At 39.1% G+C, this 123951-nt stretch overlaps 6 protein-coding genes and 1 long non-coding RNA gene across 13 annotated transcripts; 5 read left to right on the forward strand and 2 right to left on the reverse strand.

Moving 5' to 3' along the window:
* Positions 1 to 27495: 27495 nt before the first annotated feature.
* Positions 27496 to 29034, forward strand: LOC116263086 (uncharacterized). 2 transcript variants are annotated; one of them, XR_004174561.2, is made up of 4 exons: positions 27496 to 27607; positions 27849 to 28052; positions 28132 to 28420; positions 28522 to 29034. It is a non-coding gene; the product is annotated as an uncharacterized LOC116263086 (long non-coding RNA). The 2 variants fall into 2 exon arrangements; XR_004174560.2 differs by having other exon boundaries at positions 28132 to 29034.
* A 3414-nt stretch (positions 29035 to 32448) lies between these two features.
* On the forward strand, positions 32449 to 38164 carry LOC116262380 (uncharacterized). Of its 4 annotated transcripts, none has more exons than XM_031641696.2 (3): positions 32449 to 32853; positions 33314 to 35192; positions 37941 to 38164. In XM_031641696.2, exon 2 carries the CDS (start codon positions 33436 to 33438, stop codon positions 35155 to 35157), a length of 1722 nt encoding a protein of 573 aa, XP_031497556.1. In that variant the 5' UTR covers positions 32449 to 32853; positions 33314 to 33435; the 3' UTR covers positions 35158 to 35192; positions 37941 to 38164. The 4 variants fall into 4 exon arrangements, with proteins under 4 accessions (XP_031497556.1, XP_031497555.1, XP_049936081.1 ...); XM_031641695.2 differs by lacking the exon at positions 37941 to 38164 and adding an exon at positions 36116 to 37934; XM_050080124.1 differs by lacking the exon at positions 37941 to 38164 and adding an exon at positions 37434 to 37934.
* A 5353-nt stretch (positions 38165 to 43517) lies between these two features.
* On the forward strand, positions 43518 to 50301 carry LOC116262445 (uncharacterized). 2 transcript variants are annotated; one of them, XR_004174473.2, is made up of 8 exons: positions 43518 to 43890; positions 44046 to 44167; positions 44380 to 44471; positions 46413 to 46455; positions 46567 to 46623; positions 46721 to 46769; positions 47757 to 49832; positions 50079 to 50301. XR_004174473.2 is itself a non-coding variant. In XM_031641840.2 (8 exons), the coding sequence occupies exons 2-8, from the start codon at positions 44066 to 44068 to the stop codon at positions 50205 to 50207; spliced, it is 2226 nt and encodes a 741-aa protein (XP_031497700.1). In that variant the 5' UTR covers positions 43519 to 43890; positions 44046 to 44065; the 3' UTR covers positions 50208 to 50301. The 2 variants fall into 2 exon arrangements, 1 of the variants encoding a protein (XP_031497700.1); XM_031641840.2 differs by having other exon boundaries at positions 43519 to 43890; positions 47757 to 49510.
* A 6731-nt stretch (positions 50302 to 57032) lies between these two features.
* On the forward strand, positions 57033 to 60174 carry LOC116261910 (putative pentatricopeptide repeat-containing protein At3g05240). The gene has a single exon (XM_031640844.2). The coding sequence runs from the start codon at positions 57263 to 57265 to the stop codon at positions 59099 to 59101; it is 1839 nt and encodes a 612-aa protein (XP_031496704.1). The 5' UTR covers positions 57033 to 57262; the 3' UTR covers positions 59102 to 60174.
* An 832-nt stretch (positions 60175 to 61006) lies between these two features.
* On the reverse strand, positions 61007 to 68363 carry LOC116262171 (uncharacterized). The gene is made up of 5 exons (XM_050079964.1): positions 67524 to 68363; positions 65394 to 65532; positions 65191 to 65309; positions 63449 to 64209; positions 61007 to 61312 (listed from the first exon to the last, which is right to left on the reverse strand). The coding sequence occupies exons 1-5, from the start codon at positions 68284 to 68286 to the stop codon at positions 61238 to 61240; spliced, it is 1857 nt and encodes a 618-aa protein (XP_049935921.1). The 5' UTR covers positions 68287 to 68363; the 3' UTR covers positions 61007 to 61237.
* A 9451-nt stretch (positions 68364 to 77814) lies between these two features.
* On the forward strand, positions 77815 to 78762 carry LOC116263154 (uncharacterized). The gene has a single exon (XM_050080303.1). The coding sequence runs from the start codon at positions 78003 to 78005 to the stop codon at positions 78375 to 78377; it is 375 nt and encodes a 124-aa protein (XP_049936260.1). The 5' UTR covers positions 77815 to 78002; the 3' UTR covers positions 78378 to 78762.
* Positions 78709 to 114144, reverse strand: LOC116263153 (uncharacterized). 2 transcript variants are annotated; one of them, XM_031642769.2, is made up of 6 exons: positions 111953 to 114144; positions 108641 to 109074; positions 108298 to 108459; positions 89700 to 89775; positions 79957 to 80115; positions 78709 to 79088 (listed from the first exon to the last, which is right to left on the reverse strand). In XM_031642769.2, exons 1-6 carry the CDS (start codon positions 114014 to 114016, stop codon positions 78987 to 78989), a joined length of 2997 nt encoding a protein of 998 aa, XP_031498629.1. In that variant the 5' UTR covers positions 114017 to 114144; the 3' UTR covers positions 78709 to 78986. The 2 variants fall into 2 exon arrangements, 1 of the variants encoding a protein (XP_031498629.1); XR_004174576.2 differs by lacking the exon at positions 89700 to 89775.
* Positions 114145 to 123951: the final 9807 nt, after the last annotated feature.

A 123951-nucleotide genomic window follows, 5' to 3' on the forward strand; every position in this document is an offset into this window, starting at 1 on the left:
AGTTCGAAAAGTAGCCTTAGAAACATCTTCCTCCTGTATCAAGAGTTGATGGTACCCTGTCCTCAGATCGATCTTGGAGAAAACTTTTGCATCCTTAAGCTGATCAAACAAGTCTTCGATTCTTGGAAGCGGATACTTATTCTTGATGGTGACTTGATTCAACAAACGATAATCTATGCACAAGCGCATTGTCCCATCTTTCTTCTTCACAAACAATACGAGTGCACCACAAGGTGACACACTAGGTCGGATGAAGCCCTTGTCTAAGAGCTCCTGCAGTTGCTTCTTCAACTCTTCTAACTCTGCTGGTGCCATACGGTAGGGTGCCTTAGAAATAAGAGTTGTCCCTTGTAACAATTCTATCTTGAACTCCACTTCTCGAGTTGGGGGCAAACTTGCCAATTCCTTGGGAAACATATCAGGATACTCACTCACCACGGCAACATCTTGCAACCTCACCGGTTCAGCCTCATTGATCAACACATTGACCAAGAAGGCAACACTTCCATTTTCTATTCATCGCTTAGCCTTCAATGCAGACACCATTACCTTATCAGTTCGACTGGCCTTACGAGCATGAAATTCCACAGGCTGCATCTCATTAGTCAACATCTGTATCTGCTTCTTCCTGCAATCTATATTGGCATAATGCGCATATAACCAATCGATACCCAATATCACATCAAACTTGCTGAGACCTATGATCACCAACTGTGCAGGTAAGTGATGGATTTCCACGTCCACATAAGGTAGATACTCACGACACAACTCTTGAACATGCACAGGGCTAACAACTTTTAAAACATACGGCATTCTTCTAGCCGACACTTCTAGTGAAGTAGCAAATCGACTAGATATAAAAGAATGAGTCGCTCTTGCATCAAATAACACTGTAGCAATATGAGAACTGACAAGTAAAGTACCTTCAACAAGGTCGTGTGCGTGAAGCTCCTCCACGGTAGTAGCATAGATATGTCCAGTCGTCTGTCGTGCGCTAGAAGGATCAGCCTCAGGCTTCTTCAACTATCTTTCTTTCTTTAAGGGACAATCCTTGATGAAGTGCCCCATCCTAAAAAAATAGGCAGCTGCATCGCCATAAACTGCTGGTATGTCACTGCCGTTGCCTTCTCTCGAACTGGAGCACTGGTGTCCCCTGAAGGAGATGCATTACTCCTCTGATTACCGACCATCGACTGCACTAACAAGGTCAGCGTCTGCAACGTGGTCAGCAACATAGTCTGCTGATCCACAGGCGGAGTCTGCCTCGGTGGGGTTCGGGCACCCCCACCTAGTTGGGCATACTGGGGCTCTGACGCACTGTCATCCCGAGGAGTATTCGCATCAGAATGGGCTGGACTGGGCTCTCTGTGTGCCTTTGAAGACAGCCCAACTCGCTTCTTACCCTACGTTGATATTCCATCTATACAAACAAGAAACTTCATTCTCAAATCACGTCTAAGACCAACTCACAGGTCAAATCTCAACGTGCATTAGCACGAAGTTCAAAACATAGATCACATTACGTATTTGTACGTGAAAAATCAAAACTACAATAACAATCTAATCAAATAAATGCGTACCTGGGCAACACGGCTTCACAGATAGACTTTAACTCACATCCATAGTGGGGTTTGCCATGGCTCTGATACCAAAACTGTCACACCCCGACCTTTTGACACTCAACCTTTTCTTTTTGTTCTAAACATCAAACATCAAGGTGTGACTACACAACAGTTCAAAAGAAATGAGCCAAATAATTCAAAACAATAGGGCAAACTTTCATTTATGTCATTTCACACAAAATTACATTCCTATACATGACAAAAATGCCTCAAAATCCTAACATTGATGCCTAACAAAATAAGACATCAATAAAAACGAAGCAAGACGCGCCAGCACTATACAAACAAAACCCAAAACCTCCCTAGTAGGACGTGAGTGAAGCCATCTGCTCCACCTGTTGCCCCTGCTCTGCCAAAACCTGAAAAAGAAAGCAAATGAAGGCTCAGCCTTCTCAGTACGGCAACAAGCCAGGAAAATGCCAAACCTTCTCAAGTAAGGCTCAAATAAGAGAACAAATATCAACCCATCTATCATCATGTCGTGTCAGAGTACGACACGTAAAGGCCACTTGATGGCCACACTAACACAATGTCAATCACATGCGAAGAATGCTTAAACATAACACTTGCATTCAGATAATTCACATACACATCAGTTACATGCATTCCATCATATACATCACATTTTCATTAACTTCAGTGTATTAACAGTTCCTATGGGTGCAAACACAGGCACATGCACACCGTGGCTGGCCTACAGCAGGGAGACAACCCCCGTGGTCGCCTAAAATAGTATGGATCCATCCATCCGCTGCAACGGTAGAGCACTCATCCATGGATGTGTGAGTTCCAAGGAGAGACACTCAGTCTTCCCTAGGACACCCAGGTTGAGAAGGCGGGAGCCTACACTCTAAGCACATCACACAACAGAACCCTGGGGCCTTGCACCGCCTGCGCTCCGAACAGGCGAGACCAGTGGCAAAAGCAGGACAACTCCCAAACACATAGCCACATCCCACTGGCCTCTCATCTCTTATTCATTCATTCTTATCATTATAGTTACACATTCACAAGATGACTGACTAGCACATGAGGTTAGTACACTTCACGAGTGCACCCATACCTCCAATTACCTCCACATGAGGTCTATACATACAGTAACAGTCATTGCTGGCCATCATACCATATGAGTACAACTACCCTCCAAATCATCCATTTGCATCATTGCCCATGGTAATGTATATGCAACAACATACACATTCATAACGATCATCTTATCAATCACATCTTTTGAAGACTTAGCCAAACCACAGAGAGTAGTCTCGATCTGCGGTTGGCTCGTAGCTGTCCTATGCAGTTATCATTCTATGATGCTTTCTAATGCACAATTGGGGTCGAGGAGACACTCGACTCGATACCCCGCCTCATCTGTCCTAAACGGTTATCAATTCTAGCATGCACATGCAAATGCGTAACATTTTCAAAACAAACGATTATTAGCCTTTCTAAACCATTCATATCATATAAGCAACATACATATACTCATTCACAAGGCAATCAATCAATTAACATCACAATCGTAGGATCCCCTGATCCAAGGAACACACAATCACACATTGGCCTCAGGCAGGGATTTGCCTGGAATGCCGCCATACCTGTGGTGCGCTCACCAAATTCTTCAAAACTCCCCGAGCTTCGAACTCAAGGTCGACGGGACGTGCCCGGTGTACCTGTAAACATAAACCAAAGGTAAGATTTCTACTAGATACCTAAACAATTCAAACAAATACAAACAGAATCATTGAGACACGTGTCATCGCCTCAAGAGGGGGTCGACGGGTAGTGTCAACCAACAAGCTCTCCATTATCCCTCCTCCTTACATCTTGACGTTGGCACAAAATATCAAAACCCACAACCATCAATCAATCCATCACTAACACCTTCCTCAATAACGTTCTTTAATTAAGACATCAACCCCAAAGTCACATCCAAATACGTATATTTTCCCCAATTAACTTCATGACACACCCGTTCACAAAAGCATGCGCTACGTGCACCCTAAGACTGTTCTAAATCTTCCCCACAACCTCACAATCTCTACCATGCTTCCCTAATGCTTCGAAAATTAATTCATCATGCTTAAATGATCATCAAATGTATGAATCTTCGCTTTCCAAAATAGTCCTAAGCTTTTCCCCAAAAACAAAATCACTAACATGCGTTCCAAATAATCAATACTAAGCTCTTAGCATGCTCAAACAATAATTATACATGCTTTAGTAGATAATATCCATTAATTTGAGCTTGATTAGGTATCGCTCACCCCAAACCAGACGTCCAAACTGCTGTAACGCCTTCGACAGCCACCTCAAGCGTTCAGTCGATCTTGAAACAGAAAAAAAAAATCAATTGTCGTCAACACCTCCCAAGTCTCCTATTCACTGTTATGAGGGGAAAGACAAGTCCCCTAGCTGCAAACCGACCCAAAAGCCATACGTGAGTCAACAATCGACCAAAAGAAGTTCAAAAACAGAATCTGCCAGTAGGAGAGACCCACGGTAGTAGTGGGAAAAGCTAAAACAAAAGAGGAAAAAGGGCGCTGACAGGGAGGGTAGACAACGAAAGAGGGAGGGTTCGGGTAAAAAGTAAAACGGCAGAGGGAAGGGAAATCGAGCGGGGCAATGGGAGAAATGGTGAAGGGGAGACAGACGGGGTGAGGAGGGAGCTTTAGCAGAGAGGGAGAGGAAGAGAACATGCGGCAGGGTGGGGGTGCTGTCGAAGGAGGGAGCGGCAGCGTGGGAGGGAAGAGAAGAAGCAGACAGAGAGGGCGGGAGAGGCAGCTTACCCACGCAGCCGCCATCGCCACCGCCACCGCCGCCGCCACCCACCGACACTTCTTCTCTGCGTTGGCACGGATAACCCCAGGAGCACAACGAAGGAGAACAGGGAAAGTCGAGGGAGGAGGGCCCTCGCGTCTTGCTTCTTCACGCTGATGGGTTCGGGTCCGGGTCTGGACCCGATCCGGCTCACCTGCGCAAGACGAGCGTTAGAAGCTTAGTCATGCGTGCAGCTATTTTCGAAAAGTCTTGTATAAACATGTGATCTGCCAATCCCAAAAAGCTTCTAACCTCAGTTACGCTGCGTGGCATCCTCTAATTCTGTACTGCTGACACTTTAGCTGGATCTACGGAAACTCCATCTTTTGATATCACATGACCAAAGAAATTTACCTTCTCTAGCCAAAATTCACATTTCGAGCACTTGACATATAACTTATGCTTGTGCAAAATACCCAACACACTTCCTAAGTAATCTCTGTGCTCTGCCTCACTATTTGAGTACACCAAAATATCATCCAGAAAAAAAAAACAAACTGAACCAAGTAGCCTTGAAAAACCCGATTCATGAGGTCCATAAACGCTACAGGAGCATTAGTCAACCCACAAGGCATGACCCTGAATTCATAGTACTCATATCTAATTCGAAAGGTAGTCTTAGCAACATATTCTTCCCGAATCAAGAGTAATCTGTCCTCAGATCAATCTTGGAGAATACGTTTGCCTTCTTGAGCTGATCAAAAAAGTCTTCAATTCTAGGAAGCAGATACTTATTCTTGATGGTGACTCGATTCAACATGCGGTAATATATATACAAAGGCATCATTTCATCATTCTTCTTAACAAATAATACAGATGCTCTCAAAGGTGACACATTAGGTCGAATGAAGCCCTTATTTAAGAACTTTGCAATTGCTTCTTTAATTCTTCTAACTCTGCCAGTGCCATACGGTATGGTGCTTTAGAAATAGGAACACATCGGGGTACTCATTCACAATGGCAAAATCTTCTAACTTCATCAGCTTAGTCTCAGTGGTCAACACGTTGACCAAGAATGCAACATTCTCATTTTCTAACAATTGTTTAGCCTTTAGTGCAGACACCATTATCTTATCAGCGGACAACAACTGTATCTACTTCTTTTTGCAATCTATGTTGGCATAAGGCATATTTGCCAATCCATGCCCAGAATAATATCAAACCCACTGAGACTTATGATCACCAACTATGCATGTAAGTGATGTTGATAGATCTCTACGTCTACCTCAGGTAGATATTGACTACACAAATCTTAAGCATGCATAGGGCTGCCTACCATCAAGAATACGACATCATCCTAGCCGATACTTCTAGTGAAGCGGTAAATTGACTATATATAAAAGAATGAGTTGCCCTTGCATCAAACAACAGTCTAGCAAGGTGAGAACTAACAAGTAATGTACATTCAATGAGATTATGTGCTTGAAGCTCTTCCACAGTAGTCACATAGACACATCAAGTCGTCTTTTGTGCACTAGAAGGACCTGCCTCGGGCTTCCTTAACTCTTTTCGTTGCATTATGGGGCAATCTTTGATGAAGTGTCTCATCCTTCTACAGTGTAAACACACTCTAGTTTCCCGATACCACGGCTTCCCGGGGTGCACACATGAGCAAGTAGGGCACCTTGGTAGAGTCAGAGTAGTCACTGCACCCTATGTGGTGTCACTGCGGGTAGGCTTATTCTGCCTGAATGGTCTATCATCATGCTTCCCATAAGGCTTTGCCCTGTCTGCAAAGTTGTGGTTTTGGCCTGCATCTGCCCACCGTGTGAATACTGGCTTGTCTTCTTGTGATGGTCTTTTTGTGTCCTTGCCCAATCCTCCTCCATGCGTCTAGCCATAGTGACCGCCTCATCCAAATCGCGTGGCCTACTGGACATCACTTTGCTTCGCAGCCCATCACGCAATCTATGCACAAACTTGTTTGCCCTTGCCTTATCTGTGGTGTAGAGGTGTCGGCAATATACCTTTAAGTACTGTTACTTTGTAACGTACTCTTTCAAGCTCATATGGTTTTGTTGCAACTTATAGAATTCTTGCATCTTTTTGTTTCTGGCATGCGCTGGGAAGTAAGTATTGAAGAACGAATCTCTGAACTGTTTCCAAGAGATCGATTGTTAGCCTGCAAACCAAATCGCACGAGTTGATTGCAACCACTGTTTGGCATCACCTTTCAACAAATACGAGTCATAGTTTACTTTGTCTCCTTCTAGCATTTTGAGAAGCTCAAAGATGCGTTCAACCTCTTCAATTCACTCCTCTACTGCATCCAGGTTGCCATCTCTCGTAAAGACTGTAAAGGCAGGCGGCTGCATCGACATGAACTGCCTAAAAGACACCAAAATTGCCTTCTCCTTAGGTGGTGCAGTGGTGTCTTCAGTAGGAGATGCATGACACCTCTGATTAATGACCATCGACTGTACTATAGAGGTTAGCATATGCAAAGTTGTTAGCAGTATAGTTTGCTGATCCACAGGTGGGGTCTGCATTGGTGAGGTCTGGGCACCCACACTAGTCTAGGTGAACGCTTGCCTTGACGTACTATCTTTCAGTGGGGTATGTGCATTTGAATGGACCGAACTTGACTCTCTTTGTGCCTCTGTAGCCGGCCCACATCACTTCTTATCCCTACATTGGTACTCCACCTGTACAAACAAAAACCCTCATTCTCATTACAAGGTCTATGCCAACTCTTACAAGTCAAATCATGAAGGTGCCTCACTACAATATCTCAAAAGTCAATCAATCACATTCTATACAAATATAGCACTATAAAATCAAAACATTAATAAAAGCTCTATCAAGTAGTGCTTATCTGGGCAACACAACTTCACAAATAGACTTTAACTCACATTCACAGTGGGGTTTTTCCCTAGCTCTGATACTAAAACTATCACACCTCAACACTTTGACCCTCAAATAACTTTTTTTTTTTGTTAAAATATAAAATGTTGATGTGCAATGACACAACGATTCAAAAGGAAATGAGCTATGCAAATCAAAGACAATGGGACAAACTTTTCATTATACAATAAATTTCGTTCATACAAAATTACTTCACATTTCCCAATAACATATATGACACAAATACTTCAAAACTACATCATTGATGCCTAACAAAAACAAGACATCAAAGAGACTTAAATATGACACGTCAACATTACAATAGATCCAAAATCTCCCCAATATGATGTGAGTTGAGCCATCTGATCAACCTACTACTCTGGGTTCACCAAAACCTAAAAAAGTAAACAATAGAAAACTTAGCCTTCACAATATGACAACAAACCAGATAAATCCCTAACCCTCTAAAGTAAGAGCTCAAATCTAAGATGCAACATATACGAAAAACATAAGCACTATCACATCATGATAGTAGTGTGAAGTCACATAGCTTGTCATGGTAGCCCCTTGTATATACCACGACATGTAGGGACCACTTAATGACTACACTTAACACATTTAATAATCACATACTCTTCATGCACATTCACTTCATTCACATTCTTTTCACTTATAATCATTTCATTTATATTAGCTTTAATGAATTGATAGTTCTTGTGGATGCAAACACAAACACGTGCACACCACGGGTGACCTATAGTCAGGAGACAATCCTCATTGTGGCCGGAAATGATATGGATCCGTTCACGATGCTGTGGTAGAGCAATCATCTATAGATGTGTGAATTCTAAGAAAAGTTGCTCAGACTTCCCTTGGACACCCAAGTTGGGAAGGCGGGAGCTCAATGCTCCAAGCACATCTCACAACGATATCTTGGGGCCTTGTACCGCCTACGTTCCGAGTAGGCGAGACCAGTGGTGAAGGCAGGACATTTCCTAAACACATTGTCGTAACCCACTAGCCTCTCATTTATTATTCGTTCTTAATTTATCATTAGAAAATCACATTCACAACATGACCGACTAGCACATAAGGTTGGTTCACTTCACGAGTGCACCCATACCACCAAATGCCTCTACATGAGGGCTGTACATATAGTTAATTCTCTTATCTAGTTGTCATAACCTTACGGATGCAGTTACCTTTCAAATTTATTCAATTGCATCATGCCAATAACAATGCATACGAAATATATTGCAACATTCACATGATCCAAACATATCAATCACATCTTACAAAACTTAGCCAAACCTCGGAGAGTAGTTTTGATCTGTGACTAGCTCGTAGCTGTCCTATGCAATTATCATTCTATGATGCTTTCTAATGCACAATCGAGGTCAATGAGATACTCGACTTGATACCCTACCTCATCTGTCTTAAGTAGTTATAATTGCTAGCATGCATATGCAATTGCGTAGTAATTTTAAAAACAAAACCAATTTCATAACAATTCAATCACATGCATATATTCATTCAATTATAACACAATCATAGGATCCAACAATCTAGAAAGGCACACATAACAAAGTTAGCCCCAGGCAGGGATTTTCCTGAAATTTCGCCATACCTTTCGCGCATTGTCAAAATACCCAAAATGCCTCAAGCTTCAAATTTTGTTAAGGGTGGGTATCGGACAGGGCCGAGCCGGCCCGGCCAGCTCTCCCGACCCCCTTTCCCCCCGCCCTCCCGATGCCCTCTCCCCCTCCCGACCCCCTTTCCCCCTGCCCTCCCGTCGCCTTCCGGCTATGGCGTTGGGTCTTCGCTGACTGCAGCAACGGCGACAGAGGAGGAGGGGGAGGGAGACGGAGGAGGAGGGGGAGCGGCGAGGGAGACGGGGAGTGGAGAGGGAGACAGAGGAGGACAGAAGGAGGGGGAGTGGGGGACGGAGGGCGGGAGTCGGGCCAGGCCGGGCCTGCCTATCGGGCCAGGCCGGGCCTGCCTATCGGGCCCGGCCCGACGCGCAGGCTTAAATTTTGTCGCTCAAAGTCTACTCGACGTGCCCAGTGTACTACAAACAAAGTCCAGCAATATGATTTCTACTCGTTCCGCTTTACAATCTATACAAGTTTGAAATGAAATCATTGAGGCGTAGGTCATTGCCTCAAGAAGGTTTCGACGGGTAGGTCATCGCTTCAATAATCATCCCATCATGCTAAAAAGATAATTATATGCATAGATCCTCGTCCTTCTCAAAGTAGTCCCAAACTCTCTCCAAAATAGCAAAGTCGCTAGTGTGCATTCTAAATCATCCAATTTTGAGTCTAGTAGGCTTAAACAATAATTGTACATGCACTAACAGAAAATATTAGACAATTTAGGCTCGATTAGGCCTCGCACACCCCACTCTTAGAGTCCAAACTGCTGTAGTGCTCCCAACAGCCACTTCAAGTGCTCGACCGATTCCCAGGCAGCTATAATCGTATAATGCCGTCGCCACCAACGCCTTCAATTCACTGGTATGAGGGGAAAGAAACGTCCCCAAGCTGCAATTCCAACCCAACAATAGTAAGTACGTTAAAATGAGTGAAAGAGAATTCAAAAGAGAGGTTTGCTATTAGAAGAGAGTCTATGGTAGCTGTGAGGGAGGCAGTTCGGTTGAAGGAAGCTGAAGATGAGTGAGAGAGGACATGAGAGGATGGGAGTGAGAGAGAGACGGCTCCCAGAAAGGGAGGGGAAAGTGGTGGGCAGTCAAAGGAAGGAGAAATAGAGGGTTCATGCGAGGGAGAAAGGGCAGGTGCGAGCGAGAGAGAGAGTTTGCAGAGAGGGAGAATGCTCGGTTGAGGGAGAGGGAAAAAAAGTGAGAGTGAGATTGGCGGTAGGGAGAGAGGGTGGGTGTGGGAAAGTTGCGAAGGAGGGAGACAGTGTGGGAGAGAGCTGGCAGGAGAGAATGCAGAGAGAGGGTGTGAGAGCTTGCGGGAGTGGGAGAGTGTAGATAGAAAGGGAAGACAAACAGAGAGCTCGGGACAGAGGGAGAGGGACTACACGATTTGGGGGAACAGGGAGAGCAAGGGAAGGCAAGACAAAGAGAGGGCGAGTGAAGAGTGCGAGAGGAAGAGAGTGCAGACAAGGTGGGCTCGGTGAGGCAGGGTGAGAAAGAAGGGGGAAACAGATGGGAGAGAGAGAGAAACCTAGTTACCCTAATTGCCGCCGCACTGCACCGCTGCCGCTGCTCCGTCCTCCACTTTTTTCTTCTCTACATCGGATGCTCACCTGCGGAATGAGAGGGCAACGAAGAGGGAGACAGAGAGGAAGACGAGGAAGGGGAACCCGCATCGGGCTTCATCTTCCAGCGATGGAGTTTGAGTTCGGGTCTGGATCCTGATCCAATCCGACCTGCCGAAAACGAAAATCGTTACAAGAGTTGTGAATATATGTAAAGGCCTTGGATTAGGCCTCAGCCCTGATACTCCACAACCTTAGCTGTTCCATGAAGTTGGCCTGCATTGTGCATCGTTCTAAACATGTTCAAGAAGTGGCAGATAGACATTTAAACATGAAATGCAAGTTTAATTTTGATTTGGATACACCTGGCAAATTTAACTCCAAATCTGATTGTTGAATTCATTTACTGGATTCGAAGCTTTCCTAGGTCTAATTGCTTAGTTGTCTTGTTTTTAGTGCATTTAAGTTTCCATTCCCATTTGGTATAGTAACCTTGCGCCAGTCAACATTCCTCAGTCTGGTCTAATGCAGCTTATTTGTAATATAAAAAACTGAAAGCTTGACAAACAAAATACTTTTAGTCTATTTAATACTCAAAGTACATGATTTACTGTTAAATGCATAATCGAGTCATTCAGTGGCTTGGTGCCATAATAAGAAGGCGTGGCCATTTCTCCTGACCTCCACCAAATCCCCATTCACTTGATATTTTCATTTTAGAAAACATGATTGACCAGTGTCCTTTTGTTGAAAAGAGGAAATGTTTAAACTAAACAAATCATGTTACCATGAAACTAATCCTGTTTTTCATATATGTGCGCGTGTCTCAATTTTGAATAAGTAGGTTATTTTACTACGTTTTTTTTCTTCCAAACCAGGTGATAGCAAGAGGCTATTTATCATAATAATCTTTTACTCGAGGGCGAATCAAGTCATACGTCGATTTGTCAATGTAAAACACGAGGAACAGTATTTTTTTCTGAATCGTGTAGCATCATGGCTTGAGGCAAGCCCTGCTGCACGTTGTATAAAGCACCAAAATACACTGGTCTTAATTCCTCGGATGCATTCTTAGCATGTTGAGAGAGACTAAAAATTAAAAATTCACAAATAAAAAACAACTGTTACATCAACATTACCGGCGGTTTATGATGCAGCAGCAGTGCATTGTGTTTTTAACAATGATTCATGGTGTTTTTTACCAAATAATTTTTCATGTTTAATCATTCGAAATCATCCGACACACACAACCTTATAAAACTATATATATATATATATATATATATATATATACACATTAAATCAGCTTGCTGCCAGGTGTTGCTGGATGACAGAGTGCTTTAAAGCTGTCGCCAATAGTTTATGTATGACTAACAGTCTACGACATTTTAAGCAATGGTTATGTCACATTTAGAAATGCTTTTAAATATTTAGTCATCTGGCAGAAAGTATATCTATATATATATATAACTTAGTATCCTTCCGACGTATCCAACGATTGATTTAATCGACGGCAGGGAGGTCTTCCATCGTTTTCAATAAGAAATAAAAAAAGAAAAAAAATTGAAAGGAGAAGTTGAAATTTTCCGTGGCGTCCCCTTTACTCTCTCTCTCCCCCCCTCTCCCAGCCTTCCTTCTCCCCGCATTTCCCGTTCCTCTCACCCTCATCTCTGCCTCCTCTCTCCCACCGTCGTCCCTTCCAACCCCATTTCCTTTGGCCCTACTCACTGCCAGCTGCCGCCCACTCTGCATCCTCAAGCACCCAGGCCACCTGCACCGCCATGGATCGACATGCGTGGAAGCTGATCAGCATTGTTTCATTTTTTGAATTTACTTTTGCGCTATATTCATGTATACCTCTAAATGAAGACATGCTGCTCTAGCCCTTTGGGGGTTTTGACGGCAGGATGTGTTTAACTGCAAGAGAAATGCTTATTGAATTAATAATCGATGTTAGATTTGTGACGGATTTGTTACTAGCAATATATAGAGTTTTTTGATTTGTCAGTATTTGTTTAGTTGTAGTAGGCATTTTTTTAGGGTTTGTCAATTTATTTTACAATTAACTCAGTTGTGCATTGCATTAATTGATAATCTTCATATCAGTGTAAGATGAGTGTGAGCATGAAGTGGATTCTAATAGAGCACCACTGGCTATAAATTACAAGGACTTACATGAGCTTAGACCTACTTACCGAGTACCTCTATGGACATAGACTGCTTAAGCTTTACCATGTAATACAGTGGCTGTAGGACAGATTGTTAAACCTGTGCACAAACATGTGGTCGATACCATATGACGCTCAAATATTGACACCTCCATGTTATTAGCTCCATTACAGGTAGTGATAATAGCTTTTACCTCAACATGCATCATGCACATGGAATGTTGTAGCCCTTGCTATGGCTGCAGCCCTTATAAATTTACGATTGACAGGAATGCACATGGAATGTTATAATTCTTGCTATGGCTTCATTTCACAAATTTTATGTTTTTGCCTTTTTGCTTTGAAAAAATGTGATGCAGAACCGTTCAACAAAGAATGTTAAGTCATGGATTACAGCAAGATACTGTCTCTATCAAACTATAGATTAGTTTGGTTACCTCAAAAACACAGGAGATGAAAATCAACTTCGAAACCTGACGGGGACTATGTAATCCACAATCTTTATCGCAATCAACCAGTCATCAACCAACCTCTTTCCTTTTGCTATTAGCATATGTGTCGATTGCCATCCTCATCACATGCTTTTCCCTTTTCCTCATAATATTTACATTTTCAATTAGAGAAAACAACAACTGCCAATCTTGCGGACGAGGTGTGTTACCCACTTGGCTCATGATTTGGATCCTGCCTATCATGGGCAGAATCAGACCTTAAATCCAACATTCTCCCACTTTCACATGATAGGTAAGAAGACACAAAGATTTCTCTAGTGGTTTACGTATACATTGTTATTCAACATACTGGCGATGGGGAGAGGATTGTGTGACCCACAAGTATAGTAAAATTGTTTAACTGTGCACTGGTTGTTGGATAATGGCCATTGAGCCATATCCTGATACCTCGTACGAGATTAAATGTGGAAGCCTAATCTCTAACTGCCTTTTTCCTAAAATGTCTCTTTCCTAACTACCCACTGGCTATGGGGAAACCTAAGGAGCTGGTTATTTAAGCCCAACATCTCCCTGTTTTAGGGTTAACAAAAACTATTGATTACCCTAAAAGAGCTCCTTAGAAGGAAACACATGTATCTACAACTGAAAACTTTGCTCTTCTACTTCTTCCTCTTTTAGTTGTCGCTGCTTCTCTGCCTGCAATCTGGAGCCGCTGGTGAACTTACTGCGCAGGCGACGACTTGCAACTTCTGCTGCCACTTCTATTGCTCCAACATTGGTATCAAAGCCATATTTGTCGAATTCCAAAATGATATCAAGAGTGGGAGTCTCAGAACTAGCTAAGACTGAGAAACTAAATGGAACAAACTTTCATGCATAGAAACGTAAGATTATGTTGGCCTTGATTCTGGAAAGGCTAGTTTATGTAATCAACCAACCTTTTCCCACTTTAGGAGACAAACCTACAGATGAGGAAAGAAGGGCACATGACTCTTTTACTAATGATGACTTGATGGCTAAAACATCATGTTAGCCTTCATGGAAGATGATCTAATCAAGGTATTTGAGGATTGTCCAACGGCCAAGGAAATGTTTGACACTATCTCCTCCAAATATAACACCATTACTACGATGCACATACAGTTGCAACTAGAACAATACAATTCGTATAAAATGAAAGAATCAGATAGTGTAGTGGACCATGTTAACAAGATGTTGGTCATGACCAAAGATCTAGCCGTAGTGGGAAATTTCATATCTGACAATATGCAAATCAGCACAGTTCTGAACAACCTATCACCTTCTTAGGATATGACAATCATTGCCTTGAGTCTCCAATTTGATAATCCGACTTTAGAAAAGCTTTCCATACAATTACCTATTCAGCAACAACGCCTAGCCAAGAGAAAGAATGCAAAACTGATGACAGTTCAGGGAAAACCTATTAGTAGTCATGTACCCGTAAGACCCAAACAATTCAAAAAGTGAAATGATGACAAGTTTAAGGACAATTTTACAAGTACTAAGAAATCTCAAGGAACTGTAGTGAAATACTACAGATGCAAAAAACCTGAACATATCAAGAATAACTGCAAGACAAAATTCCCGAATAAGAAAGACAATAATGGTCAAGGCTACAACAATAGAAAGAAGCCACGAGAAGACTCTGACAGAGAAGTCATCTATGTAGTATCAGAATGTTTGTTTGCAGATAGAAATTTGGCTGGTTGGTGGGTTGATTCAGGAGCTACTCGTCACATCGCGAAGACAAAAGAAGGCATGATTCACATGGAAGAACCGAATCCAGGAACTCACAAAGTCTACATGGGAAACAACTCGTATTGTGATGTCATGGGAATTGGGGCATATCGACTGAATGGGTACGAGTGTCATTTTTAATGAGGTTTTGTATGTCCCCTCTATGAGGAAGAACCTAATGTCTGTTCCTGCACTGACTGGGAAAGGTTTTGAAGTTCGTTTTATTCCAGGGAATGTAACAGTGGGAAAACATGGAAGAACCATATTCGATAGGAAATATGTAAAAGAACATGGTATGTTCAAACTTAATGATATGAATAAAACATCTAGTTCTGCTTATTTTGACTATGCCATGAGTGTGAGTGCAAACTTATGACATGAAAGATTAAGTCATGTAAGCATAAAAAAGATGAAGACTCTAGCACAACAATGTTTAATATCTAATATAAATATACATGATTTTGTGAAAAGCGAGTCGTGCGTATACGGAAAGATGGCAAGGAAACCATTTGCATCTGAAGTAATTCGAGTCACTGAACTATTGGAAATAATCCATACTGATATTTGTGGACCTTTCAGAGTTTAATCGCATAATGGCAAGTTATACTTCATAACATTTATTAATGACTTCTCAAGATTTGATTATATATACCTGATTAAATACAACACGAAAGCTCTTGAGAAATTTAAGAAATATAAATATGAAGTCGAGAGACACCTTGGAAGATATATCAAAGTTGTAAGGTCTGATCGAGGAGGAGAATACACCTCTAATGAATTCCTCGAATACTGTCAAACTTGGAATTAATAGGCAAAAGACAATACTTAGAATACCATAACAAAATGGTGTGGCTGAGAGGTGTAACAGAACCCTCTTGAATATGGAGAAATCCATGTTTGTAAGTGCACAATTACCAAAAGTATTTCGGGGTGAAGCTGTGTTAACAGCTATGTATATAATAAATCGAGTGCCCTAGAAAGCAGTCTCAGTCACTCCTTATGAGACATGAACTGGTGTAAAACCAGATATGAAACATCTGAGGAGATGGGGATCTGTAGCACACGTGAAGGTTCTAGATCCAAAAATGGATAAACTAAATAAAATATCAGCAAGATGTGTATTTATTGGATATGCAAAAGGATCCAAAAGCTATTGGTTATATCATTCGACTATGGGACTTATAGAAAGCAGAGATGCAGAGTTCTTAGAAGAACTCATTATAAAGATATTGATCTAGTTGAAGATCAAAATGATATACTAGATGATTTGATTTATTCAGAAGAACAGTCTGGTAATAAACAGACTGAAGATCAATTTGATAATGAACCAACTGAGCAGGAATCATCTGAGGAATAGTCTGGTAATGAACCGACTGAAGATTAGTTAGGTAATTAACCAACTGATCTAGGTACCTCATCATCTCAGATGTTGTCAGGTCATAAAAGAGCTAGAGCTCATCCTTCATACTTAAATGATTACTATGTATATCTTATAGAGGAACTATGCTATTTAGCTGATATTGACAAAATGTATGACAATCTGACATATGATGAAACTATAAACTTGCATGAATCGTCAGATTGGATAAAAATTATGGATGAAGAAATTGAATCCATAGAAAATAATAAAGTCTATGATTTAGTAGATCTTCCTAATGATACAAGACTCATTGGTTGCAAATGAGTGCTAAGGAAGAAGTATAAAGCCGTCGAATCAATCGAGAAAATCAAAGCAAGACTTGTGAAAAAAGGTTTTTTCACAAAATAAGGAATTGATTGTTTAGAAACCTATTTGCAGCATTCTATGACTTAGATATTTATTAGATGGATGTGAAAACTGCATTCCTGAATGGTGAGTTGAAGAAACTATATATATGACTCAACCACAGGGTATGTCATCAAGAAAAAAGAAGACAAAGTGTACAAGCTCAATAAATCATTGTACAGATTGAAGCAGTCACCTAGACAATGGTATGTTGCTTTTCATAAAGCAATTACAAAACTTGGGTTCATTGCAAGCCAACTAAACTATTTGGTTTATGTCTAGAAAAGTGGGAGCCTTTTTGGTATCATATCATTATATGTCAATGACATTTTATTAACAGGAAATGATAACGACATGATATTCAAACAAAAACTTGACTGAACAAAAACTTCAAAATGAAGGACTTGGGTGAAGCATCCTATATATTAGGAGTAAAGATCACTCTAGACAGAAACTCAAGAATTCTGAGCTTAAGCCAATAACGATATATTGATTATATCTTGAAGAAATTTCGAATACTAGACTGCAAACCAATTGGGACTCCTATAGCTAAAGAAACAAATTTGAGCAGGAGTGATTGTCCTGGTGAATGACAACAAAAATTAAATGTTCCATATGTTCAAGCTGTTGGTAGTTTGATATATTTAATGATTTGCACCAAACCAAACATAAGCTTTCCTATCGGTTTGGTGAGCGGTTATCAAAGTAATCCTGGTTGGTCTCACTGAGAAGCAGTTAAAAGAAATTTCTGCTATATTAAAAGAACGAAAGAATTGAAATTATCCTATCAAGCAGATGAACTAACTTTAGTTGGTTATACCAATGTAAAGATGACAATAAGTCTACTTCATGGTATGTTTTCATCTTTGGAGGTGGAGCTATAACCTGGTCCTGTAAGAGACAGGGATCTGTTGCTCAGCACACTCAAGAAGCAGAGTATGTAGCATGTAATGTTGCAACTACTTTTGCTGTATGAATAAGTCGGTTCGTGAAAGACTTGAAATTAGATCTAGATCATGAACTAGTTCAAATATACTGTGATAATCATGACGATATCTCTTATGAAAAATGGAGCTATTAGCTCAAAAAGTATACATATAATGGTGAAATACCATTATGTTCATGAAATAAATAAACAAAATCAAATATCGGTTGATTATTTGCCTACCAATGATATGGTAGCTGATCCCTTAACTATGGGAATATTTGAAGACTTGTTTTCAAAACATGTAGCCCATGTGAGACTATATTTGAAGACTTGTTTTCAAAACATGTAGCCCATGTGAGACTAAGATATATTTAAAAGGTTGCGAAAAAAAAATCATTGAATGGAAAACCTTGTTGTAAACTTTAAATAAAGTTTATGTTACGATAGATAAACCAATTATAGAAAACTGCGTAACTAGTTAAATAAAAAAAACCCACATATAGTGGAAGCAATCTGGCAGTCTCATGGCAAAGTGGGAGATGTTGGATAATGGCCATTGAGCCATATCCTGATATCTCATAACTGCAGGGCAATTACGAGATTAAATGTGAAAGCCTTATCTCTAGTTGGCTTTTTCCTAAAATCTCTCTCCCCTAACCGCCCGCTGGGCTACGGGGAAACCTAAGGAGCTGGTTATTTAAGCCCAGCATCTATCTGTTTTAGGGTTAACAAAAACTAATGATTACCCTAGAAGAGCTCCATAGAAGGAAACCCGTGTATCTACACTTGAAAACTTTGCTCTTCCACTTCATCCTCTTCATCTTCCTCTTTCAGCTGCTCCTGCTTCTTTGCCTGCAATCTAGAGCTGTTGGTGAACTTACTGCGCAGGCGATGACTTGCAACTTTCGCTGGCACTTCTATTGCTCCAATACTGGTTAGAGTAACACAGTGGCCTCTCTTGCATAAAAAAAAAATATTGTGCATTATGCATCAAAAATAACTAGTTGTCCGTTATATCAAAAGTTCATCCACATGAGTCTCAACACATTTAATCCCTCAACACTTAATGATGCTAAATGTGTTAGACTAAGGCCTCATACTGTGCTTTATGTTTACTATTGAATCAAGCTTCTCTTTTTGGTGATTCAACTTTGTTGGTAGTAAATATGAACACTAGTGTAGTGACAAATTGATCTTCCTCTCCTACATATATTCAACAAATTTTGAATAAACTACTTTCCTAGACATAAGCTGAATCTCTCATGACCTTATTCGGCATACTAAACTAGCAACACTAATTCAACATCAATGATCAAGAGTCCATAAGGGCAACCAAAGGAGATACATGATTTTTACATCATGTATTTGTTGGGGCTCACACAATAAGGAAGCAGGGATAATTTTTCATATCCCAATTTGGTCAACTTATTTATCAGTGCAACATAAGTGGTATGTCACACCTATTACGACAAATCAATTCATGTTGAATGAATGTATGCAAGCATTAGAAGAAATTTTCATTGCTATACTGACCACCAAGAGTCCAATTCTATCCGTAGAATTGACTCGAGTTCTTGAAAGATGTTCCTCTTAATCCCATTAAGATGATCTGAGCCCTCAGATCTGGTTACCAAGTCTACATGATTTTTGAAGATCATGTTGATCATCAAGTTCTATAATATAAGACCACATCTTGATTCAATGAAGGCGATAAAAAAAAAAATTGTACATAACGTCACCATTGCATACATGACATTTAATGACCACAAAACATGTACCTCTTTCAAAAAAAAATCGTGTTTTGTCCATCTCATCTCAGCTCACTTGACTCAGTACCTAAGGCGATCTGTTTGTGTGAGCAAATGATCTAGACCTGATTGCATACTTACACATAGATGTGCAACATATGTATTTAGTCATGGGATTTTCTTCATCTAAAGACAATTACATTTTATTGAGCTCCATAGACTTCACACATGTTTCTTAACTACATCAACATTAATTGGCTTAGTAAGTGGATCTGCTACCATTCCATGAGCAGAAATATAGTTAAGACACTTTTCCCTTATGTACTATATCTCACAAGTACTTACATCTAGTATTGATATGCTTAGTTTTACCATGAAATTTGGGATTCTTGGCAAAAGCAATAGCAGCCTAATTATCAAAATAAACTTCAATCAGAGGTCTTGCTTTCAAGACACAGTTAAGGTATTTGAAAATTCTCATCAACCAAACACCTTCTTTTACTATCATGGACCCAACTACAAATTCAACTTCCATGGTAGATAGAGCTACACACGTCTGTTTTTATTCTACTAGGATACCGCCCCATGATTGAGAATAAATACATATCTAGTCGTAGACTTATGTTCATCAAGGTCTCCTCCTCAATTCGCATCTATGCAACCCCTAAGTCACAGCTCACCACCGTGACAACATAGTGTTAAGTTTTCAGTGCCCTTTAAGTACTGTATGATCTGTTTAACAGTTTTTCAATGAACATGTCTAGAATTTGATTGATATTTACTGACTATGCCGACTGCATGACATATGTTAGGTTTTGTACACATCGTCAAATACACTCGAATAAGGTACATTTGACATTTTCTTTCTTTCTTCTGGTGTTTTTAGACATATTCTAAGATAGTGACTACTGCCTTTACTCGTGGAAGTATCTATTGGCTTGCAGCTTTGCATATTGAATCACTTCAAGATTGTCTTAATGAAATACTCTTGTGAAAGTGTAAAACATGTTTTGATCAATCTCTTTTAATCTCTATACCCAATATAAATGCTGTTTTACCCATGTCTTTCATTTCAAAATGATCAAACAACCAATCCTTGATTGACTTGATTAACTTCATATCATTACCAGCCAATAAAATGTCATCGATATATATGGAGAGAATGATATTCTCCTTTTGTCATCTTCATCAACCATTTCAAAATCATTAGACATTACTATCTCATGAAATTTCATATACCACTGTTTGACGACTATTTGAGTCCATAAATAGATCTCTTGAGTTTGCAAACTTTGCGCTCAGTTGACGGTTAAATCCCAAGAGCTAAGAGCTCTCAGCTCCATTCTCTCACAAACCAATGGCTCTGTGTGTCTCCTTGGTAACTTCAATGCCATGAAGAACGAAGGGGATAAGACGGGGCTTGCCCCTAGTAGAATGAGTTGCAAACTCGTCAGAGCTTTTATTAATTCTCACAGACTTATAGTGGTCGATGATCCTGGCAGGAGCCTAACATGGAGTAACAATAGGCAGGGAGATGGTTTGGTCCAATGCAGGCTAGATTGGGCCATGTTTAACGGTGACTCGTATTCTCTACCGATTGCGAGGCCCCGACTAGTCGTCCCTCCCACTACCTCGAACCATAGTTCCCTTTTGCTCTTTTTATTGGAGTCACCGTCACACCCCGGGGTAAGGCCCTACGCAAATTTTTCAATTGATGGTCCCTAAGGGAAGGCTGTTTGGAGGAGATCCGGGTAGCGTGGAGGGAAGAAATCCATGGGTGTTGTATGATTAAGCTTGTTCCCAAGTTGGAGTGTGCATGAAAATAGTTGGCCGGATGGAGTACACTTGTGTTTGGTAACACCACCAAACACAAAGATTGTCTTCGGTCGGAGCTAGATAAAATCCAATATCAGTCTACAGGTGCTAAGAGATGGAAAGAGGGGGTTTATTCTAAGGCAAGAACTGCAACAAGTGTTAGAGGAAGACTATCAACTGTGGCGTCAAAAGGCAAGGATTGACTAGCTTATAGATGGAGACCAAAACTCGAAAAACTTTCAGTTTCGGGTGAAAGTTAGGCAAAAGCGGAACATGATTTCCTCCATCTCCATTGACGGCATTAAGGTGGATTCCGTGGAGCAGGTGGCTTTCGCTTCTGCAGATTTTTTCCATAAATTTTATAGCACTGATCAACGAGGTCAACCGTGCAGTTTTCCATACTTATATGTGGATAATATACTGTTGTTCTGTCGGGCCAAGAAAAAGTTGACTCTATACCTCAGAAGGGTGTTCACTGAGTTCGAAACGAAAGCAGGCATGAAATGTAACCCCAATAAATCGAGTATCACTCCCTTTCACATCATAGAGGACATATCGCAACTCTGCAGGGCGATTATGGGCTGGAAGCTCAAACCGCTTCCTAACACATACTTGGGCCTTCCCGTTTTCAGCGGTCGTTGCACAGAGGAGCTTTGGCACCCTCTTCTCGCGAAGATGGAACACAAGCTATGCGACTGGAAATGACTCTTCCTTTTCCTATGCGGGGAGGATCTGCCTCCTCAAGTACACTATCTTGCAGTTAGTGAGCTATTGGGCCAAAGCCTTTCAGATTCCTCAGAGGGTAGTTCAGGCCATGAACGGGCTACGATTAGATGTTTATGGGGCGATTCAGACGAGCATCAGCATCCCCATCTGGTCAAATGGAAGACATTATGCCTCCCTTGTGAGGAAGGTGGCATTAATATTAAGGATATTCTCACCCTCAACAGGTCATTCATGGTGCAATGGGGCATCAAGGCCTACCTGCACAACTCCCTCTGGGCCAACGTGGTGAGATCCAAGTATCTGAGCAATACTAGTCTGTGGGTGCTTAAATCTTCACCGCACCACTCAGCCTCGTGGAGAGCCGTCGTTTGGGTAATGGTGAAAGGGCCAGGTTCTGGGTTGACTCGTGGGGCAGGGGACTGCTTTCAACTCTGTTGGCAGGGGACTGCTTTCAACTCTGTAGGCATGGAGAGAAATCTTCTCCAGCAGTGTTTGTGGCTTCAGCCATTTGGAATGACCTTAAGTGTCAGTGGGAGAGGTTGCAACTCAAGTCCAAACACTCGCTAGTGGTAGCCATCTGGTTTACCACCCATATCAGTCTAGATCTACTGCATTTTGGCGATTCAAGGCAAACCAACTGTCTATGTTGTGATTCAGACATCTGCTCAAGTGCTGAAGATTGCATTTGATCTCTTTACTGTGGATGGTAGTTCAATAGAGGCGAGCCTTAGCTGCAGACGAAACCCTTCATGCTTTTTTATTCTGCAGATTCTGGAAGACAGTATCCTGGAGGTGCCTAGCCCAAGGGATAAGATTTTGCTCACTATAGGGCCGGAGGTCTGGCGACGTCGCATAAAACTTTGGCTCTCCCGCCCAGGAAATGCAACTTTCAAGAATTCTTCTTTTTGTGGCTGGAGGACTCTCATTACTATTACCAACTCTAATCCTGTTTACGAGATTACTGCCATTTTGCTGAAGGCCTGTCCTATTGGCGATAATCTGAACTAGGACACCCCACCACATAGTTAGGCGCTGTCCCCTTGTCTTTTTCGACTCTTTTGTTTTTGTCAATTTGTAAATGTTCATTTTGTTCACTATATTACGGGAATCAACCCCAGCAGGTTTGCAGAAGAATGAGCAGAAAAAATAAACTAATTAAAAAACATCTAAGAAAAAGATCCAAATGGCTGAGCCTTTCCTTCAATGTGTGGCAAGCAAATGCTTTTCCTAAAGTATGCATTGGCGGAACGTCATAACCAAAGCTAATGCTTAGATCTTATCATCACTCTGAACTTGCCTTTGAAAATATCTAGCACAATGACAAAGTGAAAGATCATCAACAATCTCATGAATACTCCCAAGTAGAAAAAATACAAGAAAACTAAGCAAAAAATTATTTTGCAGAAGGATTAAACAGTAAAAGTATGAAACCTTAAAGAAGACAAGAAACAGTGAAATAAAGAAGACATAAGCTTAATGGTAAAAGCAAGTGCTATTTAAGAATAAGAAAAACAGAGAACTCCCAGTTACTGGATAGTATGCTATTACCTATGATACCTAAAAAAAAAACTTTGATACTCGAAGCCCCACAGGAAATGTGAAAAGTGAAGGTAGAGATGCAACATGCTTAGTGGAAATTAGCTTATATCTTATTTGTACAAGTAACCCCTGTAGTCAACACTGCTTGAAGATGACAGACTTCCTTTTCATTGTCATCAAACATGTCTATTTTAACCATTTCTACTAAATTGCATGACCCACAATAACAAACACTATTGAAGAAGTATTTCCATTTTGTAATATACAAGCATGTTGAATTAAGTGGCAAGCAATGACCATGCAACATGTCAACCAAATTACCACCAATAACAAACATCAATGAAGAACAACCTATCACAAAATAAATGCTCATATGAAATAGTGTACAAATAAAGAACCAATCAGCATATAGTTAACAATCAAATTTTACCTACAAGTTTACCTGTCAACCATAACACCCATTGTGGTGGTGGAAGGTTGACAAAGACCATGGGGTTGTTGCCATCCGCTAACATGTCAATAGCCTTCACATGTGTATCATCATCCATCTGTCTGGTCTCTTGCAACTCTTAAAGTATTTCACAAGTAACAAATTGAACTCCTCTATATGCACGTGTCATGGTCTTTATATCTGGAGCAATGCCATGCAACAAATTATAATATTCTTCATCATAGTTTGATTTAGTCCTTTGCGACCTACTTGTGGTCTTGTTGGTTATTATTGTGCGCTCCTGAGATCTTGTAGTTTGAGATATTGAGGATTGTGCGGGAGGACTTCTGTCATTGAGGATTTGTGTAAATGATTGTGAATTGTCATATTGCATGAAAAAAGGTGATGATTGGGATGCAGGCATTGTTGGATAGGTTTGATGTCATCATCTAAGAACATGTTATTGCATATGTCTACGTCCTTGCCAGTTGCATTTGAATCACCATATATCTCAAACTCCTCGTAATACCTCCATATTTTTGGGCTCTTGTGCCTTTTTCTACTTGGGTATTTTGAAAAATGCCATATATTCACATGCTAAGAGAAACAAATAGTGACATTGGGTAAATAACTTATAATTAGGAGTTTTAAAAATAGCTCAAGGTACTCACTCTAGACTTGGGGGTCAACATCAATGCATTTGTTAATGGTGTCGTACCCAAATGCGCTTGCATTCACTATTTTCTTCATAGCTGTCAAATTGGGTTTCACATAGTTAAATTTGTTCTTTATTTTGTTTTCGTGAAATTCCTTCTAAAAAGTTACTTTCATACTCTTTTCAATAGCTATATATGCTTTTGCCTTTAAACCTTCACCTCATTTCATATCAGAATGCATGATTGCTCAAAGAGAAGCTGGATTAAGTAGTCCATTTTTGTCTTGGTCCACGTAAGATTCTCCCTTGATGGACTGCTATTTTCCATGATGTACTAATTCATACAATATTCCTTCACAATTACAATATTCAGTATCACAATATATGCATAAAATGAAAACTATGTTGATTGATGCGGCATGATACAAATATATATTCCAATAACATGTGCACATATGTCATGGTGATATATGAGTTGCTACACTACATATAAGAGAAATCAGTTGTTTTCTTCCAAAACAAAATGAACAACTGTCGAAGAAGAGGAAGCAAGCCGATATTTGCAAAATTTTAAGTCGCTTATCTATTTATTCCTTGTTACAAAACTTGTAAACCAGTTGTCGTAATCGTGTGTGTGTGTGTGTATATATATATATATATATATATATATATATATATAGAGAGAGAGAGAGAGAGAGTAATTGGTGAATACTAAGCCCTAAAGAAAGTCAAAACTGATTAATTATATGAGAAAGCAAATTGTTGAAGTGTCTCTAAATTATTTTGTAACTTATAAAAAAAGACCATGCATAGAAAATGTTATAATACATTCAGCTAATCAAAACATTGCGGCAAAACAATTACTTGTAATGCATAGTTGTCCATGGAAACAAATCTTGCTGGAACTTATACTTGTAAATAACATGTTTTACCATTGAAAACACTGGGACATGTAGACACTGGATAGAGCTCCACTGTTTTAATTGAAAATTCATGGATAATCTCTTGATGGAGAACTATGTGGACCACATCTTCTATTGATTATTCATGCCAATAAACAAGTAGGCATCATGCCAAACCCCACTTTTACTACAATCAAAGAATCTTAGCATGTAAGGCACCTGGAATTTCATCAATAAACCAAAAATGTGTCTACGTCTGAAAGGTACATATCACAAAATCAAAATATAGTAGGTAGGAAAAGCAAAACATGTTGCAGAAAATGAATTATCTCTTATATAATGCGACAAAGACACCACATAATGGACAACTATGAACCACAAAAATAAAAAGAGTAGAAATAGAATGAGTAGGTACACAAAGCATACAAATCAAGGTAAAACCAACAGGTTAAGCAACAAAAATAGAAACAAGGAGCTGGTAAAAAACTTCTACATGATAGGTAAAATAAGTTACTAATATGAAAATGGATCCACACCAAAACAATGTAAAGAATGGGACAAAGATATACGAAAAAAAAGAGGCAAATAAAATGGGGGGTTGAGGGTTTTTCCTTCTAAGGAGCAGCTCGAGCAACCCTGCCATCAGATGAATAACAGATGCAAATGGCATCAAGAGATACACCAAAAGGAGAGCGAGAGACATAGAGAATTGGAGCCTAGGGTTTTTCCATTGCTGCAGGTAAAGAACCTCAAACCAAGGGCAAACCATGCTCTTGTGTCCACCCTGCCAAAATGAATAATGGGCTGAGAGAAATAGAGGACCAAAGAAAACAAGTTTGAGAGAGGTAGAAAGGGAGTGAGGGAGTGGTTAAGATTTTACCTCTGCGGTTCTTGAGGAGCCACCTATTAGGGAAGACCTAGATCTTTGTTCAAACCTAGTAGGGGAAGAAAGCTACACAATGATGGTGGAATTAGTTTTAATAGAGCGTTGAACAAAACGAGCAAGTGAGAGGACATGATGGATAGAAAGACAGAAAAAGATAGATGGAAAGCAAAGAGAGAGAGAGAGAGAGAAAGAGAAAGAGGGGGAGAGAGATGAAGTTTACCTGAAGACCACCAAAATAAGATTCGCTTTGAGAACTTGACACAGTGTCCTCAGCTATGCTTTCCCAATGGCCAGAAAGAGAGACAAGGGAGGATGAGTAAGACCTATCTTAGACAAGGGGGCATTGTTTGTCAGTTGAAACAACGTAGAGGAGAGTAATTGGAATCAATTTCCCCTCCTCCAACATGAAGTTGGTTATATACGCTACCTCCATGTATGTAATTTCATATGCCATTTTAAGTATGACAAAAAAAACCCATGATTAATACAAAAAGGAACTTTTGTATAGATAAAAACAAAAACCGCAAAAAAAAGATTTGGGGATTCGATAAAGGTCAAATTTGTCAGTCTGTATATGCATATCATTATGACTAATATACCCCTTTAAGCAATAAAAGCATTTTCATTTTTTTTGACCTGCTTATAAAGTTATCTTATCATCTCATAACTATTTTATTATTTCATAAACTTTATCTCATACTTATGTTTAGCATCATCTCATACATCTGTTCTTATCTCATAAATATTTTATTATCATATACACATTATCTATTACTTATGTTTAGCGTTATCTCATACATCTGTGTATTATCTCATAAATCTTTATTTATTTCATAAACATTATTTCATACTTATATGTTAATGCATCTGTTTGTTCGTTATTTCATTATCTTATAAATCTTTTGTTATCTCATAAACATTATCTGGTATTTATTTATTATTTTATATCTATTTGTTATCACACATACTTGTACATATAATATTTAGACATGAACATAAATGTATATGTTGATAATAAGATCCCTATTTGACTTGCACTCATTATTACATACTTGCACTCATTATTACATACAAGAAGCCATGTACAAAACTCTCGCTCCCTCCAACAATCACCAAAAAGTTTACAGGAGTTTTTTGGTTGAAATTTACTATGGGAAATAGTGGGACCTAGGGGTCTGACAATTTACCGTGGTAAAGTTTCCCAGCTGCGTTCGGTTGCAGCTTAAGAAGCAAAGCACAGAGTCTCCCTTTGCGCACAAGAAGCAGCGCCCCTTTGCCTCTGGTTCTTCCCATTGCCAGTGGAAAAAACCTCGGCGACATCTGGTTGCAGGTAACGCTCCATTCTTCACCTACGTCTCTCTCTCTCTCTCTCTCTCTCCCCCTCTCGTTGCCCCTTCTGCTGTTCCTCCTTCCATTGTTCCCTCTTTTGCTTGTCACCTGTTATTGTTAGAAGTTTTTTCTCCCATTCGTTCACTTGTTCGTTTCCCCAGCGTTTTCTTTCCCCCTCTAGCAGCTAATCACTTTCTTGCTCTTTTTCCCATTGCTTTGTTGTGCTGAAAATATTTGTTCAGATGTTCATGAGGAGCGCACATCTTCTTTTCGCATCTACGTTGTTGCTTTGATGTGGCAGCATATGGTAGCCAAAGACAAAAAGTTCATAGATAGTCTTGATTATCTTTTCAAATGCCTCTGCTTCCCCACATGGAAAGTGGCCACTAACGGTTAATCATGTTTATACGCAACGGTACAGCAAAGTCGTCCAGTGAAATAAGCTGGTAGAAGCAAACATCCTCTCATGACATGACCCGCTGCCATATTTTTGCTTTATTTACGTTTTCCTTCTTCCTTTTGCAGGAATTCCGCGTCAACTAGCTTAGTGAAAATGTTTAGACCGGCCATGCCCATAAAAAGGTCAGGTTGCAGCATTCACAACTAAATATCACCGACATCCTCTACATGAACAACCACAGCTTTAATATGGTGGCAATGTTATTTTGCCTAACACCGATCTCACAACCTGATATGAATTTCAATGTAGCATGGCAGTCTCCACAAGCATGTAAACTCTTGAATGTCCAAGTAGGTCTTCCTAGAACTGTGCTTAGGATACCAAAAGCAACAACTATCTTCTCAGTGAGTTGAAGTAAGTACTGCTTCTTTGGTTCCTCTTTTCCCATCATGAAGAACAAAGTTTGTATTTGGTATATATAATACTTATTTAAATTTTGAGACTACTTTCTCCAGCTTGGTACTTAACGATTTTGTTTGTGGACGAGAAGTGCTGCCAACACGGACACTTGCCAAACCAGCTTAAATGATTCGTGAATGCACTTGCAGGCCAAGTTTCAAATGTTCTGGCTTTGCGCAGGCTGAAACAACACTTGTAAACCGATTTGATATGGTTTAAACCTATCCAAAGTTCCATGTCCGAGCACAAGTCAGCTGCCCTCTTTTGAAGACCCAGACTGAACGCAAAGAGTGATCATCAAAGTCCAGGCAACCCCATTTTTTTTCAGGCATATCATCAAACAGTGGGGGCGCATTGTTCAACGATTAGGTAGATGAGCAAACGGAGCAGCGTCCTCGGGCTATGCACACAGACACACAGCCCCTCTTTGCATCGGACTATGGCGCTTGTGAACATCTCTTCATGTTCATTACAATTGTGTCATCATTTTTTTTGCACGCTATGCTCATTTGTTATGTGATTTTGTTAATTTCGCAAAGGCCAAGATAATTCGTGCGGTATTTTATTTCTCCGGGTTTCTTTGATAATTTTATTATGTTATATTTAATTGTTGTAAACAGTTATTTAACTATTTTTTCTCATTCTCCTCTTTTAACTATCAAACACCAATAAAATGAAATTTCAAAGGTTTGTCAAACACACCTCATTCTCAGGTGAGGTGAAATTTCAACTCTTCCACCTTTTACCAGGGAAACTTTTGCCTGGTGAAATTTCACCTCCAAACAAAGGGAAATAAACAAATGCCCCCTTAGGGTTCAACCTTTTTCTAGGGGAATTTTCACTGCATACACCCATAAAAGCGGGGTAAATTTTTCAATGTTTAATGGACTATGAATAATCCATACACAAGTGGAAAAGTTCACCCACTCCATAGTGAAATCCCTGTGCATCAAAAGCAGCCTTATATATACAGGTCTCCCTTAAAATTTAAAAATTATATAACTAATGTTCCTTAACCGTAACTTTTTTGGCTATGTCCCTGGCTCTACATTAAGTACCACCATCTGTGCACATCCGAAGAAGGAAGTTGGAATTGAGATCTGTGCACATCCGAAGAAGGAAGTTGGAATTGAGATCTGTGCACATCCGAAGAAGGAAGTTGGAATTGAGGTGAAGACGTTGGATTAGGTCTCAACCCTGACACTCCAGATAACCTTAGACAATTTGCCAGCATACTAAACCATGCTAAACGTGTTCAAAAAGGTTGGCACATAGAATTTAAACCTGAAATGCAAGTTTTATTTTGATATGGACGTGTGCAGCAAATCAAATTGGCTCTAAATCTTATTGATGAGTTCATTTAGCTGCCACAGGGGCCGTAGCATTGCTGGTCAGGGTGGGGATGCAGAGACAGTGCGTTGCCCCCTCAATTTCTGTGGGTGCTACTTCATTGGGCTGTTTAAGGAGTGCGCTCCATCAAGTTGAAGCAGCCCACTACCCACCCAAGCCCTTGTGCAGCACAAGACCTTAGAGGCAGGGGGAATAGGGGGTCCATCGAGCCTCTTCCGAACAGTGGATGGATTGCTAACCTTATGCTTACGCTTTCGAACAGTGGATGGATTGCTAACCTTATGCTTACGCAGAATCCATTTAGCTAGATTTGGAGCTCTTCTAGGTCTAATTGATAAGGCACCTAGTTTTAGTGCATTCATGTTCGCATTTTCATTTGGCAAAGTAACCACATACTATTCAACATTCCAAAAGCTTTGGTTTGCAGCATAGCTTGGTTGTAACATTAAAAATGAAAGATTTGACAAACAAAGTACTTTAGTCCATTTAAGACTTGAAGTACTTCATTTACTTTTAAATAGGCAATCGAGTTATTCAGTGGCTCTAATATAAGAACTAGGAGTTGCCATTCTTGAGACCTCCACCAGATCCACCAAATCACGTAATATTTTCACATTGGGATTGACCAATGTCCGTTTGTTGGGGGGAGGAAATGTTTAGACTAAGCAAATCATGTTGCCTCAAAATAATCCGTTTATAGTGTGACTGTGTATATGTGAATTTTGAATAATTTTATCTATTTTTTTTTTCTAATTCAAAATACCAAAATCCCATCTATGGAAAAGAATAGCTACTAGGAATCCTTAGAATGAAGGATCCAAAAAGCATTAGAAGTTAACCATGATGGAAGCAAGAGAAATACCCGGAATCCATAACCACCAGTGAACTAACTTCCCTGATACAACTATGGCCCTAAGGAATCGAGGAACCCGAACTCACCATCGAGCTCGAATCAAACCCTAGTGTACTACTCAACAACCTGATCGACTCTCCTCGCCCTTCCACCCCAACCAACTGCCACCGCTTTATTCGCCCATTTGGGCTTGCATATCCATCCCACAAAAAGCCCTACCGAGACTGCCATTCAAAGGGACCGAGAGAGCTTTGCCTTAAGGGGCATAGCGTAGCTGGTCGAGCTAGGGGCCTGTATTAAGGCAGGTCTCTAGTTCGATTCCCGTGGGCGCTATGTTCCTGTGTCTTAAGGCGGTAGGGTGCGGCATCCAAGCTGACGGGTGCACCGTTGCTATCGCTGACACCGACGTAGCTCAGGACCCCGGAGGCAGGGGGAATGGGGGGGCCTTCGGGCCTTGCTTGGGCGGTGGGGGTTAACACCTCTCGCTCACCCAAAGGGACCGAGAGAGCTCTGAGAGGTTGTTAACGATTCAAAACAGTAACCAAATCTTTTAACCCTAAAATTTGTGTAAACAAAGAAACGAGTCAAAGTCGAGTACAAATAAGTCTGAGTTCCCACAGCTCAAACTCGAATTCATGGACTTGAGCTTCAATTTGAGCTTAAGCACTCGAGTTGAGTATTATCGAACGAGTTCGAGTCAACTCGTTGTACATTTATAGACATATTTGACATTATGGTGAAACAAAAACCAGTCTATTTAGTCTCGAGGGGCATAACGTACCTGGTTGGACTAGTAGAGTACTAATTGTGAATTGGCAAAATGATTCCGATGGGTGCCATTTTTATGGGCAGCAATCAGCAACAAACATGACGACCGCTCTAGTTGACGAATGTACGTGGATGTGTTTGAGGTTGATATGGTGAAGCAAGAATGCGAATGCTCAGTCGTGAGGACTTGTTGCCATAACTGTCCGGTGTCCAGGTGAAGATCAAGGCATGCTTTACACATGCAAGACATGTCTTAAACTACCAGTTTTACATCGGTCATAAATAGTCATTGCTGAAATTTGAACTTATACCGACTTGGTGAATGAAACTGCCAGTTTTGCGCTACTTCTACTATTAGATACATATAAACGTATTCAGACACCACATACATAGATATTACGCCTAAGCTGATGTATGAAAATCCTTTAAAGCATGTTGAGGGTTAATTCAATTGGTTCTCTACACGTGGAGATCTAACTCTTGGTTGCCTTAAGTTATGAGATGGTTTCTAAAAGACTGCACAAGATGTTAGGAATATATCTATATTCATTGAACGTTGGATTTATTATTCTTCGCAAGTCACAATATTAAAGTTTTCATGCAGATAGCTTTGTAGAACAACAAAGTTGTCAGTTACATCTCAAATGATAACATGACACGTTGAACACAATCACGGGTTAATAGAAAACGAGGTTCTAGCATAAATGGTACTGGTTTGTTAAGAAGTTTGTTCAAGTCCTGAAAATATCGATGCTTCATTTATGGCTTTTCGATCAGATTTGTCCAGAAACGTTATTGGAGGGCAGATAAGGTAATCTTCTTGTAAACTATTAATGCAAAACATCGATCAGACAGCTTTAGTAGTGGGCGGGCATCTGACTAACGGTACAATAACCAACTTGACCGAGGCATGCTCGTGGACATGGTGAACCTTTAAGGTCATGCTTCACAGCAGTAAAACCAAGGGCCAACTCTACTGTAGTAGAAAGTGGAAACAGCCATGACATTTACTCGGTGGGAGCTGCTCGCACCCTGCTTGGAACTAAAGACCCTTGGAGAGAAGGAATGGTGCATCATTCAAGAGAATCTGGCGGAGATTTAAACACAGAACGAGGAAATGGTGTCACTCACCACAGCGCGTAGACTGGGTTCTGCAAGGTAACACCCATGGCTTCGATTCAGCCTGTGAGGTGACCCAGTCGCACGCGCGCGGACGCCAAACGGCCTTAGATTACATTACGTCCGGACAACGCATCGAGTGCAGTGACCAGACTCAGCTTGCCCACATGGTACATATTCCAGTTTCCTCCCCATTACTGCGCTTTTCCGAAGTCTAGATCGATCTCTCTGTCTGAATCCAGTATTCTTCTGCTCAGCTGCAACATCCTGCCCATGAAAGCTAGCAGGAAACTTTCAGGTGATTTCCTTATCTCCCAAAGAAGCTTTTTCCTCTGTCCTGTTTCATCTAGTTGAATTTCAAAACCCTGGACTTCGACTGGTTTCATCAGGAGTAGCTCCATTTTTCCCGTTTTTTTTTTATCTTTCTCTTATTGTAAACCGACTTTTCTCTCCGAAAACGGAAGAATCGTTCTGAGATTTGGAATTTCGCAAGTCCTCATTTTAGGGGATTTTAGGATTTTCTCTACCCAAATCAGATGTCAGCTGATAAGCAGTGCGGTCCTTCACCAGATGAGGCTTGTTGCCCAAGATGCATAAGCGCCATTGCAAGAGCAAGCTAGTTTCTTGAGCGTGTTGACCGCAGAGATTCTGATACTCCTTGCAACAGTTATTTTTGTTTGAAAAGATTGAAAATTTGCCTTTATCTATATGTATGTGTTTTTTTGTTCAACCCTCATCATAGAATCATGTCCTTGCAGAAGGCGATTGGTTGCGTTTTATGTCAGATGGACATGAAATGAAGCCCCAAACCTCCATCCTGCTTTAGCTCAAGAGTAAAAGAAAAGAAGAGCCGCTGTGTCTGTAGTAATATAACTACGCCATGGCATCTTCTGATGGGCTTTGTGTCACTACTCTTGCCCTTCCAGTAGCTGATAAGGAGTCTCCAACATTCTGGACCATGTGTGCATTCTGTCACTATGTGCACGAGTACCTGAGGAGGTATGAGAATCTTGACATCTGGTGCCAGACTTGTCGCAGACCGTTTCGTGCCATAGCCATGGCTACTGCACCACCTATAGTTCCTGGTACTGACTCTTATTATTACTGGCCTTGTAGCCCCTTTAGCCAGAGTCCGGGGCCTCCAGGCTTTGGTGGCTACCCCGCTCCTATTATGGATCAAAATATGGCCATGCCTTGGAGACATTTTTTTTCTTCTCCACTGCCTAGCTTGCCACCTTCTGAAGTGTCAAACGATGCCCAGAAGATACCAACCGAGCAAAAAGCAGTAGCTTCTGATCCATCTCAGACAACCCATACTCCATTGCCAGTTCCTACCATGAACGGGGACTCATCCCACAGGCCTCTTTCTAAAAAAAAGTCTGCACGGGCGAAGCCAAGCAACAGAAAGAGTGGTGAAAGAATGAAGATTCATGCACTTACAACTGAACCAAGGGTTACAAGGTCAAAGAACAGCGAAAAGCAAAATGAGCATGTAAACCAACACGAAGAAGAATCCTTGAGCCCAACTAAAAGTTCACCAATTCAAAGAAATGTATCTGGGAATGCAAGGAATTTGCTGGTGAAAAAGGCTAAGTTGGAAATCCTCAAGAATGCCTCAGAGAACCAGAAAACTGAAAAATGTGCAGCTTCCAGTCCTGTTAATTCCACAATTACTACCACTCCGGCAAACACCACTGCTCGAACACAAAAGAGGAGAAATGACAATGTGGAGCAGAAGGTGCGTAAGGTAAATTCTTCGAGGTCTGGAAAATCTGGGTCCGGGTCTGGGTCACGAAAGAACTCCAAGAGTCCTGCAGATGAGAAGGTAGGTGAACCAAATCATTTGATACCTGATGACCCTGATGGAGGAGAAGTTTATGAAATGATCCAAGGCATATGTAAAGATATTGTTGGTGCTGAGGAAATTGAGGAGCCACTGGCTACTTCTTTAGCTATCGATGTCCCCGACTCTGATTTCTATAATTTTGATGATGATAGAAGTGAGTACAGCTTTGAAGAAGGGCATGTGTGGGCAATATATGATGAAGAAGATGGGATGCCTAGAATATATGCTAAAATTCAGAAGGTGATTTCACGTTATCCATTTTCAGTGCAGATAGCTTGGTTGCAATCTATAACCCGTACCAAACGTTCTTGTGGGCAATTCAAGATTACAGGGGGAACAACCAGCAATGTTTTAAATCTTTTCTCACACAAAATGAACTGGGAAACTTTGCCATCAGGTGGTGACGTAAGAATCTATCCAAGGAGACATGAGGTATGGGCAGTCCATGATAAGAGGAATTCTAGTGACAGTGAAGACCCATCAAGATATCAGATTGTCGAAATACTCCAAGAATATACAGAAGAACATGGAGTTTCACTTATATCTCTTGTTAAGGTCAGTGGTTTCAAGTCTGTATATCAGAGGGTGCAAATTGGTTCAGATCCATTTGTTTGGTCTTTATTCAAGAAAGATCTACATAAATTCTCACACCAAATTCCAGCTAGAAAAATTTCAGAAGATGTTCCTGAGTTATCTCAAGATTGCTGGGAGCTTGACCCTGCAGCCATCCCAAACTGTCTCTTGAAGGGTGACTAAGTAAAAATAGATCATCAGCAAGAATGATGCATCTGGTGTGCTATGACTATTCTCTCATGTTGTTGTCCTCTATGATAAAGAACAGACAGTCAGTTGAACTTTGACCAATTAGCATCCTTGAACCTTTAACAAGCTTTTATTCATACCATCTGCATTGAGTCTCTTTTTGCATTATCGTCTTGTTGTTTTTCCTTTTATGGTTGCGCAATTTGTGTGTAGGATGCATTAAATGTTGTAGATGTTAGTCTTGGGTCTTTTGAGTGTGTAAGCAATTGCTCATCCTCTGTGATTCTTAGGTGTCCCTATTTACCGTTTGACACTTTCACTCTTCAATGACACTGATATATGAATTGCAGCATTGCATTATAGAGCCTGAATTACTACTTCCATTCTTGTTTTTTTAATCGATTTTTTGAAAAGGTCAAAGAGTAATGTTTCAGAAATTGTTACACATGCTATACAAATGCATACATGGTGGTCCTTGTAGAATCTAAGCATAGATCAAGCTTGCTGTGTTGGTAATCTTATTTCTTCTGAGGTTGGATAGTTCTACTGTCCCTAATACACACATGTGCACACACACATACAATTTCACAATTAAAAGTGCTTGTTTCCATTTGATTTTCATATGTCAATGCCTGTTTGTCCTGATTATTTGTGCATTGGGAACAAAAAAGTGTAAAATTATATACTGAACTTTCATATTTAATACGTTCACTAATCATTTGGAAGTCAATTACATTATTTCTTATATTCAGTTTTCTTTAGCTTGAATCTGATCTGACATTTTAAATAAAATCTTCATAGCCTGCTCTTGTAAAAAGGGATCCATGTCTCTTGGGCTGTTTCATAAATTGAGAGAGAAGGAAAGCTTTGCATGTTATAACAATGTTTACTTTTGGAGTTATCCTTTGAATTCTTAATAATCCCTAGGCTTTTCTCAAATTGTTGTCCTTAGGTTCTGAAGGTTGACTATTGAGAAGCAAAATTCTACCAGTGATCTCATGCTGAATTCTAAATACAGGAAGATTGTGGTAGTAAAAATGAACTGAGTTCTCCTGAACTCATCAAATATAATGATGGCTAGTACGTATGAATCATGGCAGGCAATCTGTATACTTTATGTGGTGTATACATTAGTTAAATTGTAATATTTTGCATGAATTTGCAAATGGGAACATTTCAGGGAACTGCAGTAATACTGGAATTGGTTATATGTAGCTTCTTTTGCAAGGTTAAGTCACAAAAACCTTGGGTTTCTGGTGGTTTTTTTTTTTTTGGCACAAGCATATGCTAGAGCTTATGATAGTCAATTTTAAGCTAGTACCCAATCTGTACTTACCTTGTAACTTGCAAGATTGAACGTCATAACAAATGAACTTAGTGCAATTGACGTGACCACTATTAATGTGTAGATGCCTCTGCCTCAAAATGTAGAATTAGTTGGAGAAGAATGCCCTACTTTTTAGTTCAATTGAAATGTTGACCTGTTGCTTCCTTGAATTGGATGTACATCATTATGAACCATTGCTCTCAATTTGTCCTACACTCCTTTATTTAAAGTATACTTGGAGTGGTGATCTTTTCTAGTTAATTTTCATTGTACGGGAGGGTATTGTGTTTTCTATGCCCATGGTTGGTTGAAACCAACATAGCAGCTTTGTTATCATATTGCAATCTTTTGGCTTCAGTTGCATAGTTCATAACATGCAAGCTTCCCATCTTCCATCAGTATTATCTTAAGGTAATTCTTTCTGGCTATTGCAGTAAAATTTTAGATATTGAACTGCTCTTTTCTTCCCTTCTATCTGCTCAAGTCTGTTTAGCACTTGTTTGCCTAGTCCTCTTTTCCAGGACATTTTGTCTCTTTTTATGTTCGTTCTTGAAATTCTTTCTTTGGCCATACAACTCAAGCACCATCTTCTAAGTAATATTTACTAAAGGGGGTGAACTTTACCACTTGGATGTTAGACTGATCAATTATGTTTCTGGTTGAAAGTGAAACTGTTCTGAAAGATGAACTGCCCTGCGTATTTAAACCTAAGTTCATTTTATGTTCACAGAGTTCAATTGGCATGCTAGTTTGCAAGTCAACTAAAGCAATCCAATCAGCACCGACTGTCTTGGCACTTCTTCATATTGGATAGTTACACAGCCGGCTTCCATTGTCAAGCTCTTTCCTTTAAAAATTATGTCAATTAGTTAATATACCTAGTCACTTCACATTATTTGTTATGAAAATAGCTTGCTGCATCTATTATTGTCCACAATTTCAGGTTACAATAAAAGGCAAGGTGGCTCATACTACCCATTTTTGCTTTGGAGTGATGTTCCGGGGAGAATCATATCTGAACTTCTCAATATTAAATGAATTACAACAAACTCTGCATATTGGTTAAGCAAAACGTTTATGGCAGTACTTCAGATAATGTCAATTGTAGTTTGTGGAGGCCGTGGTTCCAAGGCTTATTGCTTAACGGTCACATCTACACAGCAATGAAGCATCACACTTCTGCCTGTAACACATGAAATGTCTCATTTAGCTCTAGCTTACGTTTAAGATAAGGATTACAACGAAGAATCTTTAAGCCCTTGTGCACAAAAAAAATATTTGTTTTTAGAAGTGCATGTAGATGGCAAAAATTGTCGACAACTGTGCTGCATACTTTCTTAACTGATTTGTCTACTGACTTTGAATCGTTTGGTTCAGCATGAGTTGTCTGTTGTTCATTCTTTTTCTTCGACCAAAATAAAATTGAATGTTCAATTTTAATTTATTATAGGTTGTGTTGTGGAGCTCCTGAGAAAAACAGCCTACATCATGTCGCCTTTACAACAAAAGAAAATTGAATTATCGGTTTGTTGGTCCTGATAGTCACTAGAATTGCTCATCGAGGGGGTAAAAACTGAGGGAACTGTGTCTGTTTCCGCTGAATGATGATTTTTTTTTACCTGGATGATTATGACATTGTACCTTCAGAATATGTAGCGGAGTTTTTTTTTTTTTTTTTCCACTCACTCATGTCTTCGAAGCTGTGGTACATGTTATATAAGTTTGTTCCAATGGAATTTTTGGGGAATAGTTTTATGATCAGATATCTCTACCTGACCATCCTTTCCTTGAAGCAAATGGACATTAGTGAATAAGTATTTTGGGCTACACTTGCCTATTATGAAAGTACACGGGGATTAACTGGTGTAAAAATGTCTGAGCGTCGTGGCAATTAGCATGAGATTAGCTAGTGGTTTGGACTTAAAAGGTCTTCAAGTTCCGATGGAAAAATGCTTGGGTTATTATAAGAAATATTATGTACATCACAAAAGGGGGACGTTCTTCAGCATCAAACACCCGTAGGCCAAAGCCAACACAACTGCCAAAAACCCTAGCAGTAACAGAAGCAAAGGGAGAGCACAGGCCAAACAAATATCCTCAATAAGGGCCATGACAAAAGGTCTGTTGAAAGGAAAACACACGAGTGCTTTCAACGTGTGTCGATTTTACCATCCCTATAACCATACCAACAAATCATAAGCACAGCATTGAGGGTGAGGAGGTGATTAGTCATGAGGATATGATCCCAACAAGGTGCAAATACTCGTCATCTCGTCGGTTGTTCCCTGTTGCCTTTTAGAAAGGCCTTCATGCGCCTGCTCCAGCCCTTATTGTTAGTTATTATTCTCTTGGTCTGGAATATCTCTTACCCTGCAACCAGTTAGCAAGCAGCCTCATTTCTAACCAATCCCTTCTACCCACATCTCTCAATGCTTTACTATCCATGTACCCATCATTTACATTGAAATACACTGCCATTACCTATCTGTCATCATTTATTTTGATGGAGATGATTTTAACTAGATCTGCATCCACTTCAAGCTCCTCATTTTTCCTGCAGACAACCCATGTTCTTAGCTAGATTTTTAGCAGATTACGTTCATCCTTGTCAAAATTTAGGCTGTTGTAGACTTTAGTACATGACCTCCATATGAGTGCCTTGAAAGGAAGCATGACACCTGCCTCAATCCTGTCATGTGCAACACAATTCGTAAGCCACTGTAGCCTCCAAATAACTACATGAAAGGAGACATTCTAGTATTTCTGTAGCCACTTTGAATGCCATTGTTTTCTTACCCCATAGCTCAAATTCTTTAACTACATCATTCCTCGGCACTCGATGGTGCCCGAACTTTGAAGCAAGCCATGCTCAAGTGGAGTGAGCCACTTTACATGAAATAACTAGATGTCAAATTGATTCTTCTTTAATACAACGAAGGTGGATTTTATTAACGAAAGAAATGCCCCATTTCTTTAATCTGTCTTGAGTGCAGATACGACCCTCACAAGCCAAGTAAAGAGAGTCCAGGCAGCCCATGATGCAACCAAATTTTTTTCCCCCCTCCAAACTGCTGTTGTTCTTGTAGTCTTGAGTTTACTCTAGATATGACCACCCTTGAGGCTCATACTTGCAGTGTCCTTCCATACTAAAGCATCATTCATTTTAGAGAAACCTATGTTACTAAGCACCCTTTGCAGGCTCATGTGGATTGAGCTGTTAACAACATATTTGGCATGGGCTTCTCTGACATAAATTCTTTAGAAACCAGAGGCTCTAATAGTCACTGCCGAGTTCATTCAGAAGGATGGTCCTTTGCCAGTTTTCAACCCAAAACCTGAACTGCATTCCACTGCCTGTCTTCCATTGAACACGACCCTCTATCTAGCTCCAACCCTATCTAAGGCTCCTCCAAACCCATGAGCCTATCCATGGCTTCTTCGTTGTCTCCATAAACTTTTAACATAAGATTTTGATATCAGTTTTGCCAAATTTTCGTCTGGTTAAAAATTTTGCATATCTGCATTGCCAATAGGCTTTTATTTATTTCACTGAAGGCCTTAATACCCACTCCTCCTTCAATCTAGGATCGACAAATGTGCTTCCAAGATAAGAGGTGGGTGATCTTTCCATCTTGTCTTCGAGTTCTACAAAAATTAACACATGGAACCTTCTGTCTTCTTCAAGACTTTCTTTGGGACTTATACACCTTCATCCAAAAAAATAGTAGTGATGCAAAGTTGAATCTCATGAGGCACAAGCGAAGTGCATAAAAAAGCAGGCTCGGATTCCAGTTAGCAAGTTTAGCGTCAACTTTATTAATGAGAGGGCCACACAAACCATTTGCCAGTGAAAATCGGCACGCCTAAATACTTGAAAGGCAAACAGTCTGTCTTCCATCCTGTGATGCTAGACATAAGATCAAGCCTTTGAGAGTCAACATTGAAAGAATATAAACTTGATTTGTTTTCATTCACTATAAGACTTGCACCTTCCTCCAACTCTTTGATGAACGCTTTAATGCCAACTAGTGACTTATGGCTGGCCCTGCTGTGGATCAAAACGTCATCTGCAAAAATAAGGGAACTAATGACAAGAAGAGATATAGAAATCAACATGGGGGAGATTAGCTTTTGGCTCAGTCTTGCTTGAAATCCTTGGGCAAAGATTCTCCTCTCTTTAATAAAAGCATCCTGTGACTGATTTATGATTCTCATGAGAATGTTTTGCATCCTGCAAACCCATCGATTTAGAGATAATCTCCTGAAGGCTGTTGCAAATGGCGAATGTCCTCAATCGTATCAGCGCTTATAAACTTTGGAAGTAACATAATATAGGTGCAGTTAATGGATTCAACGAGCTTGCCACTAACAAAAAGGTCAGTCACAGCCATGCTAACCTCATTTCCAACTGCATCCCACTTGAGAAAGGCCACCCCTGAAAACTATTATATATGAGAATAATGAACGGGCTGGGCTGAAAATAACTTCCCCTGTTTGTAAAAAATAATATAATCAGGCTGCTACCAGCCAATGGGTTCAGCCCCCAATACCTGATAAGCCTCAGGCCCGGTCTGGCCCGATTACTAATGGGCCCAGTGAAAATCCAATCGAGCTTGTTGGGCCCATATGAGAATCGTTGTCCAGGCCTATCCATGGTTTTGATATATGTCGCTGAACAAAATATTTACTTGTTGCATGACACCTTAGTTAGTTTATTTGTTCTCTGATTTAGTTTGATTTCCTTTATCTGTTGTTGCAACATAGATCATGCATTCTATTTTATGTGCATTAATAGTGTAAGTACTGATTAGAGGACAAATGGAAGCACTTCAAGAATTCTCATGTTTCGTGGAGCATTTGAGAAGAGTTTCATTAGATTAGGTAAGTACCGTTTAATGTAGAATTGTTAAATGCCTCATATATGACGCGGTTAGTTTAATTTTGACGCATGTGAAGTGTTGTATGCTGGTTGTTTATGCCAAGTTTATGTATTGATATGGTACTGCTTAGTAACACCCAAACAATTTAGTTTTGTATTGAAAATTGTAAGGGACCTTAAGGGTTAATAAAAGAAATTTGTTAAAGTGGTTAGTTGTTTTGGTTCCTAACATTTTTTGGGATAGAACCGAAACTGTTAAGGGGCTGGTTGGGATTCACCAAGCTAGAAGACTAAACCTGAGAGTGAGTTGGGTTGTTATAGTAGTATCAAAACACATCAGTAATCAGACCTTATGTCCATATGCTTTGAGGGAGGTGGATTATAATACCCAAAAAATTTAGTCCTGCAATATTATAAATGAAGTTGTTAAAGTAGTTAGTTGTCTTAGTTGCTAGTCCTTTTTGCAATGAAATCGAAACTGTTAGGTGGTGAGTTGGGATCCGCCAAACTGGGAGCCTAAGCCCAAGAGTGAATTGAGTCGTTATAACTTATAAGAAGAATATCATTTATGTTCTCTCGAGAGGTTACAATGTGGGAAATATTATAATGTGCTTTGTTTGCCATGTCATGTGCAGTGCATAAAGCTGTGGATGTCTAAGCTATAGAAAATTATGATAATTTTCATGAACCAATACTCAATCACCCCTCTCTAGTTTCATCATTCACACAACAGTCTGGTCGCAAGTTCTCACTTTCGTTCATCTGTCTGCTGTAATTCGGAAGCAGCCGGATGATTTCCTGTAAGTAAATGAGATAAAACGAGTTCATGCCACATATGCGGATTTGCTTGATAAGTATGTATGAACTATGAAGTTGTGGCGCGGGCACGTTTCGGTCTACATGCAGCGGTAGAGCTACATGTCATTTGGTTTGCCTACACCAATCCCACAAAATGCCTTTATTTTTTATTTTTATGTGATTGTCTTCAAATATTAGACGGTTTATATGTATTGGTGCCGCTCCAAACATAGAAGTTTTAGATTAGTGCCCCTTTAACCAAATTTTCGACTCTGCCACTATTTATTTGCCATAGATAAACGAACTCGAGGCTTGAATTTGCTTGACAAAGCTGACTCAAGTTTAAATTTATACCTAAAATGTTAAACAAGCTCAATTCAATTTATAAGAACTCGACTTGTTTAAACTCCTCTTGGCTCAATTACATAAAACAGTTCATCATAATAAAATTAGTTAAAAGAGTTAACAAATTAAAAGAATTGACTAGCTAAACAAGTTAAAATAAACAAGACATGTTAACATAAATGAGTTAAACTAGTTTGAGCTCGAGCTCGGCATTGTATAGCCGAGTTGAGCTCAATGGGTGGGCAATGGTTCGGGTACCCGATGAGTAGTTGGGTACTCGGCTCGTGATGGGCCGGGCTTGGGTTGACTATTAGACATTCAGACCGGTTCCATATAAAAGCTTGTCGAGCTCTGCTCACTCGGGTATTAGGGGCCTAACTCTATATAAAATTCATCTCCACATATAAATTTTTTTCTCTCTCTTTATATATACACACACACAAACTTTAGGCACATCCCAAATGGCTCCTTTAAAAACTCTTTGTGTATCGCTAAGACTCTTTTAGAAATTCTCATACACTGATGATTTTGTTAAAAACTCTTGATATGTCATCAAGTGTTTTTGAAATATTAAAAAATAAAACATTATGGGTTTCAAATGAGAGTAAACATTGAACAAGTACCCAACAAATATAAAGTTGACGGTTGGGCTCGGCCCGATAACTAAACAAACAGAACTTAAACTATGACAAGAGGTCTCAACCCGAGCCCAAGTTAGTTGAGCCATGGGTTGACCCGGCCCGACCCCATGCCCAGCGTTAAGCGCAAGCGTATTCTATGAAACTGGACTTGACATCGAGCTCGATTTGAACTGTTTGAGTTGACTCAGCTGTAGCTCGAATCGGCGGCTCGTGTGTGGCGTTACATATCGGTGATCAAACCCATTCGGCATGATACCGATATTAACAAGTAACAACGTGTGAATCATCGTGAATGTGTTAATTTCACATTAATTAACAAAGAGGAGAAACGGCGTCCGAGTTCATTCCGCTTTCTGATGGTGTCATCGTCCCTCGAGCTGCAGCTCGACTTCGTTCAGACTCTTATTCTTAAGTTGGGCCGCGACGAGTCTCCATCTCGACCGGCTGGCTCCCTCCCTCGAGTACCGAAGAACGTTGGTTCCCCAAAATAACAGGGGTAGAGCTTCGAGGCAAACCGTGGTTTTCGAGATGGACGGCTGCCATTCTGGCCGTATCAGTAACACAGGCTTCCCGCTACTGCGTGCCTTGAGACCACTGAGCAGTCACATCTCCTACGTCCTCACGCTGTACTGTTTCTGATTTTTGATTGCCCTCAATCACTGTATCCACCACAATGGAAGTTGAATTCCGGTTCCCCATTTCCTTTTCCTGTTTATTCAGAAGTCATGGATCAAACGGTGTGTTCCTTAGCTCTTCGTTTATCTTTCAAACCGCTTCTTCTGCTGCTGGTTTCAATTTGGTGTCTGTTACGTGAATGGATTTATGTCAGTTTTCTTGATGATCTTCTCTTTTGAGCAATATCATTGTGTTCAGTGTGGGTTTTTTTATTCAGAGTGATTGAGAAGAGTGAGGATGGGCCTTGATATGGTTAAGACTAACAATGATGCGGTGCCGTGGGGTTTGGGACAGATGATGTGGGTGAAGATTCGGGAAGGGCTATGGTGGCCTGCTCAGGTTAGTTACTTACGAGTTACGACTCTTTTCCATAGTTGTAAATGCATAATTTGTCCAAAAAGAAAAAAGAAAAAGAATAATGGTTGTTATTAGTTACTCATGAAATCAGTAAATAGATTCACACAGAGCGCACATGCAGTCTCTCTCCCTCTCATGGAAATCTTGGGTGTTATGTTGACATTCTAATGATTACTGCGGTATTGTATGTGAAGATTGTGCATGAGAATCCACCAGGTGCAAAGAATGCAATCAATAAAAGATTTGATGGAGCGGTTCTTGCACGTGTATATGGAAGCAATCAACAGTAAGTTCTTCCCTTGTTTGTATGATTGACTTCCAATCAGTAGAGCAGGTCATGAATATGGCCATTCATGGAATCAAGTCCTTTAAAATATTTAAAATGATACTAAATTAATGAAATTGATCATTAATTATAGGAATGATTTGGGAGGAAGTAGGAGATATGATTTAAAGGAAGTTCGAATATTTTTTTTGAAATGGGGCATTTTATGTTTCCCGGGGAATTTGTTTGTACTTTCTTTTGAATTCACTGTGTCTCTCGGGAACAAGCGCCTCTGAGAAGTAACTGGATGTGATTCTTTTTCCAAGAGAATGGTAAGCTTTCGCAGAGCGGAATTGGCATTTATCCCTTCCTTGTGAAGCAACCGAGGACAAGGGAGCTCTGGAATTTTTAGCCCTGACCCTTTGCTCAAGTTTGCCATTCTTCCATGCCTATTTCAAAAAGTAAGTGATTTTCTCCTGGGTTGTGAAAAGTATCGCCTCCCTCTGATTTCTCTGACTTCTTCCACTTTCCAAACAAGGCCTATTTGTTGTGGACCAAAATCTCAAATAGTTATGTTTTAAAATCTTATTAATTGATTGCGAGTTCTTGTTGAGGTGACATAGTTCCCAATTTTAAAGAAATAAATTTTGATGTTTTCCGAAATGTTGCCTATTCTGAAAGTAATTTGCTTTATCATGATATTTTCTTCTTTTGATAAGGACGCGGCTACCAGTTTATGTCATGAGATATACAAAGAACATTGAACTAAGACCTCCCTGAACTTGAACGCCTTAAGTCTCACCTCCTTAGCCAGCTTGATAGTGCTGTTAAAATAGCTCATCATGAGTTATTCAGTTGATATTTCATTTTATTATTGAAAACTTGCATGTCTTATTCATCTGTTGAATATTATTAAATTTTGGGCCAGGTTTCTGATAATATTTTTCTGAGAAAACCAAACATTCTGGAAAATTTCAACATTGTCCTCGTTAATTTTCTCCAGAACGAGTTCTGTAAATATGCAAGTCATCATCTTAGTGTTTCTCTCCAAGTCCTGTATCATATTTACTCTATGTAATTGTCACGTTGATCATGTTTGTTATTGTTCATGATTGATGAAACTAAAGGATTGCTGGACACGAAGATATCGTTATTGTGTAATGATAATTGGTCTTTACTGTTCTTGCTCTTTAATGCTTATAGTTATAGTGGCTAAACTCCATGATGCATTGGCAGGCTTGGAATGAATCAACCATGTAAATCAAACTATATATGTGTTGGGGCTTGATAAATGCCCGGGGTCTTTTTTGGTTTATTCTGTTTTCAAAAGCTAACCGTAGTGTTGCAACAAAACAAAACTTTCAGATTATTTCTGAATTTCTTGTGATGCATTTTTTTCATTTCTATTCAACAGAGGTACAAATTTCTCTTGCCATGCAAATAAAGGAGTTTTCTAGCTGAAAAAATTTTCCTAGGAGCAATTTTCTTACTTTCAAATATGCCATTAGACAAAGGGCTAATAAATTTTGTGGTTTGACCATCTTTTCAATGCATAGTTTGGCTTGAGACTGGATAGTTTCAATATGTGGAGGATATTATGTGTTCTAACTTCTGATACTGCGAACCAAACCTAGGAATTTATAAGAATCACTTGAACTTGATGAAAGGATTTCACTTGTATAAGTATCCGTTTTTATTGATGAGAAAATTCCTACTCATTTAGTGCGGTTTTCATTTGCACCATCCTTACCTAGATATCATGACACTGAATATGTGTCTTCTGCCATGCTGAATTGGGCTCACAAATATGGAAATAATCTGCAATTTTTGTTACTTTTTACCATGTCTGCTTGAGTTTCGTTCATTTCTCCATGTTCTGGTGGGATTGGTGTGGTCTGATTTTCAGTTGTTGTGGCTGTTGATAACTTATTATTATCTGTTGATAACTTATGCTTCCTGCAGTTTATATGTGGACCCAATGATGGATCAGTCTGAGTTAAACAGTGTAGGCCCTTGAACTTTTCAGCCTCTCCTTTGTTCTTTTACTCAATAAGTTGTACCATCTTTTATATTCTCTTGCTCTTGCAACCTGATATTTATCTTTCACCTTGTTTAGATCATTGAGCAGAATAATGGTGATCGAAAAGTGACCTTCCAGAAGTTCATGGAGCAAGTAATATGATCCTCTGGGCACTTCAAAAATGATTTTATGTGCTTCCATTAACCTGTATCAGATTTCAAACAGTGAAAATTTTTCAATTTTTCTGCAGGAACTTAATCTCATAAAAACGCAGATGGCAAATTCTTCCAAATTAAAAGGTTTATTAGTTGCCATCCAATAGCATATTTTGTTTGCTATAGTATCTTAATATTGTGATATATGACTTTGGTTCATGAACCAAGCAGCGAGCAGGATGTTCTGGTAGTTTAGCTCATAATCTGCGGAATCGTCCTTTCCTTCTTCCATATGTGGCTCAGGATTTGTTTAACCTATTAGTTGACCTACCATTATGGAGAACTGGCATGATTCATAAATTCATAGAGATGACTTCCTAAAATATTATGACATTCTTTAGCTTTGTTGTAAGTTTACATTGTTGTGACTGTATTTCGAAACTTGTGATTGCTCTGTCAATAGAAGCTTTCCATGTTTCCTAGTTTCCAAGGATTTATGCTTTCATATTCCTTAAAAATTTTGTTTGCCAAGTGTTTGTGACATGTTCTTGAATTCACTCCATATGGCTGTGTTCTCTCCGCTTTTTTCATTTGTTTTTCCCTTTTCCTTTCTGCATGGCTTATACTCTGCACAAGTATTACGAATATCAGTTTTTGAAAAAATAACACAAGAAATAGAAGATGTAAAAGAAAAAGAGAAAATGGCAAAATTTTGAAAAGATCTGCCAAAATTAAAATATTGCAATTGCGCTTTTTCCGTTTTTTAAGAAAAAAGCTTTTGAATATCTTTTAAGTTTTTCATTTTTTTAATTTTGACAAACATTTTTGTAAAAAAAAGAATAGTAGTAAGCTCAAATTTTCATATATTTTCTATTATATCTTATGCTTTATTTTTTTTTAACCTGATAAAAACAAAGAAGAATGATATTTTGTTACATGCTCTGCCCATTTTGACTTCAAACGTAAACAGTGGAAAGCGTATCACGCATTTTGTTACTCGTTAAGGTTGGGTTCAACTGTCAGGTTTTGCACTATGAGGCTCTTTCCATGTTGGACAAAATTGTGGACTCTTTTCTTAGTCATGGTTAAAGATGATTAATCTTAGCCCTAATGAAAATGTATATTCCTAAGATGAAGCTAAGACACCTAATGACAAGAAGCAGAATCCAAAAGCATTCATTAGTAGGAAGAGGAAACGAGAAGCATCCAATGCAGAGAAAACTGAACCTAGAACACCCGTTAGGAAGGAGCGGAAGCTACAGACATCCATTGGCGAACAGAAGCAAGAACCAAACAGTAACAGGAAGCAGAAGGAAGAGGCATTCAGTACAGAAAAAAAAGAAGCTACAGTACCTGTTGAAAAGACTCAGGAGCCTGGTGGTAGGAAGCTGCGGCAGAATGTGTCGAATATAGGGAAGAATGAATCTAAAAGACCAGTTAACAAGCAGACTAGAAAAGCATCTAATAACAGGAAGCAGGAACAAGATGTGTTGAATGCTGAACAGCATGAATCTGAAACACCTGTTGGCAAGAAGCAGGAACGGGGAGCATCCGGTAGCAGAAAGCAGAAGCAAGAAGCATCCAGTGCAGAAAAAAATGAAGCTAAAGCACATGTTGAAAAGAAGGATAAGTCTAGTAGCACGAAGCAGAATGAACCTGAAACACCTGTTGACAAGAAGCAGAAACGAGGTGCATCCAGTAGCAGAAAGCAGAAGCAAGAAGCATCCAGTACAGAAAAAAATGAAGCTAACATGCCAGTTGAAAAGAAGTCCAGTACCAGGAAGAAGAAGCAGGATGCCTCCAGTGCAGAAAACAATCAAGCTAAGAGGCCGGTTGAGAAGAAGCAGACTAGACAAGCATTCATTAATAAGAACGAGAAACAAGAGGTATGGAATACCAAAAAGGATGAAGCTAAAACACCTGTTGCCAAGAAGCAGAACCCCAAAGCATCCAGTAGCAGGAAGCAGAAGCAAGAAGCATCCAGTGCAGAAAAAAATGAAGCTAAAACACATGTTGAAAAGAAGGAGAAGTCTAGTAGCACGAAGCAGAATGAACCTGAAACTCCTGTTGACAAGAAGCAGAAACGAGGAGCATCCAGTAGCAGAAAGCAGAAGCAAGAAGCATCCAGTACAGAAACAAATGAAGATGAAATGCCTGTTGAAAAGAAGTCCAGTAGCAGGAAGCAGAAGCAGGATGCCTCCAGTGCAGAAAACAATCAAGCTAAGAGGCCGGTTGAGAAGAAGCAGACTAGACAAGCATTCAGTAATAAGAACAAGAAACAAGAGGTATGGAATACCAAAAAGGATGAAGCTAAAACACCTGTTGCCAAGAAGCAGAACCCCAAAGCATCCAGTAGCAGGAAGCAGAAGCAAGAAGCATCCAGTACAGGAAAAAATGAAGCTAAAACACCTCTTGGCAAGAAGAAGAAAGAAGCATCCAATCCGGGTAAAAGTGAATCTAAGACATCTGTTAACAGAAAGAAGAAACCAGATGCATCTGGTGAAGCAACTGTGAATGGAAATCAGATGCAAGAAGCTCAAAATGCTGAAAAGGCCACTGAAGATAAAACATCTGTTGGCAAGAAGCAGAAGAAAGAAGCATCTAGTGGAGGTAAAAATGAGGTGAAAACATCTGTTAATAGAAGGAAGAAACGAGATGCATCTGGTGAATCACCTCTGGAGGAGAAGCAGAAGCAAGAGGCTCAAAACACAGAAAAATCCACTGAAGTTAAAACACCTGTAAACAAGAAGCAGAAACAAGAAGCATCCAGTAGCAGGAAGCAGAAGCAAGAAACATCCACTGAGAAGAAGAAATCTGTCCGTGGCAGGAAGCGGAAGCAAGATACATCCAATTCAGTTCCGAATGGCATGGATATTTCAGTTCCAGTAAGTCTTGACCTGAATATGCCATATTCTTTAAGAAAGCCGAGAATCAACCAAAATTAAATGGCCATTTTACTTTGCTGCTTTTTTGGGTTTATTTAGGCTTCATATGTGAACCTTTTCTAAGCAACGACTGACATCAGTTTCAGCTAACTGCATTTCACAACTTTAATTGGTTCTTGAAAAGGAGAAAAAAGTTCTGTTGAACTCTCTTCAATTCAATCGGCTGTTGACCCTGCTTTGGCTTGTTCAAACAAAAGCTCCTTATAATCTGGTGCTCCTGTCATTCAGAAGGATGAGCAAGTCTTCCTTTCTGGTTCTTTAGGTGCTTCCTCATGTCACTGCTGCAATATTAATCACTTGGGATGACATAGTACATTGCAATTCTGTTAGATTTCTTGGCCCCAGTGCTTGTCTCTTTTGGCTCAAGTTATTGAACTTATGGACTAGGTTGAGCCAGAGACTGATTGACATGCCCAACAGTTGTGTGGTACTTGGCTGCTGAGTTTCATTGTTATCAATCTTGGTTTTTGTCTGCACTAAATTTGAAATCCTTTAACATTCCAATCAGGTGGAGGATCCTTCAGAAGGTATCTCAGATCAAAGAGCGAGGAAAATAAGGGTGATGCAGTCCCTTGCTCTTGTTGCTCCATCTGGTTCACCATTCAGGTGGCCGACCAGCCAAGAGGCACAAGAGTAGTATGGCTACAACATTTTCCATTTTGATTGTAGATATTTGTAAGCAACCTTCACGAACTGATCTATTATCTTGAGCAGTTTCTTGAGTACACCTACATTTTGTCAGTTTTTCTTTTTTGTTGCATACTTATTTTTATCCATGGACGGATCATGTTCTATTATAATCTTTGGCGGCTCTTCTCTATAGATCATGGGAAAAAACTTCCAATTTTGCAGAGGAGAAATTTTGGAATGCAAATAGTTTTCAAACTCTTGTTTATCGGACGCTTAAAGCCAAATTGCACTGGGTGGAGTTAATAGGCGATGAGGCTGCCTCGAACTTATGAAAGGAATGAAAGAGTATTCAGAAGATTTAACGTGGTTCACCTGTTAAGGCTACATCCACGATGCAGGGACACCGACACACACACTACCGTGGTTCTTGCTTTCCTTTTATATACTCTGTTGCTTTACAATGGATGGGGATAACCTTTTCACTTGATAAGGTTTACCCTTTCAGTTGAGGATGGATTACATGCTAACGTGGTTCCACATTTGGTGGAGCTGATGTAACCATCAACCAACTGCACGTTCTCAAGTGCAACTATATGCTTCTGATGTTGAGCTTGACACGGAAATAATTAAACTGTGTGACAGCAATGAGCTTGGTTAGGCCATCAGCAATTTGGTCCTTTGATGAGAGATGCTGAACTTTGAGCAAACCTTTAAAAACTTTGTCGCGTACATAGTGAACGTCGACTTCAATGTGTTTGTTTCTGGAGACTTCAATGTGTTTGCTTCTGGAGTGAAACGTGGGATGAGCTACAAGGTAGTTAGCGTTGATATTGTCACACCAAATGACTAGTGTGTTGATAATACTAACTTTCATCTCACTTAAGAGAGACTGAATCCAGGTTAGCTTTGCTGCGGCATTTGCTACTCCTTTGTATTCGGCCTTAGTGCTTGAGCGGGAGACAATATGTTGTTTCCTTGAACTCCATGAAACAAGGTTAGGGCCAATATAAACTGCATACCCTGAGGTGGATTTTCGGTCATCAGGAGACCCAGCCCAATCAGCATCTATGTAGACATTAATGCTAGTGTCTTTGGATGCTTTGAACACCAATCCATACTGAATAGTATATTTCAAATACCTTAGGATTCTTTTAACCATTGTCCAGTGAGCTATGGAGGGCTTGTGCATGAATTGGCACACTTTATTGATGCCGAAAGCGGATGCCGAAAGCGACGTCTGGTCTTGTGAGAGATAGGTATTGTAAACCACCCACAATGCTCTTATGCAAGGTAGGGTCCTCGAAATCAATGTCGTCTCCAATGTGTAATTTAGAGGAGGATGACATTGGAGTGGTGGATGGTTTGCACTCATGCATTTTTGCCTTTTAGAAGCTCCATGATGTACTTCCGTTGAGAGATGATAGCACCTTGAGAATTATAAAGAACTTCCACTCCAAGGAAAAAATAAAGCCTCCCAAGATCCCTTAAGGCAAACTGCTCACCAAGAAGCTTAATAATCTTGATAGTAAGACTTTGAGAATTGCCGGTGACAAGAATGTCGTCAACATAGACGAGAATATAAACGATATTTTCACCACTATGCATGATAAATAAAGAAGGATCAGTTTTAGAGCTCGTGAATCCAAAATGAAAGAGGCTTTGACTCAAACGTTAAAACCAGGCTCGAGGGGCTTGCTTTAGCCCATATAGGGCCTTATAAAGGTGGCAGACGTGTGATGGAAATTGGTGGTCGATGAAGCCGGGCGGTTGAGCCATATACACTTCCTCAGATAAGGTTTCATTAAGGAACGCATTATGGACATCAAGTTGTCTAATTATCCAATTCCCCCGTAAAGCAAGTGAGATCATGGTTCTAATAGTACCTGGTTTGACGACAGGGCTGAAAGTTTCAAAGAAGTCGACTCCTTCTTCTTGGTGAAACCCTTTTGCGACAAGTCTAGCTTTGTGTCGTTCAAGAGTGCCATCTGACCTGCGTTTGATGCAGTACACCCATTTGCATCCCACAACATTCATGTCTGAGGTGCGAGACACAAGAGACCATGTTTTATTCTTGCAAAGAGCTTGAAATTCGTCTTGCATAGCAGCACGCCACTCGTTATGCTTGGTGACTTCATTAAAATTTTTTGGTTCCTTGTCTTCAAGGAGTTTAGTCACCAAGAGACTAGAGAAAGCATAACGAGAGGATGGTTTGAGTGAACCAGTTTGGGAGCGTGTCACCATAGAGTGAGGCCTTGAGGTGACCAGCGGTGCCTCTTGAGGAGCAGGTTGATCTGGACTTGTTTGTGGCGAGTTAGGCGCAATAAGCGGTCCACTGTCATGAACAGGAGCAGTAGGATTTTCTACAAGGGCACTGCTTGAAGATGAGAGCCATGGAGGCACAAGAACAGCTTGTGGGTGAGTTCCTCGGGCTGAAGTGTCATTAGCTGGTTTTTCAATAAAAGGAAAATTTTCCTCATTGAAAATAACATCTCTGGACACAATAATCTTGAATGAGTTAGGATCCATGCATAGATAGCCATGATGATTATCACTATAACCCATAAAAACGTGAGCATGAGATCGATAGTCAAGTTTGTTGGATCTATACGCTCTCAAGTTGGGGAAGCGTAAACACCCAAAAGTTTTAAGAAACTTGTAGTTGGGTTCCTTGTTCTAAAGCATTTCAAGAGGACTTGTATTTTTCAAGCCTGCAGCAGGCAATCGATTTATTAGAAATATTGCAGCTGAAAAGGTAAAATTCCAGAGTTGTTTTGGCACATTGCTGTGAGCCATAAGAGTCAATCCAGTGTCAACGATATGCCTATGTTTGTGTTCGGAGATGCCATTCTGTTCTTGAGTGTGAGGACAGGAATAACGGTGTTTAATTCCTGCCTTGGAAAAATAGTTGTCCATGCACTTGTATTCTCCTCCATCTGTCACTTCAGATTTATGTTTCAACAAAAACAGTCATGTAAATCTTGACCATGCATCAACAAAGATAACATAAAATCGATGTCCATAGATACTAGAAATAGGGGCTGGCCCCCATACATTTGAAAAGATGATCTCTAGAGGTTCCAATTTACTGTAATCAATGCGACTAAAGGGCAACTTATGCATTTTAGCAGTTTGACAAGAAGAACAAATTCTGATATTGCAGTCCGAAAAAAGTAAATTAAAGGAACTAAGCACACGATCAACAATCTTTCTATTTGGATGTCCCAACCGGGCATGCCATGTAGCGTGACTAGCCTTTTGTCCAATGCAAGCAACTTTTTCTTTAAACTTGTCAAAGTCAAGTGTGTAGCTTCCTCCTTTAACGTGTCCTCTCAACAGCTTTTGTTTGGATCTGGCATCTCTAATTTTGCACTCTCTTGCATCAAATTCAAAAACAACGTTATTATCTTCAGCAAACCGATGCACAGAGAGAAGTTTCTTGGTGATAAGAGGAACATGAAGAATATCATGCATCTTGAAGTTGAGATTTCCAACTTTAAAGGATGAACTACCAATGTGTTTAATAGCTAAACCTGTACCATTTCCCACCTTGACAGAGTCAGTGCCCGAGTAAGCGGAATTTATTGACAAAGAGCTGAGATCAGGAGCAACGTGATGGGAAGCACCAGAATCAGGATACCACGAATCATCACCGGTGGTCTTAGATGTAGCAGCATTATACGCATGAGGAGGATTGGAATTAGAACTGTCTGATTGCTGGAATAATCTGCACGTCTTTGCCGAGTGCCCTATCTTTTCACATAATTGACAAACAATGTGAGAGCGTTGATCATTATAATACCTTTGATTTTGCTGATTGTTGTTGTAGTTTCCTCGTCCTCGGCCTCGTGAGCGAAATCGACCACCACGGCCTCCACGATAGTTTCCCCTTCCATAATATTGATTTCCGGTACCTTGGTTGGTTCTGTGAGTGACATTAGCTTCAACTTGTGAGTTGGATGCTTTTTCAACAGAATCATCTTCACCAAGGTAGGCTTCATGGGACAACAAGAGACTAACTAATTCAGTCATGCTAACAGGATCCTTGCGAATAGATATAGAAATACGAATTGTGTCATACTCTGGTGGAAGACCACGGAGTATATGAAGAATAAAGTCCTCTTCTTCAACTTTCTTTCCAGCAACTTTGAGATGGTGGGCAATGGATCTAGCTTTTTGAACAAATTGGGAAATAGATTTGCTTCCCTTTCTTAAATTTTGTAGCTGCTCCTTAAGTTGTAAGATGCGTGCACGTGACTGTGCAGCATAAGCATCTTGCAGAGTGGTCCAGACTTCATAAGACGTTTCCAATCCAATAACTTGGGAGTGAATAGAGTCAGACAAAGGGGAAATAAGCCAGCTAAGGAGAAGCTGATCTCGCCGGCACCAGTCTATATACTCAGGATTGGGAGCAGATTTGCCATCCTTGATGACTGTTTTTTGAGGTTCAGTTTTTGATCTGTCAATGAAGCCTTCAAGATCATAGGAGATAAGCAGAGATCGGAATTGAGATGCCCACAATACATAGTTATCAGAATCTAACTTGGTTGAAATGAAGTGTTGAAAAGAGGTAGGAGCTGGTAGGCCTGGAAACGGAGAGGAGCTGGCTGTCGTGTCCACGCTGAAAATAGAGCACCATCCGCTCTGATACCATATGAAAGGAATGAAAAAGTATTCAGAAGTTTTAATGTGCTTCACCTGTTAAGGCTACATCCACGATGCAAGGACACACACTACCGTGGTTCCTACTTTCCTTTTATAAACTCTGTTGCTTTACAATGGATGGGGATAACCTTTTCAGTTTTAACAGACTTGATAAGGTTTACCCTTTCAGTTACATCCTCTTTACATGAGGATGGATTACATGCTAACGTGGTTCCACATTTGGTGGAGCTGATGTAACCAACTGCACGTTCATTGTGATCAGGACGAGAGTCTTTCACAAAACTCACCATTCAAAGTAGTTATGAATGCAAAGCTTTTAAAAAACCCACCTTCGGGTGAGCGGGAGAGAACCCACCACCACCTGAATGAGAGGCCAAATTTCCCTTTTCTTCCACTTACCCTAGGGTCTAGAGTGGCTTTGGGATCTGGGTAGACGCATAGTATACTCTTCAACTCAAGTATTGCACATATTACTACTTGCAGTTTAAAAGAGTGGGATTTATGAGAATCGACTCAAGGATGTGTCAACAGTGTGCTACTCAGGCGGACCAGCTATGCCTTATTTTGATTGGCTTTCTCTTTCACCCATTTAACTTGGGAATTTTGATGTCCATGTTTGTTGCCGCATTTGCTTCTTCGGCCTCTCACATGGGGAAGAAAATAAAGTTGACGTCTTAACAACCCAGTAGAATGTGAGTTCTCAATTGATGACATGGAACAAAAAAGAAAAGGTGGAAGGTTGATCTTTTAGTAAACTGAATTGCAGGCGGATCTCTATGGGGTTTTGATTAGTACCGTAACTTGGGGAGTGCAGGGGAGGTGATTCAAGTATGGCTCATCACTTGAATCGGTTGAGTTCGTGCCATGCTCATCTTTGTTTCAGTTCAGCAAATTAACAACTTTACATGGGCTTTGCTCGCTTGGACTTGTGAACTGATTGCCAACAGACGTTTTAAAATTTTACGTCGAATTTGATTCGATTTAGTTCTTTAAACAAATGAGCTTTTAATGAGCTGTTGACTGGGTTTAAAGATTGTTAGAAATTTGCGACGAGATTTAAACCATTCATTGTGGAATTCCTTTTCCCTTGTCGGTCGTCTTTCCTTTTTCCTTTCAGGATGACAATGTCTTTCAAAAGAGGGAGAGAGAGAGAGAGAGAGTAAATAGAGGTCTAAAAGGGGGACGTTAGAAAGTAAAATGGAAGGTGGCATTATACTTTTATATGTTTACATATATAAGAGAATTCTATGCTGCCATGTATAGGTGGTTAAAAATGTAAAATTTTATCATTAAAAGTACTATGAATCATTGCTAAAAACACGTGGCTACTTTATAAACCATCACTAATATTCACATGACAGCAGTTTTTTTGAATGGTTTTTCAATTTTTGGTCATCTAACAACATTTAGCATACAACAACTTAAATAAATGAAAATTAAGGTCGATAAAGGTACCATGTTATATATAATTCCTTTTGATTTATACTTTGGACATTGAAACTTGGTTAAAAATGAAGGTCATTGGCACATTAGCTGGGGCCAGTAGCTTATTGTTGGCACACATTCGAGTGGCATGAGCACCTATATTCTTTGTTCAAATGGAAGAAACCGATGCATTAGTTGTACAGTGTCAGCACCAGCTCATGCATTGATGCAACATTAAACCCTGAGTGAAAAGGAAAGGGAGGGGTTTTTCTCCTCCTCAACCCAAAAATCTTGAGGTTGCGGTTGATAACCTTGAATCTGAGGTTGGATTTACTGTGTAAATATGAGATTTATTAAACTGCAGATTTCAGATCCGTGAGAATGTTGAAATCCATGGATCTCAAATCGGAAAGAGATTCTGGCTTCCATTGTGGATTTTAGATCCACACGTGAAGGTAGAGAGGGGAGGAGAAAGGGGAGGTTGAGAGAGTGCAAACATGGGCTTTTAAAACCTCATATCTAAGATATGAGGTTCTAAAATCTGCCCTGAATTTAAGATCCAATGAATCGGAGAAAGGAAGGGGCCTTTCCTCCTGCTCACACCCTAAATTAAAGTTTTTAAGAAAATATGCTCAAAATTTTGGTGTAAAAGAAAAAAAAAGTATGTTCCTTTCATTCAACCATTAGTTTTGTTTATATAATTTAATTTATCCAGTAAATAAAACATATTTCCGCTAGCGGCGCCGCTGGCCGAAGGCTGTCTGCCCGTCCATTATGGTTTCAGCAAAATTGGAGTCTATTCTTGTAAATGGTTCGAGCTGCTGAACAGGAGAAACTAGAAAGGCCGAAGAATGGCCACCGACATTTTCTCCCCCTCGTGTTTGAATGTTTGACGACGTAGAAGGAAGTGGACATCGATCCTCAAGGTCAGGTGCCGACCATGTCTCTCCTTAACCTCCGCCTTATAATCAAGAGATGTGCACCTGTCTTCTGCTTCCGCGATGTCCAATCGCCCGTCACCACATTCTTCTTCCCCTCTCTCTGTTTCACAAGGTTGGACCAAGAATCCCACTACCCAAGTCCTGTCCTCTCTTCATGGGCCGTCGCCACCACTCCTCCATCACCTATAATTCCCATTTAAATAAGTGTTCCTCTCTAAGAGAGCTCAAAATGATTCATGCCCAAATAGTCACCAGCGGTCTCTCCTCGAACCTGTCGTTGGCAACGAAGCTAATCAGTGTTTCGAACTCAGTGGCCGTTAGAATGGACTACGCACGTCAAGTGTTCGATGCAATGCCTGAGAAAGATGTCTTTATATGGAACACTGTCATCAGAGGTTATGCTGATTCCGGGCCATGCAAAGAAGCACTTGTTCTTTACTGTCAGATGCACAGGGATGGTCGGCATCCAGACCATTTCACTTTTCCGTTCGTGGTTCGTTCATGTGGTGTGCTATCGGCTCTTTTTTTGGGGAAGCAGGCCCACTGCAATGCCATTAAGAATTGCTTCGATTATGATATCTTTGTCCAGACATCGTTAGTGGCAATGTATTGTCAGTGTGGGGATGTCGACAATGCTAAGTTGATTTTCAATGAGATGGAGTTGAAAAACACAGCCTCCTGGACGGCTATGATTGCTGGTTACGTGCAAAATGCATATTTTAGCGACGCCTTGGTACTCTTCCATCAGATGTTGGAATCAGAAGTAAGGCCGAATTCGATCACGTTGGTGAGCATTCTTCCTGCTTGTGCAAATACGGATCAACTCTACCAAGGAATGCTGATTCATGCTTATGCATTTAAGCTAGGTTTGGATGCAGATATTTCATTTATCAACACTTTGATCTCTATGTATTCAAAGTGTAAGAATGTTGATATTTCCAGGTCCTTGTTTGATAGGATGGAGTTTAGAAATTTAGTTTCCTGGAATTCCATGATCGCCGCTTACGAGAATAATGATCAGCCCAGGAAAGCTCTCAAGCTTTTCAGGCGAATGAAGACAGAGGGGGTTAACTTTGATTACATAACAATGGTTAGTGTAATTTCTGCCTGTGCTAAGTTGGGGGCTCTAAATACAGGAAGACGAGTGCATGAGCTGGTAGAAATGAAGGGGCTCAGTTCCAACCCCTCCATTACCCATGCACTTCTGGACATGTATGCGAAGTGTGGCAGTGTAGAATTGGCACGTAAAGTATTCGACAGCTTAAATGAGAAAACTGTGGTATCTTGGAGCTCTATGATTGGGGCATATGCGGCACATGGGCATGGTTTGGAGGCTATGTTGCTTTTCACTGACATGCATGGACAAGGAGTGAGACCAAATGGAATTACTTTCACAGCTATTTTGACTGCGTGCAGTCATGCAGGTCTTGTGGAAGAAGGTAAGAAGCATTTTGATGGCATGACAAGGTATTTTAACCTTGTACCTGGTGTTGAGCACTACACTTGTATGGTGGACCTTCTTGGTCGTGCTGGACGGCTAGTTGAAGCATATGACTTCATTCAGAAAATGCCAATCCAGCCCGATGCTGATGTTTGGGCAGCCCTTCTTGGTGCCTGTAGAATTCATCGCAATCTGGAGATCGCAGAGCTTGTGGCAGAAAAAATCTCTTTGGATCATCAGACTATTAACTATTATGTACTTTTGTCAAATATCTATGCTGAAGCTGGTAGGTGGGATGATGTAGCTCGGTTAAGAATGTTGATAGAAAAGCGACAGCTGAGAAAGATTCCTGGTCGAAGTTCATTGGAGATAATAAAAGATTCTATGCATTCCTCTCAGGTTAAAGGTTATGCCTGTCATGGAAGTATATAAGTGAAGTTGCATCGTGAACTGTTTGGCTGGTTCCATATTGCAGATTATCTGCTTGATACGCTTAAATTGGGAGTCACATAATCTTCAGCCTCAGGGAAAGATAAGCTAAAAATAACATGGTATTTGATGTATTTATGTCCATTCCTCGTGAAACTGCTTTCATCCACGCTCTTATCATCAGCGGTAAATATGAAGAGCAACTGCAGTGACAAGGAATAGATAGGAATAGAAACTGAATGAGAGAGAAGTCTTCTGCATTTTTTGACATGCTCAAAACCATCAAATTTCCACCAGTATATGGTCATATGCATTGAAGAAAAATTCTCCTACCAAGCTTACGAGTGCTTGTAAAATTGCTTATTGCCAGCATGGAGGAAGTGGGAATTGGAAAATATTGGCCAGTGTGAAGTCATTATTCCTTGGATTTATGAAGGCAATTTTGTTTGAAACAGAAACCGAGTGAAAGCAGAAAGGTTAAGAAGGAACATATTGTAAAGACTCTGATTCAGGGATTGAAGCAAACAACATGAGCTGTGTGAATTTAAAGCTTCTTGCTGTGGCATATCTGAAGTACTTCTAATGCATGGAAGTGGATAAGTCAGTGAAAAACTTGCAGTTTGAGCCTTCCTCTCTCTGTGTACTATATTTGTTTTGATGGTAATTGTTCATATGGTCATATGAAGGCACTATTGATTGGTTTACACGCTGGCCAAAAGGAGAACAGTAAAGAAGGAAGATTTTGCAAAAGTTTGTCCAAAGATTCTATTCGAAGGTTGAAACAGACAAGAAGGCAGTACAGATTCGAGCTTTTTGCCAAGGTGTTCTTGCGTACCTAGAGTATTACAAACGGATGGAAGTGGGGAGTTTCACAAAACATGGAATTTGAACCTTCCTCTTGCCATGTATTATATTTGTTTTGCAAGTTATTGCTTATGTGAAACTTTTATTTTAAACCTCGCTAAACAAAATTTTGGATGCTGAAATTCTTGAAATAGAAGCACAAACAGTTGTAATCCTTGTCGTCAGCAGGAAGTGCTTTAATTAGCATTCATGGTTGAAATACCGTTTATTTTTCCCAAGCCTGTCAAATCTCCAAAAGCTTTGGACTGGAAAGCTTCACTCTCATCATTTTGTAAAGATTATATGTCTCGGATGACAATGTATTTTGGTATTTTTACCCAGTAGTTGATAACGGAAATGGTATTCCTGAAGTTAAAAATGGAAGAAATTATGACCTGGTTGATATGTGAAAAGTTCTATTGCATACGAGTAGACATGCTATTTTCTGCATCAAATAAGCAACATGCGGAGGTGACACGCATAAAAAGTTTAAATTTTCAAAAGATTTGTATGGATTTCTTGTATTTGTGTGGTTTCAGGTACAGAATGTGTTACTAGTGGCAGCATTCTATTGCTTTTTGCTTAACCATATTTTCACTGGCTTTTTTGAACGATTTCCAATTTTTAGCTTATCTTTGTTTCCAGTTCGCTTACAGTTTCGTTTTTCTTATTCAACTTCTATTTTTATTTTCTTGCACAATTCTCATGGAATTCTCGTCGCAGTTGTATGGTCATTTTCAGGATATCAAAGTTCAGTGCTTTGTGCAAAGCCCTACTCTTTGCGACTAGAGAGAGGGCAGTGAAAGTTCCCCCTGCTCCCTCGAAGCCAAAGACACTTTGCATGAATGATCCATCAGGCATAGACGGTCACTGCAGAAGCCTCTTTCTTTTCTCTTACGTGCTTCTCGGGTAATGGTACTTTCTCACAGATCTAGGCCGTTCTGCAGCTTGTTAACATTTAAATGGCACTACACTAATTCCCAAAGATGGTTACTGAAACCAAGATGTCACGAATAAAGTCCTAAGGTCACTGGTTTTAGAACAATCGGTAGGGATGAACCTTGCTAGAAATCTCAACAATCACGAAATCATATTACAAATAAAATTGTGTCCTTATTGAAATTAAACAGAATGGCTTTGGCTACTACTGCAAAATATACAGGATACTTGATAAAGAAGATAAAGCAGTGATGGGACCTGAAGAATTCGGCCTTGGTGCTACGACTGTCTGTAAAAGAAAAATGGGAGCCTGTTTGCTGCCCTCACCACCATTTGTAAGAGGAAATAAGAGAGCGATTACTCAAGGTGCTTTTGGAAGGCATCAGTGAGGACAGTTTCGGACTGCAAAGAGGCCTTGAGTATCTCTATACACTGTAAACAACATACCAACCACATTAATACAGCTACTCGCATGCATGATTCAAAGATCAGATAAATGCTGCGAAGGTTACGCATGTATGCTAATGTTATATCGCTGAATCCTGCTAAAACGCCTGACCAATGTGGAAACAGCTTTTCAAAACAGAGTTGCAGTCTGGGATGGAGTTGATAAATGAAACTTTACCTTTGAGCACCATTTACAGGATGATGTTTTCGGTGATTCCATCGTCGATTGCTTTCTGGCAATACCAAGTTTTAACAGCACATTTTCACAAAGAAAACATATTTTGGCAACACGGAGACTTCAATTTCTTCTTGAACTTAGGGCCCCCAATTAGTCTTTTATGTACAAGAAATGTATCGTTGGAGATTGAGAGACTACCCATTTGGGAAAAGTAGGGTCTCTTTTGTTTTTGGTAAGGGAAACCACAGAGTTTTTTTGGCTGAGCGGCACTCGAGTCACCAGCCCCGGTCTAATATAAGCATCTCATGTAATTTTTAATGCATCACAATATAATTTTGAATTTTTAAACTTAAACTTTTAATAGGATGGTGTGGACGGTGGCTTGTACCAGTCCCCATGTATCTCCGCCACTGAAAGCCACCGATTTTTGTTTCTTAATGTGCAGGAACTGGAATGTTTACCATACCCTTTTTACTTGCCCGCAGTGTAAAACCCTTGGCTAATACGACTTGCTCTCTAACATGTGATCGCAGATGATGGTTATTGAACTTTAGACCTCCAATTTGAAGATTTCAATCAAACGCACTTAGGAGCCTTTGTAAACAAGTAGGAGTTATTTCATCTTGGATCTCTAACAACTGCCTGTAGGAGGTGCTGGTTACCAAGACTTCTCCAAATGCATAAACTCCTATTCATTGATTTGTGCAAAATATATAACGGAAATGTGTTTCTTCATCTTGTAAAATTGCTTTGATTTATTTATTTATCAACGGTACATGCTGCACGTCCAACCAATTTGTTGAAAAATCTCGAGTTTAAAATATAGTTATATAACTCTCTTGGAAAACTATATTCTCACTTTTCACTATCATGAGAATTCCACAACAACCTTTATATATATTTTTTAAAAAAACGTAGTTCATTTGATTTGTTTCCATCTCATTCACTGTTGTGAATTCAATAAAAGATGCAAACGTAATTGTCGAACAAGCTGAAAATTTTGAAAATAAAGAAGCGCGATGAATGTTTAATAGGTTGAGAAATAGACCCTACTATTGGAGTTGTTAAAAGTAAAGAAGTCGAAGTTTAGTTCGCCTAACTTGATGATAACTTATTTGAAGAAATCATGTGATCTTTTGTTGGGTCTTATAGAAAGGGGCATCATCAATGCATTTCCCCTTACAAATCCCTATCCAGAATTGGTCGTCAGGATGTTAATATATTCGATTTAGAGTGAATAGTTGACCGAACGATTTTTTTCTTTTTTTAAGATCAGATATGAAAAAAAATATATTCTATTAAGAAATCAGACAAATTTTGGATTCAAGGAACGTCAATCGATTGGATTCAGATTTGGGTCAGGACATAGACAAATATTTGATCCGATTAGGATTCAGATTCAGATCTGATTTAGCTTTAAACAAATTATTATATTCAATGCTGTTACATTTTGAAAATGGGACAGATTCTGTTCAAAATACGGATTCTGATTTGAATATGAATCTAAAAATCTGACTCGTATCATATTCGGATTTTGAAATTGCATTTCAGATTTAAATTTGGATATGACTTTTTTTTTTGTATTTGAATCTAAATTGGAGCTGAATATGTAAACATTTAGATGCGGTTAAGAGTACATCTTATTCAAATAACTGACATCCTTAATTGATTGGTTCAAACCATACTGGTAGCAAATAAATTCAAGTCTGTGGTGGATCCGAGAGTGCCACATTTCAAGTTTCCACCAATTTTTAAAATATTTTCTTATTGTTAATCATTTTATACAGTTTTTTTCCTTTGTTGTTTTATAAAATGACTTTTTAACGTTAAGTTCATTATATCGTAAAGCTTCGGGAAACCGCATGAAAAGGCAGGATGCCCAACTACTAGACATATAAAACGCAAGAATTCAGGCAAAGAGGAGAGAGAGAGAGAGAGAGCACCTCAGCCTTGCCCACAGCAATGTCCTTCTCCTCCAATATGGTCGTATCAGTTATGTCCATCTTCTTCACGAGGGAAAGCGTGGTGATGGGAAGCACGAAAAGATCATCGGTTATCACGTAGCCCACCAGATCTCTCACGCTTTTCCCACTCTTGCCAACCGACGTCGCCGGCCTGGTAGGAGCTCGAAGAGTCACCTCCGTGCCCATCGGATTCCCGCAAGCCGAACATTTGTCCGTCGGATCCGTGGTGACAAAGTCCCTGCACCTGTTGTAGTACACGGCGTTGCACCTGTAGTACCTCGCCGGCGGCGCGGTCGTCGGCGACGCCGGCGCTGGCAGGATCGCCATCAGCTGCCCGCGAAGCAGGGGATGGACTTCGGGGGACAGAAGCACTTCCTTCGTCACCGGCGGCTCCATGTAGATGTCGTCCAGCGTCTCAACGCTCCCGTGCAGGTTGGTCAGACTCCCGGGCATGGCTTCCTCCGACAGGATCTTAGTTACTGTCTTAAGGGGGAGAGTTAGCAGGCTGAACAGAAGGTCCACGAAATCCTTGCCTGCTTCTGCATACACCACCTTCTTCTCCTTCGGGTTGATCACCAGTTTGACAGAATGCGTCTTCTCTGGAGCCTTAGTAGCCGAGGAGCTGCTGCTGCTGCTGGACATTGCAACAAGAAACTGATATCTCTTTGGCGAAGAAGGTGGGGAATTTTGTGTAGGATTGTGTTTATGCGAAGCTGGGGAGAGACAATTGGAATAAATAGCTTCCGATCAGAGAGAGAGAGAGAGAGAGAGAGAGAGAGAGAGAGAGAGAGAGATGGATATGCCTGCCTTAAGTGAAAAGAGACTTGTTACTGAATTTGGGAGAAGATGAGATGTCAGATACTTTGGAAGGCTTCCAGTGCCTTGACAAGAAGGAAAGGAATGATTCTTTCATTGCAGGTGCAGCCATGGACGTGCATGAAGCCATGCACAGGATTTTAGATTTTAGGACGCTCTTTAATGTTCAGTTACTGAGTTGTCTATGCGATCTTTAGAGATGAAACTTGAAAGTGGCTCGATTAAGCCAAGGAAAATTTTTGCATGGGGAGGCCAACCTCTTGTTCTTGGTTTTAGAAAATGGGGGCTTTAGCTTTTTTGAATTTCTTTGGTCTGGCTTACTGGTTTCTAATAGATGAATGGAAAATTTTAACCTACATTATATTAACTAAGTCTGCCATCTTGAGGGGACAAAGTTTTAACTTGTCCGTCTTGTGAAAAAAGAAAATACTTGTCCAACACAATGGAAAACTAAAGGCGCAGCAGTTGTTGCTTATTTGAGTTCCACTCATATATATATTTTCTAAAGAAATGTTTTAAGCGTGCTGATAAAGATACAGCTAAAAAGAACATGAGTTGTTTTCAAGATTAGGCCTAAAATAATTGACTAACAGTTAAGGAGAAATTTTTCTTCAAAACGAACTGGAACATTCGTGTGGCCTGGATAACAAAGAGTTCCTTCAACGTTCAAACTCATATATATGATGTAGACACTTCCGTCTTTCTCTAGAAAGTCATAAGGAAAACCCAACCCTAAAAGTGTGGTTAAAAAAAAAAAAAAAGCCCATCTTACGTTATACACTCAAGAATTGAACCTTGACTTCACTTACGAACAGCCACAGTCTACTTAACAGGTTTCTTTTACTCCGAGCGGCATAGCAAAGGGGTTTGTCAGAAAGCATGTCTGATTTCTATACATGTTATACCTTTATGTCTTAAATGGTAAGGTATGGTACTATGTTTGAATGATGCACCACTGTCATCACTAACGCGATGCAGACCAGAACCCGGCAAGAGGGAGAATGGGGAGAAAAGAGCCTTCAGACTTCATTTTCAGGCGATGAAAATTTAACCTTATGCACACCTGAAACCAAACAAGTTTTTGCTTATTCTTTTTCAGGGTACTTACACTATGACGGAAAGTAGACAGCCATCTCCGGGAGATACATTAGTTGTATCCATTTCAACCTTGTCCATGTCATTAACAGCAGGAGAAATGGAAATGGTATACCGATCTTCATATGGATGATGTAGATCATTAGCATCTCCTACAAATTCTACATCACCCTTAGTTTAAAAAAAATATGAAAATGTATTTAAAAATTAACAAAAAAATGTTTTTATCGTGCCCGGACTGATTCTTGTTGGGCCCAGGCTGATCTGAACCCCTTTTCACAGCTTGGAATACAAACCACATTACAAATAAAAATGTCTTTATTGAAATTAAAGAAATTGGCATTCGCCATTTCTGCAATAAAAACATGATATATAATAGACGGAACCTGAAGAGTACAGCCTTGGTGCGACGCCTATCTCTAAAAGAACAATGGGAGCTTGGTGCTAGCCACGCCACCATTTGTAAGAGGAAATAAGAGAGCGATTACTAAAGGTGGTTTTGGAAGGCATCAGTGAGGACAGTCTCGGACTGCAAAGAGGCCTTGAGTATCTCTATACACTGTAAACAAAATATCCAGCCACATTAGTACAGTTACTAGAATACATGTTTCGCAGATCAGATAAATAAATGCTACAAAGGTCACGAATGTATGCCAATGTGATATTGTTCAGTCCTGTAAAATTCGCATGACCAAGGTGGAAACAGCTTTTCAAACAGAGTTTCAGTCTAGGATGGAGTTGACAAAAGCCCTTTGAGCACCATTTACAGGATGATGTTTTTGGTGATTCCATCGTCAATTAACCACACAGTTTGACAAAGAAAACATATTTGGAAACGAAAAGACTTTTGAATTTTTTCTTGAACTTAAGAGCCCCAAATCCGATTAGTCTTTTTATGTATGAGAAATGTATGATAGCTAGGAGGAGATTGAGAGACTACCCATTTGAGATAAGTAGGCTTTTTTTTTTTGTATTGATAACACCAATGGTGGAGCCGGGATTTTTTTGGCTGAGCAGCACTCTAATCACCAACCATCCATGTAATTTTTTTTAATCATCACAATGTAATTTTGAGTTTTTAAAATAAAACTTTTGACAGACTAGTATAAGCGGTGGCCTACACCAGCCCCCGTGTACTTCCGTCTGGAAACCACAATTTTTGTACAAGTGAAAACACACTTAGCAGTCTTTGTAAGCAAGTAGGAATTATTTGATCTTAGATCTCAGGCAACTGCCTGTAGGAGGTGCTGGTTACCAAGGTTGAACATAATTGCTTTTATTTATTTATCAACGGTACATGCATTAAACCCAACTAATTTGTTGAAGAACCTCGAGTTTAAAATATAACTCTCTTGGAAACCTATATTCTCACTTCTCACTATCATGAGAATTACAAAACTAGCTTTGTAGTTTTTTTTTTATTGAACGTAGTTAATTTCAGTTACTTCCATCTCATTCATTGTTGTGAATTGGATAAAAGATGTATAACTAATTCTAATATAAGTTGCAAAAATTGAAAATAAAGAAACGCAATGCATTTAATAGATTGACAAGTAGACCTTACTAAAGCCCTCAAACTTTAGCTTGCCCACCTTAATAAGTTATTTGAATGGCCCATTCATAGGTACCATATTTCAAGTTTCAACTAAATTTTTATGATATTTTTTCTATTGTTAATTGTTTTCTCTAGATTGAGTTGCGTGCGACTACATCGTAGGGGGACATTTTAATAATTTTTAAAAGGTATGTCATTTGTAGCTTTATTTATTTTATTTTGTCTTCCCAAAAAGTTTCCTTTTTTTCTGTGTAAACGAAAGTATTTTCATCATATCCAATTTTGTATACCATTATAACACATATAAACAGGTTCGCGGTTTCTGTTTTCGTATATATTTTTTTTCAAATGACTGTTTTTAACATTAAGTTCGTTATATTGTAAAGCTTGTCGAAACCACACACCATGGAAATGGCAAGATGCAAAAGCTTGGATAGACTACATAGCATACTAAAAAGGTAGGATGCTCACTTTAAGGGTTATATTGTACCTGTGAAAAAATAAATCTTTAATTTGATTGCTGAATGTTGTATACTTCAAAATCTTAAAGAGTGGAGAGCAAATGAAGATATCTGCTACCATACACACTGTTATGCATTACTAAAGCCCGAAAAGCAGGGGAATGGAGATGGTCTTCATTTGGATGCTCAACTAATGGGAATGGTAAGCATTCGTAGAGAAAGAGAGAGAGGGAGAGAGAGAGAACCTCAGTCTTGCCCACAGCAATGTCCTTCTCTCCCAATATGCTCGTATCAGTTATGTCCATCTTCTTCGCGAGGGAAAGCGTGGTGATGGGGAGCACGAAAAGATCATCGGTTATCAGGTAGCCCACCAGATCTCTCACGCTTTTCCCACTCTTGCCAACCGACGACGCCGACCTGGTAGGAGGCCAAAGCGTCAACTCTGAGTTCATCAGATTGAAGCAATTCGGACATGTCTCCACGGGATCCGTGGTGATAAACTGCCTGCCACACCTGTAGTAGTTGCACCTGTAGTACCTCGTCGGCGGTGAGGTGGTCCCCGACGTCGGGGAAGGCAGGATTGCCATCAGCTGCCCTCGAAGCAGGGGATGGACCTCTGGCGACAGAAGCACTTCCTTCGTCACCGGCGGCTCCATGTAGGTGTCGTCCAGCGCCTCAACGCTCCCGTGCAGGTTGGTCAGGCTCCCGGGCATGGCTTCCTCCGACAGGATCATAGTTACTGTCTTGAGGGGGAGCGTGAGCAGGCTGAACAGAAGGTCCACGAAATCCTTGCCTGCTTCTGCATATACCACCTTCTTCTCCTTCGGGTTGAACACCAGTTTGACGGAATGTGTCTTCTCTAGATCGGACGAACTGCTGCTGCTGGACATTGCTTCTAGAAACTGATGTCCCTTGGGGAAGAAGTTCGGGGATTATATAGGTGCAGGATTGTGTGTATGTGAACTTGGGGAGAAAGAGTTGGTATAAATAGGTTTTGATTAGAAAGAGAGAGAGAGAGAGAGAGAGAGCGAGGTGGGTATGCCTGCCTTAAGTGAAAAGAGACTTGTTATTAAATTTGGAGCGGAAGAGATGGTAGATACCTTGGAAGACTGCCGGTGGCTTGACAATAAGAAAAGGACGGCTCTTTCAGTGCAGGTACAGCCATCGACGTGCATGAAGCCATGCGGTTAGGTTTTAGGACGTCATTTGGAGCATTTTGAGGCTGTTTGGTAATAATAATACATTATTATTGTCCAATGAATCGGTTTAAAAGATTGAAGCAGAATTATGAATCTGCTCTAATTTTGAAGCAGATTTATTAGATAGTAACAATTTATGTCAAACCGCGTGTTAGTGTTATGTATCCAGTTTCCGAGTTGTCTGTGCAATCTTTAGCGATGAAACTTGAAAGTGGCCCAATTAAGCAAAAGAAATTTGCATGGGGTTGGGTAGGCCAACGTCTTGTTCTTGGTTTAAGAAAATGGGGGCTTTTGCTTTTTGAATTTCTTAGTCTGGCCCACTCGTATCTAATTGATCAACTGTAAAATTTAACCTGCATTCAATTAACCAAATCTGCCATCTTGAGAAGTGTTAAAGTTTTAACTGGTCCCTCTTGTGGAAAGAAAAAAAAAATGTTCCACACAATGGAAAACTAATGGCCGCAGTTGTAATTTGTTGTTATTTCAATTCAACTCATATATATATATATATATATATATATATATATATATATATATATGTATATATGTATATATATATATATATGTATATCTTAAATAAAGCTTTAAGCATACTGATAAGGATACCACTATAAAAAAAAAGCGTGAGGTGTTGCAAGATAAGGAAAAAAGTTTGACCAGCCATTAAGGAGAAGTTTTGAAGAAAAATTAAAACTGGAACGTTCATATGGCCTGGATAACAAAGAGGTCCTTCAAACTCATAAATGTGATGTAGATAATTAGGTGGTTTTCTAGAAAGCCATATATGGATGGTTGCGTTTTATAGCCTCAATCTAAGACTCGAGGCTATATAAAAAGGAGTGTTTTGTGAGCAGTAGCATGGGTGCCACATGTTAAAAATCATGGATTTAAGATTGGATGGGAGGTAGTTTACATGCCACATGTTAAAAACCATGAATTTAAGGTTGGATGGGAGGTAGTTTGATCTTAAGTCCTTAGATTTGAGATCCTAAGATCTTATATCACTGCTGATCTAAGATCCATAGTGAAACAAACATAACCATAAGGAAAACCCAACCCTAAACTCACTTGAAGTGTGGTAAAAGAAAGAAAAAACAAAATCTGAAGGTCCTCCCGATCTTAAATGGCACTTCCAAGAATTGAACGTTGGCTGTACTTACAAACAGCCAAAATCTATTTACTAAACAAGACTTCTTTGTCTCAAGGGGTATAAGCATATCAAACCAAAAGCAGGTCTTTGGTTCAATCCATATAAACACTATACTTCTAAGCCTTTATTGATGGATCAAGGTACTTAAGTTTGAAGGGTGCATCCTTTTGCTAATGTTGATGCAGTATAGGACCCCCAAGGCAGAGATATTGGGAGGGTGTCTTCAGGCCTCATTTCCAGGCAGTAGGTTATTAACCTTTCACTCCTATAAAACAGACTAAACAGACCTTTTCATTAGACAATGACCTAAAGTGGACAGCATGACCTGGAGATACGTTACATGTGTCCATTTCAATGTTGTAATTAACAGCAGTGGAAATGGAAACAGTGTTATGAATGTGTGGATGTATTTGACCATTAAAGGCATGAAAAGATGCATCACTAAAACTTGAAATTAACAAACTATAAAAGATGGTGGTTTCTGTTCTACAAAGTTGTTCAACAATTAAAGAATTTGAAACCTTAAATGGAGAACCACAACATCTTTGTTCTTATTACCAGTTAATTAAAGAAGACATATGGCTCCAAGAAATAAACTTCTCCAAATGTTAATTTATTTAAGTTTTCCTTTTCAAGGTGCAATTGCCATCGATCGTAAGGAACAAAGCATACCGATCTCATATGGATGGTGTAAATTATTAGCCTCTTCTACAAATTCTACGTCACCCATAATTTAATGGTGATTGATGGGTAATCCAGGGAATTATAATCTCCAAATCAATATTGATATGTATATATGGGGCTCTCCACTTTAACTTGAGTAAATATTATAAAAAAATTACTACATAACAACAAAAAAGCAAGTGTATCCTATAGGTTTTTTTTTCTTTATTTGAGAGAAAAATATGATATAATAATCATGCCCTCTTAAAATGTGACACCTCCACCTCCTTTAAGGGCATCACATTTATTTTTAGCATGGATGTCAGTTTGGACTCAATTTCAATAAGGTCCTAACTCATTCCATAACATAATTAATCAATTCTTTCATATAAGTAGAGGATAGTCGAAACAATTGATATATCTCATGTGTCTATCGAACTCATGCCAATATATTTCATAACCAATTGTTATAGGGACCGAGACTACTACCTAAAGATTGAATACGTGTCTGATTTGTTTTAATGGACAAGGTTCAAACACAAGAAAATTTGAAGAAATGGGGTTTATGACTTGCATCTTATTGTCCTCTTTGTTTGTAGAGAGGAATCACTTAACTTATTTTGGTAATGCAGCAAGGTTCAATGTCTTTCTTGCTACATGGAGAACTCTATTGTAGCAAGGTTTGAATGTCTTTGTTGCTACATGGAGAACTCCAGCACCCATGATATCAACTTGATCCTTTGATGAAAATTTATCATTTGGTGTAAAGCATATTCGTAGATCTAAAAGGAAGAAACTTCGTAGAAAGCCACAATTGCTCTAGCTCACATGTTGATGGCAAACACAATAAAATATGAAGAAATGAGGTTTATGACTTGCATCTTATTGTCATCTTTGTTAGTAAGAGATAAATCACTTCAGTTGTTTTTGTAATGCAGCAGGGTCATTATGTCTTTCTTGCTACATGAAGAAATCTATTGCAGCAAGCTTCAATATGTCTTTCTTGTTACTTGGATAACTCCAGCACCCATGATATCCACTTGGTTCTTTGATAAAAAAATTTATTATTTGATCTATATAGGCATGTTTGTAGGTCTAAAAGGTGGAGACTTCTTTGAAAGCAACAATTTCTCTATCTCACGTGTCTATCATTCACTCATGCTCCCATGGCAAGTATATTTCCCAAGAAATTGCTACAAGAACAAGAATTACCACCTAAAGATTGATTACATGTCTAGTTTGTATTGATGGACAAAGTTCAAACACAAGAAAAGTTGAAGAAATGGGGTTTACAATTTGCATCTTATTGTCCTTTTTGCTAATAGGTTGAGGAATGCATCTCTCACTTGTTTTGGTATTGAAGCAAAGTTCAATATGTCTTTCTTGCTATATGGAGAACTCTATTGTAGCAAGGTCCAGTATGTCTTTCTTGCTACACAGAGAATTCCAGCACCCATGATATCCACTTGATCCTTTGATAGAAATTTGTTATTTTGTCTAAAGCATATTCGTAGACTTAAAAGACCAAAACTTTCTCTAAGAGAAACAATTTATTTTCTTAAACAATTGCTACAAAGACCAAAACTACTTCCTAAATGTTGATTACATGTTTGGTTTGTATTGATGGACAAAGTTCAAACAAGAGAAGTTGAAGAAATGGGGTTTACAACTTGCATCTTATTGCCTTCTTTGTTAGTAGGATGGGGAATCTATTTCCCACTTCTTTTGGTATTTCAGCAATGTTCAATATGTCTTTCTTGCTACATGGAGAACTCTATTGTAGCAAAGTTCAAAATGTCTTTCTTGCTACATGGAAAACTCCAACACCCATGATATTCACTTGGTCCTAGAATATTGTGGAGACTTCTTTGGAAGCAACAATTTTCTCTATCTCACATGTCTATCATTCACGCATGTTTCCAATGCCAAATATATTTGTTAAGGAATTGCCACAGGGACCAAGATTACCACCTAAAGATTGATCACATGTTTGGTTTCTTTTGATGAATAAGGTTAAAAGACAAGAAAAATTGAAGAGATGAGATTTACGACCGCATCTCATTGTCCTCTTTGTTAGTAGGATGAAGAATCTACTCATCACTTGTTTTGGTATTGCAACAAGGTTCAATATGTATTTCTTGCTACATGGACAAGTCCAGCAGCCATCATATCTACTTGGTCTTTTGATAGAAATTTATTATTTGGTCTAAAGCATATTTCATAGACCTAAACGATGGAGATTTCTTTGGAAGATCTAGCCATTTATATTTTGGTCGTCGATTTGAACTCTCAAGAATGATATTAATCAAAATGTGGCATACAATCATTCATAACATCTGCATCAATGGTTTGAACTGAGGTTTATCTCATCATAAGAATTAGCCACTGGCAGAATTTGATGAATTTGTACCAGCCTTCTAATGTTTCTATCAATTTTTGTCTTAAACTTTGTCTTTCCTCTCTCAACACACGTTGGGAGAACTGATGGTATATCTTTCCACACTTGCTTTGTTTAATTAAGTTTCTTTTAACTCTCTCTCTCTCTCCCCTCCCCCTCAACCCCCCCCAACCGGCAAAAACAAAACCAGAATTTGATGAATTTGTTGTCTTCTAGGTTTTTTGTTTAATTTATGTTTCTGACTTTGGTATGTTCCTCTCAACATGCATTGGGAGCTGGTACTACTTTGCACACTATAATATATATATTCCTGTCCCCTCCACCCCCACCCCCCATAAAAAAAGCAAAACAAAACAAAACATTGCACACTATAATATAATATAATATAATATATATATATATATATATTCCTGTCCCCTCCCCCCCCCAAAAAAAAGCAAAACAAAACAAAACATTACACACTATATATATATATATATATATATACATATTCCTGTCCCCCACCCCCCCCCAAAAAAAAAAAAAGCAAAACAAAACAAAACAAAACAAAACATTCTATTATATCCCTAAGAACTATTTTTATATAAAATATGCTTTGGTTCAAGTTGTTTTTATGAAAAATGTGGATTTTTTTATCATCATTTTGATGTTATAAGAACCTATTCATTTTATCTTATTATAAAAAGATTATTAAACTCCAAAAATGGAGAAACTTAACATATGTTTTTCATCAACCTATTCTTAAGATACTATGAGTGATGTTAGGTTGCAAGAAAAACACTTTAATCATCACATTTAAATGATTCAGTTATTATTCCTAAGCTAACGATCTAAGACCTACCTATATATATATATATCTCCCTTTCCTCTCTCTTTCTCTCTCTCTCTCTCTCTCTCTCTCTCTCTCTATATATATATATATATACATATATATATATATATATATATATATATATATATATATATATATATATCATTTTTTGTCATTTTCCTTACATCTGCCCCACCATCCATGTCTCATGAGGACTGGATTCATCTAATGATTCGCCTCATTCCGATGGCTAGTCTTATAGGAAAAGGACTTCAGAATCTCATTGTTAAGATTGAGTTGGGTGGATTGGGGTGCGTATGCAACAAATATACATTAAAAAAAAGGACAGTTAGGCTATTTGAGAAATTTTTTATAAACTTTTCTTTTTACTTTTTCAAGGTATTTTGGTCATTAAACACCTCTATAGCGTGGACATAACCAATTTCACTCGCTGTCTACATCCATACCTAGGTGATTTGTCCAAAGGTGCTTATGGCGGCCAGTACAAATTAATCAATTCAGTTTCTTCTACTTGAAACCTATTACAATTTAGATAGTATTGACTATTTCTATTAGTCACAAATAGAAAATACATCAGCTGGATACTTAAAATGTATATTTACATGAGTTTATTTCAACCAAAGTTTATATGGCTTACCTCTTAGATTTGAAAATCATTCTTTCCCAAATCATGTCTGCAAGGTTGAACATGTATTATACGGATCAAAACAGGCCCCTAGGGCATGGTTTGCCCTCTCTTAGCCTATTTCTCCAAAATCTTGGAACTAAATGAGCTCAAATAGATTTTTATCTCTTTTTATTTTGAGAAAATGAGAAATACTTGTATATGTTTTTGGTATATGTGAATGGCATGACTATAACAAGCTCACCAAAAATATATTCAGTGTCAATTTAAAATCATGCTTGCCATTAGAGATTTGGTTGAGTTTCATTTCTTTTTTGGAATAGAAGCAAAAAAGTTGACAATCAATTAATATTATCTCAAAGGAAATGTGTGTTTGAGCTCCTCAAAAGAATAAGTATGCTTAGAACTAAAGCAATTTCAACTCTCATGGCATGCTCTCATGCTTTATCCATATAGACTATATCAGATTAACAAGCTCAAATTCTTTACCATAGAATTGCTGAAGCTCTTCAATACTCTACTATGACTCACCTGAACATCTCTTATATTGTCAACAAGTTCCCGCTCGTAAGATATTTTATTATGGTCTTGTTACCAAACCTAGTTCAGTTCTTAATATTAATGCTTACAGGGATGCAGATTGTGTCAGATGTCTTGATGATAGATAGTCTACAAGTGAATATGCAACATTTATTGGATCTAATCCAGTTTCAGGGATGGCTAAAAAACAACTAGTTGTCAATCGTTCTAACATTGAGGCTCAATATCAATCTATTGCCAACAGTGCTACTAAAATCATGTGGCTATCATTTTTATTAATAGAGCTTGTTGTTGCTCAATGACAACATCTCATATCATGGTGCGACAATATCGATGGATCCTATCTTGCAGTCCACCCTGTGTATCATAGCTACAGCAATCATATAGAGATTGACCTTTATTATTGTTCGAGAAAAATTGGCTAGAAGAGATTTGAAAATTCAGTACATCTCCTCCAAAGATTAAGTTCCAGATATTTTAACTATGCCACCTAGCGAACAACACCATTATCAAATAATTAACAAGTTCAATCTTATTACTGATGCAGTGAGCTTGGGGGTGGTGTTAACAAAATTATTAAAGACAATAAACGCAACAATTATCATTCCTTGTCAAGCAAGGAGACTCTTAGAGACAATCAACTCTTGTCAATCAAGGAGACCCCACAAAACTAATGAAGACAATAAATGCAACATTATCATTCCCTGTCAACCAAGAAGACTCTTGGAGGGAATCAACTCTCATCAATTGGAGGGAATCAACTCTCATCAATCAGGAGACTTTTGGAGAGAGTCAACTCTCGTCCATCAAAATGAATCATATTGGAGATATGGAGACTTTATAAATGAAAATCGTATCTCTTAGGAAACAAAAGTGAATGATTTTTTTTGTAACAACCCAAAAAGTCCTTTTTAGGTATCTCCTCTATATAAAGGCAACTCTCTACTAGAAATGCAACAAGCTGAAAACAGAGAGAATAGTGGATGTAGGCCGGTTTGGCCGAACCACTTTAAAATTTTTGTCTCTTTCAATTGTTTTTCTTGTTTAACCTTTCAACAAGGAGGTCGGTACCAGCCCCAGTTAAGTTAACGGGCTGACAAGACATGAACCTGTACTGAGTATCAAGTCGCATAGTGATGTCGTTAATGGAGTTGGTCACATCCCCAACAGTTCCTTTATCTTATGGATGGGATCTGGTTTGAAAGTTTGTCATTTTCTGTTGTATTTAATCATTCAACTCATCCTCTAATGTATGCACCCATCCCCCATCCTCTGCGTTTTTATTTAATGTCTACTTGAAAGAAACCACGTGCAGCACAAAACCAGTAAGACTTTGCCGTTATTGCTTTGCCGTTATGCCTTCAAAGCTCTTACTTTTACTTGGCATTAGGTGAATGGATGATATATCTCTCAACTCAGGTATCGTGGTTGCTATCGTTTGTGACCCAAAAAAATAACACACCAAAACATGACGACAGTGACTACAAAATATGAACCATGAACCCCTTGTGTATAAGTCACCTTGTTGTCCGGTTGTTTGCTGTCCGGTTGTGCTATGCCCTTTCAGGCACCCCTCCTCTACTTATTGCAGTCTTACTGCATAAGACAGGTGCATTAGCATAGGGCTGTCAACGGTGGATCTTCGTGATTCTGCCATTTAAATCTGAAATAGTTCAGCCTGTAAAAAATTCAATTAGTAATCAGATTTGGTTTTACTATAAAGTTTCAAAAACATATCCATGTCCAAAATCTAACTAAAATCTAAGAAAGATTCCACCACCAGATTATGTGTAAAAAGTGCATCTTAAGCTAATCGATTTCCAGATTATGCTCCAAAAATAAGACCCAAACGGAATCTAAAATCCAAGCCTAATCAAGTATTCGACTATGTCAAGCTGGATAAAGATTGGATACAGCCCAAATTCCAACGGCTTTGCAGAAAGACTATAACAAAGATACACACACAATGTAAAGCTGAAGAAAGAATCTGTTTTCTTTGATTTAGTACTGCAACAAAGCTATGATATACTGAAAACAAAGATTTCTAAAAACGAGTCTTCGCCAGCATCATACTAACTTTTGAGAACTCTTCGGCAATATCAGAAAATTTTGAAAACGAGGCAAAAAACAGACGATTTTTTGTGACTATCATGCACGTGTAAAACATAGTCAGAAATATTGTTTTCACATTTTAAATGGAGTGGTATAATACAGCGAACATAAAAAAATACGAAAAGAATACAGGAATTTTCTTTTAAATAAAAATCTTACAAATTAAAGAAAAATTAAATTAAATTCATAGGACAACATCAAAAAAAAAAGTAAATAAGCAACAAATAAAAATTAGAAAACAGGAACAAGTAGTATGATATTAAAAAGTGTGAAAAGAAATATTTAAATGAAAAAAAAAAGAAAAATAGGAATAACACGCTTTTTTTAGTTTTAGTGTCTTTTCAAAAAAATAGTATTTTTTACCATTTTATTCTGCCGACCTATTTTTTCTATTATGAGTTTTTTTTTTACTATGGTCTAAAAAAATAAGCTGGCAACTTGGCAGAAGTTTGTTGACACGTATGACATATCTTTGGTTGCCGTGCTTCCGGCTTCCACTGCAAATCACTTTGAATAAGCGGCTAAGCGTCGACCGTGCAGCACCATCCGCACATTCCACCTTTTCGGCATTTCTGACTTAGTGCAGATGGCCACCGTGGTCGGGCATCCGGTTCCAGATGAACCATCAGGACATAAAATCACATTTTTCTAATCCATCGTCATATTCCCTCTCCTGGCTAAACCGCCTTCTCTATCAAGCTGCAATGGCGAGCATCTACCGAAATGGTCTCCGTACCTAAATCAACAAAAAAAAAAAAAAGACAAGTCCAGGAAAAGCCATAATTAGTGACTATTAACAAATGGCCTCACTCTCGATCTCATGGAAGTCAAAGAAAGATGAACCCACAATTTTAGGCGAGCAGCTCGCTCTTTTTCAATTATGGCCGTGATTAGTAAAAAAAGCGATTCGGCCATGTTTTCGAACTAAAGATATAATGGAAAACTACGGGAATCTGATGGCGTTCAAAAGTTTATACAGGCAGGTTCGTTTTTAAAGGTGATTCCTATTGACTCAAAACCACCGATAGAGGAATATATACTTGCAAACCTCCTCCCCTCCTTGCAGCCAGAGGCCTGTGATACCAACATGGGCAGAAGCAGCATGTGCAGATGCAGCAGAAGAAGCAGCATGTGCAGATGCAGCAGCAGCAGCAGCAGTTCTACTACCAGCAGGAAGCTAATGGCTTTGGCCTTCACAGTTCTTGCTATGTTATCACCCCTTTACATTGACCGGAAACCTGCAATCAGGCTGGAAGATGAAGAAAGCAGCCCAAGGTGGTTGATGCCCTTCCTCCTCATGGGATTAATCATGGCAATCAGCTTCACACGCTCTCTTGACAGGAGATTTGCCAAGTTCGACCCATATTGGATACACAGGATTGGAGGTTCTTCATGTGGAATCATCTCGCTCCTGGTAATGCTTGCTTTGGTCCTCAAGTGCAAGACTTCTTTAAGTAACTGAGGAACTGCATGTATTTTCAGTTCAACACAAAAGAAAGCTGATGCAATTTACCGCTCAACCATGTCACTCTCCGGAGTCTTTGGTTGTACCCTTGAACGTCGATGGTATTGTGCAAAGTATGGAAATGTACAAAAGAAAAACATACAAAGTTAGGTGTCATAATTTGTATCAAGTCATTACCTTGTATGATGACAATCCTTTGCCGAGTTCCAAGAAGTAGAAAAGTCTCAGGTTTCATTCATCATCTAAAATGAAACCTCATCGGTTGCTGTCCAGGCAGGTTAAGAAGCTTAGGTTTGCACGACAGCCATAGCATTTGACATTCACAGACTAAAACGTAATTCGTGTATTCATTGATGAAATAAGAGTATATGGACTTTATGTATCAGTCTGTCAAAATATAAAATGCATATACACCTCGCCCTTGTACAGGAAACTAGCTGGAAGGGAACAAAACTCCAGCAACTAATATTGACAAAGAAAAAAAAAAAAAAGATACAAACAAAGATCAGGAAAAGAAACGTGGGCACAGCTCTTTGCAGACTTTCTCAAGCAGTGGATGAATGTGCTCCCCAAATTCGTTCTTCCCACATATGAAGATGAAAGAACTTAGATAGGGGTAGCAAAATCCTTTGGAATCAAACAATTACCTCCCAACCCAATTATTTGCAGCTGAAGGTTTGAATGGCCATCCAGAAATTTAGCTGTTACCTGCAGAGGCCAGGAAATGTAAGTTGAGTTTACATGCATTCTTTTTGGAGGGGGGTTTCTGTCAACGCCGCCCCAAAAAAACCCATCCAAAACACCATTTACAGAATCTTTTCTGCAAAAGTGAATCAATTAGGATCAAAACTGTTCAAGTTCTATGAAGACTGAAGAGTATGATGAGGGGATGACCAAAAACAAGCAATCCGAGTCAGTGCACAACGCAGTTTATTCATTGATTAGCATACAAAGAGGTTGATAGTCCAACATAAGACATAATCATGGAAGGCCAGGAACTAAAAAAAAAATAGAATACCAAAGTGCAGTGGCAGCGACAGAAATTCTGGGCTAAGGTGCATTATTTCAAAAAAAATTCTCATACTTTAAGGGGAACCAGTACATAAAACAATTATATAATTGAAGGCCCTCATATGAACATAAAGAGATTTTGTGTGGCTGGTCTGGGCAGCTGCTCATACCAGCCACCATGTAGTTCCGCTACTGTCAAGATCTGAAATTCACCACAATCTAGGCAACAAATAAGAATCATGAACAAAAAAACTAGAAGCATGATTATAGAACTATGGAAACTTAAAAAAGCAAATGAAATACGAATCACTAACGTAGGCAAATCAACAGGTGGCTAAAGCAGCAACTTAGCACTAATAGGCATCCCAACCTCCATAAATAGAAGGCATGTTAAGGCTTTCATGTGTACGGAGAAAACACACAGCAAAATGGCTTTCACAAATCACAATCTACAGGAAATAAAATGGATATGGGAAGTGAAAAAGAAAACATGCTTCCAGTTGTGACCATTAAGAAAAAAAGAAATGCAAAGGAAGGTTGTCTATGATACATAATTCAAGCATACCTGAGTACACCCAAACAGCTTTAGCTCCCGAAGTGAGACACAGGAATCTGCAATCAAACCAAGCGCCTCATCTGTCAACTTGCGGCACCACGATAAATCCAATCGCACTAATCTTCTTGTGCAGCAGCTTGCAATTGATAAAGCCGTGTTGTGGGCGACCTGCACCACATGTTATAATACAAGAGATTCAGAAGCAGACTAAGTGGCAAAAAGACAAACAAATCAAACAAACTAAACGATAATAACCACCATAGCTGTACCCTCTCTCTCCCCCTTCTCCAAAAAAGAAGAATGGAGCAACTCCGCATGAACGCCAGTATTGTTACATGGCAAGATAAAATATGAGAAAAACAGGACATGCACATTATGAGGAAATCAGGCTCTCTCTCCCTCTAACACAAATTAGGAAACCCCACATGACTGCCAGTATCGAACAGCAAGACACAAGTATGGGTGTCATGAGACTGGAGGCACAAAATAACAAATTAAGAAAAAGAGAAAAAAAAAACAGCAAGAAGAAAATCAGCACACTTGCAAACCAGTTTTAGGCCAATATGCTCAAGGCACTGCCAGACTAAAATATGGGTGGCATGACATAGGAGGCACAAACCAGCACATTGTGAAAAAGAAAAATGAAAACCAAAAAGAGGAAATTGGGCACCCATTTTCACTTGCAAACTAGTTCGTCTAATACGCTTAAACCACTGCCAAGCATACGCCAGAACATTAGCCACACCTAAAACAGATATGCCTAAGATCAAAGACACAAACTTATAATAATTTACTTAAACCTTCTAGTTCTCTGCAGATTCAGACTATACATTCCTGCTTCTAGAGGCATGACAATAAGGGAGAGACATAAGGCAACCGATAAACCTATTTTGTTAAAAGCATTACGGAGGTGGATGAGGCATGCCTAGGCTGGGCTAGGTGCTTTGAGTGGTAGCAAAAAACGTAGAAATGCAACATCAAATGATATTATTACATATAGTCATATATACAAACACATAAAGATTGTTAAAATAATATGAATAATTCAAATAAATGTGCACGCAGACACATAGTCACACACACATTTTTATAGAATATGTTGTCAAAAGCATTAGGCACAGCCTAGGTAGTTCGATCCTAAAACCCAGGCAGGACTAGGAACATCATGTGGGCCATCTCAAAAAGGGAAACCAATAGAATGCAATACTAAATGTTAAAATTGACAACAAAACAGAAGCGTTTGTGAAGGAAAAACAGTCAAGTTATAGTAACAAACAATTCAAATGCATGATATTACATTTATATAACATTTCGTGACATGTTAATTGTAGAAATAATAGACGCACAAGAACCGAAGATCGAACACAGATGTAACGTGGAAAACCCTCAACTAGAGGGAAAAAACCACAGGTGAGGAGGTCTGGTGCCCACTAGCCGCCAGACTCTCTCTCTCTTAGAAACTTCATTAACTTGCAAGATTAGGGTTTACAATGGTATAAGTATGCCCAAACCAGGACACAATGGATCGGGTCCAAACCCGGACCCATACAACAAGATCCATCAACACTCCCCCTCAAGTTGGGCATACATATCAAACATGTCCAACTTGGATACATTTCTCTCAAATGGAGTTACATGTAAAGCTTTAGTTAGAATATCAGCAGTTTGGTCTTCAGACTTCATGTATGGTAATGTTAACTCCCTAGCATCAATTCTTTCTCTGAAGTGACGGTCAGTCTCAACATGCTTTGTTCGATCATGAAGCACTGGATTGTTAGCCAAATTAATCGCAGACTTGTTATCACAATACATCCTCATAGCCCCTTCAATCTCTATCCAATATAAGTCAACAAGATCTTTAGCCACAACAACTCTGATACTCCAGTAGCAACTGCCCTATATTCAGCCTCTGCACTTGAGCGGGAACAGACATCTTGTCTCTTGCTTCTCCAAACAACTAGATTTCCCCCCAAGTAAACGCAGTACCCTGAAGTAGATCTTCTGGTGTCAACACAATCTGCCCAATCTGCATCAGAATACCTTTCAATTTCTATAGACCTTTGTTTCACATATAGAAGTCTCTTGCCAGGATTCTTCTTCAAGTAACACAGGATTCTATCTACAGCCTTCAAGTGTGCATCCGTAGGTGCATGCGTAAATTGGTTCATCACATTTACAGCAAAGGTGATATCCGATCTAGTCAGAGTGAGGTATATCAATCTACCAACTAGACGTTGATATTTCCTATTAGCTTCTTCACACAAAAGTTCTCCATCCTTGCTACCGAATTTGTGCCCAGCATCCAGAGGAGTAGAAGCTGGTCTGCATCCCAGTTTTCCTGTCTCCTTCAGTAAATCCAAGGTATACTTCCTTTGATTAAGCACAAGAGTTGTACCTGATCTGGCAATTTCAATACCAAGAAAATACTTCAGCTTGCCAAAGTCCTTGAGATCAAATTCAGCCGATAGTAAACCCTTTAATCTTGCTATCTCTTCTTCATCATCACCTGTAACAATCATATCATCAACATAAACCAACAGTAGAGTAACTTTACCCTCTATCCTCTTTACAAACAAGGTATGATCTCCATTTCCTTGTTTGTAGTCATGTTTATTCATAACAAGTCTGAGACGTTCAAACCATGCCCGGGGAGACTGTTTGAGCCCATACAAAGCCTTCTTTAGTTTACAGCATTTTTCAGGTCTCTCAAAACCCAGGGGCATACACATATATACTTCCTCTTCGAGATCTTCGTTGAGAAATGCATTTTTAACATCGAGTTGGCACATCTCCCAACCCTTCAGCACCGCCAAAGAAATAATAACTCTAACAGTATTCATCTTCGCAACTGAGGCAAACGTCTCTAAGTAGTCGATCCCATATTTCTGACTAAATCCCTTGGCCACCAAACGTGCTTTGTACCTCTCAATGTTCCCATCTGATTTGTACTTAATGGTGTAAACCCACTTTTACCCAATCAAATGAGCTGCTTCAGGAATCTCTACCACCTCCCATGTCTGATTTCTGTCTAAGGCCTCCATCTCTTCTTGCATAGCATGAGTCCACTTGGGGTCACTCTGAGCCTCTGTAACATTCCTGGGAATCACAGCCATAGACAAGGAGGATACAAAACATTTGTAGTCAGTGCTCAATCTAGAGTAAGATACAAAGTTACCAATAGGGTGTTGGGTACATGACCTGACACCCTTTCTCAAGGCAATATGAAGATCCTCCTTTTCATTTTCTATCTGACTTTCTCTGTCAACAGGTTGCTTCTGAGCATGACTTGGGTTATCCAAGGAAGAAGTAAGATTGGGATTCGGAGCGGACTTCTCACCATCAATCACCTTGTCAGTACAAACTCTTCTCTTAGAATACACCTGCCCAAACAGACGATTGCATTCTTTTTCTGTCTCCATAGGACACTCTCCCTCCTTTCCTTGTTCATATACCTCAATAGACGTCCCTGGTATGGTAGCAAAGTTTCTTTCTGGATTATCTTCAGAGTATTCTGTGGCGAAGTCTCAAATTCTCACCGGCAGTGATCTTCCAGACCTAAGATACTTATAATAGACTGAGTCGCCTTGCAGTCACTCTTACTCAGGCTACACATGACACCCCAGTATCTGCTCTTGTGATGTCAGGTGGACGTGGCCATAGTTCCTTTGTTGAATCTAGGGGACGTGGTACAGGTCATGGTGCAGGACGTGGCAGATTTCAGTACTCCTATTGTGGTAAATTAGGGCACTTAGAGGATCGATTTTGGGACAAACATCCCCACCTACATTCTGCTGGTCCTCAAGGACGTGGTGGAGGAAGGACGAATGCAGGAAAAGGATCTTCTTCTACTGCGACTTCTTCACAGGTTACGGCGTCTATCGTTGAGTCTCCTACTCCTATATCTCCATTATATTCTCTCAACTTAAGGAAGGAAGAATATGATCTGGTTCTTGCTCAAAAATCTACTCCTACTTCAACCAGCACAACTACCTACCATAGACTCAGCTTTCTCTGTTGGTGCCCCTACCAGTGACCTAGGTATGATATGGATGATTGACTCAGGAGCATCCAAGCATTGTTGTAATCAGCCATAGATGTTTTCATCGTTCACCAAGTTCACTACACCACAGCACGTCAGGTTAGCTGATGGCAAGTTGTCCCTTATTCTGGGCAGTGGTGATATCTATCTCACACCTTTTGGCACCATTACACATGTGCTATATGCTCCACGATTTCCTGTTAACCTGTTATCTGTTAAGCAATTGGCTAGAGATTTACAATGTAGAGTCATTTTTTTATCCTGGTTCATGTTCTTTTCAGGACTTACAAACTAGAAAGATGATTGGTGGCGGCCATGAACGGGAGGGGTTCTATTTGCTCTCTGTCCCTATCGATGTTGCTGCATCCTCCTTCACATCGAAGTCTTCTCCTTTGCCGTGGCATCTCAGACTGGGTCATCCTCCTGTGTCCAAGCTTCGTCGTATTTTTCCAAACATTCCTGCATCAAAGTCGTTCTTATGTGATGCATGTCAGTTAGGCAAGCATACACGTAGTAGTTTCCCTTCAAGTCAGAGTCCATCAAGTCAAAGTTTCTTTGATCTTCTGCATGTTGATGTTTGGGGTCCAAGTTGTGTTCCCTTTCGTTCATGTTTCTGGTATTACCTTGTTCTGGTTGATGATTTTACTAGAGTCAGTTGGGTATTTTTGTTACGGGACAGGTCTGAAGTCATTTGTATTATTCAGAAAATTTGTCATTGAAATAAAAACTCAGTTTGGTGTTATTGTCAAAAATATTCGCACTGATAATGCTCTTGAATTTAAATCCTCGGTTCTACTTCAATTCTATGCCAATCATGGGATTCGCCCACAATATACATGTCTCCACACATCCCAACAAAATTGTGTTGTTGAACGCAAACATCAACAACTTCTAAACGTGGCCCGCACTCTCATGTTGCATACTCATATGTCTGCATATTTTTGGGGTGATGTTATTCTTACTGCCTGCTACCTCATTAACAGATTGCCCTCGTCTGCCATCCAAGAACGTATTCTCATTCAAATACTATATCCAGATCGACCATTGTTTCATATTCCTCCTAAAGTGTTTGGATGCACTTGCTTTGTACACATCTTGGGCCCAAACAAAAACAAACTTGCAGCCCAAACCGTCAAATGTGTGTTCATTGGATATCCTGCCAATCAAAAAGGCTACCGATGTTTTGATCCCCAGAACAAGAAAGAGATTATCAGTGCGGATGTTACATTCTTTAAGTCGCGTCCTTACTTCACATCAAATACCACTGTGACTGAACTCCTCGTGTCTGTTCCTCTTCCTATTCCCCTAGTATCACTTGAGTCTATCCCTTCCTCTCAACCACAGTCTTGTGATCGTTTTCTTAAATCTCCAATAGTCTATAATCGGCGTCAAGATCCTTCTCCCAACCGTCCACCAGAGTCTTCTCATGAGGCAAGTTCAAATGATAAGACTGACTCAGGAAGAAATGATAACTATTATGCAGATGATCTACCCATCGCCATTCGCAAGGGCCAGCGACAGTGCACAAGACATCCTATCTCTAACCGGTTTCTATGGACCATGTGAGCACGAGTTTGGTACAGTTTGACCGAGCTATGTATAGTCATACTATTCCGACCTCTCACCACCAAACCTCGTTAGATTCACGATGGAAGCAAGCCATGCAGGAGGAAATGGATGCTCTTCTTTCTAGAGTGACTTAAGACTTGGTGGACCCACCGATGAATTGTGACGTTGTTGGCTCCAAATGGGTTTTCACCATCAAATATCATTTTGATGGGTCTGTAGAGCGCTTCAAATCTCGTCTTGTTGCTAAAGGCTATACACAAACTTATGGTGTGGACTTCTTCGAGACGTTTTCGCCTGTGGCACGGTTAGGACCATTAGGTACTATTCGCCTTATTATATCTCTTGCAGTTCAACAGGATTGGCCTCTTTTCCAACTTGATGTGAAAAATGCATTTTTATGTGGTGATCCCTCTAAAACAGTCTATATGCAACAACCACCTGGTTTCGAACGGCAGGGGGGAGTGTTCCAAGGTACGAAACTCAAAAAGGCTATCTATGGGCTTAAACAAAGCCCTCGTGCATGGTTTCATAAGCTAAGTGAGGTTGTCTCTAAGTGTGGATTTCAAAGATCCCAGTTTGATCACTCGTTTATCAAGAGAGGGACTTCTGGTATAGTGATATAGATTGTATATGTTGATGATATTGTCCTCACTGGAGAAAGTATTCATGAGTTAACTCAGACAAAGGAGTTTCTACAGAAACACATTGTCAAAAAAGATCTTGGTCCACTTCGTTATTTTCTTGGCATTGAAGTGGCTCGCAGTAATAAAGGACTTGTGATGTCTCAGAGGAAATATGTTCTTGATCTTCTACAGGAAACAGGGTTATTGGGAGCCAAACCGGCTACACTTCCTATGAATCCTCGAATTCATATTCATGATGATGACTCAGAGGCTTTTGACTCCCGTTCTTACATATCGTTGAAAGGGAAACTTTTATACTTGACTATCACTCGACCTGATATCAGCTTTGCTGTGAACAAGTTAAGTCAATTCATGGAAAAACCTTGGAAAATTCATTGGGAGGCTGCTCTAATGGTGGTAAAATATTTGAAATCAGCCCCAGGAAAGGGGTTATGGTTCAAAAAGGGAGCATGTGTGGACATAGAAGCATATAGTGACACTGATTATGCAGGGTCAGTAGATGATAGGAAATCGACTACGGGTTTTTGTGTCTTTGTCAGTGGGAATCTTATTTCTTGGAGAAACAAGAAACAGAATGTGGTGGCTAGATCTAGTGTTGAGTCTGAATATAGGGCTATGGCTCAAACTGCGGCTGAAATGTCTTGGGTCAAATTCGTGCTTCTAGAATTGGGGATTTTAGTGACATTCCTAATGAAAATGTACTGTGACAATAGAGCAGCAACCTACATTGCAAATAACCCTGTTTTCCATGAGAGGACTAAACACATTGAAGTAGATTGTCATTATGTTCGGGACTTGGTACAAGAAGGAGCCATTGACACCATTCATGTCTCTTCTGAAGATCAAGCTGCTGATATGTTCACTAAGGTTCTTCCCATCGGCGATTTCTTGAGAGGATGTAACAAGCTGAGCATGATTGACATCTATGCACCAGCTTGAGGGGGAGTGTTAATACTTATAATAGTTGGGTGGAGGCTTTCTGAAATATTAGAAAGTTGAAAGAGGTCCACTTAATTATTGTCTTATGTTTAGTGGACTAATTTTGTAAAATTGGTAACACACCCTAGTCTCATATTAATATGAGATTAGGATTACATGAAGAATGAAGAAAAGTTTCCTCTCTCTCTCTCTCTCTCTCTCTCTCTCTCGTCCTCTCACTTTCTCCCTCTATCTCTCTTGCCCCTTTCTACTTCCAATAATAAACATCATCATCAGCTAGTAAACTGCATGCGAAGAAGAAGTTGATACCCAACTACACTGTCTAGATGCAATCCTCACGGATCTCAAGCAGCATTTGGCGACAACTCATAATAAGATGATTATACAATACAATTGGAAATGCAGAGACCTGCAGTTTTCAAGTTGGGCACTGGGTCTATCTCTATAGAGTGCAGACCCCCACATGGACTAGGCCATGTGACCTCATGCGGCACGGCCAAACTGGCCCCCCGATTCGTTGGGCCTTATCAAGTAAAAGGAGAAGTGGATCCCTGGCCTATGAACTGCTCCTTCCCGAGGGAAACCTCATTCATCTTGTGTTTCATGTTTCCAAGCTAAAACCCAGCTACGATCTGCCTTCCAGAGCTGAAGCTGCCCCTGTCCTAAAGGATCCCGCTGCCCTTTTCCCTTACTGAAGATTGGGCACAAGAAGGGTGAAGAAAAAGAAGAAGCTGGAGACAGAATGGCTCATAGAATGGTCTACTTATGAAGACCTTCCCACTACTTGGGAGGGAGCAGACAACATACAGGCAAGGTTTCCGACTTCACAGCTAAAGGACAAGGTGTGATCTGAAGGGGGCAATAAATGTTAGACTTCAGACCCAAATCTGAAGTGGGTTCGGCTGTCTTGGGTCTACTTACACTTTATGTTTGGTAGAGTTTGTTGTTTTCCATAGGGTCTAGAGTGAGTCGGGGCTACAAGGCTCCCAGTTAGGTCTGTCTTATGGGTTGGGGCACTAGAGTCCAAGGTAATAAACCCAGACCCATAACACTGTATATGTTAACTCGTTGGCAGGGATAAACCTTAATGGAAGGTTTTAGTGCATTTGCAGGAGCTGGGGTCAACAGCCTTAAGTCTGATATTATTGTGAAGAACTTGTTAGCAGGGCCTAACACCTTCAAACCATAGGTCTTCGACCTCGAGGCAACCTTGTCCCTGCCACAGGTCTTCGACACCGAGGCTACCTTGTCCCTGCCATTCGATGGTTGTGGGGTTTTATCAACCATGGCCAACAAGTTGTTTGGAATACTTGAGGTGACCTCAGCATCCCTGCCATTCAATGGTCTTCGGGGTATATATATTGTGATGTTATTCTCAGATGATTTTTCGTTCACAAGAACTGCTGCACTATCTGCTCGGTTTTTATTATTCTTATTGTTATTTTTTTGGTTCTCAAAGACATAGTGTTTCTCTCAGCAATAAGCATCTTTGCTTTTAAAAATAGAAAAAAAAAGTGCATGAAGCACACAGTTCAAGCACCACAAGCACATCATACTGTGTGTACACCTGATCCCATTGAGGCACAGACATCAGGTCTTCTTGTGCCTCATCACCGTTTTTGGTGCATGGAATGGCTTGATGTGTTGTAAGGTGTGTGCACCATGCCTTCACATGCACGCACTTAACAACACTAGGAAAAATAGAATGATAATTTAGGTCATCAAAGAAAAATTCAAAGCCATTGAGCGCCCAAGTAAGCCTATGCATTCTAAGCGATCTTCTAGGCATTTTCAAGTGGCAGATCACTAGGGCTGTTCATGAGCAATTCGAGCTGAGTTGAGCGAGCTCGAACTCGGCTCGTTTGTCTTGAAAGGAACTCAAGCTCGGCTCGAGCTCAATTCCAGTTCGATTTCATTAGCTCGAGCTCGACTCGGCTTGAGTTTCGATTCAGCTCGAGCTGAAGATTGGCTTGAACAGAGCCAAGCCTTTCATTAAAAAATTTATTTTTTAAAGGAAGAGGCAGCATATCGACTTGAATATGGAACCTCCCACATACCAGTCACGTGTATACCCATTTGAGCAATCTACTTTTTTTGATAATTTTATGAGACGTATTTTATATATTTTCTTTATCGAGCTTAACCGAGCCGAGCGCACTTAACTCGAGTTCGACTCGTTTAGGTTGTCAAGTTCATTTCTTAACTCGAACTCGACTCGTTTAATAAACGAATCGAGTTCGAGTCAAGTTTATCGAGCGAGTTCGAGTCGAGCTCGAGTTAGCTTGACTCGTTGAACAGCCCTATAGATCACCTAGGAACAGCTAGCTTAGGCAAATAGCAGGCCTAGGATCCGGGTACAAGCCTAGGAGAGCCTTTTAAAATAGGATAGATTCCAAATTATATAAGCCTAAAATAAGCAAAAAAATAAAGGCATCCAATAGTCACCAAGCCTGCATACTGCACATAAATGAGAAAAATCTGCTCAGAAGGGAACCAAGGGTTAGATACAATAATTGAATTTGCTTATTAGAGAAATGACAAATTTCAAGTCCATAAAATACCTCTTTCACTCCATTAGCAGAAAAATCAGTCAACGATTGTCCTGAGGCAGCCAATAATACTGAAATGGCTTCATCACTGCAACAAATAATAAATTGAGACCACTAGATAACATAAGACAGCAATATTTTACAAATATTGCCTAGAGAAAAATACAAAGACAAAGAAAAGAGCGAGAGAGAGAGGTTAGTGGAAATTTGATTATAAAAAGCCAAACCTGATTCCTTCTTTCAAATCATGACATAAAAGTATGAAGAGAAAGAAAAAGAACATATAAATTCCTATTAAGGCAAGTGAAAACAAAAAGGAGAGGGGGCATATATCTATGCCATGACCCATAGATACAATTTTGGCCTGTAACAAAATATTAGTGGCAGCCACAACTGCAGATATCGTTCTCGGGTTTTTATCGGCCAGGTATTTCTTGGGTATCTTTCGGCAAAATATTAGTTAAAAATAAAATAAATGAGAAACTAATAAGAAGAGATAAAATATCTTGTTAAAATAAACTAGATAAAACAATGAAAATAAAGTTGAAAAAATCAAAAAAAATCAAAAAAATATCATGATGAAATCACGAAAAAACATTTTTAATGCTTTTTGAAAATATCGTGTACTTGTTCAGTTTTCAAAATCTTTTTTCATTTTTTTTCATTAATATTGCAATATTTGTGGCTATGGTGGCAGCAGTAATTCAACTATTAAACGGCAGCCATATACCATCAGCTTTGGGGTTTATAATCCATACATCCAATGCTGTACATATACTATCATATGAGGGCATATCGTACGACATGTACCATCATGTTTTAAAAATACGATATAATACCATGTGTTCCATAAACAAGTGGTGTATCGTGCATGTATTGCACATCTTGATACAAGCCCCCTATCGTATGATACAGGTCTATCTCGTGAAAAGAAGGTTTGAAGCCACCCCCCACCCTGTGCCAATGTGATTTATCTTTTAAAAGACACCTCTCCTTCATTTCTAAACTCATCCTACAGTTAGATGAGGGGGATATTGTGCTGATTTTAAAGGGAAATCATCGATTTCATCATGAAATAGCTGATTTAAGCACAGATCTGTGCATGGATGACTGATTCCCATTGGGAGAAAGGGATTTTTTCCAATTTCTTCACTGTAAGGTATGAAACCAATGTTGTAAAAAGAGTATCGTAAACTGTATTAGTCCGGCATTAAGATACATTGCATCGTAAAATATCATAATGTATCGTAAATTTCAATGTTTTAAAACCTGATGACTCGAGACTCGACTTATTCGTTCTTGACTCGTCACTCGATGGGTCAACTCAGTGACTTGGGCCGGGTTTTGTTAACTATTGTTTTAAAAGAAAACAATATATAACTTGTCATTCAAATATAAAAAAGTTGTAAGAACTAAGTCATATTATCTCTTTTGATAACAAGATCTATAATTGCATTTTTCAAAGAAAATTGTGTGGCAAGAATCAATATATCAATGAAAAAACAAATCAATAAAAATCAAACACTAGGATCAACACATTCAACATTTACAACTATCTAATGGTTACCAACTTTGACATATATGTTAATATGATATAAAACTAAAAATCCATAAGTAAAGAGTCCAATGCCCTAAAAACTGGAAATAATACACCGTATAAGAAGTTAAACCTAATTAGTCTTATCTTTTCATTTGTAATATATACATTCAATAAATGAGAAATCATTCTAAATTCTTATATTTGAATAAGTTAGAAGATTCATGTCAAAATTTAAGTAATTAATAAACAAATGGCCTTGTTAGTTACAAAATACAAAATTTATCACTAGACTTCACCAAGTCAAACAAGTTTTGGCTGAGTACCAAGTTTCGGCTGAGTTATGGCCAAGTCAAACTGAGTCACGGCTGAGTCATGCCAAGTTTTGACAAAAACCGAGTCCCCTTACTGGGTTAACTTGTTAGAAGGCCAAGTCAAAAGGAATCAACCGAGTCAACTTGACTCGGCGAGTTTTTAAACACTAGTAAATTTATTTTTTACTATAGAAAAAAAAAGGAAAAATAGATAAAAAATCAAGAATAATATGTTCTTCATGAAAACATGTACAAAATAGTAGGCTTATTATAGCCATGAAGTTACAATTCATCATTCATAAACATTCATAATTTATAACAATATCATTATACTTCTAGCACATCAAGGAGGAAAACATAACATAATATATATCATAATCAGAGATTCATAAATCATAAGCTCCATAAATCTATGAGATAACACATCAAAAAAACAAGTTTTAATTGTTATACATTACATCACAAGATGATCATGAAATGGTGAAAATTTTCAATGTCAATACATATAACAAATGAAAGCACTCTCGAGTCCTCGACTCTCATTCACAATCTTCATCATCTTCATTTCCATCTTCATCTTCATGAAGTTGAACATTTTCACCGACATATCCAGCAAGCTCTCCTTCATCAGCAAATGTATGTTCTTTCAGCTTTAAGGTTGAAACATTGAAGATCATCATCATCAAATATTATAGTTGGTTCTTCCTCAACCCATGGTTCTAGCACATCAAAGTTTTTCAAGCCGATAGAATCAAACTGAGATGTGTGCTTTTTTGTAATTGTCTATGTTAAATAAGAGAACACTTGTCGCTTGTTACTATATATTTATATATACATATTATATGTTGTGACAAAAGGAATGAAAGAGAAGAAGTCATCATTGCATTAACCCTAATCTCACCTTAAAAGAGATTAGGGCAAAGCTATGGAATTATGAAAGTAGTCCAAGACTAAAACAGAAAATACTAAAGAGAGCTTGGACTAAAATTAATAAAAGAATAAGGGCAACACAAACTTAAAGAAATTACAAATAACCACCTACTAACTATAACTTTTATTTTCCACTGCTCCCCCCTCAAAATGGAAAATAAAAATCTATTATGCTCAGTTTGTCACAACATCTAGTAAAATCTCCAATAGGAAGAGGTTTTGCGAACATATCTACAACTTGCCTTTCTGAAGTAACATGAATGTTAGCTATAGCTCTGGCCTGCACACAATAACGAATAGAATGACAAGCCACTTCAATATGTTTTGCCCTTTCATGAAAAACTGGATTATTAACAATATGTGTAGTTGCCTTATTATCACATATCATCTCTATTGGTCTCCCACACACAATGGTAGCTGAGTAATTTTACTTGAACACTAAGGCCATCCACCATCAATCTTATTTATGTCATCTCAAAAGTAGTTGGAGTCATAGCTCAATATTCTGACTCTGCACTAGACCTGGCCACTATTGTTTGCTTTTACTCCTCCATGATATATTATTATTATTCCCAACAAACACACAGAATCCAGTAGTAGATTCCATATCATCAATAGAACCTACATAGTCATCATCATAATATACCTTCATATCTAAAGAAGACCCTGTTTGAAACAAGAGTCCCCTCTCTGAAGATGACTTTGAAAACCTAAAGACAATCATGGCTGCTTCCCAATGAACTCTCATAGGCTTATCCATAGACTAGCTAAGCTTTCCAAAGGCCAAGGATATATTCGGCCTGGTAACCGTCAAATATAGAAGTTTCCCAATCACAACCTAATGTGCTGTCTACAAGCTCTTATTCATCATCATGAAGATGAACTTTGGAATTCATTGACATGCTATCAAGTTTTGCTCTAAGCATGTTGTTTCCTGCAATAAACCAAGTACACACTTTCTCTGAGAAAGGGCAACTCCCTCTTTGTTCTTTGGCACTCCAATCTAAGCCTGGGCATCGGGCCGGGCCGTCGATGGGCCAGCCCGGCCCGGCCCGATCCGACCCGGGTCCGGGCCGGGAAAAACCTGGCCCGGGCTGGGCCCGGCCCGACTCCCGCCCTCTGCTCCCCCTCTCCCCCTCCCTCTCCCTCTCCCTCTCTGCTCCCCCTCTCCCTCTCCCTCTCTGCTCCCGCTCCCCCTCTCCCACTCCCTCCTCCTCTCCGCTCCCCCTCTCCCCCTCCCTCTCTGCTCCCGCTCCCCTCTCCCTCTCCCTCTCTGCTCCCCTCTCCCTCTCCCTCTCTACTCCCCCTCTCCCTCCTCCTCTGTCTCCCTCGCCGCTCCCCCTCCTTCTGTCGGGCAAGAGGAGGGCGGGGAGAAAGGGGTCGGGAGGGCAGGGGGAGGGCGGGGGAAACCGGGAAAGGGGGTCGGGAGGGCGCCAGGGCGGTCGAGGAGGGCGGGCCGGGCCGGGCTGAGCGGCCCGATGCCCAGTAACACTCCAATCCCCAAGAAGTATTTAAGACCAAGGTATTTGGCAACAGTGTTTTTGCAGGTACTTCTTAGTTTTTGTAATCCCTTGTTCATTATCACATGTCGAAAATGATATCATCTACATATACAACCATTGTTACAATACTCTTTTTACTCTTCTTAATGAACAAAGAGTGATATGAGGGAGATTGCTAAAAGCCAAAACTAGCCATCACCTTTGATAGCTTGTGAAACCAGGCCCATGGACTTTATTTGAGTCTTTGAGACCATAAATCACCTTCTTAATAAGCACACCTTGATACACTCCCCTTGTCATTCAAAGCCCGGAGGCTGCTACATATATATTGTCTCAAAAAGATCCCAATAGAAAAACATTTTCAACATCAAGCTGATATAAATTCCATCCAAAATAAACAGCTATGGGAATAGCCAAACAGATAATTCACAGCTGAGAAACAGGGGAGAGGGTCTCAAAGAAGTCAATACCATACATCTGAGTATACCTTATGGCAACAAGCCGTGCCTTGTAATGCTCCACTGATCCATCTGATCGATAATGCCCACTTGGAGCCAACCATATCTATGTTTGGAGGAGAATCAAAAAGATCCCACATCCCTCTAGATACCAACGCCTTCATTTCTTCTTCCATAGCTTTCTACCACTTAAGACCAAGAAGAACATGTTGGTAGCTAATAAGAATGGAAGAAACAGACAAAGTTGTAACAAACTGCTGCACATGTTTGTTGAATCTATTAGTAGCAACAAACTTGGAAATCGGATAGATAGTGCACTATCGTTTTCCTTTCCTTAAATCAATGGGTAAATCATCATCAATCACTATATCATCAATAGTAGAAGGGATGTCCTTAGAAATCTCAAGGTTAAAACAGGTATACTTACCTCCTAAAAAGGAGCTAGTGGAGGATCATGAGAGGTGGTGTCGCGATGGAATACGCAAAAGGTGGACGCTGGAATCGAGGAACATTATTCTCAACTCGAGGGGAAGGAAATAGAATGGACTCTAAAGGAACTAGAGGAATAGGCAAGAGAGGAGATGGCACCTCAATATTCTGAGCAGTAGCACGACTAGGAAAGTATCGTTGAGACTCAAAAGAAGGTAACATCAGCACTGACATACTCTTTCTTGGTAAGAGGATCATAGCAACAGTAACCCTTTTGATTTCTTAAGTATCCCAAAAAGACACATTTGATAGACAGAATTGAGAGTTTGTCTTTGCTTGTGCGGAGCATATCCACAAAGTAAGAGCACCCAAATACTTTCCGGGGTAAAGAAAAGAGAGAGTTTCAAAGACATAGAAGTTGCATAGGGAATCTATTCTCAAAAGGCAAAGAGGGGATTTGGTTAATGATAACATGCAATTAGTATAACATCCCCCCAAAACAGAGAAGGCAAGCTCATTTAGAGCATAATGGTATGGGCTACATCAAGAAGGTATTGATGCTTTCGTCCAGTGACTCCATCTTGTCGTGAGGTACGTGGGCAGGTATACTAAGGACAAATGTTATGATTCCTATAGAACTAAAGCACTGAGGTACGTGGGCAGGTATACTAAGGACAAATGTTATGATTCCTATAGAACTAAAGCACTGTGCAGATTTGTAACTGAAAGGCATTACCAATGCAAACATTTTTTACTGAAACTTCAAATTGAGTCTTTATGTCAATAATAAATTATTTAAGAATACACAACACTGCTAACCTATCTTTTAAGAGGAAGACCCAAGACACTAGAAAAATCATCAACAATAATGAGATAGTGTTTGAATAAAGACCGACTTGGAACCTTACTAGGCCCCCAAACATCAAAATGAATGAGCTCAAAAGGCCCTTGACTTGGCAGACTCTGACTCGAAGGAAAGTAACTACGATGATGTTTTCTCAGCTCACAAGCTTCACACTATAAGCTAGCTGAAGGAGGAAACTAAGGACATAACTAATGAAGTTTATTGACAGATGGATTACCTAGTCTGAGGTACAACTAAAACCAACGTGAATTAGACTCAACAGATTAAGATGCTACACCAGCTGGAGTATCAAGATAGTAAATGTCTCCTTCTTCATGGCCTCCACCAATCTTCTTCCCAGTCAACAAGTCATGAAAAACACAAGATCCTGGATCAAAGATCACATGACAATTTAACTCCTTTGTAAGTTTGCTCACAGACAGAATGTTCTTAGGAAAGTTTGGGTTGTGTAACACCCTCTGAATGTGGATGTCAGGTGACAAGTGAATGTCTCCTTATCCCTCAATCGAAGACAATCTCCCATCCACAAGACTCACATGTCAAGAAGGAGAATAAGAATGCCAACCAGTATAGCATGAAGAAACACTACAAAAATGTCTAGATGCACCAAAATCAACAATTCACACTTCTACCCAACAGAGTTGGAGACCGTACTAGATGCAAAGGTTGACGTAGAAGCAGCCTTTTGTGCAAGGAGCAGCATATACTCAGCACAACTCCTAGTAATTGTTTCAATAGAAGAAGGCGGGATATTCTCATGAATGGACTGAACTATCTTGGTCATGGGCTTGGACTTAGATGGCGTCAAAGTAGTAGGAGATCAGTCGTGTTTGTCCCAACATATGCTTTCAGATGCCCTAATTTGCCAGAATAAGTGCATTGGAATCGGCCTCTACCTCAAGAACCTCAGCCATTTTCTCCCACGGGTATAGAAGAATGACCCACGTCCACGAGCCCCTGAGACAGTTAAAGAAGAAGTGGATGAGTCACTAGGGCCCTGGGACAAGGAAATCGTAAGGAGACTCAACCGATTATAGGCTTCATCTAGATCCGGCATCTCTGAGCCAATCATCATCTATGCCTTCGCCACAATGTAATCTCGAGATAACCCTGAAAGAAACCATGCCACCATAGATGTTCCTGATTTGACTCACACGGAGGTTGCAGAGCATTCAACTTTTCATATACTAACTTACTACAGAAAAGTACCAAGCGAAGTCCCAATCACCCTGCTGAAGCTTGAGGATTTCTTGTTCCACCTATAAGATTTGACTCACATTCTTGTCTTGGGAGTAGGTTTTCATCAAAGACTCCCACATGCGCTTAGCAGTCCTGTAATAGCAAAGTCCACTAGCAGTACGGGGCTGGACACTACTCATAATCCAAGCCATGACTTATCTTCCTTCCATGTGACATACTTTCCAATTTTATGTGCAGGTTCATTTTCTTCAACAAATGATCTTTCATGTGCCCCACTACAGACATCATAAAAGGGTGTGACCATATTTCATAATTAGACACACCAAGCTTAACCGTCGACCAATAGGAAAAAGGACTCAAGAAGGCCTTGTATGCGGCCCCTTGATAGAGTCTGCACTCATCATTCTTATTGGTAGCCATTAGAACCACAATGCCAATAAAACCTCAAGTCAACGCAATTAAACAACCTTAAGTTGTCACGAATCACCACAGTACAAGATATTCAACTCTGCTTGAAGGACGAAACAGGTCTGAGCAAAAAAAAAGCCACACCACTTTTTAAGGAACAAAAGCACCCTATTGCACCAACTCTAGGAATAGATACCACTGATGAGAGTAACCACATTGGGAAGAAATCTAAATTTCAGATTGCAGTGTTAATTTTCTTTCAACATCAACAGTGAGAAAATAGAAGAATGAGTGTTCAATAGTTTGAACCAATATAGGGAGTAAAATTGACATTCAATAGCATGGAGCTCCTCACAAACAAAAATCTGTCGTTTCAGATTTGGACTGCTAACCGAATTGTAGCATGGATTTGTTAAAGAGTGTTTCTGCAATATTAGAAAGTTGGAGAATAGGTCTTTAAATATTTTCTTATATTTAGTGGACTGAATCTGTAATTGTTATATTGCCAACCCTAATCTCTTTTAATATGAGATTAGGGTTACGTGAATAGAAAAAAAGTTCTCTCTCTCTCTCTCTCTCTCTCTCTCCCTCTCTCTTTCTCTCTCTCTCTCCCTCTCTCTCACATTCTCTCTCGTCCCCTTCTTCCTCCAATATTCAACATGGTATCAGAGCCACAGACCTAGGGCTGTGTGATCTAGGGTTTCATGCCTAGGGTTCCCTCCTTCTCTCATTTCTCTTCTCTTCCTCCAAAGTAGGGTTTCACACCTAGGGTTCTTGTTGTTTACAAAACAAGCAAGTTGAATGGTTGGTTGGATAGGGGCTAATCACGTTTAACATGTAGAAATGTGATTAGCACCCTTGTGTTGTTGTTGTTGTCGTTAAGTTGTTAAAAGTTGTTGCCGTCAAAGCAGATCACGTCGCTGAAATGGTGAATCAGATCAGACCTTGCTGCAACATCATATCTGACTCAGGTGCAGCCGTGGAAGATGTTCAGGCCAAAGAACGTCGGATCTGCTAAGGCAGTCTAATCTGTTTAGTCGTGTGGTGTCTGGTGGATTCCCACAAGCAAAGGTATGTCGTGTTGGCAAGTTCAGCCTTTTTCCTGCATCGTTGAAGTGAGACAGCTTTGGAATTGTATGGAGTAGACGGATTTTTGTTTTTCTATCTGCATCGTTGAAGTGAGAGTTTTTCTCTACTGTTATTATCGACATCTGAAAGTGTTGCATCCTATCCACGTCTAAAAACAGTCTTCCTATTTGTTTTGTGTTTGTGTTCAACCTGATCCTTAAGTGTATCTCATGGAGGTTACTGCTGCCGTAATCAGATTTTTATGTTGACCGTGTGGGGCAGAGTCAATCTGTTGTTTGTGGATGTAATTTGACGTGAGGAGCAAAATGATCTATAGATCGTGGATGTGAAATCTATAAGTTGAGGTTTCATTAGTTGTGGACTGCTACTGATCGTAAATTTTCTGCCTATGTTGCTGCCTGTTTTAGTGAATTTCTGATTTTATGATTGGAGCCATAAGTGTGTTCTAGATTCTTTTGTGCTGCTGTGCCTTGATTGAAGTTGACTACTGCACCTTATACATACATATTGTGAGTACAATTCTGGTTGGAATTTTACTATGGCTGATGGTAATGTGTCCGAGGGTTCCAATGACTACAAGATGGCTGGAAATTCCTTCTCATATGCCAACACTACTGTAATAGACTCTTCCTTCTCTGTTAATGCTCTTACCGATGACCCAGATATGATGTGGATGATAGATTCTGGTGCCTCCAGGCACTGTTGTAATCAACCACATATTTTTTCATCATTAGTCAGATTCTCTACACCACAATATGTCAGACTAGCTAATGGCAAGCTATCTCCTGTGTTGGGCAGCAGTGATATTTCTCCCAGATTTAGGCACTATTACCCACGTGCTATATGCTCTGCAGTTTCCTGTTAATTTGTTATCTGTTAAGCAGCTGGCTATTGACTTAAAGTGTAGAGTCATTTTTTACCTTGGTTCATGTTCTTTTCAAGACTTAATAACTGGAAAGATGATTGGTGGCGGCCATGAACGTGAGGGTCTATATTTCCTGTCTGTCCCAGTAAATGTTGCTGCATCTTCATTCTCCTCGAAGCCTTCTCCTTTTCAGTGGCATCTCAGACTGGGTCATCCTTCAGTGTCCAAACTTCGTCGCATGCTTCCAGGTATTACTGTATAAGAGTCTGTCTTATGTGATGCTTGCCAGTTAGGCAAACATACACGAAGTAGCTTTCCTTCGAGTCAAGAACCATCTAGTCAAAGTCCATTTGATCTCCTTCATGTCGTTGTGTGGGGTCTTAGTCTGGTTCCTTTTCACTCACGTTTTTGGTATTATCTTGTTTTGGTTGATGATTTTACTTGAGTCGGTTGGGTATTCTTGTTACGGGAAAGATCTGAAGTCATATGTATTCTTCCTAAATTTGTCAAGGAAATAAAAACTCAGTTTGGTTTCATTGTCAAAAATATTTGCACTGATAATGCTCTTGAATTCAAATCTTCCATTCTACTTCAGTTTTATGTCAATCATGGAATTCGGCCTCAATATACTTCTCCACACACATCCCAACAAAATGGTGTTGCGGAACGCAAACATCGGCAACTCATAAATGTGGCCCGCACCCTCATGCTGCATTCTCACATGCCTGCCTACTTTTGAGGGGGATGATATTCTTATTGCATGTTATCTCATTAACAGATTACCCTCGTCAGCCATCCAAGAACGTATTCTCATTCAACTTTTATATCCAAATCAACCACTATTTCATATACCTCCCAAAGTATTTGGATGCACTTGCTTTGCACATATCCTAGGCTCAGACAAAAACAAACTTGCTGCCCAAACCATCACATGTGTATTTATTGGATACTCTGCCAATAAAAAAGGATATAAGTGCTTTGATCCCCATACCAAGAAAGAGATTATCAGTGCGGATGTTACATTCTTTGAGTCTCGTCCTTATTTTTCCCCTTCGAGTCCTCCTCCATCTGAGATGCCTATACCTGTTCCTCTTCCTATTCCACCAGTGTCCCTTGAGTCATTTCCGCCATCTCAACCTATGTCACATGAACGTTTCCTTTATCCTCCATTGGTTTACACTCGTCGTCTTGGTCTCTCTCCCAACCGCCCATCAGTGTCTTCTCAAGAGGTAAGCTCCACTGATCAGACTGATTCAGGTTTAAATGATGAACACTATGCAGATGATCTCTCTATTACTATTCGTAAGGGAAAGCAACAGTGCACACTACACCCGATTTCTAATTTTGTCTCTACTGACCATTTGAGTACAAGTTTGGTGCAGTTTGATCGAGCTCTATCTAGTCACATGATCCCTTCTTCTCACCATCAAGCCCTATTAGATTCACGGTGGCGGCATGCCATGCAGGAGGAAATGGATGCTCTTATCTCTCGAGAGACTTGAGAATTGGTGGATCCACTGAGGGACTGTGATGTGGTTGGCTCCAAGTGCGTGTTTACCATCAAATATCATTTTGATGGTTCAGTTGAACGGTTCAAGGCACGTCTTGTTGCTAAAGGATATAACACAGACTTATGGTGTCGACTTCTTTGAGACTTTTTCACCCGTGGCTCGATTGGGCTCTATTCGACTTATTATATCTCTTGTTGTCCAGCGACAGTGGTCTTTATTTCAGCTGGACGTGAAAAATATTTTTTTATATGGAGATCTTTCTGAAACTGTCTATATGCAACAACCACCTGGTTTTGAGCGACAGGGGGGAGTGTTCCAAGGTATGCAAATTAAGAAGACTATTTATGGGCTTAAACAGAGTCCCCGTGCATCGTTTCATAAGTTATCTGAGGTCTTATCTAAATGTGGCTTTCGTCGATCTCAACTTGATCACTCATTGTTTATCAAGCAAGGTACATCTGGTATAGTGATATTGATTCTTTACGTTGATGACATTGTTCTCACCGGAGAAAGTAATCAAGAGATAGCTCAGACAAAGGAGTTTCTTCAGAAACACTTTGTCACAAAAGACCTTAGACAACTCTGTTATTTCCTTAGTATAGAGGTGGCCCGTAGTAGTAAAGGAGTGGTAGTACCTCAGAGAAAATATGCTCTTGATCTTCTGCAGGAAACAGGTTTATTGGGGGTTAAACTGCCACTCTTCCCATGAACCCTCGCATTTTGAATGAATCAGAGCCTTTTAACTCTAAATCTTACAAATCTCTAATAGGAAAACTATTATATTTGACTGTCACTCGCCCTGACATTAGCTTCGCTGTGAATTAAGTCAATTCATGAAGAAACCCAGGAAAGTTCATTGGGACGCTGCTCTAATGGTTGTCGGATACCTGAAATCAGCCCCGGGAAAGGGATTATGGTTCAAAAAGGGAGAAGGTGTTGACATTGAAGCATATAGTGATGTTGATTATGCAGGATCTGTAGATGATAGAAAGTCTACTAAAGGTTTTTGTGTCTTTGTAAGAGGTAATCTTATTTCTTGGAGGAGCAAGAAGCAGAATGTGAGGGCTCGATCTAGTGCTGAGTCGGAATATAGGGCTATGGCTCAAACTGCGGCTAAAATGTCATGGGTCAAATCATTGCTTCTAGAGTTGGGTGTTTCAGTGAATCTCCCAATGAAAATGTATTGTGACAACAAGACAGTTACCTATATTGCTAACAATCCTGTCTTTCATGAGAGGACAAAACATATTGAAGTGGATTGTCACTATGTTTCACGAAGGAATTATTAACACTATTCATGTCTCCTCTAAAGATCAGGCAGCTGATATTTTCACCAAGGCTCTTCCCATAGGCGATTTCCTGAGAGGCTGTAACAAGCTAAGCATGATTGATATCTATGCTCCAGCTTGAGGGGGAGTGTTAAAGAGTGTTTATGCAATATTAGAAAGTTGGAGAGAGTGTTTCTGTAATATTAGAAAGTTGGAGAGTAGGTCTTTAAATATTTTCTTATATTTAGTGGACTGAATCTGTAATTGTTATATCGTCAACCCTAATCTCTTTTAATATGAGATTAGGGTTACGTGAATAGAAAAAAAGTTTCCTCTCTCTCTCTCTCTCTCTCTCTCTCTCTCTCTCTCTCTCTCTCTCGCATTCTCTCTCGTCCCCTTCTTCCTCCAATATTCAATAGGATTTAAACGAGTCATAAGGAAAGATTAACCTGACGTTTACAATAACCGTCTCCATAGCAACTTCTGATTACAACAGCTCTAATTTGTTAGCAACTACAGCAGCAACTTCTCTCTCTCTCTCTCTCTCTCTCTCTCTCTCGCATTCTCTCTCGTCCCCTTCTTCCTCCAATATTCAATAGGATTTAAACGAGTCATAAGGAAAGATTAACCTGACGTTTACAATAACCGTCTCCACAGCAACTTCTGATTACAACAGCTCTAATTTGTTAGCAACTACAGCAGCAACTTCTCTCTCTCTCTCTCTCTCTCTCTCTCTCTCTCTCTTTCTCTCTCTCTCTCTCTCTCTCTCTCTCTCTCTTTCTCTCTCTCTCTCCCTCTCTCTCGCATTCTCTCTCGTCCCCTTCTTCCTCCAATATTCAATAGGATTTAAACGAGTCATAAGGAAAGATTAACCTGACGTTTACAATAACCGTCTCCACAGCAACTTCTGATTACAACAGCTCTAATTTGTTAGCAACTACAGCAGCAACTTCAAATCAGACTTGCGGCTTCAACAACGGCATCAGATTAGGCATGCGCCTTGGCCTGCATCTTCAATAGCAACACAACAACTTCAAGTAGATGATGCTTATCTTCTCCACCTAACATTCTGATGTGTGGACTTCCACACTAAACTGCACCCTTTATCAGCACGACACAACTTAGGGGATCTAATCACCACTGGTCCTCATGAAGCAGCAATTAGATCCCACCCAACCACAACCAACTGCACTACATGTGGAAAAACAGGAAAAGACAGGAAGAAGAGGAGGCAGAAGAAGACAAGGAGGAAGAAGACCTCTCTTGGCAACAACAAGCTAGCATCCCAGGATTAGGGGCGCTCTAATACCATGTTGCGACAAGAGGAATGAGAGAGAAAAAGTCATGACTGCATTAACCCTAATCTCACGTTAAAAGAGATTAGGGCAGAACTACAGAATTACAAAAGTAGTCCAAGATTAAAACAGAATATTAAAGAGAGCCTGAACTACAATTAATAAAAGAACAAGGGCAACACTAACTTAAAGAAATTACGAATAACTACCTATTTTCCAATATTATAAAACAAATGTATGTGTTACCTTTGTTTCAACCTCATATTATATCGAACAAAAACAAAGTCAGTTCGAACTTGTTCCTCTGCTTGTTGTGGATATGTTGGAAAATGCTCTAATTCCTTTTGCATCCACTAACACTTCATATCTGGCTAAGGACTTTAATTGCAAACATTTAAGACTTAGACAATCATTCTTAAACTTATTCTACCATAAATCTAAACAAAAAATGTTGAAATTAGAAAGTTTATGTTCAAGTTTGGCAGTTTTTTAGTTTTTAGAGAATTAGAGTCGTCTTTAGGCATTTCTTATATCTGTGTGGTCCGCTTATGTAAGGAGACTTGTCGACTCCTAATCTCTCTTGAATTAGAGATTAGGGTTAGCTAATGAATAACTTTCTGACTCTCTCTCCAACCGTGAGTTTCAACATGGTACAATGCCACCAGTGGTGACAGCACTAGACTTCCACTGGTGGTGACAATTTTCCGCCAAACTCTTATGGCGGTGGGGAGATTCCGGGGACTGCATCTTTCCATCGGTATTCCCTAATTGGTTTTTATCAGATTCTGATCTAATTAGATCGTCTAACTTTCGTGGAATGTCAGATCTGAGGTTCTCCCTTCTCCACCGCAAGGATTAGATTTATTTCAGATTCTGGAGACATAACGTCCAGCTGATCAAGATCTAATCAGCTGATCACCCTTGTGTGTGGAGTCCAGTCACGTTTTTTTTTTTTAATGATGAACACGTTATTAGTCATCTTGCTATTACCTTGTCCCAACTAGCTGATGAGGTTCCTGCTTCAATTCTTGTTGTGGGGGGTGGTAGTGGTCAAGGCAGCACTTACAGCGCCAGAGAAAGAGGTACATGTTGTGGAATTGGTGGTCGTGGGACGTTCCAATGCACCTATTGTGGGAAGATGGAACACTTATAAGATCATTGCTGGGACAAACATGGTCATCCATCCTCTGTAGCATAGGGAAAGGATACTATGAGTTTGTGACTAAACAAGGAAAGAGCCTTGCCCAACCTCCTATGGGTTTTGCCTAGGTAGCCACTCCTACTGTGGACGGCTCTTCTTGCTCAGTATCAGAGATAGTTACGATTAGTATTGACAGATCTGAGTATTAATAGTTTATGGAAAAGAAATCCTCAGAGGCTTCAGCTTCCACAGCTTTGATGGATCGAGCTCTCTCTGTGGGTACATCCACGCCTGATTCAGGTATTTCTTGGATTATTGACTCAGGTGCATCGAGATATTTCTGTAGTAGTCCTGGTTCTTTCACCTCCTTGCCTAGATTCTCCCAGCCACGTCATGTCAAAATTACAGATGGTAGAATGTCTCTTGTTTTGGGTTATGAAAATGTGAAGCTTTATCAGTCCATGACCATTCCACTTGTCTTATATGCTCGAGTTTTCATCTCATTTGCTATATGTTAAACAGTTGACTACTTATCTACATTATGAGCTATTTTTTACCTTGGTTCATGCTCATTTCATGATTTACAATCTGGGAAGACGATTGGTGGCGGCTATGAGAAAGAGGGTGTCTACATCCTGTCGGTTCCTATGGGGTTTGAGGCTACCTACATCAGAGTCTACATCCTTCTAGTGGCATCTCAGGCTCGGTCATACTTGAGGGTCCAAGCTCTGTTACATCCTACCTCATCTTTCATTCCCAGAATCATTTTAGTGTGAGGCCTGTTAATTTGGCAAGCATACTCATAGTAGCTTTCCTTCGAGTCTTAGTCCATTGAGTCAAAGGTTGTTTGAACTTCTTCGTATTGATGTGTGGGGGCCTAGCAGGGTTGCTAGCCGATCTAAATTTAGGTATTTTTTTGTCATTATCGATTATTACTATTGAGTTAGTTGGGTATTTCTTTTGAAAGAAAGGTCTGAAGTCGTTTGTACTCTCAAAAGCCTGATTATTGAAATAAAAACTCAATTTGGTTTTATGGTCAAGTGTATCCACAGTGATAATGCTTTTGAGTTCAAATCATCGATCTTAATGACTTTTTATTCTGAAAATGGCATATCTTCCCAATTTACATGCCCCCATACCTCACAACAGAATGGAGTTGTCAAAAGAAAACATCGGCAACTTCTGATTGTTGCTTGTACCCTAATGCTACACAATCAAGTACATGCATCCTTATGGGGCGATATAATACTCATGGCTTGTTACTTGACCAATCGTTTACCGTCATCCTCCATTGACAACAAAGTCCCTATTAAACTTGTTTACCATAATCGACCATTATTTCCCGATGCACTCAAAGTATTTGGTTGTACTTGTTTTGTACATCCTTGGGCCTAAACGTAATAAACTTGCTGCTCAAGTCATTAAGTGTGTGTTTATTGGCTATCCTCGAAACCAAAAAGGTTATAAATGCTTTGTTTTGTTAACTCACAAAGAGTATATCAGTGTGGATGTCACTTTCTTTGAGTCTCAGCCCTACTTTAGTGTTTCTTTGTGTCCTCTGAGATGCCTTTTCCTATTCTTCCAATCCCATTACAGTCTTTCTCTTCCTCTACTCTAACTATGAATCGGTTCCAAGACCCCCCATTGGTCTACACACGCCGACAGGATCCCTCTCATGATCGACCATCAAAGTCTTCTCATGGTGTGAGCTCTGTTAAAGTTAGTATACCTGACACTGATCCATCTCAGGACCTGCCTATAGCCCTGCGCAAAGATGAGACAGTGTACCATGCATCTATCTCATTGTTTGTTTCTACTGACCATTTTGGTGACAGCTTATAGCAGTTCCTTCATGCTATGTCAATTCATATTGTACAGACTAGTCATCAACATGCATTACTAGACTGTAAATGGCGACAAGCTATGCAGGATGGGATGGACACCCTCTTACAACATGGTACCTAGGGGTTGGTTGATCCTCTTTCGGATTGTGATATTGTTGGCTCCAATCTTTACAGTCAAGTACCATTCAAATGGATCCGTAGAAAAATATAAGGCTCGATTAGTGGTACCATTCTTTGAGGTTGATTTCTTTGAGCCCTTCTGCCAAGTTGGGTACTATTCGGCTCATTATCTTTGTTGTGGTACACTCTGATTGGCCTATGTATCAGTTGGATGTGAATGTCTTTTTCTGTGTGGTGATCTTGAGAAGACTGTATATATGCAGCAACCCCCAAGGTTCGAGTGACAAAGGGAGTGTAGGAAAGTGTGTCGTCTGAAGAAGGCAATTTATGGACTCAAACAAAGTCCCAGGATTTGAAAGATCTCCTTTGGACCATTCTTTATTCATCAAGAAGACCTCCAAAGGTATAACTATTTTGGTAGTATACATTGGTGACATTATCCTAACAGGTGATTGTGATCAAGAGATTTCGGCTACAAAAGACTTTCCTTCAAAAGCACTTTGTCACGAAAGATCTTGGTCACTTGCGGTATTTTCTTGGGATTGAGGTTGCTCATAACAAGGAAGGTGTAGTTTTGTCTCAGAGGAAATATGTACTTGACCTACTGTAGGATATAGAAATGTAAGGAGCCAAGCCTACTAATCTTCCTATGAACCCACGTCTTCATCTTCACGATAATCAATTGGAGTTAGTGGATTCACGTCTTCATCTTCACGATAATCAATTGGAGTTAGTGGATTCACGATCCTACAAGTCTCTCATGGGAAAACTTCTTTATGTTGCTTTGACTAGACCATACATTAACTTCGTTGTTGGGAAGCTAAGTCGGTTTAAACGGCACGGTTTTTCTCAGGTATAATACAGCGAGCTTGAAAAAACGGGAAAAATATGGTAAATTTTTAAAAAATTTAAAAAACTAAAAATAAGGGGAATAAAATAAGTGAGAAATTAATAACACAAACATCACAGATAAGTAGATTTCCAATAAATAAAAAATGAAAAATGAAAAAAAAAACTGTTTGGCATTAAAAAAACTAAAAAAATGAAAAAAAAAAGTGAAAAAAAGGGAAAAAATGTGTCTTTTTTTACGTTTTTTTCAAAAAAAAAATATGTTTTTTTAGTTTTAAACGGCCATTTAATTTTATTGTGTTTTTTTTCACGGTTTTTGTCTTTTTAAAAAAAAAAACGCATTTTCTGTGACTATGCAATTAAATCCATCGAATAAGATCTACTTATAACACTGGAGCTCTTACAATTTATTCATAGAAGGGGTAAAGAAGCTGAAAAGATGGCTCAGAACAAGTACCAACCTATGCCACATGCGTATGGGTACAGGTACAGGTGCAGAGGAATTTTCAAAAACTTGGGCACGACCATACACATATATTTATATGTATAATAATAAGATTTTAGCGAAACAAACACATAAATTTGTTGCTTATATTCATATAAAATATATTACTGAACAAAACATGCTAAAATATACACAAAAGATAAAAAAAAAATACTAAAATATACCCACAAAAACAAAAATGAAGGCTGCCATGTCCAGGCCCATGACCGTGTCGACATGAGTTTGTGGCTTTTGAGGTGCACCCATGCTTCATAGGTACCAACCCATGTCAATCTCAAAACAAAAAACAAAGAACAAAAAGTAAAATCCCTCAAACGGCTACATATATACTAAAAAATAAAATTGGAAACAGTCATGTGACTTGCTTAAGCATCTTTTTTTTTCTTCTTTCATTTTCAAAAAAAGAAAAGTTAACTATCAGAACTCATGAATAGCCAGGTAAGGTAATAATTGGAAAAATCATATAGATGTTTTCAAGACCTGAATGAACAGCGATTGACTGTAAGTACTTCAATTGATCGACAACCATCTGCAAGGCACCTAATAGCAGCATCAGTCAAGATATGCAGGTTGTTGAGACTAAGAGTAGACAAGCCCGAACATTGTGCTGCAACAGCTTTAATGGAACTATCAGTCAGATTCCTGCACCAAGAGAAGCTCAATTGTTAATTGCCACATTATGCATGATGGATCCTCAAATGTAAAAACTTTCTTTCATATGTTACATAATAGGAACAACTATTTTGCAATAAAAGTTTCCAACCCATTCTCTAAATACAACCACTAAAGAATATATACTGAATGCACCAGGCCTGATACTAACCCACAATCAGCAAGTACAAGCCCTTTCATTTTTGGACCATGTACAGAGACCAATGAAGATATAAATGCATCAGAAACAGATTGGATTCCAGCCACTGATAATACTTCCAGATTTCTCAGTTTTAGCAATGAATGAAGCATAGCCATTGCATCCAACTGCTGACAGCCATCAATATACAACTCTTTCAGTGACGTTGTCAATTTATCTGCTAGCTCATAAATCCCAGCTTCAGTGAGAGAGGAACAGTCTGACAAATTTACAGAACTGAGTGTAGGTGCAGCAGAAACAACTGCCAGCAAACCAACATCCGTAAGTTGGTATGCTCCCTTCAAAGAGAGAGAAGTCAAGCCAGACTTATTTTTAGAAAAGCAGGAGGATGCAGCCTGAAGCATATTGTCTGATACACAACGACCACAGAGGTCGAGATGCAGTACCTGATGGAGCACAGAAGTGCAACACACATAATCAATAAAAGCATTTCAAGAGGCCTATAAAGTATATCTGAAAATTCAATGCAACAAAATCATTACTTGATGAAACCATCAACAAAAAATGCATATGGTCCAATCATTTCCTATCTCTTCCAAAACTCAGTCTGAGACAATGAACATCTAACCGAAATGTGGTTCATTTATTTGAATTTTAGGCCTTAAAAAAAGAACAAGTGCAGCTCACGTACAACAGCTTAATATGCATGCAAAATATGCAGCAAAATTGTAATCTTTCATTAGTAAAAGAAATCTTCATTAAGCATTTTTTTAAAGGTTGAATCCAGCTGTGACAAACTGCTGCACTTGCTTTATCAAGTTGGATATTGTCTGATAAATCATCCCATCTAAACCTATTGAGATCAGAACTGAAGTCGAAGTCCCAGAAAAGATTCCCAAAATCTGATACATATCGTGTAAGGTCTCAGCTTGACTAAAGCTCATCCCTTGGTCTCCGCACTAACAGATGTCCAAGTAAGAAACAATCAGGAAGTTGGTTAACATGGTAGCATAAAGTATTAAGTAGCCTCCTCCACTCTCTAAGACAACAGAAATATGAAACCATGCAGATCTGTGATTAGCATAATAATGCAAAGTTGGTGCAAACTTCAAACCCTTAAACAATGTCCTTTCCTATGTCACACGGGTGCAGATGCGATATGGGTGCGGATACGGCAATTTTCAAAATTTTCGGATACGCAAACACGGCTACATTTCTAAAAAATGATAAGATTAAAAAAAACATCAAATTAATAGTTCACTCTTACAATCTTGTGAGAAAATGTGTTTTATCACAAAAGTACTGAATATTTGAAAGGATTGTTCATGGAAATAATTGGATGCATCACAAAAAATTGATAAAATGAAAAAAAAATCATTAAAGTTTTATTTTTTATTTTTTGCCGTGTCTTAGCCGAATCCCGTGTCGGCGAGTCGACACGGGTACGCAGCCTCTTTAGCCGCGTCCGTGTGGCATAGGCCCTTTCTCTTTAAAGAAAACGAGAGAAATTCACGAGTTAAAACCTCATTTTTCAGACTAGACATGTACGGATGTACCACATCTTGCCAATAAAAAAGAGTCCACAGAACATTTAAAACATAGTCACAAATAATGTCTCGGAGTTTTAAACAGGTTTTTCTCGGGTATAATACGGCGAGCTTGAAAAAAAGGGGAAAAAATATGAAAAAAAATATGGTAAACTTTTTTAAAAATTTTAAAAAAATTTAAAAACTAAAAATGAGAGGAAAATAAAATAAGTGAGAAACTAATAACACAAACATCAAAAGATAAGTAGATTTGCAACAAATAAATAATAGAAAATGAAAAAAAAAACTGTTTGGCATTTAAAAAACTGAAAAAAAATGAAAAAAGTGAAAAAAATGTGTTTTTTCGTGTTTAATGTTTTTTTCAAAAAAAATGCATTTTTTTAGTTTTAAACGGCCATTTAATTTATCACGTTTTTCTTCAAAAAAAAAGGTGTTTTCTGTGACTATGATTTAAATAATCTATTAGTGACGAACTGTCAGATAACTTCCAATATAAGAATAATTAACCAACTGATTTCCTTAAAGTGAACTTATAAAAGAAGAAAGGAGAAAAATATGAATTAAAGCAGAAAAGTTATGGAGAAGAAACCTAATGCAATATTTAGAAATTAAACAACTCTTTCAAAAAGAAACATTAAGTCAAGTGAAGCACATCAGAGGATAAAGGATCAAATTAAAGTAGGACAATGTACTTTCAGAAAGTATCAGGTTCATCTAGATTTACATTGTCTGATTTCAACTATAGAGGCACTCTTTTACCATGTAAACGCCACCAGTTTTCTCCACCTTATCCTACCAATGACAAACCTACTAGCGATATCTAATTCAGAACCACCATCTTCTTATGATGTTATCTCATCTTAGAACATTATCATGAGATAACTTTGTACTTTCTGACTTCTCTTTTACCAACCCATGCATGCATTTTCACCACGTGCAGTTTTTGTGTTTTATTATTTTTCAGAAAATTTTTATTTAATGAGCTCCTCCAATTTCTGGTTCTTTCCACAAATATCTTGCAAGTTGGCGATTGCTTCATTATAAAAAGGCTATACATTAAGAGAGCTCCACTCCGATAAAAAATGTTACTTTGTCTGAGACTGGTGCACAGAAGTACAAGCCTCTCACATTTAGAGTAAACCAATTTGAATTAGGAAGATATATGTCTCTCCAAACATCAGCCTAACAGTTAGTATTACTTCCACATCAAACTTTTAATATCTGCATTCTGCACATGTTCTTCTTCTTTAGCATTTGCCAGATTAATTTCAAATTAACAATGACGACAAACCCAACAATCTTATGCAGATCAAATTCTTAATGAGATGTTAACCATATTAAAATAATCAGGTATGTAACTAAAAACTACAAACTTTTCTAGCCCTTTTTCTTAAAGTTTTGATACATTTTTCTTAAAGTTTTGATCTACTATCTCTTGAAAATTGTTAGGGATTAAACATACTCATCATTAAGCCATCCTACGATGATAAAACATGAAAGCTCCAGAAGAAAAGGCGTAAGAGAAGGAACTAGAAAGACGGATAACAGAAAAGCTAAAAGATAATCAATAAGAACCTCACGGCATAAATAACGTTATGCTTACTTGTCATACCATAAAAAACGTTCAGTTCATGATAGAGATACAACTCTTGCCAGTTAAAGAAGCCAAGAAGAACTTTTCCTTAGCAAACAACTACCAGTCAGCAATACATGTACTAGCCATTCAAGTTTATGAGAAAACATAATCAGTCAAAGAAAATCGTATTCAAGCATCTACCTTTAATTTGTCAAAGGTACGCCTCGCAAACCAAGCTTCTCTAAGACTTTTCTCTGTTACATTCGAGCAATCCAAGATACGAACTTCAACTTGGGAATCCCTGAGAATCAAACACATAGCCCGTGAACTCATCCTTCTTGAACCACAAAGTGCATGTCCTATCTCGATTAAAATTTCATCAGGTATTCCTTCAAAAGATGTCACATCTTCAATGTGGACACAAAGATTTGTCATACACAAGTCTTTAAGAGAAGGACGTGGTCTGGAAAACGGATTGCTGTCACCTTCTCTGGAAGGTGTCCATTCAATAACAAATGGCGTCTCTAGACTACTAGCAAGTTTCTTTTCACGTTCAGCCAGTCTTTCAGCTCGCATATTCATAATCTCCAAGGCTGTCGAAAATGGGCCAGGCCAAGCTTCAGGTGCGGAACCGCCATTATCATTGTTTGTTAGGAGATATGAAGATTGCCCGCCCTTATAGTACGCAAAATCAGGGGCCGCTTTTCTTGCTTTCTCCAGATTCTCTTGTCGGGTCATTCTTGGATGTTGCTTCTTTTTTTTCTTTGGAAACTTCTGCCTGCCCAGAACTCCCAAATTTTCCTCCTCCATCTGTCGATAAGTCTGAAGTTCTCTTTCTGCGACTTCACAGAGCGCGTCAAGATCCGCTGCTCCTAACGTGAACCCCATTACTGTAGCATCGTGTCCATTTGCTTCTGCTTCATCGTCACTTATCTCAATTATCTGCTTGCCTTTCTCAACCGACGTTCTTGATGCAGAACCTTTCGAGACCATAAGGCTACTTCCGGAGCAAGAACCTCCCCTGTGTTTTTCAGTATGTACACCATCAGCAGGAAACTTAACATCGGTTGCCTCCATGCCTATAAGATTGAGATCGGGTACTTTTGGCCTCTCATCATGTCTACCTCCATCATTGTGTTCAGAAGTATGCGGAGAAACAGGAAGACGAGATTGCCCGTCCTCACCATCAGCCCGATTTGCACGGTCAGGATAGTTCATCTCTATAATGAAACGTCCCGTGCCTCCGCCATCCTCCTTGGCGGGGTGATTCAAACCAGTTTCGGAAATAGTATCTCCTTCTCCCAAGGCACTATTTTCTCCCTGGTCAGCGGGGATGTCTTCAAGAGGACATGATGAAATCTTACGCTTAGATGCAACTCTTTGACTAGATCGTAGTGGAGCAGTTCCTCTAGACTCATTATTTCTCTTTCTTCCACCCATACCACCTTTATGGCTGGACCCCGTCTCCCCTTCATTAGCCCCCATACCGCCTCCCGAAACACCTTCTACTGAGGGCGGATTAGTTGCAGGGACCAAAATTGACTCATCGTCAGGAGCAGTTAGTTTACTAACTGTTGTTTCCGAAACCCTAACCGCATCATCGGCAGTACTCGGTGCACAATCTGCTGGTTGCGGGGCAGTAAGCCGTTTTTTTCCAACAACCTTCCGCTTATGGGCTAAACAAGGATCCCCTGCGTCGTTGGCGTCACCTTTTTCTGATAAGTTCCTCCCGTTTACAGGTAAAATAGAGACATGCTTCGAACTATCTGCTCCATTACCGTCCTCATGACCCTTCCACGCAAGTCGAGCGCTTTTTCTCCTCGTATCCGAAAGACAGGTATCGTTTGGAACAAACCTTATGTTGCTTTCATCTTTACCAGAAGCAGACCCTCTCTTGTCCGCAGCCGGAGAAGAAGAAGCAGGGGCGCGAGAAAGAGAACTATCAGGAGACCGCGGCTCACCCGCAGACGACCGCGGGGACGGTAAATAAACCCGATCACATCCACCCTGCCTCTTCTCACGTTCATCATTCTGGGAAGCAAACCGAAGGCTCTTCCTTGTGCAAGCCGGACCCCTGGGGTTGTTGCACGGACTCGACCCCGCAAGCTCCTTCCTCTCGCCGTCGGAGTTAGGTGGAGTTCCATTTTCCGTCGATGCCGGCGAAGCGCTCCGACTCCTCGCCTTGGATGATGATTCGTCCCGGAGCCCTGGCGACGGAAGAGAGAGCGACGGGTCCCTCCGGGTGGCAGACCTCAGTGTCGGCATCCGTTAACTGCAAAAGACCGCGGGAGAAATTTCCCGAATTGCGACGCCCCGGAGAAAGGAATTAGCGGCTGGCTTCCCGCAGACGCTTCGATTTGGGGGGGGGAGAGAGAGGGGCTTTGAAAGAGAAATTCCCGCGTTCCTTCGCTCTGGACCCTTCTTCCCGTGAGCGCCCCGTGTGGGCCACCGACCCAGAAGCCCGGCAGGCCTAAGTCATTATGGTTCGGGTCCTGATACGAGTCAATACTTTGGATCTTGATCCATTATTTACTGCCCAAAACCTGTCTCATCTCAGTCCGGGTGGGCCGTGGCCTCCTAAAATTACAAATTCTTTTTACTCTACCGAGTCTGACATGTTTTTCAATTTTGGATTTAGTTTTTCATCCTTTTTTTGTTACAAAACTTTTTTTTTTGAATTTATTATAAAAAAAACTGCACTCCCTTAAAACCCATAAAATCATGGAATTTTATGATCAAAATGCTCATTTTTTAAAAAAATTCAAACTATTAAACAAACGAGGTATTTTATTCGTAGAACTAAGAGAACCTGAAATTTTGATTTCATTCAGTTTGAAGTGGAATTGCGAATTTTTTGAATCATAATTCTAAGCCATCAAACTTCCTTACTGCACCGTGGTAGGATTATGCTTGACCTAAGACATTTTGTTCAACTTATTTGACGATTCTTTTTCTCCACTCCAACCTGTGGTTGCACCACTTAAATAATCAAGCACAATCCTACCACAATGCATCTAGTCTGCCCTGGACAATAACTTTTCCTAAACAATTTTGCCCCGTAGACGATATGCCAAACCCATCAAAAAATAATGAATGGAGCGTTTGTATAAACTATAAAGTAGCCGTCAAACATGCTTAGGGTTTAATATTTAGGTGAGCTTCACACATGGTTCCACTATTTCTGGAAAAACAAAAAAAAAGGAGAAAAAATTAGACCTAAAGGGGTTTTTTTTTTTTTTAAGCTTGCTTTGTACGCCGTGAATTAGTCCAATCAGGGTCTAAGGAATCAAACATCTCATCATGCCATGTTTGATCATTCAACTAATTAGTCTACGGTGGAGAGATGTCTGCACCGTACAATGTTTCGTTCAAACGTATAGAAAAGATAAATTTGCGTTGTGTATATTACATTTAATAAGTATTATGCGATAGTTCTTCTAAATTTTTGTTGTCCTGTTGTGTTTGTTTCACCACATATCTCAGATCCACAGTGATCAAACACTCCTAGAATCTCAGAACCATGGATTTAAGGTCGGACCTCCCCCTCATCCAACCTTAAATCCATCATGGATTTAAAATCCATGCTATTAAGTTTCACTAAGGATCTCCCAAAGCGTACCTTTTAATACAGCATCGGAAATGCTATCAAATGCAACTTTAAGGGCACGTTTTTTCCCTAGGGGTTTTTAGATCTTCGGATATGTTGTAAGATAACATGGCCTGTTGGATGACCTTTTTCCCGTCCCTGTGGATCTCTCTCTCTTTTTTGCTACACAGGCATGGGCATGGTGGTCGCGAGGAGCAGAGCCAATAATTTATCATAGGGGGTGGGGCAAATTATTGTTTCACAATTTCAATAGAGGCCGAAATACAATTATTTAAAATGTTTATATAGAATAAATAAAATTTTATAAAATTTACGTGTAAATTTTATAAAAAAAAATTGGGGTGGGGCAGGGCCCCTACAGACCCCACGCTGCTCTATCTCTCTTCCCCCTCTGTTTGTTAATCTTGGAAATATTTTGGGTATTGTTATGAAGGTTAAACCATGTCCTAAAGTGTAACTGCCTATCTTATCTACCTGCAGTCAATGGTAGTGAGATTAAGTTGTTTGGGTTTAACTTGCAATTAAAGGAAGATGCCTAAACGAAAGAATCATCTTCCTTAATGATGAATGCCGATTCATTAATTAGTTTCTAGTCCAAACAGTTTACTCAAATTGTCGACACAATTGTCAGTGGATTTTTGTATTTATGCTCTGAAGCACATAATGAAAAGGATAGTTATGAAAAGTGTTTCAATGAATGACTATATGAGAATAGAAAGCTGAGTGACAGTACTACGCATCTGAGATTCTACTTGGGTTTAAGAATGGGGCAAAGGTGAGAAAAATGTTTGCCCAACTCATGGTGCTGGGACTTTTCTTAAAGGCTTGTTCAAATACTGTTTTGTGCAATAGTGGGAAAGGTATCAAAGATTATTGTAAATGAATAAGAAAACCTAATTAGTTTGCATGTAATGCTGTCTTTATAAAGGAAGGTGGACATGTTGATATTTAAAATAAGTTGCCGGTCTGGGTTGAGGTTAGTCAATTGGATTTGATCAAACCAAACTATGTTGTATCTGACTAATGCTTCCTTAATAGCTCCTTTGGAATTTCCTTTTTTTTTAGCTTATAAGTGTTTGCATCTCTTGCTTGTTTGCCATGTTCAAAATATTAGACCACCGATTGCCTCTTCCTTGCAGTTCCTTCCAATTCATCATGCCAAATTGCTCAATTGATTCTTTAAAACCAATTACTCTTCATTGTGTTATATATGGCTTGATAATTGTGATTTGCAATTAAAAAAAGGAAATGAAAATGGAGGTAAAGTTAGCTACATGATTACTTGTTCTAACAAAAAATGGTATTGAAGCATGAATCTAAGCTCCCTCCGCTCGCACACATACACACACAAAAAAGAGAGGAAAAAGTGACGAAATCACTATCTTTGTAGAATGTATAAGTTCTCGTTGATTTAGTTATCACTGTTTAATTACATGCTAGTTCGAGAATAGTCCACTGTATTTTGTTTTTTTTTTTCTACTTTATTTCTTGAACTATGGCCTTATGCCTTTCTCAATCTTGATTGTTTCTTCACTTAACTTGTGTATGCAAGATTGAACAATTAATCAAACTTCTTCGCTTGTAGCAGACATATATTTTTATTTTTAAAGGAGTTAGAATTTTTTTTTTAGTTCTCTAAAAGGGTCTACTTGACAAAAGGGCATTTTCCACAACATTCACAAGAAACATCTTTATTGTGTTGCTTGGAAGAGTGATCAGTTGTTGTCTCAAGAGGTTCTATGGAAATTCCTAATGATTGTACAGTTTTGGGACAGTTTGTTCAAAACTTGATATCATATTTCTAAGACAATAATTGTGTTTATCAAGTGTGAATTTTAGAAAAGAGATTTGCATAACAGAGTATTTAAACAGAAAAGAACATAATTTGACCAGGTAGCCCTTGTTAGGTATGCTATATACGAGTGACAAAGACATGGTTGAACAAAACCTATTGTATATTGGAACTAACGATCACATCTCCATAGGTAATCACTTTTTTGTGTTTATTAAAGCTTCCTAAGTTCAAAGGCTTGTAGAATGAGATTATGTTGAGAATGATTTTTTGAAAGCAACACATCTGATGTCTTTATTACATGAGTGGTTCGCAATCAAGGAAAAATTATGGTTCCTAAGAAAGGGAAGGACAACAAAGAAATGGTCAAAGGGGTTTGGCTTCTTCATTTGCTAATATACCTTCCAGTTCATAAGGTTAAAAAGCATATTCTAACTTACTTTCCATGTAACATAAGTAGACCCATCAAAGCCAAGTATGAGTTAACCTTGAGAATAAATGAAGATCCTAATAGGAAGACATCAGTAAGCTGCCCTCAATACCACAGTCGATGGAGAAATAAGGGGGCATTGGATATATGCATAACCATGGAATTTTAGAATAAAAAAACTCATTTTTCAAGAAACTGGAATTATTAAATGAACAGGGTATTTAGGAAACTGAAACCTAGAATTTTGATTCCATTCCAATTTAAGGAGAATTTTATGATTGTTGAATTTTCATTTTAGAATCAAAGTTCCATACCATCAAACGCCGTTAGCCTTTATAAGGTTAAACCTAAAACATAATGATTTTAGTACAAAGTATGTGATTACAGGGTAGCATCTCATACAAATACAAGTGATGCTAGTAAGCTCATAAAACCTTTTATCTATTTTGGAAGAAACAATATAGTTATTGGAGATGGATTTTATCATCATGCCTCTCAATCAGAAATTTCATTTCCAAGGCAAATTCCTAAATTATATAATGTCCTTCACGTTCATAATATTGAAAGAACATTTTGTTTTCACAACATTGGTGATGATAATCATGATTTCATTGAATTTATTTCCTCTTCTGTTCATGTCAAAGATATTTGTTCATGGTAACCATTCAGTAAGTGATGACAAAAGAAAAATATTTAGAATGGTATATTTGTAGTAGTTATTTTCATTGTGAAGCTTGTTTTCAATAATCCTATTTATAAAATCAGTTTGAGTTCAAGGCTTGATGACGAAAATGTTTCAGTTGTCACTTATGTAGAGGGTATGATTTTCCATTTTATTATGTTAATAAAGAGGTTTAGACATTCCAAAATTATCTAATCTAATATGTGAAGGCTTCCCAAATTTCCTATGGTTCTAGATGTAAAATATTCTCCTACTTTTGTTGACAGTTACTCCAGTTGTGTTTGGATCTTTTTCCTTTGACACAAAAATATGTGACCATTCATATGTTTTATACATTTCATTCTTTTGTCAGAAATAATTTTTTTAGAAACATTCAATATTGCCAATATAATAGAGGAGGTAAATTTTCTTCAAGTGATTCAAAATAATAAAATAGGTATAATGGTTGCTGGTCTATATACATCCAAACATAATACATACAATTGCTAAAATTAAACATCAACATATTGTTTAGAGCACAATGATATGACACATGATATGACACATGATGATAATGTTTCTATTTCTTAAGAACATAGGCATTCTATTTTGCTATATATTAAACATGTTACAAATAACTATTTTAAAGAACATGCCTACTTATCTTTTTAATTGTCAAAAATTATGTGTTTGAGGGTGTCCATTATGTGTACATTAATGAGGCATAAGTTTCACAATAAGATTTTAATGAAGATTTGTGGGATATGCAGTAGTTTATTGAAAAGGCTAAGGGTGTAATGGTTTTATAGGCAAGCACGTAAAAATATCGACGTTGAACTCAACTGCAATTATATATTTTTGCAACACACAAAGCCCTTCAATTCCATTGATGAAGTTCAACCACAGTCTTTCTTTTTTTTTCCAACATTACAATGGTCTACCTCATATTGCATACATGATAAAGAATGCACTATATCAGTTGGCATCTTTTCTTAGGAAGATATGTAACTTATGTTTACATGCAAAATATCTTAAAAGGGAACTATGCATGCAACCTTGATAGAAAATTTGAATGACTCACCTCCATTCCAACTAATTAGAAACAGGACATGTCCTATCAGTACCAGAAATGGATGCTCCTAGCACCTTTACTAGGGTAACCAATTCAAGGTCTATATCAAAGATACTTAATATTCAGATGTTCTAAATGTTATGTCTCAATCCTAATAAACAATGCTTGCGTGGATGCATATGAACATAAAGTTTGAAATGAAGTTGATTTAATAAAGGTAGATGGACCGTGTTGGCCATAACATGCCCAAAATGCCCTTAGCATCATCGAACCATTACATGCAACCAAAGTCTACATAATGCATGTAAATTCAAAAGTCTAGTTTCAAGCATGAAATTGAATTTAAAATGAACGTTGGAACCATAATTGAAAGTTGATTTTAAAAGATTGAGTTTGAGAATGTAATTTGGAACATATGTCTAAAACAAGAAACACTACTAAAAATAAGATTTTGGAAAGTGATTTTATAAGTCAAGATGAACATTGCATTTGAGTAAAAAACTTGAAATTTTGGAAACTAAGTTGAAATCTCATTTGTAACATGTTGGAAATCATGATGCATCTTTGGAAATTGTACTTGAGAATCTGTCAAGACGTTCGACCTTCTTTGAGTTGGAATATCTAGAAAACTACATGGGTGGTATTGAACCAACATTGGTTGTTAACATGGTGGTGCATGTGTGTGATGAGTATCACTAACATGTGAAGAAATTGAAAAAACGTGTGTATGCATGCATGACAAATAATTATGCACAAATGAACAAGAAAGCAAACTACACACAATGCAAACTAATTTAAAACAAGACATAAAACTAGAAAATAGAATATGTACTTAATACAAGATTGCTCGATGACATGCGAAAGTTGTCGATAAGTTTCCATTCATTATGCAATTGTTTTACTTGATAAACCCCAAAGTATCTACATGAATGCATGATGTTATGTAACATGATATAACATGACATGTTATCAACATGATTTGGGAGTGGAACTTGAAGAACAACATCAAAACACTTGTACTAAAATATCAAGATGGATGACAACAAACCAAAATCACATCTAGAATCCACTAACAAAATTAATGAATAAGGTTTAGTTTAAACTTGCTATGAAATTGGTTAAAAATGGAAAATGACATAACATGTTTTTGAAAACTACCAAGATGATACACAAAATGGTTGAAGACCAAGTAAAACTTAGTGTGAATGTCTTTGCACATTGGATATGTCTATCCCAAAGGTTAACATGTAAAAATCCAATTTAAAAGCAAATTAGAAAGGAAATAAGATGGGGACAACTTGTTTCATACGAAAACATAACATAACAAAACCTAGATGACTTAGGATTTAGATGAGCTGAACCTAACAAACCACAAAATTTGATAATCACATCCTAAGTGAATGAAAAGAGAATGCCAATATGTCAAATGATGCACATCTAAAACAAGAATGAGATGTTATTTGAAATACTAAAGTCTTAATTTTCTACAAAATAGAAAAATAAAACTTGGCTCGGGCAGCCACATTGAACCCTTCGAAAACTTATCAAATGGAGTCAGTTTCTATACATTAGATAAACAAATCGTAGGCATTAGATTTGAAAAATTACTTTGGGATCAAGCGTAATATGAATACTAAATCACGACAAAAATCAAACTTTTTTGCAAAAAACTTTGTAGCTGTCATATCAACAACACTTTTGGAATGTGAAGCCTCATCAAATGACCTTACTTTAACTTGAAATGTCTAGACTCTTTGTATATCAAAGAATCAACCCCAATTTATTGTTTTGAAAAACACAGTGGTTTGAGATCTACAACACTACCAGCCTAATGCAAAAATGGATATTGCAGCAAACAACCTATTAACATGATTAAACTACTAACTTTGGGATGGCCTCTAAGTAATTAAATGAACTTGGATAGGCCTAAAATCCTGTGGGTACTTAACACACTAAATAAGAAATCCTAAGTGAATGAACATAAAACCTATGGCCATAGCAAGAGGTATGGCATGACAAAGTCATGACAAACTTGGTTTTAATAGAAAAGCAGCAAAAAACTTAGCAGAGAATTGACTTTAGTAAATCGACTCAACGAGAAACCAAGACACCTTGAATCAAGCTGAAAATTGGTGTGAGATAATGCAGTAACGGCTTTGACGGAACAAAAATTCAACTTATAGAACTCAAAATATTGAGTTTACAATTGTATGATCAAATTTTTGCAACCTGTAAATTGCAGAAAATAGGTTTTGAAAAATCATTTAAATGGGTTTACCATAAATATTAGAGTAAACTTCAACTTTCACTAATGTTCATGTTGAAACGTTGGAATAGGTTTTCTATACTGATGGCTGTCTTCCCAACATCAGCAGACTGGCCATGATCTAGCTTTCACCAATGTTCATTGGTGAAACATTAGAGAAGTATTTTATCAATGTTTTACATGACATCAAAGAAGATGGCGTGAACTTTCACTAATGTTTTTCCCAAATATTAGAGAAGGCAAACTTTCACCAACGTTTGGACATGATAGTAAACAATTTCTGTTATTGAATTGTCCACAAATATCAATAAACCACACCTTTATTGACGTGTATCGGCATCATCAAAGTCTCTACATTAATGAGCTCTCTTCATCAGTAAAGATACGAGTACACTGACAATTTGACAAAAATATCAGAAAAGCTTTTACTGAATATCATCACCTTTACTAACATTTTGTCTTAAACATTGGAAATGGTCTAACTGATGTTGACTTGACTTTCATCGATGTTTTTTTCACATTAATAAAACTTGTATTTTTTTTGCAGTGTGGAGCTGGAAGCCTGAAGTACACAAGAGAGGGCATGCACCAGTTAGGTAGGGACCACTCGTGATCTTTACTAAAGCATTTTCGCTTTAAAGCCTGATAACTATCCATCAAACATAAAAGAGGGTGAAAGGTATTGAAATCACAATGGAGGGAAGTTGAAAGCAGAAAAAAGATAAAGAGATTGTAGACAACCAAAAGTGTCCTAGAAAAAAGGATGAAAAGAAGAACAACTAAATGGTTTAGTGATCCAATAAAGCTGGAAGTATATGACATAATACTTTACGGTCTCCAACTTCAAGCAAAGAGTTTGAAAGAGAACGAGTTCTGTACGACACCCTCTATGCATAATGAGCATACGTGGACAGCGGACCCTACTATCAATACACATATTTACTTCAATACCTTAGAATTGCACGTGCACAACAAACATTCTTAACCATGTTATTATTTCATACATTTTTCATTATCTCATTCCCATTATCTTATGTCTCTGTCATTATCTTATACCCATGATGTTGAAATAATGACAGGGGGTGGTATGAAATAATGATAGCAGTTTGAGATACCAACAAGAGTATAAGATAATGAGTATTAGATAACAACAAGAGTATGAGACAATAATAGATATATGAGATAATGGTTATGCGATAATAATTGAAGTATGATATAATGACATGAGCATGACAAAAACCAAAGATGTTTCTTTGCTGCTCATAAGGGTATATTGGTCATAATGATCTGTATATACAGACTGACACATTCATTTAGTCTGAGCTTTATCGAATCTCAAAACCTTACTGATTTTGGTTTATTTTTTGTTCTTACAATTTTTTTTATTAACTAGGGCATTTTTTGTCATTATTATATTGGCACACAAAATTTCATGTACAATGTGGCGTATACAACCCGCTTTGATCTTGAAGACCTATAACATGTAACATGAGGAAAGAAAAAGATGAGGAGGTGAAGGTGGTCCCTAGCACGGCATCCTGAACTGCCTAGGAAAAGAAGGGCATGAGAATCCCCCTTATCTTGTGATTCCTCTTGAACGATGCTGGACACCTAGAAAACCAGGAAACAAATATAGAAAAGCACAAGAAAGAATGGAAACAGAAGAAAAGAAGGTGGAACTATAAGCTGGCACAGCACCTCATACTCTCTACAGGAAATGATCACATTTTGACGTGAATCCAACTGTGCAATTGTTGAAAGGTGAAGGAAGGCATTGAGCTTTTACTCCTATAAGCTTTGGACAACTTCTTAATGAAGTCTTCTCAACAATAAATTCAATAATAGTCTAGAAACATTCTTGAAATTGTAGATAAAACCAATCAACAAGAATTTAATTTTTCAATAACAAGATGCCACCCAACAAAGAGGCGTTTTTTCAAGTTTCTTCAAGTCTCCCTTCTTGCATCACGAGTTTACTTCAACCATGATATTTGGATCCATCATTTGGTCTAAAAGCTCCTAGATATGCATATGGATCTCCTTTTCTAGAGAAATCTAAAGCCCGATCTCTCTCATGTTAAGCATGATTGACATGCAATTTGAAATAAAAGCTCTTCATGAGTAAAACAACATAAATATGAGATTTAATTTATGAAAATGAGGACGAATGCTTCGTAAAATATGCTAACAAAGTGCTGCACTTCTTGTATAATCAAACTTTCTATGCTTAAACATCGTTCGTCCTCAAGAAATACTAAAAGGGGGGAAAAACTAAAGCAAGAGAAAACCGGAAGAAAGCAAATTAAATGCAAACCTAACGTAGTTATCTTAGTCGACAAGTAAGTTGACGTGAGGGTCTCTAGTGATGACGC

The sequence above is a fragment of the Nymphaea colorata genome, chromosome 10 (genome assembly GCF_008831285.2).
Source record: "Nymphaea colorata isolate Beijing-Zhang1983 chromosome 10, ASM883128v2, whole genome shotgun sequence".
Lineage (NCBI taxonomy): Eukaryota > Viridiplantae > Streptophyta > Magnoliopsida > Nymphaeales > Nymphaeaceae > Nymphaea > Nymphaea colorata.

Bases quoted from the DNA above. Each gene is read 5' to 3' on its own strand.
- LOC116262380 (XM_031641696.2), top strand. From the start codon at position 33,436: ATGGCATCTTCTGATGGGCTTTGTGTCACTACTCTTGCCCTTCCAGTA.
- LOC116262445 (XM_031641840.2), top strand. From the start codon at position 44,066: ATGGGCCTTGATATGGTTAAGACTAACAATGATGCGGTGCCGTGGGGT. The intron at 44,472-46,412 runs GTAAGTTCTTCC...TGCTTCCTGCAG, and splicing joins GTATATGGAAGCAATCAACA to TTTATATGTGGACCCAATGA. The intron at 46,770-47,756 runs GTTTATTAGTTG...TATATTCCTAAG, and splicing joins AAATTCTTCCAAATTAAAAG to ATGAAGCTAAGACACCTAAT.
- LOC116261910 (XM_031640844.2), top strand. From the start codon at position 57,263: ATGTGCACCTGTCTTCTGCTTCCGCGATGTCCAATCGCCCGTCACCAC.
- LOC116262171 (XM_050079964.1), bottom strand. From the start codon at position 68,286: ATGTCCAGCAGCAGCAGTTCGTCCGATCTAGAGAAGACACATTCCGTC. The intron at 65,310-65,393 runs GTAAGTACCCTG...CTGAAAATGAAG, and splicing joins TGTCTACTTTCCGTCATAGT to TCTGAAGGCTCTTTTCTCCC. The intron at 64,210-65,190 runs GTATAACATGTA...TCTGATCGGAAG, and splicing joins TTACCATTTAAGACATAAAG to CTATTTATTCCAATTGTCTC.
- LOC116263154 (XM_050080303.1), top strand. From the start codon at position 78,003: ATGGGCAGAAGCAGCATGTGCAGATGCAGCAGAAGAAGCAGCATGTGC.
- LOC116263153 (XM_031642769.2), bottom strand. From the start codon at position 114,016: ATGCCGACACTGAGGTCTGCCACCCGGAGGGACCCGTCGCTCTCTCTT. The intron at 109,075-111,952 runs GTAGATGCTTGA...GTGCTCCATCAG, and splicing joins GTACCTTTGACAAATTAAAG to GTACTGCATCTCGACCTCTG. The intron at 79,089-79,956 runs GTATGCTTGAAT...TGGCCTCTGCAG, and splicing joins AGCTGTTTGGGTGTACTCAG to GTAACAGCTAAATTTCTGGA.